This window comes from Dipodomys merriami, unplaced genomic scaffold (genome assembly GCF_024711535.1).
Source record: "Dipodomys merriami isolate MVZ:Mamm:240054 unplaced genomic scaffold, mDipMer1.0.p SCAF_3, whole genome shotgun sequence".
NCBI lineage: Eukaryota > Metazoa > Chordata > Mammalia > Rodentia > Heteromyidae > Dipodomys > Dipodomys merriami.
This window is the reverse complement of record NW_027204492.1, coordinates 3,655,719-3,775,952: the sequence shown is the minus strand read 5'-3', so window position 1 is coordinate 3,775,952 and position 120,234 is coordinate 3,655,719. Positions and strand designations below refer to the sequence as shown.

At 41.2% G+C, this 120,234-nt stretch overlaps 1 protein-coding gene across 3 annotated transcripts; it reads left to right on the top strand.

Moving 5' to 3' along the window:
- Positions 1-28,457: 28,457 nt before the first annotated feature.
- Mtm1 (myotubularin 1) lies at positions 28,458-119,383 on the top strand. 3 transcript variants are annotated; one of them, XM_070039594.1, is made up of 15 exons: positions 28,458-28,523; positions 53,311-53,383; positions 58,195-58,267; positions 60,012-60,106; positions 70,180-70,290; positions 73,545-73,646; positions 90,520-90,603; positions 92,731-92,880; positions 95,832-96,020; positions 100,961-101,146; positions 102,776-102,982; positions 104,476-104,568; positions 105,154-105,267; positions 108,055-108,231; positions 117,203-119,383. In XM_070039594.1, the coding sequence occupies exons 2-15, from the start codon at positions 53,321-53,323 to the stop codon at positions 117,365-117,367; spliced, it is 1,809 nt and encodes a 602-aa protein (XP_069895695.1). In that variant the 5' UTR covers positions 28,458-28,523; positions 53,311-53,320; the 3' UTR covers positions 117,368-119,383. The 3 variants fall into 3 exon arrangements, with proteins under 3 accessions (XP_069895695.1, XP_069895694.1, XP_069895696.1); XM_070039593.1 differs by having other exon boundaries at positions 117,200-119,382; XM_070039595.1 differs by lacking the exons at positions 28,458-28,523; positions 53,311-53,383; positions 60,012-60,106 and having other exon boundaries at positions 58,201-58,267; positions 117,200-119,382.
- The last annotated feature ends 851 nt before the right edge of the window (positions 119,384-120,234 follow it).

Genomic DNA, 120,234 nt, shown 5'->3' with positions numbered 1-120,234 from the left:
AATCAAGGACTGACTTATGCTACAACTTTGGTAGACCTTGCAAAGATTGTGTTAGGTGAAAGAAATCAGATACAAAGCTTCCATGTTATACAATTTCATTCTCCAGAAGGTCCAGAATAGGCCCTCCATGGAAACAGAAAGGAGAGGGAAAGCATGGTAAGAGGCTGAAGGACATAGGAGATGACAGCTAATGTGCATGAGGGGTTTTTTTTTGTTCTAAAATTGACTGAAGAGGGTACAGAAAGAGAGAGGGGAAGGGTGAACAAATGCAATTGTGCTATTCAGTATACACTATGTGAAAAATGAACTACGTAACTTGTAGGTTGGGATGGGAGGGAGGAAAGTGGAGGAAAGCAAAGGAAGGAATGACGTTGTCCAAAACAAAAAACTGTATTCACTGCCTCAGATATGAAATGGTAGCCCCTCTGTACAATACCTTAATAATAACAGTAATAAAATTATATTAAAAAGTAAAACCAAGTGTGATGATGGCTGCCCATATCTGTGAATATAGTGAAAGCCGTGGAGTTATACACTTTAAACAGGTACATTGTTTTATGAGCTATATCTCAGCAAAATGTTAAAAAAAAAAACAAGAATATTACGTTGCTTGAAATAAGTGATCATGAAAACATACAATAAATATTGTTTCCTATTAATAATATTTTTCAAAAGATTCTTTCCCATTGAATGAAATTTTAAAAAATAAGCCGGGCACCTATGGCCCACACCTGTAATCCCAGCTACTCAGGAGAATCTGAGATCTGAGAATCACGGTTCAAAGCCAGCCTGGGCAGCAAAGTCCATGAAACTCTTATCGCCAATAAACCACCAGAAAACCAGAAGTGGCGCTGTAGCTCAAGTGGTAGAGCGCTCACCTGGCTGAAGAGCTGAGGGACAGCGCTCAGGCCCAGAGTTCAAGCCCCACGACTGACAAAATACTACTACTACTACTACTAATAATAATAATAATAAGATTTGATCCATGCACAGCTTGGCAAACAGTGCTTAGTGATGCCAGAGCGGTTGTTGTTCTCTCCGTGATCCACGCTGCTCCCAGGAGCAGAGCACACTGGGAAAGTTCACCTAGGAGGAGCTGTTAATGCAGAGCCCAAAAGCATCTGATTCACCACCCCTGGGCACAACCTGGCACTGGCCAGGCTATAAGGATCAAAGTATCTTATCAAAGCTTTGGTTCTCAAGGCGCCACCAGTTCGAGATCAGCCTAGGACAAGGGCATAGGACAGCTCCACAGAGGCTCAACCAAGGAGGCAGGTTAGAAATTGTAGTCATGACTGCTGGAATCACCAGCCAGCTTTTCATGCTCAAATGATATCTCTTTCTGTCTCTCTGTCTCTCTCTGTCTTTGTCTCTGTCTCTCTGTCTCTGTCTATCTGTTTGTGTCTTTCCCTTCCTCCCTCCCTCCCTTGTCCTCCAGTCTTCCAGAAATACATTAGCATAAGCCTGGAAGTCGAAATCCCTGTTGGAAACTAGAGGCCAAAGCTTAGCCCCTCTGCCCTACTAGTTTCTTTCTCGGGTGCCTGTGCCCACCTGGTAATTCTAAATGGATCTTTTGTAGCACTAGAGTGTTTCTTGGATGAAGAACACAATAAGAACTGAGTCATCCTGCCCCTTCTAGAAGCTTCTCCTATGAAACTGCCTCCTTATGCAGCCAGCCCAACACTTCTAAGGGCACCTGGTGACAAGCAAGACTGATAGCATGTCCTGTGCTCCAGCTTTGGCATCTTCCCTTTCTCCCATCTCTTTTTCAACTTTGGCCACATGGGGATGGCCTGCCTTTTGCCCTTCCAAAGCCTGTACCCACCATGCCCAAGGACAAGCCCTACTACTCATTCTTTGTGCTCTCTTCAAATGGAGCTTGCTGCTGTCATTCGTTGCCCCTTTCCTCTTCAGTGACATAATTTGTAATTGTGAATACATAATGTCCTCCCTTAGGCAAAATATCCCATTAAAATGTATTCATGTGTTTTTCTCATTTGCATTTCCTTATGGATGATACGCTATCCACAATATTCCAGAGGCAATATTACCTATAAGCTTCCATGATATTAAAGCAGGCACAGGAAGAAAACAACAAGAGAGAGTGAACTTTTGATACTCACAAAGGACTTTTGTGTTTGTGACTAAATTGTTCTTGAAAAATGTGTTTGAATGGCTGAGCAAAGATTTATCTTCAAAATACCTTCTGTTGCTGTGATGCTTAGCCAGGCTCTACTCACTACTCTTTCCATCAGACAGTCTAGGTGTTGCTGAGAGGTATTAGCCACAACTATCAGCGAATCTTACAAAAAGGTTACTAATTCTTGATAAAGTAAAGGAACTTCCAAGATCAGTTAAGAACACAGAAGAGGAAAGACTAAGGCTTTCCATAGAAAGAAGACTTTCCTATCCTCAAAAGCAGTACTGTGATGTCCTTTTCCCCAGGAGGAAGCTGGGACTCAGAGCTGTGGAGTGATTTGCCCTGGCCATATGGCTAATGAATGTTCCCATTTCCCTATACTTTGGAATGCCTAAAGATGCCATTCAGATCTCCTGTTCCTCTAGGCACAGGCCTGGAGGGCCATGGACACCTGCCCTCTCTTCTCAAGCTGCCTGCATTCAGGTGTTGTTGCCCTAGTGACAGAAGAACTGTACTCATGATGGTGAGCATCATTCTCTTGTTAGGGGTAAAGAATCCACAAAGGGACAACGTGGGGCTTCCCAGGGAACACAGGAGTCACTTTCCCCATTTCATGGTCTGTCATACAACCTACTGCAGAAGAATGACCCCTGTGGACAACGTCTAGTCTGGGATATACTAAGTGTCTGCACAGGAAGTGGGCAGAAGCCTCACCAAAGTTTCTGCCCATCAGGCCAGATGCTGCCCATGTAAGGCAGGGATGGCCTCTGCCTTGCCCTATTCTAGGTTCAGAACTCTAGACACCAGGACACTTTCCTCTCGAGTCCTCCAGTTCTGCAGTTGCAATAGCCATTTCTGACACCTGAGGCCACTTGCTCACCAGCGAGCTGCACAAAAGGTTCCTCTGTAACTTCTGCTGACCTTCAGATAATCCCAGCTCACCTGTCTTTCTGGAGAGACTCCATGGTAGAACATGTAACAAAGTGCAAGGGACCTTCAGCAAACTGCACTAGACTTTCTGGCTCCTGCTGCCAGTGCCTTTGCTCATGGACATTTCCATGCATGGCCAGTGCAGATGGCCCTGCTCCAGCCATTCTAGAGAATTCCACTAGTGCAGTTCAAGGGACATACCCCTAAAAAGAAGCAGACCCGACTTCTGTCAATATCAAGATGGTCTGTTGATAGCAGGTGCGGTGGCTCACTCCTTGTCATTGTAGCTACTCAGGACGGAGACATTGGAAAGAGTGTGATTCAAAGCCGGCCAAGGCTAAAAAACTTGCAAGATCTCCATCTCAATCAACAAAATTGGGGCATGGTAACATATGCCTCTCATTCCAGCTCTACAAGAAGCATAAATACAAGGATTGAAGTCCAGACTGGCCAAAGCATAAAAACAACACACTATTAGAAATACGACCAAAGCTAAAGCAGCACAAGGAGGTATGGCTCAATTAATAGAATTCAAACCCAAGTAACACGAGGAAGAAAAAAGAGAGGAGAGAATGTATCACAACCAAGGGCAAGAAGCATAGGACATCAAAAAGATTCTATGCTTCTGAACCCAAATGTGGGCTCATTGTTTGACCCATTGTTCCAAGGCCACTGTGACTCTTCAAGAACTTGTGAGGCTATGAAGACAGGGTGACTGTAGTCTCCCAACCATCAAAGAAAATCGCATTGTGGTGGGACACCATGATAAGAACAACAGACCTGGGATATTTGATGCACTTCTCTTTCAAAAAAAATAGAAAATATTACCCAAAACTTACAAATGATTTTGTCTTTGAACTGAAGTACCCTTTTCTCCTGAAGTTTTTCTTAATATCAGTCATACTTTCATTTTCTGAGGGCCCATGAGGTCCTGGGCCACATTTTTTAATAGATGCCTGGTAAGATGCAAGTTAGAAAACTGCTCATCTGCTAGATTCTTAAGACCCTTGTGTCAGTTATCTGGTATTTATGTATTTGTTTGTTTGTTTGTTTTTTGATCATGGGAGAGTCCCCTGCTCTCTGTGAGTTCTGGGAAAGTAAAGGGGAGAATCCCACAGAGCCTGACAAAGGCTGCCTCTCTTCAAAGTTCCTGATGCACAGAGCTAAGCTGGACTGGCCCTGGGCTGTGCTCCAGACCTCACGAAAGGGGCTGGTAGATGCCAGGGACAAGCCACTCAAGGGTTGGGGAGAGGACAGAAGCAGAGCCTGGGAACCTGGCAGCAACAGCCCCAGGAGTGTTCCGTCATCTCTCAAACCCTAGCCGCAAGAGGCAGAGAAGGAACAACAGCACACAGCAGGACCCTCAAAATCACATTTTCCCACATGGTATCTTAATGATAGACATGGTGTGGCTGCTTCCTGATATTTTATGCTTTCCCTAGTGAACAGAAGCCACTTAGTACAGTAGGAAATAGGAAGGCTAGAGATTTGAACCACAGGTTAGTCACTTTCTCCCTGTGTATTCCTGGACAACCTTACCTTACTGATTAAAGCTCCAACCAGGAAGGTCCAACACGATGAACCAGTGCTTCTAACCATGATCCCATCTTTCCAGGTATGAGTGACCCAGGCCTTTGCCAAGGTCCAGTATCCAGCTCCAGGCGAAAGTCTTAAACTACATGCCCATCCTGGGCCCCTCACTTAGCCAATATTCTTCCATTTAATCCCTCAATAGATCTCCCTTTACAGAGGAAACAGTGGGATACAGAAATACTTGGCAAATATGAGAAGGTCACACAGCTGAAAATAATAACAGAGCCTAAACTCCAAACCAGGTCTGTCTGGCTCCAAAGCCTATAAGACAATGATACATTTTATGGTTCCAGACTGCAACAAGGGAGCTAAGGTAGAATAAAGCAGATATACTGTCCAAAAACATTTCTTCATTCACTCACAAGAACAGGAGGTTATTGAATCAAAAGAGCAGGATGCAGAGAAGAGACACATGAGATCTCAAGACAGAAGGAAGGTGAAAGGGGCAAGCTCATCTATATGCCAAAAGGAATGGGAAGTAGAGTTTAGACAGTCCTAGAAGATAAGCACTAGCTGGCTATACCTTTCTCTACAAAGTTCTAAAAAGGATCTAGAGAGGAGCTGGTGAGATAGGGACCACAAGACAAAGCTGAAAACCATGTCAGCATGGCCTTCCCTAAGGAAAAAGCAACCCAGCAGTCCTCATAAATCTATCATTAAGCCATGCAAAAGACAAAATTGGTAGCAATAGCATCTCCATCAGCTTCTTAGGGTTGCCATGAAAATGACCATAAACTGAGTGGCTTAAAATAATCACATTTGATAAACCAGAAGTCTGAATCAAGGTGTAGCCAAGACCAGGATCCTTATGAAAATCTTGAGTGAATCCTTTGTCTCTTCTAACTTTGGGTGACTCTAAGTGTTTTTTGGTCTGTACTACTAATCTCTGCCTATTCATCAGCACGTGGCCTTCTCATCTCTGGTTATGAAAACATCTGTCATTTTGTGTAAACCCACCAAAGTAATTCAGGATATTATTTTGAGATCGTTGTCTCAGCAATATTTTCAAAGACCCTTTTTTTCCAAATGAGGTCATAGTTCAAGATAGTTCCAGTATTCAGGGGAAGAAGGCCACCATTGAGCCAACCACTAAATCCAAATTGGTTCTCCTGCTTTCCCTGCCCGTCCCCAACCAGATCCTCCTCCTAAGAGTCTGATTGACCATTCCTCAAGCTTACAAAGCTCCATATGCCCAGACCTTGCACACCTACCTGACTTGGTCTATGGATCACCATGCCCCAGCCATACTAGTTTGCTGTCTATCTCTCAGAATGCCAGGCTCATTTCCAGAGAAGATCTCTGCACTTGCTGGTCCCTCTGCCCACAATGCTTTTCCTTATTTTCACATCACTGTGTTCCTCTCGATACTTCTCAGTTTGAGCAGCAACTCATTGAGGACTTTTTTGACTGCTCTATCCATTTACTTTCTACTATAGCACACTATGCTCTTTTTCCATTTGGGATTTTTATTTTTTTCAGATTATTATTTATCCCCCCAGTAGTATATATAGCCTTTGAAGAACAGGCATGGTGGCACATCCCTATAATTTCAGCACATGGGAGGCTGAGGTAGAAGGACCACCAGGTTGAGACCAGCCTGGTATATATGGCAAGACATTGTCTCAAACAAATACACAAACCAGATTTAAACATAAATTTTACGAGATTAGAGGTTTGTGTTACTCTTAATGATGTTTTTCTAGGACACAGAACAGTTTCTGGGGGCTGGGAAGGTGGCTCCATGGTAGAATGTTTGCCTTGCATGCATGTGGCCCTGGGATTGATTCTTCAGTACCACATAAGCAGAAAGAGCTGGAAGTGGTTCTGTGGCTCAAGTGGTAGAGCCCTAGCCTTGAGCCGAGGAACTGAGGGACAGTTGCCAGACCCAGAATTCAGGACCCACAACCACAAGAAAGAAAGGAAGAAAGGAAGAAAGAAAGAAGGAAGGAAGGAAGGAAAGAAAGAAAGAAAGAAAGAAAGAAAAAAGAAAGAAAGAAAGGAAGGAAGAAAGAAAGAAAGAAAGAAAGAAAGAAAGAAAGAAAGAAAGAAAGAAAGAAAGAAAAGAAAGAAAGAGAGAGAACAGTTTCTGGCCCATAAAAGATGCACAATAAGAGTCTGAGGAGTGATCAAATGTACAGGTATAAAGATTGGGCATGATCGTTATTTATGATAACCACAGTATTAATTTCCTGGAATTTCCCTTTACAAAGATATCAGGGCATTGGAGAAATGGTTTGGAAAGGCATGGGAATGTTTAGAATGAAAGCAAATAGTCCCTTCTTCAGCCTTCTCTAAGTTTATCTAGGGCAGTAGGTACAGACTTATTTAGTTCCAAGAGCCAGAAGGACCAATGGAAGGAACTTTTTTCAGAGAACTCCTGACCAATGGTGGCCTCCTGAAAGTAGCCATTCCTACTTCTGCTCTAGGATAGGCCTCAAAGGGAAAAGAAAACCATAACAACAACCAAATACACAATTAACAAATAGACAAAGGATTTGATTACCTATTGCTCTAAAGAAGGTATGCAAATGACTATTAAGCACATGAAAAAAATGTTCTAGAGCATTAGTCAGTAGAGAAATGCAAATCAAAACCATAATGAGATACCATTTCGTACTTATTAGGATAGTGTTTTTAAAGGAGAGAGATGCAAGAGAAAATAATGTTGGCAAGGATGTAAAGAAATCAGACCCTTTGTGCTTTGCTAATGGATGTGCAAAGCCATAGAGCCACTGTAGATAACAAGTTGGTGGCTCCTCAAGAAATTTACCATAGTATTTCCATATGACCCAGAAGTTCCCCACCTAGCTGTCTACTCCCAAATTATAGCACCCAAACAAAAACTTGCACACAAATATTGGAGCAGCATTATTTCTACTAGCCCAAAGGTAGAAGCAACCCAGATGTCCATCAACAGATGAATGAATGAAGAAAACATGCTAGATCGTCTACTGAAATATTTATATTATTCAGCCATAAAGTAGAACGAATGACTTACCAGTACACAACGCAATGGGAATGAACCTTAAAGACACTGAGAGAAATAAGGCAAAGACAAAAGTCCATATCGGATAGCAATCCATTTATATGAAATATCCAGAATAGGCAAATCCATAGAGACAGAAAGAAGATTAGCAGTTGACAAGGCTGGGGGTAGGGTACAGGAGAGTAGCTGCTAATGGTTACGAGATTGCTTTGGGGGAGATGAAAGTGTTCTGGGACCAGACAGTGGTGATAATGGCACATTATTGGCAATGTCTTAAATGTCAGTGGATCATACAACTTTAAATGGTAGCTTCTAGTTGTGCGTATTTTAGCACAGTAATAAAAGGAAAAGGAAAGGAAGACAAACAGGAGAGAAGCTGAAGAGGCCATTCCCAGGGACAGAGACAGCCGGACACTCTGAGAAGGCCTTCCCAGGGCATAGGCTGGAGAGGAGAGGAAAGACTCAGCATGGGTTCCTGCTCCTCTGGTGCCCATTCTTGGCTTCCCAAGGTTCATGTGCTTGCATTGAAGCTCCAGGCCAGGGGCGGATTCTTGCTGAGTGCACCAGGATCTGTGACCCACGTGGGATCCTGGAGGTCTTGGGAAACACAACCATCCACCCACGGGCAAGAAGGTAACAGCTCATCTTCTGTTGCTAGAAAAGAGAAAAATCCCACCTGCCATAACTAGCCAGACACTGACCTCTGCCACATGCAATATTCTTGCTTTCTCTCCCTACTCTGCTTCCACCGTTGGCAGCCATCTGTGACAGCTGTGTCATGTAGTTGTCCTTGAAAGGAAAGCAGTGACGGCTCGCTCTCTCAAGCCAGAAGGGCACAGTGGCAGGATGGACCTGAATCAAAGGGGAAGAGTCTTCTATCAAAGTAGCCGCACAGGTCCTTTCTCAGCATATACCTTCACTCCAGCTGAATCTGTGCAGGTTGTGTCTCTGGATTGCTCTATGAACTTGGGTATTGTTCTCCCTCCCTGGGCATCCGTTTCCCCACGTGGAGATGAAGAGCATTGGATAATGGCAACATTTCAGCCCAGCAGAATGCTTCTGTTCTAAGGGTCCTGAAGCCAGGTGGCCTGAGTTCAAATCTGCTGCTGTTTCTTACTAGCTACGTGATCTCAGAGTTCCTGCTTTCATCCCAGTCCCAACATTCGGACTGATCGAGTCGCATAATGAGAAGATTTAGCCCAGAAAGCAGCTGGAAAAATCAAGCGAGGTCCCCTAGTGTAGGGAAAGCATGCCTGACATGTGGTCAGGTTCAGTGTTAGCCAGCAACATCTTAGTGGCTCACACACTCTCTCTTGAGCATATCTACCACCACGGGGATTGCTAGCAATGCTAACAAACTTACAGAGCCTCTGAAGCTGCCTTGTGGGAGGGGCAGGCTCCCAACCCCTGATCTTCCTCATGGCAGGACCTGGGGACCAGAAAGCCCATCCCACACAGCTCTCCTGAGGATGTGGCTGGAATAAGAGAGCTGTTTTCTTGGCATCTGGGCACTTGGCTGGATTCTGCATTCCCAGGGAGGCTGTTTCTTGATACTGAATTGATTATTCTAATCAAGGCACTTCAGTGTTCAAACTGTTAAATATAAATAGGTTAGTGTGGTGTGAAACTGTGGCTGAAAGGAATCAAATGCGAGCACGCTTTCCTGAGAGGAGTCTAAAATAAGCGCGCGGTTAGCATACAGAAACAGCAATAATAAGAACCCCAGGCGCCGACTGATGATGTTGTGCCAAATGAGACTCCGCATGGTCCCCAAAGCAATCGTTCTTCTAGACACAATCTGGAGGCTGCTGACAAACCCAGACCCTGGGCCAGGATGAAATCTTAACCACTCCAGGGAAAGCCACAAATAAGTGAGACAACAAAATGCAGGAAGGGACCTGGGTACCATCAGGGCACTCCAGAGCTCTTAACAATAGACCAATGGAAGTCCTCCAGGGGTGGGGGTGTTCCAGGCCTCCTCCCAGGAGAAAGATGGATCTCCCAGTTGTGGCTCTAGTTCAAAGCTACCTTGGACTTGACTAGGCATGGGGGAAGGAAGTTTAATGGGGAAAGGGACCAAAGCATGGGAGATACCAGAAAATGGCCCCAAGCAAAGATGGTCTAGAAGGCAAACCTTCTTGTTGATAAAAGTAAAAGGGTGCATATTGTCACTTTCAGTCAGGCAGAGACTCGATTTCAAAACCTGAAAAGCACTAGCATGCTCAAATACAGGGAGCCTTTGGTTGACATCTCAAGAACTTCAACTTTCCTTCCATCTCTTACTGGGTGACTTATGCTTATATATACTTATGCTTATATGCATATATATGGTGAAGTGTGAGCCCCCCAGTACCTCAGAATGTGATATGATTTGACAGTGGAGTGTTTTCTTGTTTTTATCTGAGTTGGCACTCGGACTTGAACTTGGGGCCTTTCTCTCCTGGGTAGCTTTTTCAAGCAAGGCTAGTGCTCTATCACTTGAGCCACATCTCCACTTCTGGCTTTTTGCTGGTGGATTGGAGACAAGAGTCTCTCAGATTTGTCTACCTTCTATCAGTGATCTCCAGATCTCCAGATCTCGCCCCTCCCCCTCCCCCCAACCACTCTCCACCCAGAGTAGCTAGGATTAGAACTGTGTGGCATTAGTATGAGCCACCAGTGCCCAGCTTTGGAAATAGGGTCTTGCAGATAAAATGAGTTGTTAGGATAGATCTTTAATCCAAAATGATTGTGTCCTAAGAAGGGCAAATCTGGACACAAAGACAGAGTTACAGTGCCAAATCTAAGGAATACCGAATGCTGGAAAACTGGAAGAGAAGCAGGGAGCACACTTTCCCTCCTAGCCCTCAGATGGAACCAATGCACCAACACCTTGATTTCACACCCTGAGCGTATAACACTCACATAACACATCGCTGTGGTTTAAGTTACCAGTGTGTGGCACTTGATTTCCAAGCCAGAGCAAAAGACTATGACCTGACTCCACAGCCCAACCCATCGGGTAGCATTGGCTCTCTGGTTTAGACAGCCTTCATGTTCAATATGAAGGTCACAGAAAGACCAGGCCAGGAAAAGTAGTCCCAGAGGCTGAGATGGCCATGGTGGGTGGAGGCAGACGCTTCTCTGAGGCTGTCAACTGCACACCAGCACACAGAGTCCAACATCCAGCTCTCTTGGGGTCTCAACTTCACTGACTCTTCCCACACAAAGCCTCAGAAGCTCCTGGGCTTCTACAGGGACTGACAGGAATCTGGGGGTGGAGGGAACAGGGTCTCACAGAGCCCACTCAATACAGGACTTGGTGCCCTGTTTGGGGAAACCTGGATATGAAAGGTTTAGGAGTACTAAGCTTCTGCAGGGACTTCCTAACAGCTGAGACTGGCATGCAGACATAGGATCAGTCTGGGACAGAGCCCCTTCTTTTTGTGCTGCGGATGGAACTCAAAACCTTGTAATGCCAGGCAAGTCCTAGAGCCTGCTGATAACATCCTCAGCCCCCAAAGTTGCCCCTTCTTACCTTCTACTGTGGCTGAAAAAATAATCCACATGAAGTTTGAATTCTAATACACACAATTTTGGAAACTTAATGAAAGAAATATTCTTCAAGTTACTCCCCCCCCCCCCGCGTCTTGCAGTAAAATTGGCCCTCCAGGAAGATGATTGAAAGATTGTAAGGTTCCCAGCTGAAGAAGTCTGGCATTCAGCACTAACAAGTGCTCAACACCTCCCTTCCCGAGAAAGCTGGACGTGCCCTCAGGGCTTCAGCCAAGAAGGTTACCATTCAACCTCCTCCCTACCTTGCTCCCACACCCCAAGCTGGCACCTGTTACTGCAACTCACCCATGCCATCCCCAGCAGGCCCTGTGGGCTCTCCCTGTCCTGGGACAATGGCCCAGCCCCTATATCCCTCTGGTGCCTGGCAAGAAGCCCTGCCTACCACCACTTGGGACACTAAGGTTGTGTCTAAAGCACCAGGGGCATCAGAGGTTTAAATATGGATCACCAATCTTGAACTTGATATTGATATTCATGGTGTGTGTGTGTGTGTGTGTGTGTGTGTGTGTGTGTGTGTGTAGTCAATTGTACATAAAAGTCTCACAGACTTTCCTGCCCCAGCTGGCTTTGAACTGGGATCCTCGGATCTCAGCCTTCTGAGCAGCAAGGATTACAGGCATGAGCCACTGGTGCCTCACCTGACTTGGATATTCTTAATGGAAGATTGTTGACATGAATTTTCTGGAGGGTTGGCTGTATGCCTAGTAGTTGTAAGGGACAAAAGGAAGTGGTCACAAGGGCCTCTAGGGAATAGATGGGGCCTTACAGGATGACGAGTACTATGGCCATGGTGGGCAAAGCTTGGCTAGGAGAGAAGAAGCAGATAGGTGCCACTCAAGTAGAAGTGACATCTTCATCTCCAATGAGGTGTAAGAAAGCACAGGAGTCGAAGGTAGAGCATCCCAGATGCCTCTTCTATCACAGGTTCGTACTGAAGTGCTGGATTTTTGCTAATCAGAGAATCCACTTGTCTCTCAGTCAAGGACCTGTGAGCACCTCCACAAGGCTGGTAGGCCCTGGAATCACTGAGTGTGGCCCTGTGAGCACCGTAGTCCAGTTTATCTTGGCAGGGCCCTCTTAGCTCTCGTGGAGGGGTCTGTGGGACAAAGAGAGAATGCAGCTTAACTATTGGTGGAACACTGCCCTCCACTTACACCTGTGCTCCTGGCAGAGAAGGCTGGTCAACAACAAATGGCTCTGAAAATCTCTCAAGGCTGAGGGCCACGTTCCTAGAAAGCAGTTGCTGTCTAGTCGGGATGCTGGAGCTCAAATGCTCTTTCCCTTCAGCATTTGTGACTCATAGCAGAGAGATTTTAGATTCATGGTATAGATTCTCTTGGCAGCTGGGTCAAAGCTCAAATGTTTACCCACAGTGGCCCCAAGGGGGCCTCCTAGACTCTTGAGAGTACAGAGTGGCACCCATTCCATGACTGAATGGCTGCAGGGTCCAGCAGAAACCTGGGAAGAGCCTGGCAAGGGTCTGGTGAGGAGACTGGTATTACATCATGAAGGAGTTCCCCCACAGGTTCCCCGGCAGACACTGAGAGGACATGGGCCTGTCTTCCAGTCCTCTGATAAATAGGCCTCTGGGAAGAAAAGGATGTTTCATAACTACCCTTACCATGGAAGAGAACTACTGCCCAGTGTGGCACATAGTAGGTGTTCCACAAATATTTATCCAATGAATACATGGATGGGTGGATGGCAGGCTGGAGAGCAAATGATAGCCACTTGGCCTCTATACACAGGATCTGCCTGTAAGTTGGAAGGTGGTGGGAAGAGATACAGAAGACTGCCTTAATTCTAAAGGGTCTCTGGGAGGCAAGATGGCACCCAGCAGTCCACTGTGTCAGACAAACACCCAGCCCTTCCTGTGCAGGGCTCAATGTATGTCTCACCCTCTCTTACTAAGCTCACTCGACTCCTTCTATGGATGGGACTCTCCATCACACAGCCTCCCTCTCTGTTGTAGGTAAGACAATTGGGGCTTTGAGAACTAAGGTGACTTACTCAAGTTCCAGACTACAAAGTGGCAAACCTGCAATTGAAGTCCAAGCTGAGCCTCAAGGTTCACTGAACAGGAGATGGAGAGGTGCAGAGGCAGGCTTCCTGCTCCTCAATCAAGCAGTTCCGCTGTGACCCACTGCTCTGGGAGGACTTCACCTAGCATTTCCCTTGGAGTTGAGTCTGCTACTTGTATACTGTGCTGTACGCATGGTGACTAGGGCCTCAACTAAGGTCCTGTCTCTTAGTATAACAAGGAAACTACAACTCTACAGGCAGAAGCAAAGTGCCCACACCCTACTCAATGCCACTGTGTGGTTAGGAGGAGATCCAGGGCCTGGCACTGAGAAAGTACTACTGGAGCAGACACTAGTCCATGACCCGTGGGTAGTATTTATAACCAGATGGAGGGAACCAGTGGCTGTCAATTTCAGAAGGTGACACAAGGACAGGCAGGCACAGAGGGTGAGGTCATCAGCCAGGAAAGACCATGTGGGGGAGGGAGAATGGGTCAGACCCCAGATGAGCCAAGCTGGGCAGGCCTCTGGCTCCATGTGGCTGAGGGTCTGACAGCCTCCTGGGATAAGGGTGCTGGGACTTTGAGCTGCTTTGGCAATCACACACAAGCACCACCAACTTCTGCTTGGCCTCTATACACAGGATCTGCCTGTAGCAACGTCTTCCCTTATAGCCACCCCATGTGACTTCTCCATACCCCATCAGACCATGAATACACCATGAATGCATTCATCCACTCCCGCTCTCCTTCATTCAGCAAATACTACAAAGCAGCCCCTGAAACCACAGAGTACCCAAGATAGTCCTTGTCCATCTAGAACTGATTGGTCATAAAGAGAACCTCTCTGACCACACAGTGGCAGTAGTGCTGTGGTGGAGGAAGCATGGGCATACCTGACTTGGCCCATGGGAGGGGAGCGGGGGAGGTTGGAGGGTGTTTGCTTGCTGGACTTGGTGACACACAGTTCCCAACAAAGTGTGGAGACCAAGGTGTAAGCTGAACTGCATATGGCATTTCCTTCTGCAATAGCCACTGATCCTATCCACAGGGGGAGCAGATGAACTATGTGAGGCCATCGAGACCGTCAGTGACTCTTTTGCCCAATTACTATCAGCAGCCCTGTCAGGAACAGAAGAAAATTAGTCTTTAGATGAACACTACACAGGGCAGTGAGGAGCGGCAAAAAGTGCCTGGTGCTTGACAATAGTTGGCTCTGTCCTATCCTTGGAATTTTGTTACTACATGACTCAGTAACTTCCCTTGTAGAAATTTAAAGTAGTGCTGTGCTGGTGGCTCACGCCTGGAATCCTAGCTACTCAGGAGGCTGAGGTCTGAGGATGGCCGTTCAAAGTCAATCTGAGCAGGAAAGTCTGTGAGACTGTTTTCTCCAATTAACCAGCAAAAATCTAGAAGTGGAGGCAGGCATGACCTAAGTGCTAGAGTGCCAGACTGAAGCAATAAAGCCAAATAAGAGCATGAAGCCCACCCAGCAGCAACACAAAAATAAAAAATAAAATAAAAATTTTAAAGTAGACATAAGGGTATTGTAAGTTAAGGTAATTAGATATTTTGTCAGGAAGTCCTGACAAAGATCAGGAAAGGCTCCATGGAGTATTGGTGATTTTAAGATTCTTTTTTTTCTGGTAAATGCTATTGGTTTCATTGATTTATTTCATTATTATCATCATATCATCATCATCATCACTAATATCTTAACTAGTGCAAGAGTTCCAATTCAAAAGAGCTTCAATGTCAGTTTATGAGAGATAGGGAAGAATGAAGAAAGGGGTGACATTGATCAAAATGATTTTAAGACTCTGCTAAGCAACAGTCAGGAAACCTTACTCTAGTCTACTGCTGGAACTTAGGACAATCCTATTGCACCTTGCTCTGGCCTTGGAAACCAACCCTGCCTAGAGCCTAGGCCATGTGTCTGAGCAACTGCTACCATCTTCCAGAAGCCCCATGCCTCCCTGGACTCCACAACTTGGCTCACCAATGATCACTCCCTGCCACTCTACTCCAGATGGCTGGTTCAGATCACACTACACTCATCCAAAGGGTGAAGTAGTTGAAGGGGTGGCAGCCTAGAAGCGGTGCTTCAACTTTGCTTCCTCACCTCCCTCTAAGTCCCCACTGGGAGTATATGTCCTTGTAATAGCAGACCCTCTGCTCCAGGCCTCATGGAGAAAAGGCTGCTGCTCTGAATCAACATCCCCATGGCTGGGGTCTACCCTTGAGAGATCCCGCAGGCCTCTTCCCCTCAAGGCCAGGCTACAACCCAGGTCCACTGTAGGCTTTTCTCTGCTACAGACCCTGGATGGGAGCCAAGAATTCAGTAGGAACACATTCTCTCAGGTATTCACTTCAGAACCTATTGAGTGCCAGAAGCTGGGTACTGAGAGTGAGGCAGAATATGCCAAACATGACCTCTGGTCTCAGAGAGCCCACATTCAGGAGAGAATGCAAGAAAAAAAGCACAAAGAAATACCAAGGGAAGAGATTTCCTTCACACCTACTAGGGTGTCTGTAATCAAAATGACAAATACTAAACAAGTGTTGGCAAGGACATGGAGAAACTGGAATCTTGGTGTATGTCTAGTGGGAAGGTGGAAGTGCAGCTGTTGTAGAAAAGAGTTTGATGGTTACTGAAAATGTTAACCATGGGTCCATGAGTGTACCCAGCTATTCCATTCATAGCTATATAACAGAAATAATTGAAAATGTATTTTCACACAGAAATTATACACCCATATTCATCCCATAGCATTCACAAAAGAATGCACAGAAGGCCGAACTTTCCATTCACTGCTGAATGGAAAAACAAAATATGGCCTAGCTGTACAATATATTATCCAGCAAGCCAGGCATTCATGGCTGATGCCTATAATCCTAGCTACTCAGGAGGCTGAGATCTGAGGCACCCATGGGAGAAAAGACTGTGAGACTCTTATTGCCAATTAACCAGTAAAAAGCCAGAAATGTAGCTGTGGTTCAAGTGGTAGAGTGCTACCATTGAGAGACAAAGCTTAGGGACAGTACCCAGGCCCTGAGTTCAAGCCCTACTCCTGGTATACACAAACAGAAACACGCACATAGGCACATACAGACACAGACAAATAATAAAATCCAACAATATAACAAAATAAAGTACTGATACTACAACCTCCGTGGACCTTTGGAAAACCCCAGAGAAACAGAGCAGATGAGAGAATGCCATGTGGCATGCTATGTCTTCTTCTGATGGGATGAAAATGATTTGGAACCACATAGAGGTGATGGTCGTACAGCTTCGTAAAGATACTAAGTGCTATTGAATTGTACATTTTAAAGGAGTTAGTTTTATGTTATTTGAAATTTACCTCTCTTTTCAACGTCAATTTTCACAGTGATCAGTGCTTTTGGAAGAGAATAATGAGGATGGGATGGGGGAGGAGTCAGTTCCAGCCAGCCAGGCTAATAAAGGCCTCTTCAACGAAGTGACCTTTAAGCTGAGCCTTGGGAATAATAAGGTAGTCATGCAAAATGCTGTGAGAAGAGCACTCTGGGTCGATCTGATGCAAAAGACTAGGATGCAATCTTCCCAGCTCAGTGGGGGAGACAGATGCACTGAGAGACTGCAAAATAATCACTTTAAGACAAATAGGCAGTCAGGGCCATATCTCCCAAAGCACACTCTACCTCCTTTCTTATCTGAAACTAAAAGGGATGGGAACAAAGTGTATGGGAACCTACCAGAGGGCTGGATTCTATCTGCCAGAGCCCACAAGGTCAGGAAAGGATCATGGGTTGCCTAAGCTGGAGCTTGAAGAATCGGCCCTGGGAAGAAAGAAGAGGAGGAACCAATGCGCGCTTGAATCTCAAGGATTATCTGGATCAATAAAAGAATGGGGAATCTAAGACCTGGAGCAAGCCACGTAATGTGAGAGTCTCGGAGCATGATAGTTACGAATGATTTAGGCACTGAATTTAGAGAGAATAGAAGCTTGAACGTGGACCTTACCACTCAGTTCCTGTATAATGTCACACAAGATTTCTTCCTAAAGCCAGGCACCTGTAATCCTAGCTTCTCAGGAGGCTGAGATCTGAAAAATCACTGCTTGAAGCCAGCCCAGGCAGACAGATCTGTGTGACTCTTTCCTGTCATTAACCAGAAAAGAAAACAGAAAGTAGAAGTGTGGCTCAGGTGGTAGAGCACCAGTCTTGAGTGAAAAAGCTAAGTGCCCATGTGAGGCCCTGGGTTCAACTCCTAGCAAAATAAAAGACTTCTTCCTATCTAGGCCTTAGTTTCCCCATATGCAAAGTGGAGTCATCATGTGGCCTATCAGAGTCATTGTGAAGATTAGAAACTGTGATGCTGACTGTGATAAGGAAAACTGAAATCAAGAACCAAACTATTAGCTGGATGTAGTGGCTCACGCCTGTAATCCTGGCTACTCAAGAAGCTGACATTTGAGGATCTGAGTTTGAAGCAAGTCTGGGCAGAGAAGTCCAGGAGACTCATCTCCAATTAATCACCAAAAGCCAAAAATGGATGAGTAGCTCAAGTGGTAGAGTATCAGCCTTGAATGAAAAAGCTCAAAGACGGCACCCAGGCCCTATGTTCAAGCCCCAGTACTAACACACACACACACACACACACACACACACACACACACACACACACACACACACACACACACACACACACACACACACACACGAAACTATCTGTGTGGTCTATAATACCTGTTTCTAGTCCACAGCTCAGAATGGTTGGCTAAGTGGCCTTTGAATGCAGAACATTGAAGCAGCCCAGAAGAACAGAACCCTCTAGAGAGACAAGTGGCCACTGAACATCTCATCCCAAGAGTATTCCAAGTGGGACACGAGGTAATGGGCCCAAGCATCAGAGGAGCACTGCAGAGACAAATGAAAGAGCCTCTTGTCTATAGTGCCTGTTTCTTTCAGATGTAAGGCATGTTACAGGTCAATATCACTGGAGCAAGACAGATTGCTGAAACTTGCCATTCTCTTTCCCTTTGAGTGACATGGAACATTCATTTTTCTATGCAAAGGGAAACAAAGCAACCCATGCCAATTGTTCTGACATCAATTCAAAGTGGCTTTGGTGGGAGAAGTTTCCTCCCACCCCCTCCCCCAAGGGTGATTCCCTTGCACAAGCTTCAATTCTCCTAAGGCAACAGTTCAGTTACGTTTGTTTTGTAGATAAACAACAAGAAATCTCATATAAGTATGTGCCAAAGATTTCATGGTACATTCTTATACTGCAAACTATTTGATTTAAGCTGATAATCAAATTTAACTATACATCTTGTATCTTCATTTCATAAAGCTGCAATGCCTACACCCAGCCAACCCAGGAAGGAGTTAGATCAGTGTAGGGCCACAAATGTGGGTTACTACGCAAATTTTAGGGGAGTGCCTACAGTCCCCCTGAGCTCAACACAGCTTTGTCTGCATCGGAAGCAGCCATGTTGTGCACAGAACCAAAATGGGGCAAATACCAAATCCTTTGTGTATTGGGCCATGAAAGTAGCTGAAAAGATCGACACTCTCCCCATTCTAAAAGTAACTGGTCCTGGCTCGGCAACAGTAGTAAGCCTAGCTACTCAGGAGGCTGAGATCTGAGGATGATGGTTCAAAGCCAGTATAGACAGGAAAGTCGATGGGACTCCTATCTACAATTAACCAATGGAAAAAAAGCCACAAGTAGAGCTGTAGCTTACACTCACCTTAAACAACAAATAGAACAGGGCCAGGTGTCAGTGCCTCACGCTTATAATCCTAGCTACTCAGGGGTCTGAGATCTGAAAAATCATCGTTCAAAGCCAGTCTAGGCAGGAAAGTCAGTGAGACGCCTGTATTCAATGAATCTCAGAAAAAGCCAGAAGTAGCACTGTAGCCCAAGTGGTAGAGCACTAGCCTTGAGCCAAAAAGGAGCTCAGGGACAGTACCCAGGCCCAGACTTCAAGCTCCAGGATTGTCACAAAATAAAAAAAAAAAAAACAGCTATTGATCTGGCTGGTAGAGGGGTACTTTCTAAGCCACACTGCAGACTTTCCACCCCAACTTCCTCCCTCGGTGTCCCCAAAACCCCACAAGCTCTACTCTGCCTAGTTTGGGAAGCAATTCCAGCCAAACAGTAGCAATACATCATGTCCCCAGTGCTCAAAATACACATCTGTCTACCTTTAGGACACAGAATTACACATTGGTGAGTAAAAAAGACACAACCTCCATGCTCCTGAAACAGGAAATATGCAATTTGCCGAAGAATTAATTCTGTGCCAGTTGCTTGCATATAATCATGCTTGGAATTCACAGCAATCCATCTTGATCTTCCCATTTTACAGATGTAGACACAAAGCCTCAAAAGGAACCTAAGCTAGGAAGGGGTGGGTCCCCTTCAACCTAGGCTTCTCAGACTCCAGGAAGTGGGAAGTGACCAGAAGGCAGAACTTTAACACAACTCTTGGGATAGGGAGTATTCTATTGTCTTCAAGTTAAGGAGATGGGATATGAGAGGTGTCTTCAAAGAATTCCAGGCATCTGACTTAGTGGGAAGGAACACTAAGCCAGGCACTGGTGACTCATGTCTGTAAATCTTAGGAACTCAGAGGCTGAGATCTGAGGATCTCTGTTCAAAGCTATCCTAGGGAGAAATTCAACCGACTCTAATTAACCACCAAAAAGGTGGAAGTGAAGGTGTGGTTTAAGTGGTACAGTATAACTAAGGGACAGTGCCCAGGCCCTAAGTTCAGGTGTCAGTTCTAGCACTAAATAAATAAATAAATAAATAATAAACAAGCAGGCTCTAAAACAGTGAGGTGTGGGCCCCCAGGCAGGCTCCTACCATGGACAAAGCAGCTCTATTTGCTGGAAGGAGAAGACTTTGGGACACGAAGTAGATTGGTTTTGTCTTACTAGGCAAACTTAAAACATTGGCCTAAACTAGGCATTGCAGTGATTTGGTTTCAATGGATCTCTCTTTGTCAGTAGAGGACAGCAGATTCTTCTTCCATAACCCTGCCCTGGAGAATTGTCACGGCCCTCAGGTAGAGACACCCACAGTCAGGAGGCATCCCACAAGGTACCATGTTTCACTCTCAGCAACCACTACTGGGCTTCATCCATCCAATTGTTTCTTCAGCAGACACCTGTTGAGTATCCACTAGATGTGAGGTAGTGTGTGGAGGGGTGGGGTGAGAATGCAGTGGAATAGATGTCCCTGTGCTGACAGCAAGCCAGTGGCAGTACATTACCATAACCATCCTGCAGAGGTTGGCTAGCTTTCCTACCACTCTCAGACACCAGGCATATGATCAGGGCAGCAAGGCTGCTCAGGCCCTGGTGGCAATCTGAGTAGAGCCAGTTTATATCCCACAGTTCCCCTGGGCAGGCCAGCTTTGGAAGGAGTGTCCGTTCCCTCTGTACTTGCCTCACAGAGGAGTCTCAGCCTGGTTCCTCATAGACATCACACTCAAAACTTCCATTCATGCGCTGGCCTCCCAGGCTGAGGTTTGTGTCAGGGCAGTGTCCCCAGGGCTCTTCCTTCACCATCAAAGGACAGCAGGGAACACCTAAGCCCTCTGCCTGTTCCAGTGGTTCCAATTCTGGGCCACTCTGTCTCCATACCTTGCTACCTGCCCCTTGACCTCCGTCACGTGTCTAGCTGTCTGCCTCCGCAAGGGACAACCACAGCTGCAGTGTTCTGCCATTCTTGGAATTCTCAGAGTCCAGCCACCAGTTCTAGTGTAGACTCCATCCCATCTCCTTCCTTCCCTGTGGAAAGCTAGACTTCAGCCCCTTCCCTCGACTGAGCTTTGCACACAGTTAACCCCATGCCGGCCTAGCTCTGGCCAGACACTTGCTCCACTTAATTAAGCTGCTTCCCCTTCTACATGATCCCTTATTTCTTTTCCATCAGCCAGTTCTGTTCTCTCCTGCAACAGAGGTGACAGAGACAAGAGAGACCACAGCCCTCTCTCCTATTGTCCACTCTGCTTCTCCTTTTCCCACCTACCACTGTCCACCCCTCTCCTTTGCCTCTCCTGAAGATGAGGGCCAGGCATGTGAGGGATGGTAATGGAGTTGGGAAAAAAGAAGAGATCTAGTGAGCTATGAACACAACTGAAAGTTTATGCAATGCGTGTTAACCACATATACTAGCTGGACACTGTGCACTTGCTGGCTGTGTGCATCCACCGTGTGCTATTGCTGGACATTAAACAAAATGAGCAAAATGAGTAAGACCACAGCACTGGGGGACCCACCATTGTAGTGGCAACAACAAGACAAGTTGGACCCTCCCTTCTTAAGTCAGCTGCTTTGCATTGACATACAATTTCAGCCGTTTGCTCTATTATTTATGCATGTGGTCACCCCTTGAGATATCTCTGGAGGATTGAGGTTTGAAGTCCATCTGGCAAAAAAGATTCAGTTTTCCAATTAACTAGCAAAAGTGCAGGTGTGGCTCAAGTGATAGAGTACTAGCCTTGAGCGCAAAAGCTCAGGGACAGTGCCTAGGCTCTGAGTTCAAGCTCCTGGGCTGGCACAAAAGAAAAAGACATTTCTGAATTCTCTCTACTGCACATGAGAAGTATGGGGAGAAAATACTCAGCAGTCCCTGGCCCAGCACTCAGGATAAGTTCAAAGCCCAGTGGAGGCCAAGACATGAAAACCTCTAATTGTACTAATACTCAGCAAAAGCGGTGCTCAGTATGACACTGTGGGTACCCACAAAAGATGACAATGACGCAATGTGAACTAGCCAGTGTTGATCTGCAGAGACTAAGAGCAGAGAAGAGTTGAGATGTGCCACAGCTGGTTGGTACCATTGGTCTGCAGTGGTACTGGTGTGTGACTTACTATGCTGGGAGTGGGAGGAGGGAATTACTAGGCTGGTGTAGGGAGAGGTCAGCCAGATTAAACATTTGAACTACAAACAAACACACATCACTTTTACTGTTACATATAGCCCAGACATTGCACAGGGCATACTACACTAAAATATTCCCTAAATCTGGCAACTGTGTGTGTTCTGGTGTGTGAGCTTGTTTGAGAAGAGCAGCATCCCCATTGAGTAGGTCTGCTTAGATGAAAGTGTCTTAGAGCCCTGAGTGGGCAATTGGTGTCCAGCCTATTCTTTGTTCAACCTACTGAAAGGGTAGGCATGTGTGATAAACATGGGGAGTCTCTAGTAGGGAAGGGGGAAAGAGAAAGGAAGTAGAAGGCATCCCCTAAACAAAAAATACAGCTTGAGGGGCTGGGAATTTGGCTTAGTAGTAGAGTGCTTGCCTTGCATGCATGAAGCCCTGGGTTCCATTCCTTAGAACCACATACACAGAAAAAGCCAGAAGTGGAGCTATGGCTCAAGTTGTACTAGCCTTGAGCAAAGAAAGCTCAGGGACAGTGCCCAGGCCCTGAGTTCATGCACCAGGACTGGCAAAAAAAAAATACAGTTTGAGGGCTAGGGTGTATAGGAGGTGACATCTAAAAGGGGCTCCAGATCTAACCCCCCAGGAAAAGCTCACAGAGAGCTCTCAGATATGATGGAACTTCTCATTTTCCCCAACTTGGGGGAGCAAGTTATACGTCTATTGTGCTCCCCATAAGGGTCAGCAGTGAAGATCCCAAGGACAAAGGACAGAGATGCACAAGCGGCACATGACTGGGAGTCAGTAGAGAACAGAAGCGTGATAGCAAGTCTGGGTTCTCAAGGAGCAAATGTGGCTCCCAGAAAGTTCACACTGTGTGCTCCTTATCATATGTTCTGTTCTGAGAATCTCCTGGGGAAAGCTCTTCCCAGCAGTACTAGTACTTTGCCTGTAGGACTCACAATGTGAATAGGGCCCAGTCTGGGAGCCTATCGCCTGTCCCTTTCCACACTGGGGCTTCTCCGCTGGGAGTGTAGCATCTGGAACCACAGCTAGAATCACCATATCACATATCCAAAAGCTTCCTATACCCTCCCCTGAGAGACAACAAAAATAGGAGAAAGGAGTGTCAGTATTCATCAGTGAACACGGATGAGCAATGGTCTAGATTATGTAAGGCTCAGGACACACAAAGTATGCACTTGCAAATAATACCAGAACTTAATTTGGCCTAAAATAAACGTATTTTCATTAACCACTGTACCTTAACTAGGTCTGGCTTTGAACCACACTCCTCAGATCATACCCTCCTGAGTAGCTAAGATTACAGACAGGAGTTACTGGCAGCCTGCTGGCTTGATTCTTTTGATTTTTGTTTTTTTTTTTAAAGATAGTAATGTGTTCATGTTTTTCACCAGCATTTCCCCAACCCCCAGACCCTGACACCACCATTCTACTCTCTCCTCAGAATTCCACCTGTTTGGGATTGCACATATGATTGAGATAATGCAGTAATGCTCTGTGTCTAACTTATTTCACTTAACATAATGGTCACCAAGATTTGATGATCTTTCATATAGGATGAATCATACAGTTTGTAACTTGCTTATTTCAATTAGCCTAAAGACCTCAAAGTTCATCCACATTATAGCATGTGTCAACATTTCCTTCTTTTTTAAGACTGAATAGTATTTCCAAGTATGAATGTACTGGATTTTGTTAATCCAATTTCCTGTGGATAGCCAATGGACACTCAAGGGGCTTTCAGACCTAGGCTATTGTGAATGATACTATGAACATGGGTATATAAATACTTAATGATTCTGCTTTATATCTGGGTAGTATTCCATGCATAGACAAGAAATCCCTTCCAGGCCAGTTGCTGGTGACTCATACCTGAGAAGGCTGACACCAGAAGACCTTGGTTGGAAGCCAACCTGGGCAGACAAGAATGACACTTATCTCTAATTGATCGACAAATTCTGGAAGTACAGGCATGGCAAGAGTTTGAGGCTGTGAGTTCAAGCCCCAGTACTGACACCAAAAAAGAAAACAAAAAAAAAAAAATCTCAACTGGGTGTGATATGTTCTCCAGTAATGCTAGCACTTGAAAGGCAGAGGCATGAGGATTTCAAGTTCAAGGCCTGCTTGAGCTAGGCAACGGGTCTTTTGTCTTAAACAGCCAAGGGCTATCTATGTGCGTGCTTCAGTTGTTATAGTTCTTGCCTCAAATGTGCGAGGCCCTGAGTTCTGTCTCCAGTATCACACACATACATAAACCCCACCCCACAATTGGAAGCAAAAGAGAGGAAAGGACTTGGGGGATTGGCTTGTCTTTTGAGGTTTACTTTGATTTTTATTTTATGTTTGTGCTGGTACTAGGCCTTGGACTCAGGGCCTTGTGCTCTCAATTGGCTTTTTCACTCAAGGCTGACACTCTACTACTTGAGCCACACCTCTACTTCCTGGTTTGATTTCTGTAAAGCTTTTCTCACTATGATTCTGTGGAGTAGACCTCAAAATCCCCCATGAACACCCTACGTTTGCCTAGCCATGTTTGCTTGTGAACACTGTGATGTTGTAACAATAAGCATTGTGTGCCCGGCCCCTGTGTCCAAGAATCCTTGTGTGAAAATGTTTTCATGCCCCATTACTTGGCCACACTTTCATCCAGCACCTGCGAAAATAGAACCTGCTGATTTGTCAAGCCTCCCAAAGGTGGCTTTAACTCAACTCTAAGAACCTATGTGTGTGTGTGCATGTGTGTGTGTGTGTGTGTGTGTGTGTGTGTGTATATGTGTATCCATGTAGAAGAAAGAGAAAAAGAAAGACAGAAACAGAGGAGAAAGGAGAGCAAGAGGAAGGCAGAGAGAATGAGAGAGAGAAGGAGAGAGGGGGGGTTACCAACAACAATAGTTCTTTCTTTTCCTTGGGGGAACAAAGTCCAGGTTGACAACCCTCCCCCCACCCACAGTATTATGGAGCCTAGAGAGAGAAGGTAGAGCAAACTTGGGATCTTGGAGGGCCTGGAGATAAATTTCCCTGTGGCCCCTGATCTCCTCCAGCTACATCAGTGCACCCTATCTTACCTCTCTAGGTTCAGGCTCCTGGCTAGCTTGTTTCAAGCTGTTTCTCTGTGCCACACCCTTGGCCTTGTCTTTCTATTCAAATGCTGAATACTTTAGGAAAAATAAAAGATTGTCCATTCTGGATGGCTAGTTTTCATCACAACTTTGCTGAAGTCTAACTTATCTATAATGAAGTTCATGTCATGTTTATAGTTTAGTGAGTTTGAGCAATTGTATATGGTTGTATAATTAGGTGACATTTCCATCATTCCCCAAACTTTCTTCTTGGCCATTGGAGCCAATTCTCTCCCATGCCTCTGTATTGGCTTCTTATCCCAATAACCACAAATCTATATTACAGTTTTGTCTTTTCCAAAATACAATGAGAGGCTGAAGATATAGCTCAGTGGCAGAGCACTTGCCTAGCATGCTGGGACTGGGGATTTCGTCTACAGTACTGCAAAAACAAACAAAATTGAGCTGAAATGGAATCGGATAGTCTGTGATGTCTTCTCTATAGTTTATTTCACTTAGCATATTTGTAAGATTCAGATCATTGCAGATATCAACAAATCTTTCTATTGCTGTGTAACGTTCTATTGTATGCATGTATTACCATTTGTTTAACCATTCACAAGTGATGGGAATTTGAGCTGTTTACATTTTTGATTGTTACATTTGAAAGAGTGACATGTATATTTGAATACAAGGTTTTTTTGGTGAATGCTTCATTTTTTTCAGTATGTATATCTACACTGTCAAACCATTTTCCAAAGTGGCTACACCGTCTGGTGAGGCTGGTTTTTATTTTTGCATAGGTTATTCTCCTTAAAACATGAGTTAGTCTTGGACACTCATTGTTTATTCATTACAAGCTTATGAAGTGAGCATAGACAGTGTGTGTGTGTGTGTGTGTGTGTGTGTGTGTGTGTGAGAGAGAGAGAGAGAGAGAGAGAGAGAGAGAGAGAGAGAGAGAGAGAGAGAGAGAGAGAGAGAGAGAGAGAGAGAGAGAGAGAGAGAAGAGAGAGTTCTTCAGGATTCCCAGCAGTTTTTGTACACCCCCTCCTATGTACTCATTGGAGTGTGAGATGCTGCCATAGCCTGAAAGGGAGGAGACCTTGGTCAGGAATACAGTGAGCTTGCCAAGGACAAGATGATAACTCCTCTGTAACATAGTTCTTTCTTACAGTTTTAACAGTGCTATCATATCTTCTACTTGTTTGATTTCTATACCTATACCCGGAGGCAGGCATAGCAGAGGTCATTGTCTTCATTTCTCAGTCTAGATGTGGGTATTCCCTACTATCCTTTCAGGGCTGGATCATGTTCATCCAGGGATTGTGCTAGGCCTGGACCTACGTGGACCTGAGATAAATTACCACCAGGACCTACTTCTTTAGGATGAAGACTATCCATTCTGTGTACCCTCTATAATTGTCAACTCTTATCTTGAGAGAAAAGCTTTAGCCTCACTCTTAGACACCTAACTCATGCCCACTGTATACCAGGTCTCCCCTGCATCCAGCTGTAGTCCTTCCTCTTCCTGTCCACAATTTCCTATATCCTTTTGCTCTAACATTAGCAGATATTGGGAATTCAATTACTCAGCAGCCACCAGGGAACCTCTCTGGCATGCATATTTAATGAGCATGCTTTGAAATCCAGCACAAATGTGAGTGTGATTCAAAGAAGTTCACAGCGTGGGAGGGGTGCCAGCCGGGCAGACATGCAAGCAAATAGTGACATCAGTATAATGAAAGGGGTTGGGTGTGCCTGAGATGGAACTGCTAAGTCTTCCTGGACCAGAAGTAAGGGTTGTTCTGTGGTCTGTACCACAGTTTATTTATTACAGGAACCAGGAACAAGTAGAAAGAGTAAGAGGAAAGAAGGAACATGTAACATACATAGAATACAAGTTCCCTATGTCTAGACCAGAACATGAAGTGAAGAGAAAGAAGGGAGAAATAGGTAAAGAGAAGGGTAGATTGGATTCACAAGATCATAGGAAGTCTGGATATACTCACTAGTTTTTCCTATATATAAGTATAATAAAGGATAACTTATAAGTGAAGCACAGTAAGAGATTAATAAAATTGGAAGCACCAGTAGTCATGCTTGGACTTTGGGACATTATTAAATAAAAGTTACTTGAGGGGGCTGGGAAGGTGGCTCAGTGGTAGAGCGCTTGCCTTGCATGCATGAGGCCCTGGGTTCGATTCCTCAGCACCACATAAGCAAAAAGAAAAAAAGCCGGAAGTGGCACTGTAGCTCAAGTGGCAGAGCACTAGCCTTGAGCTGAAGAGCTGAGGGACAGCGCCCAGGCCCAGAGTTCAGGCCCCACGACTGGAACCCCCCCCCCAAAAAAGTTACTTGAAAATAGGCATTGCAATACCATAATTGAACAAAACTGAAGTGGAGGGCTATCCTATAATGATATATTAATGTGCACGTGTCTTACAGTGCTATTAGGAAAAAAATGTTTTGAGATTTTTGAGATAAAGTGCTCATTTGTAAAATTATGTTGCACAAGAGATATTATGTACATTGTTCTACATGCCTGCTTATTTGTTTTGTTTGATTATATTGAGATGTCATTGTGAAATTTGTCTTCCTTTTCTTGATTTTGTTTCTCTTTCTATTTACTGTGTTAATGGTCATCTGACTCAACCTCAAAAAGCAGAAGGAGTTTTGACCTGAAATGTTTCCTTTCACTGAGTGAAGTGGAGTTCTTGGAAAGGTGCTGGCACAGCATGAGGGAAATCCCAATATATACTGTGAGTTCGTTTGTGATTTGCAGATATTGGACCAAAAGTAGTAATTTTTTTTTTCCATTATAAGTGTCTGAACTTCACGAAGCCTACTCTGTGTGGGTGATAATAAGGCATCTTAGTAACAGCCACTAAAGTTTTACCTAGAACTATTTTTCCCGCTGGAGTTCACCTTGATTTGAATGTGAAACTACATTTCCCAGCGGCCTCCTCTAAAAGCAGAGCCCAATATTCCTCACTAAGCTGGCCCATGGCATTTTGGCCCTGCCCATTGCTGACACCATGCTATGAACTACAATTCCCAGAGACCTCTACGAGCAGGACTCTTCAAAGAGGGTTTCCCAACAGCCTCATGGGCAGAGAGCCCCGCCTCACGAAGCCGCTCCTTGGGCCCACCCTGAACCTTTTCTCCACCCCTTCCTGCACCATGTGATGCAAATTCGCCAACTGGACCTTGGGGGAGGGCCGCAGGCGGTGGCCGGGGGCGGGGAGGCCACGGAGGCGGGGCGTGCCGCGGAGGGGGCGGAGCGGGGCTGAGGAGCGCAGCAGCCTGGCAACCGTGGTGGCGCTCGGAGCCTGAGGTGGGTGCGCTCTCTTGGCTGGCCTGGCTTTGAGCCGGCCGCTGCGGGGACCCGTGATGGGGGGACCTAGGTGAAGAAGTTGGGAGTCCCTGGGCTAGCGAGTCGCGCGGGGCCTCACTGCACCCGCCGGGGTGGGGGTGGGGTTTGCCAGAACGTCTGCGATCACTGTCCCGGTGGGGCAGGGCTGAGGCCGGATAGCAGCAGCAGGCAGGTGCCTCTGGCTTTCCTTTTCTCCCTTCCCTAGGTCCCTGGCGGGCTGCGGGCGAAGGTCGGGACGCGAATCGCGGCTGGCAGGGAGGGATACGGTGCACGGACGTCCTGCTACTGCTTGTACTTTGCTTCCCTGTCCCGAGTAGGCGAGCGGGCCGGGTGGCCGCCCTGCCTCCCTGGTGACGCGCCGAGGCTGGTCCCTGACTTAGCTCCTGGTGCGGGGTGCGCACCCGCCGCAGCCCCAGGGGTCCTGACAACGAGTTTGCAGGCCCGCGTTGGCCAAGAACCCGTGGTTGTCGCTCTCTGTTCGTGTCTTTATGCCACGCACGGGGGCTTATCTGTTTTTGCAATAGTTGCGAGAAGATCTGGGAAGGAACGCTTAGTTCCCTGATACGCAGTCGGAAGTATGCGCACCCTAGCAAGCGCGCCAGGCTGGAGTTTTCGCTTAACTGTCTCTTGCTGGTCTCAGGAAGTGAAAATTAATTGTTGTATTTGCCTAAGCAAGTATAAAGCGAATCTACAGTAAAATTCATATTAGGGGCTTTATGGACTCATATGAAGTATGAGCTGAACTAATAATAATTTTTTAAAGCAGAACTTCGGAAGAGTGGAATTCTAGTATTGTAGAATTCACATAGGTCATTAGTTTTCTGAATGGGAGAACTGAGGCCCAGAGAGACTAATGTGACACAGGTGTTAGGAAACTTAATGGCAAAAGTAATATCACAAGCCAAGTCTCTAGAGGGTACATTGGAGTCTGTCTAGTCTGGGCTCTTATTACTAGAGCTCAATTTTATTCCTTATGAAGTATCCACCTTACAATCCTGACACTAAGCCAAAAGTTTTACTATAGTACAAGCCATTTGGGATTTCCTTCAAAACCAGTTTACTAGCCAAATGAGACCATCACGTTAGTTATTTTATAGACACATTGCTTTCATTTAATGCATATTCTGCTGGCCGGGATCCCATATTCACCAGTCTTGACTCTCAATGGCTTCTGGCTGTTTTACAAAATCAAATCTATCTCTAAGACAGTCCACACAAGTAATGAGATTCAAACTGGTAGTACTTCCCAACGAAGCTCCCTCCTGAAGTGTTTCGAAGTCAATAACACTTGATCAACATGGTAGATTCCAGTATCATTATTAGGTGATTAGTCTATTTACTTTGAAGTTCTAACAGATTTATCAAGTTGTTAGATATTCATTCATTGAGATAGCAGAGACACCTGAAGGAGTTTATGTATATGGTAGCAGACAATTAAAAAAGTGATGTATTATTTTGAACACAGTAAAAAACACAGAACTCTAAAAGTATGCAATGAAAATAAAATGGTGACATGATTAGGAGTCACTTGAGCATCACTGATTTTCTAGTTGTACGTTGTCAGCTGCTGCTCCATTAAGACCAATACAATGAAAACTAAGTTTAAGTCAGGTGTCACTGGTGTCCTAGCTACTCAGGAGGATGAGATCTGAGAATCTCAGTTCGAAGCCATCTCAGGCAGGAAAGTCCTTGAGACTCTTATCTCCAATGAATCAGTAAAAAGCCAAGAATGGAGCGCTGGCTCAAGTGGTGGAACACAAGCCTTGAGCAAAAAAAAAAAAAAAAGCTCAAGGACAGCACCCAAGTCTAAGGTTCAAGCAAAAGTCTAAGGATCAGCAAAAGAAGTAAGTTTATCACAGCTTTATTTTATTTTATTTATTTATTTTGTCAGTCATGGGGACTGAATTCTGGGCCTCGGCACTGTCCCTCAGCTCTTCAGCCTCAAGGCTAGTGCTCTACCACTTGAGCCACAGCACCACTTCCGGCTTTTTCTGCTTATGTGGTGCTGAGGAATGGAACCCAGGGCCTCATGCATGCAAGGCAAGCACTCTACCACTGAGCCACCTTCCCAGCCCTACAGCTTTATTTTTACTTGTATGTCCCCCTTCAATGCAAACAATACTGTGATCTCAAATGCCTACAGAGGGGGTTTTCCAATCCCTTGCTGTTTCCACTGTAACTACAGAAGGCTCTGCAAAGGTCAGGATCAGTTGGTGATTTAATGTCATTGTCTGTTCGACTCTCAGGCCCTCTTACTCAGGGTGTACTATGAACCTGTTATCTGAAATCATTGTCAATCTTCGTGTTTGTGGCTTGTAAAGAAACTAGTTCATCTGAAATAGCTCCAGAGTAAAGCAGGACCCAAGTTCTAGGAACGAGAACACTCCCTAATACAAAGGAGTTACTGAGAATTTTACCTGTGTGGGCTTGTTTACTTCATATTCTGTGTGTTCAGTGGTTAGAAGCAAAACTTTATAGATGATTCTGAAAATGACCAATGTTCCAAAAAGGACTGTAGCGGTCTTTCTTCAAAACAAGAAGAGAGTTAACAAAATGTGGTCACTTTAGAAACCACTGAAAACACATGGCTGTGGCTCTTATTGAGGACTCCAAAATAGAGAGAGAAGTGGGGGCTCTTCAGGGCGCAGTAGGTGACATTTTTAACCAGTGGCTGGTTGACTTCAAAGACAAGCCTTTCTAGCTCTTTCTAACGTTTATCCAACTCTGTAACAGAAAAAAATAGATTGTTTTCATTATTCTTTAGTAATTTTCCTTCCCTGTTTCTGACCTTTTCAGAGTTCTGCTTTCTTTATTTTCCAGTTTTTCAGTTCATTTATTTATTCATTTATTTTTTTGGCATTCGTCATCTGCCTCAAATGTGTGGACTCTGGATGGGACATTCTCTCCAGATTATAATACTAGTTCTGTTATATATGTGACTGTGGGTGACTTAAATCTGTACCTCAGTTTCTATAGCTGGAAAACAGAAGGAAGAATAGCACTATGTTCTCCAAGGGTTGTTGGGAGAACCAACTAAATAATCTATAGTGCTTAGAATAGCCTTGTACATAGTAGGCACTCACAAGGAGTTATCTGCTATTCACTTGAACTGTAGGGGACTTTGGGAAATTCACTAGACTGGATTTTCTAGACATTTCTCTTCATTTTATTGCTCAGACTTTAATTTCTGGTAACACTGACCGCAGGTTCCAAAGCTCTTGCAGTGCTAATCTTCCTTTGCTGTTCTCATTTAGAAGTTACTTAGGGCCTTATTTTCTTTGTTGTCACAAGCAATAACAGAGCAGGAGAGGTTGTAGGGCCTCTTTGTAATTGGAGGATGAGCTTTCATTGCAAATGTTGGACCTGTGCACTTCCAATGTGATTACGACAACGATCCCATTGTTTTTGAAAGTATCTCCTTAGAAAATTGGCATTGTGGGAATAGGAAGAATATTAGGGGGGGAGAATTCTAGAGGCCTGATCTAGAAGCGTTGTATACATAAATGAAATTGCTAAAATGAAACCCTCTTCTATAACTTAACTGATTGGCATAGCTGGATGCTTGTGGCTCACACCAGTAATCCTAGCTACTCAGGAGGCTGAGAGCTGAGGATCCAGCCCAGGCAAGAAAGTCTATGAGACTCTCATCTCCAATGAACCAACAAAAAGTATAAGTGAAGGTATGGCTCAGGTGGTAGAGCACCATCTCTGAACGAAATACCCAAGCAAGAGTGTCAGGTCCTGAGTTCAATCCCAATACTGAGACACACACACACACACACACACACACACACACACACACACACACACACACACACACACACACACACACACACACACACACACACACACACACACACACACACACACACACACACACACACACACACACACACACACACACACACACACACACAGAGAGAGAAAAAAAGAAAAAGAAAATTGGTATAGTGTCTGAGTGCTTGCCTCCTATTTTTTGCTAAAGGGACGAGTGTTGTGGTAAGAAGCTTCCTGCATTTGGATTCTGGAGTGAGTTCAAATCCCAGTTTTGCTTAACTCTGCCACTGGGCACATCTTGTTTCTCTGCTGCTTGTAGTGGTTGCATTTGCAACACGAGTTGATAAAGCCTGCTCTCATAAGCTTCTAGAGTTCTTCAGAGACTCAGGTGTGAATCAGAGCTCTTTGTGAGTGGTGCAGCACTATCATTGCACTTGTATGTTATACACATCATTGTCATTCGGGAAACTAGTATAAGAAGACACTTGTCCTTTTCTTTTACAACTGCTCCTTAGATGTAGTGGGACATTTTTGCCTCAGTGTCCCTCTTTTGTCAGCATTAAAATAGGCCTCACTCATATGGACCTGGAGCCACTGATACTCCTTTCAGTTTCCAGTTCATTTATTCCTACAACTGTAGTTCTGAGTAGTAAACAATTCTAGGGCTGTGTAAGGCAGCTGCAGCATTAGGGAGTCTTCCCTAATTCTTCTTTCCCAAGTGTCTCCAAAAGGAAGTCTTTCCTTTATCCAGTCAAGACTTGACTGCAGCCCAAGATAGCCTATGGTCCTACTGCTTCCCTCAGTCCATAGCAGACTGGATATCTGTGCTTCCAGGTGACCACAGAAAATGACCTAAGCCCTCGAAAGGAGATCCAGGGCTGTACTTGCTTCCTAGGTCATTACCACCTTCTCTGCATAAATAGTAGTAGAATGGTAACAGTATGCTATGGTATGTCATGGTATGGGGTGGTGTGGTATAGTATAGTACAATACAGTACAGGATAGGATAGTATAACATACTGTAGTATGGTATGCTGTGGTAGAGTAGCTTGAGTGCTCTATTCTTCTTACTTGAATTTGTTTATCAGTATCTTGTAATGACTCCACAAGGAGCTCTTCACAATTTTATGTACTTAGCTTGGTATTATTGTTCTTTGATTAGCTGTCTTCTGTATATTTTTTCTTTTGTGTTGGTACCGGTGCTTGAACTCAGGGCCTCAGAGCCTCATGCTCTCACTTTACTGTCACTCTACTATTTAAGGCACACCTTCTTTTTTGACTTTTGTTTTTGGTGTTGGTTTTGGGACTTGAACTCAGGGCTTGAGAGCTGTCCCTGAGTTTTGCTACTCTACCACTTGAGCTACAATGCCACTTCTGGCTTTTTGGTAGCTAATTGGAGATGAGTCTCACAAACTTTCCTGCAGGGGCTGGCTTCAAACTGTGATCCATGGCTGGTAATGTAGCTTAATGGTAGAGTGCTTGCCTAGCATGCATGAAGCCCTGGGTTCAATTCCCCAGTACCACATAAACAGAAAAAGCCAGAAGTAGCACTGGGCTCAAGTGGTAGAGTGCTAGCCTTGAGCAAAAGAAGCTCAGTGACAGTGCCAAGGCCCTGAGTTCAAACCCCAGGTCTGGCAAAAATAAATCTGTGATCCTCAGATCTCACCTACCGGAGTAGCTATGATTGCAAGCATGAGCCACTGGTGCCTTGGCTCATTTTTGGCTTTTTTTTTTGTTAGTTGTGGGCCTTGAACTCAGGGATTAAAGGCGTGAGCCACCAGTGGCTGGCTAATTTTTGTGTTTTTTTTGCTGATTAATTAGAGTCAGCCTTCTCTCAGGTTTGTCTGCCTAGGCTGACTTTGAGTCTTGATCATCAGTTTTCAGCCTTCTAATTAGCTAGGATTACAAATGTGAACCACTAGTACCTGGCTCTTGGTTCACTGTTTTGATAGGTAGCTCCAGCATGTGTGTGTATCTATCTATATCTAACTAGATAGATAGATAGACAGATAATACTAGATTCTTGGAGTCCAGTGATGGTAGAGGTTTCCTACATTGCTTTATTGCCCCTTTCTTCTTAACATCTTGAGTTTTGGCCAATGGCATAAAGCTATTTGAATATAGGTTTGCTTTTCTTTGCTGATGGGTATGTTTAGGTTAGGAATGGGGAGGAGTAAGGAAAGTTAGAGAGTAATCATTGAAAGTAAATAAAGTAACTTATTTGTAACATATTCATCTCTTACCCACCTCTACAAAACAATAACACACAGAGATGTTTTTTCTTCAGCATGTGTTAATTGTTCAACTTTGATATTGTGCCCTTGAATTGTAGTGAGTTCTAGGATCCTCCTCTGCATGGGCTGCTTTCTCCGTGCCAGGCTTTCTCATTCCTGGGAATTACAGGAGCAGAGGTAGGTTATGGGGAACATTCTCAACATTGTGGGGGCATTGCTTTAAATTCTTTTGTGACCCTGCAGTTGCTATGATGGAGCTTTAGGAGAATGGGAACTGCATTTGCATTGCACCCGGCCTGGAATTGGCTCTAGATATCTTACTGAACTATGATTATGACATGCATGATGGCAAGTGACCATGACATAAAGCATGTCCCCTTGGTTAGTATTGTTTGTACTTAACAATAAGGAGTAAAGTTTGCCAGGAGACCTCAGGAGGCCACCACCATTAGCTCTGGCCTTGTGACCTAGCAGGATCTAAGGAACCCCAAGCAATACTGAATTTCAAATTTCCTGGTTCTGAGATGTTCCTTGCACATCGGTGGTGTGGGTGTTTCACTGCCCTCTGAGGGCCTGAGGCCTGTTGTAGCTGCTCAGCCTCTTTGCCCTTGCTACCAGTAAGTATGGGGGTTCTGTTTTCTTTGGATTTTTTTTCTTGGTGCCGGTACTAGGGCTTGGATTAGGGGCCTGGGTGCTGTCCCTTAGCTGTTTTGGCTCAAGGCTGGCCCTACTACTTGAGCCACAGCTCTGCTTCTGGCTTTTGTGTGTATGTGTGTGTGCTAATCCTGGGACTTGATGCTATCTTTGAACTTTGTGGTTCAAGCAGTAAAGTAGGGTAGAGCTCTTCCTCCAGCCACAGCTCCACCTCCAGCTTTTTTGACAGTCAGTTGGAATAAGAATCTCATGGATATTTTTCGCCAGGCTGGCTTTGAATTGTGGTCCTCAGATCTCAGCCTACCGAGTAGCTAATATTATAGGCGTGAGCTACTAGCTCCTGTCTAAGAATGGAGGTTTTCTAAAGGTTGGGGCTGATTGTATGTCAGACTTTTGACTAAGATCAAATGTAGAGTTGAAGCTAATTTTAATTTTTTTCTCATCAGCTTCAGTCACCTTCCCAGTATTATCATCACTTCTGTCTTGCAGCTGTTTCTCTTTGTTGATGAAGATTGTCTAAAAAATATAACATCTCAAGGTCTGTTTGGTACCTACTAAGAACCCTTGTAGAATCTGAATTTTAAGAAGCCTTCTAGGTGATTGTATGTAAATTCAAGCTTGAGAAAGCTGATCTAAAAATACCACCTCACACCCTGGCTCCCAAACTTGGGGGAGTCCCTTTGTGGAACTTAACATTTCTTAGTAGGTACAATAAAATAAGCTGGTGAAAACAGTTTTTATATACCCTATTCAGCCCAGTAGATGCAAAATACTGTCCTTTTGACATGTTATCAAACCCGAAGTTAATGAGATGTTCCCCCTTCACACCAAGTTGTATAAATCCATTGTGTGTTTTGTTTATAACATGCCTCCATTTTGCCTTGTTACTTTGGACATGTTGGGGAGTTGTCTTACTAGTTGCTACAGTCCAGAACAGCATGGTTTTGAGAGAGATCTTTTGCCCTCATTTGCAGATGAAGTCAGCAGATTGGCTGTCAGTGCCCAAGAAACTGCCTTAGTAATAAACTCTATTAATGTTAGGTATGATTTTTGCCAAGCCCTTAGCCCCTGGCTTTGACATAATGTCTCATCTGAGTCCATGAATTTGGGTAGAAATGATGAATTTCCTCTCTGAGCTTCTTCCAGAGAGGTCAGTTAGAAGGTGAAGTATTTAGGAAGTAGCAGCATCAGGACTTGAAGCCTGGTGAACTGTGTTTTGGGTGCACAGCCTCTACTGCAGCTCTCCTGACTACAGAGCTCTTCTTGGTACCAGTTGTATAAGTAAGAAGGTGCTGTGAGTGCATATATGAAATATATGCTTTTTTCTTGAGGGGAATAGCAAAGAGTTCCAGTAGTATCTGTCTTCTCTGGTTCATTAGAGAGGGTGCAGACTCCCTAAAAAGGAGAATGGGAACACTACAGCTGATGGTTTTCTATTGGTTGATCATTAGGTGTACCTGAGGAATATTATTATTATTAATTATTATTATTATAATTGTCAGTCATGGGGCTTGAACTCAGGGCTTGGGCATTGTCCCTGAGCGTTTTCACGCAAGACTAGCACTCTACCACCTTGAGTCACAGTGCCACTTCTAGTTTTCTGGTGCTTAATTGGAGTTAGAGTCTCACAGACCTTCCTGCCTGGGCTGGCTTCAAACCATGATCCTCAGATCTCAACCTCCTAAGTAGGTAGGATTACAGGTGTGAGCCACCAGCACCAGGGTTATTTATTATTATTATTTGTATTTTGTGTGTGGCAGTACTGGGACTTTGAACTCAGAGCCTGGGCGCTGTCCCTGAGCTGCTTTTGCTCGAGGCTAGAGCTCTACCACTTGAGCTACATCTCCACGTGCAGTTTTGGGGTGGTTAATTAGAGATAAGGGTCTCTCAAATTAGTCTTCCCAGGTTGGCTTTGAACCTCAGTCCTCAGATCTGAGCCTCCTCTGTAGCTAGGATTACAGGTCTGAGCCCCAGCAGTGCCCAGTTCTGGGAAGATTTAAATACATATTGCCTGAACTCCACCCACAGACATTGGCTTTTATTATTCTGGGTTGAAACTGACACTGGCTTTTATGAAGTCTTCTGGGTGAGCATGGCTCTGGCTGGGTTCCAAAGTACCTGGACTTGGCAGCAGCAACGCAGATTGAGTGGATCAGCAAGCTCCTGGGCGATGCCCGAAGGCAGATCTGTTAGGGTTGCGCTTCAAGTAGCAAATGGCATCAGAATCACCTGAGGGGCTGTTTCAGCACTGCCAGTGTCCTGGCGCCAGGCCTGGAGTTTCTGATTCAGAAGGTCTGGGCTGTAGCCCAGGATCTGTATTTGAGGTGTGTGTATTTAGCAGTTCATCACGAAGTAACTATGTTTACTTTAGGTTTTATGTAGACACACTTCTAAGGCACATTTTTGGGGTCATAAATGCATGGTGAATTCATAGACAAGTACATACATATATATATATATATCAATTTGCATAAATATATGGATAAATACAGAGCATGAATCTAATGGACAGTTAGAAGGAGATGGAGAAGGGAGAAGGGAAAGCGAGTAATTGAGGATGAATACATTTGAAATACATTTTGAAAGAGGATGAAGATTGTTGAAATAGAGTATTTGTAGCTATGAAAATTGAACAAGGAAACCTGGTGAAATAGTTTGGATAAGGGGGGAAGGGGAAAAGGGAGAGTGATAGGAGGGTGAGATTGATTGGAACATACTCTAATCATGTGAAAATGTAACCATGAAACCTCTTCTGTATAACTGATATAAGCTAATAAAAATAAATGGATGTTGAAGTTTCTAAAAAAATTTTGGTTCATTGAAACAGAGTATCATTACTGAAACCTAGTCTTGCCTCAAACTTATATGGGATTACAGGTGTGTACCATACATAATACCTGGTTCCTGCATCTTGAATTTTAACTGATACTTTTATCCTTCGTGGATATATATGTATGTATACATGTATATGTACACATACAGATGTATATGTATAGATATTTATACATGTTTATATGCATGCATAAATGTATATAATTGTATGCAAACCTATGCACTCCCAAGTGCTAGAATTACAGACCTGTGCCACCTTGCCCAATATAAGGATTTTTAAAAATATAATTTAGTAGAATTACCTGAGTTTATATAGCTTGGAAGAAGCAAATTTGCTCCTGCTTTTTCTTACAGCTGGCTTTGAGTAGTGGTATTTTCTTTTTTCTCCTTCCCTTCCGCTTTCCCTTTGCCTTTGCCTTTCCGTTTCCCTTGCTCTTCCTCTTCCTCTTCTCCTTCCCCTTTTCCTTCCCCTTTCCCTTCCCTTCCTCTCCTTTTTTCTTTTTTCTTTTTTTTTTGGTGCCCATTCTGGGGCTTTAACTCAGGGCTAGGTGCTGTCCTTGTGCCTTTTTGCCCAAGGCTAGCACTTTACTACTTGAGCCAAAGCTCCACTTTTGGCTTTTTGGTAGTTTACCAGAGGTAAGAATTTTATGGACCTTTCTGCCTGGGCTGGCTTTGAACCACTATCTTCAGATCTCAGGCTCCGGAGTAGCTAGCACCTGGCTGATTGATAGTATTTTCTTCAGGAACTAATATGCCAATGAGATACAGCTTTAACATTTCAGTACTCTGTTAAGTTAGTATCATGATTATGCTGGCTTTATATAAAGTGATTTGGGTATTTCCTTTTTCTGTGCTCTGGAAGTTTTTGCAAGGTTAGCATTACCTGCTCAATGAACGTGAACAGAATTTGGTCATAGGATCAGCTGGACAGTTGTGATTATTATGTTCATTATGATTATTATGTTCATTAATATTTTAATAAGCTGAAACTTTACATAATTTGAAGTCAAATTTATAGCAAGATATATTAGAAGTCTTCTTTCCATCTCTGCCTCTAATCAGACATGTTGTTTCCTCCCCTCCCCCCAAGTAGTTTTTGCTCTTTTTCTTCTTTTGCAAACTTGAGCAAGCAATAACACACATGTATATATTTGCACACAGACCCCCCCTCTTTCTTATGCACAGAAAAGAATACATTAGACACTATTCTACCTATTGATATTTTCACTAAAACTATGTCCCAGAAATCAGTCTTCTGTTCATTTTCTCCTCTTGATTTTTCTCTACTGTACTGATGTTTCAAACATAATGTTTTCGTTATTGTTTATTCTTAGTACATTCTGATTTCCATTGTGATATATTTGTTCACTTGTGAGCTACTTAGAAGTTTTTTTTTTTAATTTTGCAAATATATTTTCTAGGGGTTTTCAAAATTGACTCCAGAGTGTGTTAGGTGAATGCTAGTAAGGTTTTTTGTTTTTTTTTTTTTTGTTTGTTTGTTCTTTTACAATTTTTTTTACACAAACTAGGGTTTGAACTCAGAGCCTTGTATATGTTAGTACTGCACTCTTGTTTGGGCTATGCCTCAGCCCTAGTGCCAGTAGTTCTTTGCAACTTGCTGAGGATAGTGTATCTGGCCATTTTGGGGTGGTTTGTTTCACTGGGCATAATACTTATTATATTTATCTTATCTAATCATCAGTTTTTAACTTCCTATTGCTGAATACTATTCCTTACTACAGATTAAAAGTTCACTAGTGGGTGATCATGTGAGTTAATTGAGTCTTGGGCTATGAATCTTTTTGCCTTGAATAGGACCAACAACTTGTTTCCAGCCAATAACATATGGAATATGTATTGGAATTCTAGAGATTGGGAATAGGGTTTTTTGCTTGTTTTGTATTTTTATTTTTTGGTAATCGAAGATGAAGTGACCCTGGGAAAGGGCCAACATTAACCAGTAGAAAACTTGTAAACGAAGATATTGTTGTTCAGAGAGGTCATGGTCTCATTGTCACGCTAATGTGAACACGTGTTAAGGAAATGAACCACAACTGTTCTCTAAGTAATGCCAGCAGCCTTGGGCTAGCAAATGCCAGTGCCCACAGCCAGAAGTCTCAAGAAAATGAGTTCTGCCAATCATCTAAAGGAACTTGGAAGCACATTTCCCCAGTTGAGCCTCCAGATGAGAATGTAGCCTAGCTACCTCCTTGATTACAGCCTTGAGAGAACCTGAGTAGGGAAACCAGCTAAGCTGCACCCATACTGCTGACCCATAAAATCTGTGAGATAATAAGTATGTGTTGTTTACACATAACATAAGGATGTTATTCAATAATATTAAACTAATATATCCATGTTCCATTTAAAATTAATCCTTTATATTATGTAAACATCAAGGCTCATTTATTGTTCTGTATGGACAGTAAATTAACCATCATCATTTGTAGAAAGCACTATCATTTCCTCATCCAATCATTTTGACACTGTTTTTTTTCTTTTGGTGCCTCTTCTGGGGCTTGAACTCAGGGCCTGGGCACTGTCCCTCAGCTTTTTGTCACTCAAGGCTAGCACTGTACCTCTTGAGCCAGAGCTCCATTTCTGGTGTTTTGCTAGTTAATTGGAGATAAGGGTCTCACGTGTTTTCCTGTCCATACTGGCTTTGAACTACAATCAATCCTCAGATCTTAGCCTCCTGATAGGATTACAAATGTGAGCCACCAGTTCCTGGCTTCATTTGAACACTTTCATCAGTAGTCCTTTGACCACTGCTAAAACCTCCAAAAGATGGGCCTAAATATAGACTGTGTTCTGTTTCATTGATCTCTAGGTCCATAATCATATTAGTACTCCACTGACTTGATGAGCTGTTTTATAGTCTGGAAATCTAGTAGTAGAAAGACTCCAACATTTTTTATTCAAAGACTGTTTTGATGATTCTTGGACCTTTGCCTTTCCATACAAACTTTAGAAAAATATTTTTGTTTTCTAAAAGAAAGTCCATTGGAATTATTATATATATATATATTACATTGACTTTATATTGATCACTATCAACATGCGTGGAATCTTCTAGACCTTTAGCACACTGTATTTCTTCATATATTTTGATCTTTGATTTGTCTCAGCAGTGTTTTGTAGTAATTTTATGTTTTTTGTAGTGTTTAAAGTATCCCTAAATATTTCTTTTTTTTCTGCTATCGCAAGTAGGATTTAATATTTCTATGTCTATGTGTTCATTGTGAATTATAGACATAAAATTAATTTTTATATTAGTCTTGTGTACTCTGTAGCCTTACTAAGTTTATTATTTTAATAGGTTTTTTCCCACTTATCCTCAGGATATTTTACATGCATAATCATGTTGTCTTTATTTCTTCTAGTATGCTATGCCTTTATTTATTTTTGTTGTTGTTTTTGATCCCAGTCCTGGGGCTTGAACTCAAGGCCAGGGTGCTGTTCCTGAGCTTTTTTGCTCAGAGCTAGTAGCACTCTACCATTTGAGCCATAGCTCCACTACTGACATTTTCATGGTTAATTGGAGATAGGAGTCTTACAAACTTTCCTACCCAGTCTGGCTTTGAATGGTAATCCTCATATCTCAGCTTCTGAGTATCTAGGATTATAGGCATGAGCTACCATGCCTGGCCATTGTGTGTGTGTGTGTGTGTGTGTGTGTGTGTGTGTGTGTGTGTGTGTGTGTGTGTGTGTGTGTGTGTGTGTGTGTGTGTGTGTGTGTGTGTGTGTGTGTGTGTTACTTGGGCTTTGAACTCAGGACTTGGGCTCTGTCCCTTAGCTTTCCTTGCTCAAGACCTCACACTCTACCACTTGAGCCACAACTCTACTTCTGGCTTTGTTTGCCGGAGTCTCACAAAGACTCTTCTGACCAGGCTGGCCATGATCCTCAGACCTCAGCCTCCTGGGTATCTAGAATTTTAGGTATGAGCCACAGGTGCCCAGATACTTTTCTTAACTTACTGAGCTTATTAGGATCTATTAAAAATTCTTATGTATGTGATAAGTGTAGCCATCCTTGCCTTATTCCTGGCCTTCAAAAGCTTTCCATGTAATATTATCTATATGTAGATTTGTGTAGGTGCTATTCCTACTTTTCTGAAAGATTCAAAATCGTTATTGGATGCTGAGTTGAGTTTGTAGAACCCATGTTTCAGATGTCATGTTCTATTGGCACTGTTTTTAGTTCCTCTTCATCTCCTTGCCTTTATCATTTCTACTTTTTAAAATATGATAATTTCATCTGCCTCTTCAAGTCCTTCACAGCTAATATTCCAGATTTTAGAACTGTGTGAGTTCAGTCCCTTCACTTTATTCTGTAACAACTTCCTGCTTCTGAGTTTCCCTGCTTCTGAGATTTCAATGAAGCCAGTCTTTGGGGATTCCCTTTGGATACCCACTGGCTGTGGGGCCAGCTACTGCTTCTACTGCTGTTCTCTGCTCATCTCCAAAGTCAACCTGCTCTTGTAAACTCGGACTAACTAAGGTCTATCAAAGCCAGCATTTCCAAGAATTAAGAGACCCCAAGGCACCTGCATAGGAGAGTCACAAAACACCAAATCACAATGATTCCACCCATTTTTGCAACTCCTTTTGAACTGACTTCAGAGTCCATGGTGCCTTAAAAAATCAGTCAATCAATCTATCTATCTATCTATCTATCTATCTATCTATCTATCTATCTATCTATCTATCTATCTCCATGGTGTCAGTCATTGAGTGAGGATTCGGCATTTGGTCCAAGGCCCAAATGTCCACCAGGCTCATGTATTAAGTAGACTCGGCACTGGTGCTGTGGGGAGCATTGATTTTGGTTTTACACTTGAGATGGGTTAAAATGGTGCCTATAACCATTCAAGGTAATTGCAGAGAAAGAATCCAAAGAACACATTGAACAGAGATAGCATTGCTGGGATGAGAGTACACCATGGAAAGGGGCTACTTAGAAAACTAACTCATTTAGTTACATGTGCTCTGATAGGATTTTAAACAAATGCCTCATTATATCATGGCTGTACCTCCAGTGGTAATTTCTTGTTTTTCTACACTTGTAATAAAAATCCCTTCTTTATTGTACAGTTTTAATGAAGCCTTTTGTGACAGAAAGTAATCTTGCATGGACAGATAAGGCTGGTTGCTCTGTGCCTGCTTTACAGGCACATATTTGGGAGGGAAAGTCTCTGTTTGCTTACTCTTCTTTAAAATGAAGGTTCTTTGTGACTATCAAACTTTATTTCCCTGCCTTGGTCCCTGATTTTCTTAAAATTACTGGTTCAAGCAGGAGATATATTCTTTACTTTTTTTTGTTTTTGTTGGTCATGGGGCCTGGGCACTGTCCCTCAGCTCTTCAGCTCAAGGCTAGCACCCTACCACTTGAGCCATAGCACTACTTCCAGCTTTTTCTGCTTATGTGGTGCTGAGAAATCGAACCCAGGGCCTCATGCATGCAAGGCAAGCGCTCCACCACTGAGCCACCTTCCCAGCCCATGTCTTTAATTTCTCTGACCACCTATTCAAAAATTAGAAAGCTATCTGGTGGTGGGTGAGAGACCTTCTACTGTATCATCTATATTATCATCTTGATTCCAATTTAATTTTTATGACTGTTCATTATTTTTATTGCCTTATACAGCATCTCCCTTTTGAGGGCAATGCTGGGGTTTAGACTCTGGGTTTCCACCTACTAGGCTGCTACTCTACTGCTTTTACCATGCCTTCAGCTCCTAACTTTTCTTACTTTGTGCTGGTGCTGGGGCTTGAACTCCGGGTCTCCCACTTGCTAAGCAAGCACTCTACCAGTTGAGCCCACACTTCTAGCTTTACATACAAATCTAAAATGCATTTATTAGCATTAATTTCTCAATGAGGAAAACAATTCAATAAAATACCGTGCTTCATGTTTGGTTGGTTGCCAGTACAGGGGCTTGAACCTCAAGAGCTTAGCTTTCTCGCACACTGCTGGTACTCTACCTCTTGAGCCATGCCTCCAGTTCCAAAAGATAGGTTTCTTTTTGTTATGGAGCAGATCAGTTGGGTTCATGAGTTGGAATTGGCAGGTAGAGAGGAACTTGTTCTTGTTCTTATTTTAAAACTTTGTTTACCAGCAGGTATTTGTTACAAAATCTACAGAGAATTTAATGATCTGCTTTACCATATGCAATGTAGCTTGGTGGTCTGTGCACTAAAATAATAATCTAGTGGTTAAAATTATTTCCCATACTAATTTGAGCTCTGGAGTTACCCTATTTGATGGCCACAGCTCATGCCACTAAAGCCAATCAACTGTCGTGAAGATATATCATTTGTCGTGAGAGGAATATGAAGTAGCATGAATGGATCTGCCCAAATCCATCACAAACCACTGGGGAAAATGTCACTAAATTCATCTTCCACTGGGTCTGAATTACATGCATGTTAGCCAAGGGTCTTTGAAGCATTAAACAAACTAAACGTAGTTGCATCTTTGAAATGAATTATCAATCTCCAGATGATACAGAAGAGTGAATTTCTAAATGAAATACTATTTAACATTTTATAATTTCTAAAGAACCCTCATTAAATCAAATGCATTTAGCCCTGAGACTTGGAGTGGCCAAAACAAATTGAGAACCTGTAATGCATTTGCATTAATGTGGTTATTGAACAGTAAGCAACTTAGGTGAGAGATTGGGCTAGGAATGTCTCAGGTATACTATGAAGGTCTTCTGCTTGATGGCTACGCAGAGCCTGTGCAGACTAGGCTGACCATGTTAGAAAATGTGTCTATACAATGATGAAGCAGGCATTGGATCATTAGCACCATGGTTTGAGGAATGACTTGTTTGTGGAAACATGTACTGTTGGATGAGAGGACCTGGTATATGAGCTCCTCTGTTTCGCCTTTGTTTTGCTGTCATTTCTTGTTTTTCCAATGACTTTGTGAGATTGGTCAGCATCATACCCATTTTATCTGTGTGTGTGTGTGTGTGTGTGTGTGTGTGTGTGTGTGTGTGTGTGTGTGTGTGTGTGTGTGTGTGTGTGTATGTGTGTGTGTGTGTGTGTGTGTGTGTGTGTGTGTGTGTGTGTGCATGCATATGTGCCAGTCCTGGAATTTGAACCTCAAGGCCTGGGCACTGTCCTTAAGCCTTTCTGCTCAAGGCTGGCACCCTGCCATTCAGACCATAGCTCTACTTCTGGCTTTTTGCTGATTAATTAGAGTTAAGAGTCTCTCAGATTTGTTTGCCTATGTTAGCTTTGAATCACAATCCTCAGATTTCAGCCTCCTGAGTAGCTAGGATTACAGATGTGAGCTACCAGTTCTTGGCTAGTATCATGCCTATTTTGCAGACAGGTGACTTCAGTTTGTTCAAGGTTGCACATGACCATTACTATTAAGGGACAGGATTGGGATTGGCAGCCCCAAGTTTTCTGAACATAAAATTCCTTGTTTCAACTACATCATACCATTGCAGCTAGGCATAATGGCCTTTTGACAGGCTATAAATGCAATTTAAAAGGACATATTGTTATTTGGCTAAGAAAAGTTCATTTGGAAATTATTACTATTTTTTAGTTTGTTATTTTGGGGCTTGAACTCAGGGCATGGGCACTGTCCCTGAGCTTTTTTGCTCAAGGCAAGTGCCTTTGAGACAGTGCCACTTCCATTTTTTGAGTAGTTAGTTGGAAATAAGAGTCTCACAGGGACTTTGCTGCCTGGTGACTTTGAACCACTACCCTCAGATCTCAGCCTCCTGAATAGCTAGGACTACAGGAGTGAGCCACCAGAGCCCAGCTTAGAAATTGTTTTTAAAAGTGTAAAGGGTCAGGCACCTGTGGTTCATGCCTGTAATCCTAGATACTCAGGAGGTTGACATCTGAGGATCAGGATTCAAAGCCATCCTGGGCAGAAATGTCTGAGAGACACCTTTCTCTAATTAACCAGCAAAAAGCCAGAAGTGGAGGTCTGGCTCAAATGGTAGAGTACTAGTCTTGCGTGAATAAGCTAGCACCCAATCCCTGAGTTCCAGGACACACACACACACACACACACACACACACACACACACACACACACACACACACACACACACACACACACACACACACACACACACACACACACACACACACACACACACACACACACACACACACACACACACACACACACACACGAGTGACAGGCTGATTATATAAATCAAATTTGGTTGGAGTACAGCCCTGGATTCATTTCTGCACCCTGCTTTAGTGATGTGTGACCCTGAGAGCCTACAGTATTTATCACATCGCTCTGTGCAGGAATACTTTGCCAATGCTATGTTCAGAGGAAAAATGAGATATATTCCTGTTTTGCAAGTCATATTTTCATGTGAGTGGAGCACCCCTCCCTCCCCAAGTAAGAAAATGGAAACACTAAATTGATAGTGTTCATAGTCTCAAAATGGCTGCGATGTTGAACATTTCTTTTTTGTTCAGTCAAAATAAATTGAATCTCGTAAGTCCTGCTATTTACTGGCACTGCAGGTCCTGAAGAGACCTTTCTCAGAGAGATCCTTATTAGGGTGATACTCCCCCTAGAGGCTAAAGTGGGAATGGTGGCTGGCTTGTATTAAAACCGCTGTCCTTTTATTTCTCTTTTATAATGGGATTGTGGCAGTATATTAATTTTTAATTGTGTTTAGGTTTATCATATCTATGATATTCATTTCAAGCTATCAAAAGATGCTGTCCTGAAGTTTGTTTTGTAACTCAGGAAACATTTAGTGTAATAGTATTGAGTGCTGTGGTCCTACATTCTTGGGATTTTTTTTGTTTTTCCTCAAAAGAATCCCAAGTCAGGAGACCAACCTTGCAAAGAGCATAGTTCTGAATTTAGAGAATACTAGGTCCTAACCTCTTGTTTGCTGGCAAGTTAGAAATCAGTATTTAATATTGGGCAGGTATCCTCAGCCGTCTGGATCCTCCAAAGGAAGAACGTGTTATTCAGATGCCAAGGCAAAGTCATACACTACTGTCAGGAGGATGGAAAGAGAAAACCTGCGTGCCTCTTGCAGCAAGGGCTAGTGACCTCTTGTTAGGTGACTGAGAACTAGAGCTCTGTGTTTAGACATTGCTAAAAAGGCCTTATGAGGTAGAGGTCAAAATTACTGTCTAATTCTAATGCTTTCAGATATTCAAAGGAAGGGTAAATGTGGTCCCCGTTTGTTTATGGCTGTTCCAAGAGTTTTGCATAATCGTTTTTTCATATCCAATAGAAAGGTAAAGACACTTTCTTTCTTCCTTTATTTCCACTCTCTCCTTTTCTCTCATTTCTTCCCTCTTTCCTTCCCTCCTTCCCTTCTTTTCTTCTTCCCCTTACCTCCATCTCCCACCTCTTTCTTGCTGGTCCTGGGGCTTGAACTCAAGGCCTGGGTTCTCTCCCTTAGCTTTTTGGCTTAAGGCTAGTGCTCTTCTACTTGATCTACAGCTCCACTTCCAGTTTTGGGGTGGTTAATTGGAGATAAGAGTCTCATTAACTTTCCTGCCTAGACTTGCTTTGAACTGTCATGATCCTTAGATCTCAGCCTCCTGTGTAGCTAGGATTACAGATGTGAGTCACGGATGACTGATGAGAACAGCTTCTTAGTTTGGCAGAAGGATGAAGGCTAAGAGGAAGATTTTGTACCTTAAAATCTTTCTGTGGGAATAGTCTGAGGTGGAGGATAATCTTTTTCTAGGTGTTCGGTGTACATTGTTTCAAAGTGATAGAAGTTAAAGCTGAGTCTGCTGTCCAGAGCTGTTATGCGTGGAACATTTTGATTAGCCGAAGTGTTGGTTGTTTCTTTTTAATTTAAGCCTGAATGAATTCCTGACTCAAATGAAATATTAAGCAAATGGTTTTCAAGTTCCTTTTCTAGGCCTTTATTCCCAGTTCATTCAACAAATACCTATTAGGTGCCAGGCACTATTGTAGATATTGTAAATGTAGCAGTAAGGAAAATTAGAATTGTAATACATGTGACTTGTATCCTTGTATTCTAATGAGGGCTCTCATTAGTATCTCAGTGAGGGAGATAAATAGGAACAACAATTATTATCTGAAAGGTGCTAAGTGTTAGAAGAAGGGACAAACAGGTCAGGATGGAAAGGCAGGCCTGTTGAGGTTGTCAACAATTATAGACAACGAAGCCATGTTGTGACTTACAGTCTACCATATGCAATACTTAGGAACTATATGTTTAGTATGTACTTTTATTTGAAGGGAAGAAGCCCAAAGATTGATTAGCTTGGCGAGTTGAGTTCTCTTAACATGTATGTGTCCTTATCTGTCCTCTTTGGTAAATTTGGGACTATTGTAAGATACCTGACTTGGTTTCTTTTCTTTTCCTCTTTTATTTATTTTTAATTGTTATTGTAGAGTTGGTATACAGAGGGGTGATAGTTACATGAATCAGGTAATGAGTAATGAGTACAATTCTTCTTGAACCATGTCTCCCCTTCCATTCCTCTCTCCCAGTTTTTCCCTCCCGTCCTCACCCACAAGATATTTAGTTCATTTTCTACATAGTGTCTAGTAAGTATTACTGTTGTATTTGTTCACCCTTGTTCCACCTTTTATGTGCCCTTCCATACCCTCTCAGATACAAGCAAACTAATAAATGAGAAAAGAAAAAGAAAACAAAAACAGCAATAGCAACTAAAAATGTCTCTTGTCTCCTTTTCTTGGAGCTCATTTCATAGAATATTATTTTATATGATCATCTGCACATAGCTCTGACGGTTTCTTTCAGACAGCTTGGAAAGGTAAAAAAAAAAAAAAAAAAAAAAAAAGCTAGGGCTATTGACTGGTGACTCACACCTGAAATTCTCGCTACTTAAGAGCCTGAGAAATGGGAAGATTGTGGCATGAGGCCAGATGGGGCAAAATAAGTTCAGGTGATCCCTTCTCAACCCATAGCTAGGTGGAGTGGCATGTACCTATCATGCAAGCTACAGCTAAGATAGGGAGGAGGGAGGTTTCGTTCCAGCCCAGGCAAACAAAGCCTAACATGTATGGATTGTAGTCAAAGCATATATTTTGGCTCAAAAATAACCAGTGAAAATAACAATAGCAAGGAAGAAAAAACCACTTGTGTCCCTATCTTGAGGTTCATTCGGCTTAATATCATCTTATCTGAGTTTTTCTGCTTGTCCCAGACATATACTAGTTATTGCAAATAAGGGAAGCCATGGGGCCTATGTTTCTTTGGGCTTGGCTTACTTCACTTAATATAATTTTTTCCAAGTCTTTCCATTTCCTAACAAATGGGGCAATGTCATTCTTTCTGATGGAGACATAGAATTCCATTGTGTACATATACCAAATTTTCTTGATCCATTCATCTACTGAGGGGTATCTGGGTTGGTTCCATATCTTAGCTATGGTAAATAATGCTGCAAGAAACATAGTTGTGCTGATATTTATAAGGTACCATGTGATTTTTTTTTGTTGCTTTGTATGTCCATCCTCCATGGTGTAACCCATGTTTTCACTGTATTTGATGTTGGTATAATTTGGGGAGGGGAAGGGAAAAAACAAAATGTTTAAATAGGGATACAGATTGATCCATTGCAACAATGAGATGTACAAAACACTATGTCGAAAACCAAACTTTACAAATTAGGTGGGGGTGAGAGTGGGGGAGGGGGGTGGGGATGTAGTTGAGGAGGTGGGAGGGACAGGATGGTAGGGGAAACACAAAGGAGGAGGCAACAATGCTTTATAAGAAATGTACTCATTACCTTGCTCATGTAACTGTAACCCCTCTGTACAGTATTTTCACAATAAAAAACTTATTTTAAAAAAAACAGTGAAAAACAAGGTCGGAGATGTGACTCAGTAGTAGCATGCCTGCTTAGCAAGCATGGGACTTGGAGTTGAAACTCGAGGAACACCACCACTACCACCAATAGAAAACCTCACAAACATATGGAAAGGACACACCCGTGTTAGGAGACATAGGGCCCAGGGTCTTGTCATCTCTGTAACAGGAGAAAATTAGGTTTGTCATTACAAAGGTATTTTTTGGGGGGGGTGGTAAAAAATGATAGACATCTATGTTTGTTTAGAGTTCCTAATTAGCATATATATAGGAAATTAAGTTTCAATTTCTGCTTTAAAACCAAAGTAGCAAAACAATCAATAGTTTTTAAATAAAAAGAATTAGAGCTTGATTGGTAAGGTTTGGGATGAAATGCTTTGTAAACTAAAAGGGCATTTGTCCAAATAAACTTCTTTTTATGCTCAGGCCAGCGTAGATTGTGATCCTCCTATTCATAAATAGATCTTGCTATAACTAGAATTGCAAGCATGTACTACCACACCCAGCCCTTTTCTGTTGAGATGGGATATCCTGAAGTTGTTTTGCCTGTGTTGGCCTGGAACCACAATCCTCCTAATTTCCACCTCTCAGTAGCTGGGAATCCAGGCCGCTGTCATCTCCTCTCTTTCTTTCTTTCTTTTGGTTTGAGACTCAGTACCTGACGCTTTTGCTCATTGGCTGGCACTCTACCAGCTGAGCCACATCTCCAATCCCAAAGGGTTGATTCTTTTCTGTCTTTTTTCATTTTCTCCTCTCTCTCCCTCCCTCCCTCTCTGTCTGTCTGTCTCCCTCCCCTAGCTACTTAGGAAGCTGAGATCTGAGGATTGAAGTTCAAAGCCAACTTGAGCAGGAAGAACTGTGAGACTCTTATTTCTCCAGTTAATCAGCAAAAAGCCCGAAGTGGACATGTGACTCAAGTGGTAGAGTGCTAGCTGTGAGCTGATAAGTTAGGTGACAGCATGAGGGATGCCTGAGAGTTCAGGCATCAGTATGCTCTTCCCCCCGCCTCTCTCACACACACACATATACAAGACTGCCATATGTGCCAGGATACAACCATGAACCAAATGGTCATAAGCCTTCCCTTTGTGGAGCTGACCTCTTATGGGGGCAGTTGACAATTCCAATCTTGTAAGTTTGCCCTCATTGCTTCGTCCTGGTGGTTGCCCTTATTTGAATGCTGTCACCTGTCTCAGGCCTTTTTGTTGTTGTTGTTGTTTGTACTAGTACTGGGACGTGAAATCAGATCCTGAGCACTGACCCTCACCCTTTTGGCTCAAGGTTGGCACTCTACCACTTGAGGCACAACTCCACTTCCAGCTTTTTGGTAGTTAATTAAAGAAAAGAGTCTCATGGTCTTTCCTGCCTTGAACCACGATTCTCACATCTCTGCCTCCTGAGTAGCTAAGATTACAGGTGTGAGCCACTGGTACCTGGCCCTCAGGTTTTTCTTAATAACAGTGACCAGCACTGTGAAGCTATCAAATTATTAGGTTTTATTCCAAAATATGTTGATATTCTTCAAGATGTGTTTTTAAGAGAATAATTGTGTGTGTGTATGTGTGTGTGTGTGCATACGTGTGCATGCATGCATACTTGTGTTGGTACTGGGGCTTTCAACTCAGGATCTCATGCTCTTGGTCGGCTTCTTTTCTCAAGGCTGGCACTCTACCATGTGAGCCACACCTCCATTTCCAAGAGTAACTGTTCTTTTAATGCAGCCTGCCAGAAGGATTCTGTGACTATCAGAGAAACTTTGTCGAATTAGATATAATTTGCCTCCTACTGACTTCATAGCTATCATTAATTTTGATTTAAAAATAACCTGAGATTACATAATTTCCTATTGTTGCTATAATTTTCACAAGTCTAAATGAAGATCTGCATTAAAACTGCTTTGTGTGTGTTCTGAATCTGTTTTCATTTATGTCTGAATTGTGAGGAATATGCATAATTTAAATGAAATAGATATTTTCCCAAGGAAATACTTACCAAATCAGAGCTTGTTAATTTGATTTCAGTCAATCCATGCCACATTGAATTGCCTTAATTTGGAGAAAGCAAAAATCTTGAAGGGGAAAATAGTACACGGGTTAAATTGTCCACGGTTCTGTCATTCTGCTTGACTGCCTGTAAATTATCTTTTAAGATCGAAAACAAGGAAAATTTGGGAACTATTGCACATTGATAAACATTGAAGGTTTTTTAGATGACAACTTGAGTGTTACCAATAAAATTCCAGAATATTGTGTTTTCTGACTTTCCTTCTATGTGTTTACTGAACCATTTGCCTTTTGTTTTTCTGTTTGTATTTTTGAGACAGGTTCTGTGTTTGAACACGAGATCCTCCTACTATGTTTCTAGTGCTAGAATTACAGATTTAGACCACAACACATGACTGTGTGTGTGTGTGTGTGTGTGTGTGTGTGTGTGTGTGTGTGTGTGTGTGTGTGTGTGTGTGTGTGTGTGTGTGTGTGTGTGTGTGTGTGTGTGTGTGTGTGTGTGTGTGTGTGTGTGTGTGTGTGTGTGTGTGTGTGTGTGTGTGTACCAGTACTGAGGCTTGAACTCTGGGCTGTAGCTTTTTTTTGTTTAAGTCCAGTGCTCTTCCACGTGAACCATAGCTACATTACTGGCTTTTTGCTGATTAATTAGACATAGGATTTGTCTGCCTGGGCTGACTTTGAACCATGATCTTCCGCTCTCAGCCTTCTAAATAACTCAGATTACAGTCATGAGTCACCAGCACATGACACTCATGACTCTTACTAGTCATTTATTATCAGCCTCTATATCTGACCTTATATCTTCTTGACTGTTATGTAAAACTCCTGGAATGTATAGCTAAGTTAGACACATCTCTGGTTTCTACTAGCCCTTAAGGTAAGAATGTGATAAAGGCAACATCTGAATGCTGTTTTCCTGAACTATTTTCCCAACTCCTCAGCATTTATTCATGAGAATTGACATTTTTCCACAGTGAACGTTATACTCATTTGCCATAACGTGAAAATAATCTAAATGCCCATCAATAAGTGAATAAACAAAATGTGTTGTATTCCTTATAATAGAATTCTTTGCAGAAATAAGAAGAAATTGGTGACACATGCAAAAGCCTGTATGCATCTCAAAATCACTATCCTAACAAAAATAAACACTAAAGCAAATATGGCATATGACTTCATTTATATGAAACATAAGCTAGCATATGGTGATAGAAATCAGGTCAGTGGTTACTTTCCTATTGGAATTCTTTCTCATAGTACCTTGTTCTGCTTGGTTCTTCATATTTCTCCTCCCATAGGCAGGGCCTATGAAGTTAGATTGGTCATTGCCAGATAAAATTGAAAAATCTTTGGTATCATATATGGAAGTTGTAATATATATCTAGTTAATGTAGTATTTTGTCTTCCTTGGTAGAGTTTCCAGTATGGCTGCTGCATCAACTTCCAAGTATAATTCACACTCCTTGGAGAATGAATCTATTAAGAGAGTAAGTTGAGTTTTCAGATTTATCTCTCCCTCTCTGTCTGTCTTCCTATCTTTCTCCTTTCACCCTTTCTTCATTCCCTGCTTCATTTCTGTCTCTTTATATTTGAATATTAAGCAGTCACTGTATTTTTTTAATTATTATGATTTTCATAATTTACTGACTTATTTTAACTACATAAATATATTAGATACAACCTTGTAGGTGTTCGGTGTATTTGGTCTCTGTAAATCCTTTTTTTTTCTTTATTGAGATTAAGTGATTAACATCAGTTTTACAAAGTTCACAGTCTTGTGGGATAGTGATACTTAGTTTAAAGTCACAACTACATTTTAACCTTCACAAGGCACATTGTCATTATCATGGTCTATAAAGCTTATGGTCTCTACAAACTTTGACACCACAGCTATTTTTTCCACTTCTGGTGATATTTACATTTATTTCCTTTTGCTTAGTGTAAGCTGTTCCCTCTGTCTCTCCCATTCCCTTCCTCCCATCGCTGCCCTTGAGTTGCTTATGTAGCTTCATGTTGCAGAACCTGGGTGTCAAAAATTGCCACCAGATCTTACATTCCAAGTATCAGTCCTCTGCCCTGCAAAGCTTTCTTTTTTTTATTTTTTTTAATTTAATTTTATTTTATTTGTGAACATACTGTACAGAGGAGTTACAATTACATGGGCAGGATAATGCGTACATTTCTTACCAAGCATTGCAGCCTCCTCCTTTGTTTACCCTTCACATAAAGGGCACATTGGAAGGCCAGGGCTCCCTGAGCAGTCTGCTGTACCTGCCTAAATATTAGGTTTTTGTTGTTTGTTTGTTTTCTCATGCTTAGGCTTGAACTCAGGGCCAAGATGCTGTTTCTGAGCTGCTTCTGCTCAAAGCTAGTGCTCTATTACTTGAGCCACAGCGCCACTTCTGGCCTGTTCTGAGTAGTTTATTGGAGATGGAGTCTCAGGGACTTAGCTGCCCAGGCTGGCTTTGAATCACAATCCTCAGATCTCAGACTCCTGAGTAGCTGGGATTGCCAGTATGAGCCACCAGCACCCAGAGGCATTGTTTTCTAATTATGATGACAAAAGAGTTACATGTCCACAACAAATACAACTTTAACAGAAAATGATTCCCCAGTAGCCCCAGGAAAAGTGTGCAATTCGAGGGAGATTTTGTAACATATATTGAAAGGAAGAGATAAATTTAAAGTAAATTTTTATTCATGGACCCGTAAGGCTTTAACATTCTTCACTGGAAAGGTTAATTTATGTTCCTACCCAGAAGCATGTGTAGATACTCAAGCAACCAGAGAGGATGCCTTTTCATTTTATTCCTTGATTGCTGACAGGGCTGACCTTTTATTATTAAAGCGTTTTATTGTCCATTCCTGTTTCTTTTGTGAAGTGACTATGTCTTTTGCCTGTTTGCCTTTTGGCTGTTTGGAGAAGATTCTTATTGATTAATAAGTGTTGTTTATATCATGATAATTAACTCTTGCTTACATATCTTATTAACTTCCAGTGGTTAATAGGGGGGTATTTCATTTTCACACGTTTTACAATGTATTTCAATAAATGTTATCATATCTATCGTTCTCTCCAATTTCTCCCCAAAATGTCCACAGGTTTCATTGTAAAATTTTTACATTGCATAACCCCTCTGTGTGGTATTTTCACAATTAAAAGAAATTTTTTTACGTTGCAAAGAATCCATTTAACCTCCTTTGTCCTCATTGTTAACCTCATCTCTTCCTGTTAATACCCACCCCTCAACAATCTGTCTGATTTTCCCAACCTACCTACCATTGATCAACAGCATCCATTTTCTCTGTTCTATTTTCATATATATGCAATGTATTACAAAATTATTCACCCTCTGCCTATCACTTTTCTTCCCTTCCCCCTTTCTTCCTTTAATTCTATAATGTAATAATTCTTCTTTCTACTTTATTGTCAGACTTTTGAAATTTATTTATAAAGGTTTAGTTTTAATATATAGAAGTTTAGAGATATTTTCTGTTCTGTTTTGTTAGAGACAGTGTCTTGCTATACTGTAGTCTGAGCTGGTCTGGAACTTGTGATCCTATTGCATCAGTGCTCAAAGTACTGGGAGTATAGGCATATTACCACCATGCTTAACTTTCACATTTTTTAAAATGTAATCACAACTGTCAATGTTTTCCTTATGTTTTCTGTTTAGGGTATCTACAAGGACCTTCCTCATTCCAAGATTATAGAAGTATTTTTTATCTTTTTTAAAAAGGTATTTGTGATACAACAGTCAGTTGTAAACCTAAGAGTAGCTTCAAGCCTGCAAACAATTTTTTTTGTCAGTCATGGATTTTGAACTCTGGGCCTGGGCACTGTCCCTGAGCTCTTCAGCTCAAGGCAAGTGCTGCACCACTTAAACCACAACACCACTTCCAGTTTTTTGGTGGTTAATTAAAGATAAGAGTCTCACAGACTTTCTTGCCTGGGCTGGTTTTGAACTGTGATCTTCAGATCTCAGCCTCCAGGATTACAGGCATAAGCCACTGGCGACCAGTTTGCAAACAATTGTAAGTCACTATGTAATGCTACTCTGCTATCAAGCCATGTTGCCCTGTGCTACTCAGACATTGACATTCTTATTTGGGGTTAACATGTGTTTTTTTTTCCTCCTGACTGAACCACATATAACATAATTAGAGGCAGTATTAAGGGATTATCATTTCTTTCCAGTCTTAACATTTATATAAGGTGTGTGGTTTTGCTTCTCCTGGAGGTAGGTGTTTCTGCCTGGGAACAATTTGTTTTGGCCCCTTAGTTAAACTTGCAAAAAAATTACTGAGAATTGTGCACCTGTAATCCCAGCATTAGAAGAATGAGGCAAGAAGATTATGAGTTTGAAGCCAGCCTGGGCTATATATAAGGCTGAGTCTCAAAGGAATATTCAAAATTAACTAGGAATTTTATGATTGGATCTGAATAAAAAAGATAAAGAGATTAAAAATCCAACATTCTTTGTTGATATCCCTTTTTGATAGCTTATATCTCACCTAAATATACAATTAGCATATCTCTTATTGTAAAATAAATCTTTCCATGTGCACAACACTTAGTAATTCACAAGCGCATGTTGGTGCATTTTATTTCAGGTAATATTTTTTTTTCCAGCAGAATTTACTCATGAAATGATTGCCATGAGATTTTAGAAAGCAACTCCGAAATGGAATGAAACTTAGTGGCAAAAAAAAAAAATCTTTTGCCCAAACAGGTGTCCATGATGTGGCTTATATGCCATAAGTGAGGCACATAGCCCATCATTGATGTCACCCGGCGGCTTGAATAACTTGAAAGATGTCTTTGCTGGGCAACCAAGTAACCATAGCAACTGAAGTCTCAGAACTCACCTGTGAGGGATTTGTTTGTTTCTTTCTTTGAAATGGTCTCACGGTGTAGCTCAGGCTAACCTGGAGCTCATGATCCTCTTGTTTTAGCCTTTGTGTGCTGGAGTTACAGGCATGCACCACCGCATGTGTTTTAGTGGCTAATATTTTGCCTACCTGGCAGAACTGAAGTGAATGGGTAAGACGTATGCCTTGGAATACCTGTAAAGTCACTGGAAAATTTGTTACAAATGGCTCCTAAGACCCTGAGCAGCTTGAAGGTTCTCCAAGGGACCACCCTTTCTCTTATCTAGAATAAGGCTCTTGGGAAAGACAAGGAGGGATCGTAGTAAAATAAGACCGCTAATATGTTATAACACTTATTTTCTGACATTATAATAAGATTCTTTACTGTTCTGGTTAAGGTCCATGAACTGAAGTTACCCATTTTTTATTGTGCTGGTACTAGAACTTAAGGCCTGGGGACTATTCCTTAGCTTTATTATCCTGGCTAATGCTTTACCACTTGAGCCACATGTGCACTTACAGCTTTTTGCTGGTTAATTGTAGATAAGAGTTTCTCAGATTTGTCTGCCTAGGCTGACCTTGAACCGCACTCCTCAGATCTTAGACTTCTGAATAGCTAAATTTACAGCTGTGAGCAACCAACAGCACATGGTAAAATTTTCATTCATCTTCTTCAAAAAATATGACTGAATATTGAGTATGAAAAAAGAAAATTGCCACACTATAGGTGTATCTATAGAGTGTGTGCCCTATTTGTATTTTATCATTTTCCTGAAAGATGTTAACTTCAAAATGCTTAGAAGCATTGTTTAAAAATGAATATTATTAAAAAGAATGCTAACATTATTTGAATGTAGACTAAGAATGAACACACCTAACAGATAGATGTTGCTACCAGATCAGGATTTTGGTGGGGCAGGAAGGTGGGGAGGATTAGTGGCTTTGTTGTTGTTTGTGCTAAGAATGCAACCTGGGACCACACACATGGCAGGCACCCACACAACTACTGTTGGAGCGTCATCCACAGCCCCATTTTTTTGTTGTTTGTATTTGCTGATTTTCTTGACTGCTACATCTCTCTTTAATATTTTCATCTAAAGGTATATTTCTAAGCCAAGTGCCAGTGGTTCATGCCTGTAATCCTAGCTACTCAGGAGACTGAGATCTGCGGATCAAAGTTTGAAGTCAGCCCTGGCAGGAAAGTCTGTGAGACTCTAATTTCCAATTAACTGGCCAAAAACCGGAAGTGGCACTGTGGCTCAAAGTGGTAGAGTACTAGCCTTGAGCAAAAGAGCTCAGGGATAGTGCCCAGGCCCTGAGTTCAAGCCCCATTACTGACAAAAAATTGTCTATTTCTATTTAGAGCATTCCAGGCTGCTTTACGACCCTGTAAGAATGTTGTGTGATGCTTCTGCTTTGTTTGCAGATGTCTCGTGAGGGAGGTAATCAGGATCTCAGTGAGACTGTTCCTCGACTCCCTGGAGAAATGCTGATTACTGGTAAGGACTCTCTGATTCTTGGATTGCAAAAGTGGAGGAGTGTAGCACAATCACAGGGCTTCAGTTCCCCTTACTCTGTTCCAGTCACAGAGACAAACAGGCATGTATGTTTAGAAGCCTTAACCCAAGCAAAAACCGGTTGCATGCCTTTCCTGATCAATGAGTTCTTTATAAGAGCTTTGTGCTCATAGATAATGATGTTCTTGTCTTTGCACCAAGACTGATTTAGTAAAACATGGGTTATCTCTTTAAAAAGTCTCTTACTGTGACATATACCTACATGGTTTAATGTTCTGAGAACACAATGATATTAGTTTCTATAGCATATGCTTCAAAACGATAAAGTTAAAAGCTTAAGCAGTCTTCTCTTTGAGATAATAGGAGACCACATTGGTTGAAAATAGATTTCACTTACCAAGAAATAGAAGTCGGTTATATCGAGGTAACATTTTGATGTGTTACTTTTTCATGATAAGTGTGTATTAGGAGGAAGACGTTGACTTTGGAAGGGACAAGTCTTTCATGGCTTAGAATACAGAGGCATCTGTCAGCTCTGAGCAACATGCTAATGTCGTAGGCATCCAAATTTCGCATTATAGTCAGCACCTTCCTCTCCTGGGAACCAATAGTTTACCACTGAAACCACGGTTTAGTCAATTTATTGACTTAAGGTCCAGGATTTTACCTTAAATGGCTAAATCACAGTGATAACTAGATAAAGACTCTAAAATGAAGGTACCTTTGTGAATTAGTAAGCCATGCACTGAAGAACCATGGGAAATGATTCTTTGTCTGCAGACTTTCACATATAATTCTGGTTTTGAAACTAAAACACGTCTATCTCAATTTCTGGATAAGGGCAAAGATGTTTTCCTTTTGGTAGTGTTCATATATGACACCTGGTCCTGGATATCAGTGCCCAAACCTTAACCAAGATAGTTACTAATGGAATTGGTATGAAGTAGCCTTCCTTGGTGATTTTCTTTTTGGAACTGAGGAAAAATGGATTTCAAAATGATTTGGGAAAATTAAAGGTGAATACATTCAAGGAGATCCTTGAAAGATAAACAGAAAGATGTATTTATCAACTTCTGAGTTAGTCTCTCATGTTTGTTTATACTAAAGATGGCCTTTTCTCTTTGAAATAAATCTAGCTAAACTCTTCTCCAGACCATTAAAAGAGGTAGTATGTGTCGATTCCTAATTCTGGCATTAATTTACTAAAGACATCGTGAAAGCTGGATGTAGTGTTACCAGTATTTCGGAGGCTGAGGCAGGAGGATACAAGTTCAAGGCCAGCCATGTCTGAAAAACAAAACCAAATTGTGATATTTGTGTAGTTGGGGTTTGCAAACTTCAATCCCTCAACCTAGTTCATGAGACTGCCCTATGTGAATTGCCATCATCCAGTTGAAGTAGCTCAAAAACTCACTTTTGTAGCCATCTGAGGATAATGGCAGAAGTACCCTCATTCACTTTTGTTCTCCAGCTCTTGGTTCTTTGCCCCAGGTAGTGGCAGTATTGTGGGCAAATTGACAGAATTTGACATGGCCCCGGTAGTTTCCTACTTCCCAGACTCAACCTAGCCTGGTAATGTGGAAGCATTGCCAAAGCTTGCTTTCAACCTTTTCAGTGATGTTATTACAGATATTCTTAGCCAATAGTTTATATTAAATTAGTGCCATTTGTTGTGTATCTTGGTATATATTTCCATTATTTTAGGGTCCTTTTTTTATCTCACTAGACAAAGAAGTTATTTACATATGTCCTTTCAATGGCCCCATTAAGGGAAGAGTTTACATCACAAATTATCGTCTTTATTTAAGAAGTTTGGAAACGGTAAGTAGAATATAAGTCCATAAAGATGACCCTAACTGTTAAAGATAATGCTAAGCTGTTTTCTCTGCTACCTTGCAAGATTGTGGATCAGATTAACCTGGGGGATATATTTGCTTCTCAACTCTTCATTTTTTGCTTATGCAAAACTCCTTTAACACTAACACCTGTTTTAGGTAGGAAATAGAATACATTGAAAAACAAGTTTGAAATCAGGATAGTACAAGGAGAGGCTGGTAGTTATAGGCCTTCGGTAGTGTGGAAAAGTTAGTTTTGTGCAAAATATTGGCTCATAACAACAAGCACAAATAAGAACCACTTAGGCAGCTCAGCATACAGTACAGACACCCCAAATCTACTGCATCAGTTTTTAAAACATCACAGTGGTTAAGACCCAGTATTTTAGAACTTTCTAGGTGTCTAGCTAGAAAGCACCATCCAGCATTGGGAGACTAGGATGACTGAGATATGGCTTATTGCCACTCTTTTCAACACTTGGCCATGACATATTTGTCTCCACATTTCAAGGAATGTTCCTTTGATGGAACATTGACCTGAAGCAGGAGGACAAAGAAAACAAGTAGAACTTTAGGCAGAGGGAGAATGGACTAAATGGGAATAGGCAACCCACAGTATGTGGAAGAATTGTAGCCAATTAGGGGACATATACACAGGAGATTTGGTACTGTTGGGGAGAACTGGCTTATAGTGAGCCATTTCTTTAGCATAGTTCTAATCTACAGTAGTTTGCAGCTTTTGATCTTCTTCTTTGGTTATAATTCTGAAAAATGCTATTACTCCTGTTACCTTAGCCATGGGAGCCACTGTCCTGATGCCTCCTGTAGCATCTGCATATAAGGATGCGGGTGTAGATCAGGCCACAGAGGCCTGAGATTGGACATTTCATTTACGTGAATCAATTTAGTCTTCTAAAATTGGAGATGTATGCATGTTCTGGATGTGCTAGTTTTCCAGAATGGAAAACAAGATTCTGGAAATTAAAAGCAGTGAACTGAATGCCAACCTTGGCAACAACTGGTAAAAATTCTACAGTTGATCATTTTCTAGTTTATCACCTTAGTCACTTGACCACAACTACTGCTTATAGTTGACCATTTTAAACATATGATTTAAGTACCTAGGAAAGAGAGAAACCATTGGGAGTGTTATCGACGTATTGTTTTTATGGAATCAAGATATACAACACTCCCTGACACATGGGTTGAATGGTGTTAGTACCTGCCAGTTGGGGTGTAGTCTTTATATCAAAGACTTAACACTAGCTCAGAAGGGGGTTCACTAACATTTTGCTATGCAAGGCCTTTCATCCCTAGAGTTCATAATGCAATGCATGGCCACTGTGTGAGAAACAGCAGACTAGCCAATGTGTTAGATGACAGAGTTTGGGTCTGCCATCATCTTAACTGGGCTATATGACTGGGGCAAAGCTAATCATATAAAATTTAGCATAGATTACATTCACTTAGTAAAAACCAGTGGAATTAATATAGGATGAAAGATACTAGTCTTACGTGGAATCCAGGCTGTTTTGAATCAGCATTTGGATAAGACTGATTAAGAAGTTAATGTGTCTGTGAAAGGAATTCACAGAAGTATAATATGATGACCAGACTAAAGAACTGAAGTGTTGGCTTCAAATCTGAGTGCCACATTTTAAGAGGGACATTGACTCTGACATTGAGAAAGAGCAGAGAAAAAGAAGCAGGTAAATGAATGGACTGAGATATGAGCAATGATGGAAATAAATGTTTATCTGCCTTAGAAGACTAAAGGGAACTAGGTGTTGGTGGCTCATGCCTATAATCTTAGCTACTTAAGAGGCTGAGATCTGAAGATCATGGTTAGAAGCCAGCCCAGGTAGACAAATCCAAGAGATTCTTATCTCCAATTAACCACCAAAACAAAAAGTCTGAAGTGGAGTGGTGGCTCAAGTGATAGAGTGTCAGCCTTGAGCAGAAAAACTAAGAGAGAGTTTCCAGGCCCTTTGTTCAAGCCCTAGGAACAGTGCGCGCGTGCGCGCGCGCGCACACACACACACACACACACACACACAAACACACGAATTTTTTTAAAAAACAAAACAGCTTAGGCTATAGCCAAAAACTTCCTATAAAGAATGCTGTTTAAATGATTATTCAAGAGCCTCAAAACAATCATCGTAGTGTTTTATTGCTGAAAGTCGTACACATGGGCATTGTGAATCTTACTGAAAAATACAAAAAAAAAGTCTATTTGATAAAGAGCTGTGCCATCTCAGGGGCATTTGAAGTGCACATCTGTTTCAGGTATGTAATCACTGCCGTGGGAATGAGTAGTCCAGATGTGTGCAATGTGATTTGGGGTGGAAGTCGAGGAACAGTGGGCAAATCCTTAGATTCCTAAGGTGCTGTCCTCACAATTGCACTCCTTAAAGCCAGGCTGCAGCTGGCTTCTCGGTTCCAAACTGTCATTGGCTCTCTGTTGCCTATTCAGCTTTGTATGGTATAAAAGCCTTCCAATGTCTCTAGCCCAACTCACTTCTCTCCTCCCCAACACACTGTGCTCTCACCCTCTCAAAAGCTGTTCTTTGTCTTTCCAAACCTACCTTAAAAGCCATGTCCTCTTTGGAGTCTTCCCTCAGCCTTTTGGATCCCTGAATGCGTGTTCAGTTTTTCTCTGAGTACTTGTGACTATTCCTGATTTTATTCTTTTCTGGTTCATCTTGTTTGCTGTTTAATCTGTCACTAATGTTGTGTCAGCTCTTAGAATGAAGCCTGGTGCATTGAAGATAACCAGCCAGCAGCACTGAATGAATGAATTCTGTCTTTGCTTGCTGCTATGTCTGAGGTCTTAACAGATGTTGAGTCCTTTTCATCGCCCCCCAAAATAGTTAACATACCCAGACAAGCACTTAGTGAATGACTTCAGAAGAGGACAGGATACTGTGTTCTTGGTGTTGCTTAGAGAGGGCAAAGAGTGAGGCCTAAGCCTCTGTGTTTTGACCAATATAGACCCTACAAAATCGTGGCATCTCCGGTTCCAGCATTGCTTGTAGTGCTCAGAATACCACAGCTGCCACTTGACCTTGAGGGTGCTAAGGAGCCTGGGTGGGCATTAATAATGTGAACATAGCAGGGGCTCCTGTAGGTACTTGATTCCCTTTAATGTGGGGCAGTCCTGAAGGAAGAACACTTCCACAGTCCCATCCAGCATTGCTTTGGACCCAGTAATGAAGGGAGAAACACAGCCCTAGAGGGTTTCCATCTCTTCATGACACTGTCCATACCACGCTACTGAGCTGGCTGACTGCCTTTCAGAAACTGCATCATTAGGAATAGAGAGAATGGTGGAGACAGAAAAAGCTGAGGTTGGAGAAAGCAGCCTCAAGAGCTCCACAAGCACAGGTGAGCAGTCTGTGTTTCATGGAAAATGAGCCATGCATTTCTGAGAGTATGCTGGCTACAGTGAGGATGGTAGATCAAGGAGAGGGGAAACTGGAGGCCCACTAGGAGATGATTTAGTTTTCCAGGTAAGCAAGAAGAGCCTAACACAGTTGAGGAGGAGATGAGAAAGAGGAAATCCCCATGGGAGCCTCCCAAGGGATTGAGTGGCTGTTTAAGGGAGTTGCAGGAGAGTCAAGACCAGTTCCTATAATTTTTCTTTGCTTGAGTGATCAGAGCTGCTTCTATTCATCAAAATATCTAGAAGTATGTTGAAGAAATGAACTTTGAACTGTACAACTCCTGGGTAAAAATGTCTTTGGCTTGGTTGAACATGCAGGCTGTGGGTAGAAGTCAGGAGGGAAAAAGAATCTCAGGAAGGAAAGGAGAGGCCCATGGTGGGCAAACGAGCAAGAATTAGTAAGGATTTCTTGGTGTCTGCAGGTGGTCCTGGCAAGGAACACGTTCTGTGAGAGAGGAGGCTGATCAGTCCATCTCCTGCTCTTCCTTTTACCCTGTCTTCACTGTGAAGTTTCTGTTGCTTCCAGATGTCAGCTCTGTTTTCCATACTTCCCTTGGCTTCATCTAACTGCTGTGACCATCAGTTCTCTGAAGAGAGTATCCTTTGTGGACCAAGCTCTTTAGGGTTCCTTGAACCATTTTCCATAACTTTCATTGGAGCCTGGCAATTGATGGGCATGCAAAGGCATTCTCTACCCAGGTCTTGGGTAGAGACCCTGGTATTGGCCTTTTTTGTGTCTGCTGGTCCCGGGTTTGAATTCAGGGCCTGGCACTGTCCCTGAACTTTTTTGCTCAAGGCTAGCATTCTACATCTTGAGTCACAACTCTACTTCTACATTTTTTGGTAGTTAATTAGAGATAAGAGTCTCATGGGTTTTCCTGCTTAGACAGGCTTTGAACAGTGATCCTCAGGTCTCAACCTCCTGAGGACTCAGGATTACAGTTGTGAGCCACTAGCACTTGGATGGACTTTCTTTTACATCCCTTGACTTCTTACGTAGCACTACAGACTTAGGCAAAACAAATTATTCAACTCTTTATTTCTCACTCAATTTCTTCACTTGGTGTTCTTATTTCTCCTCCTAGGGACACTTTTCATAACTGTCTTCCTTGTAGTTGCCCATCCTTTCAGTCTTGCTGCCCTACTCTCTGTGGCCAGCATTGATCCTAAACCATTACAGTCTTCACATTGGCTTTCCTGCCTTCAGCCTCTCCCCAGCCCTCTAGACATACCTGCAGTCTCTCAGTCCTTTCCTTGTGGACTCTCTATGTCTTTACAGATGCCCCTGCCAGATGTGCAGATTCATGACTGGTTCTCCCAGCATGCCTCTCTCCCTCTCTCCTACATATCTATGACACACTGACTCCTGTGAGTGGCTCTCACTTTCTCATAAGCCAGCCCTGTGCTTTCCTGCCTCTCAGCCATTTTCTTCATCTAAAACTCATGTTTATCCCCACCCCATCCCTACCATTGATTCTCACCCTCTTTAAACATTATTTTGAAATATTTATAATAGATTATTTATCTAGATCCACTGCCAGCTAAGTAAACACTGTTCCCTCCTCCCCCTTTACACCAGGAATAATTGCTACTGTAAACAGGAGAATTAGTGCTAGTTTAAGACTGCTGGCAATATGATAAATATATTGGATAGTTTCCTTTTCTTGTGTGCTGACGCTGGGGCTTGAACTCAGGGCCAAAGTGCTGTTCCATAACTTTTTTGCTCAAGTCATTGATGCTCTCCCACTTGAGGCACAACTCCACTTCTGGCTTTTTGCTGGTTAGTTGTAGATGAGATTTTCACAGACTTTTCTGTCCAGGCTGGCTTCGAACCATGATCCTCAAGTCCTGTTCTGTTCTGTGCACTGGAAACCCAGAGGACAGCAAAGCACACAGATTCCATTGTCCTAGTCCTCCACAGAATTGCCCTTACTGAGTAAAAGTTAATGTGATATGCTGTTCCATGGAAGGTCAACAAAAGAACCATAGAGCTGAATAGTATCCAAGAATGTTTGGTTAACACTGCCTAAAAAACTAAATCACTAGTCAGGCATGGTGGGCCACAGCTGTAATCCCAGCACTAAGGATCTCTCTCACCATGAGCCTAGCCCTGCTGTCCTCCCCAGAGAACCCCAGGGAGCTTCATGCCACTTTTCTTCAAGGGCCTGGTGCCCAGTAAAATTCCCCATATTTAGTATATGTGTGTGAGAGAGACAGAGTAAGGATATTGTTTGTACTTGTTTATCATATTTCTGTTTCAGGTAGTTTAGATACTTAGAGGCATAGAATTTGGAGTTAGAAAAGACCTTTGAGACTCTTTCAATATTTAATGATATTCAGCTAATGATGACTCAGGTTTCCAAAGATTGGGCTAATTTTCCTGCTCCTGGGTCTTCCTGTTTGGCCTGCTGACATATCAGATCTAGAACATGTCATTCAGGAAGAACATGACAGGTAGCTTCATTAGACTGTGAGTTCCTTTGCTCAGGAGTGGCTGGTTCTCCTTACTGGCCCTTTCTTGGCCAGACAGAATGGTCCGACTTACAAAATTTCTTCTATATAGAAGCGGGGAACAGCAATTCTCCTGAGCTTTTAAAAAACAAAACCCCAAAACTTGTTTCTGTATAGATATTAGCACACCAGACTTTTTAAAAATAGCATTCAGTCTATGCATTTTATGTGTAAGGTTGACATGCTTACAGTCCACAAACACACATAAATCTTAGTGTGACCTAAGCATAAGGGTATACTGCCTTATAGTATTTTTTTAATAACTAGACTGTAGTAAGAAGTAAAGGCATTATAACATCTAGTTACATATGTACAATGTTCTTAAGTAGTGTTTTGGGGGCATTTTGATTTTAGCCATATTGTGAAATGTCTTATCCCATAATAGTAGCTAAACTGCCTCTTTTCTAGGTACAGTCAGAAATATGTATCAGGTGCTTGCTAGAGCCTACTGATTCATTTTATATACAGAGCATAATTTCTTTCTGCAAGCACTAAGATATTCTTTGACATCATGGTGATAATAATAACTTGCATTGTTTTTTGCCTATCCTTGCCAGGAATCATGCCAGGTACTTTAAATCCATTAGCTCTAATCATCCCTACTTTGCAAGTAAATGTGGCCAAGAGATAGTACTAACTTGCCAAAGTCGTCCAGCTAATAAATATCAAAACTCAGATTTAAGCCAGTTTGGTCTACTTTCAAAGTTTGTGTCCTTTTTTTTCTTCATAATAACTATACTTAAACTTTTTGACTTTTTTTTTTGTCTGTTGTGGGGGCTGAACTCTGGGCCTGGGTGCTGTCCCTCAGCTCTTCAGCTCAAGGCTAGCGCTCCACCACTTGAACCACAGCGCCACTTCTGGCTTTTTTCTGCTTATGTGGTACTGAGGAATCAAACCCAGGGTCTCATGCATGCGAGGCAAGCACTCTACCACTGAGCCAACTTCTCAGCCCAAAACTTTTTGACTTTTAATTTTGACATAATTACAAACTCACAGTAACTTGAGTAAATAGTACAGAAAGGTCTTATGTATCTATCACCCATCTCCTCCCAATAACTACATTGCTTTATGAGAATGAGGAAGTTAGCTGGGCACTGTGCGTCGCCCCTGTCATCCTAGCTAGAAGATTGAGAATGGGCCAGCCTGGGTACAAAGTATTTTACAATTTTGTCATTTTCCAGAGTATTAAATAGCCTCATGTGGTGTAGCATGCTGGTAATCCTAGCGCTTAGAGGCTGAGGTGAGAGGATTGTGAGTTTAAAGCCAGTCTAGATGACATAGTAAGTTCCAAGAAGCCTGGGGGTACGTAATGAGACCCTCTGCCAAAGAACCAACCAATCAGATGTGTGCAGTGGATCACTCCTATAATCCTAGCTACTTAAAAGCAGAGATGAGTAAGATCATAGTTTGAAGCCAACCTAGGCAAAATGTTACAGAGACACCCATCTCAACTGATCAGCTATGTGGTATTAGATGCGTGGCATTCCTGCTACATGGAGGCATAGTTAGCATGGGTCCAGATAGACCTGGATAAAAGTACAACACCCTATTCTCCAAATAACTAAAGCAAAAAGGGTTGAACCATAGTTCAAGTAAGCACAGGGCTCTTGAGTTGAAACCCCAGTATGACCCCCTAAAGAAGCAGTTTGTAAAAAAAAAAAAAACCAAAACTAGGCACAATGACACCATTTGTTTACTACTCAGAAACATAAAAGAACAGACTCAAGAAGCTAAGTGAGCGACTGGAAGTGTGCTGAAGTGGTAGAGCACCTGCCTAGCAAACACAAATCCCCAGAACAACAACAACAAAAAACCCTAAAACAAGCAAAATAAACTAACCAACCAATCAAAAAAATGAATGTTATATAGGTAGGATCCTACAGCATGTGACATTTGCAATTGACTATTTATTGAAGTTCTTCCAGGCAGCAAATATCCTTAATCCCTTCATTTTTGTTGCTGAGTGCTGTTCATTGGTATGGATATACTACAGTCTTACAGGTTCTTCAATTTCTTGATAGCCCTTAAGGTGTGTGTGTGTGTGTGTGTGTGTGTGTGTGTGTGTGTGTGTGTGTGTGTGTGTGTGTGTGTGTGTGTGTGTGTGTGTGTGTGTGTGTGTGTGTGTGTGTGTGTGTGTGTGTGTGTGTGTGTGTGTGTGTGTGTGTGTGTGTGTAATGAAGAAATGGATAATAGTTTCTTTTGTTTTTGTGCCTTGCCTACAGTCATTTTTGCTTTAGTTATATTTGAAACAGGGATTCAGGGTCCTGGATTGTGATACTTCAGTTTTTATACTTCCCATCATAGCTGGGACAACAGACACATACCATCTGTTGAGATGGGGAAATCTCATAAAATGTTTTGCTCTGATTGGCCTGGAACTACAGTCCTCCAAATCTACAAACTCAAATGACCATACCCAGGTATTGATTGATATTGGGGTCTTAAACTTTGGACTGAGCTGGCTTTGAACCATAAGCCTCCCAATATTCACCTCCTGAATAGCCTGGATTATTATGGGGCTCTAGCTAGGAAATACTTTACTGTCTAAGAGGAAATGTTCAAAGAAAAAATATTCAATCACCTTTGAAAACTTTTTATTCTTTGTTGTTGTTGGTGGTGGTGGTGGTGGTTGTGGGGTTTGACTTCAGGGCCCTGGGCACTGTCCCTGAGCTTCTTTGTGCTCAAGGCTAGTGCTCTACCACTTGAGCCATGGCACTACTTCTGGTTTTTAAGTGGTTAATTAGAGATAAGAGTCTCATGGGGACTTTTCTGCCCAGGCTGGCTTCAAACCTCGATTCTCAGACCTCAGCCTCCTGAGAAGCTAGGATTACAGGCATGAGCCACCAGTGCTCAGCTTAAAATGTTTTATTCTTCATTGTCAAAAGTTATCTAGCATTTAATAGTTTGGTTTAAAAATCATGTAGCCCTTCATATCTCCTTTCATATAGATATATATTTTAGGTTATTGTAGTTGATGTATATTTTGCATGTTGCTTTTTTCTACTTGAGCTTATTTTTCCAGACAAGTCTTCATGCGCATATGTTTGTACTCGTGTTGAGTGCTAGCTGTAAATTGGTAGACTGAAGCATTGGGCCAAAGGGCTGAAAGAGTGAAACTATTTTCATGGCTCTTTTAGTGTGTTCCCATTGCCTTGAAATCTTGGACTCACCCTTTATTTGCTAAACATATTACGGAAGCTTTTTAAAACCTTGGTTACCTCTGGAGGAAATAGAGATTCTTCACCTTTCACCTGGAAGGACTGAGAAATAAATGAGAGCCTGCATGTAAAACCTCTGTGGCAGGAGGTGTTCACACCGGCAAGGTGTTCATATTTGGCAGCTGCAGTGATTATGGGATGGTTCCATCATGGCAGTAGTCTCCTGGACCATTTTGAAGCCAGCCTTGGCTAGCAAGCTCTGAGGAAACATTGCTGTGTATTTAGGCCTTTCTGCTATGGGATATGCACCCCAGCCTGGGACAACAGAGAAATACACACACGTCATCTTCTTCTAACAAAGCAGAGAGAAGCAAATGATGTAACAGAACTGTGACTCAGTACTGTGCAATTTCAGAGGAAGTAATTAATTTTGCTTTATCTGATTGGGAAACAAGGCTGCATTAGATTTGGTGCTTGCTGAGCCCTGGCTATAGCTGTGGGGAGAATTTTGGTAGTTAGAAAAGACAGGTTATTCTAAGCAAAAGTAGTACATTGAGCAAAACAAATAACCTGATTATAGATGAAGTGTTTGAAGGAATGAGGAAGGAACTCATTTAGCTAGAAGGCAGATCATTGTGGAAGACAGGCTATAGAAACAGGCTCTGAGTGGCTTCTTGGGGCCTTGAAGTGATCTTCCTAGTTTTCTAGTTTCATTTTCTGGGGAAATGCACAATGACAAGTGTTTGAGGATGCCTTTTGGTTACATACTAGACCGTCTACATGATTGCTTATATTTGTGTGGTCTCACCAGCATATATTTGTTCATAAAAGTGGTAAAAGGGCCAAGGTTAAAAAAAAAACAAAAGCAATGACTATTTTCACATGTTTTTGATGTTTACATGATACTGAGAGAAATACTGACCTTTGTATTTTTGTCCATTACAGGATTCTGCTCTCATACTTGATGTTCCTCTGGGTGTGATCTCAAGAATTGAAAAAATGGGAGGCGCGTCAAGTAGAGGAGAAAATGCCTATGGTCTAGATATTACTTGTAAAGTAAGAGATTCAGTATTTTCCTGCACAAACCAAAAGGCACTTACATGTGAAATGATATTAGAAAGCTTATATGGGCTCAGAAAGTCTAGGTTATCTTGTTCATCTAAGGTCCTAGAAAATAACAATAATAATATTTATAGTACTACTAATAAAAAAAGAAATGGATCTTCCCTTATGATTTGGGATTTTCAAAGGTGCCTGGGGAGAAAGTTGTCATATAATGGAGCCACTGTGGTCACCGAATATGAGAATTCAGAGAACTGATCAGTTATTTTTCAGACATATTGGTCTACTATTTTGTATGGGGATGATGAATGGGAAAAAATGTAAGGAATAGTTGTTATAGTAACTGTTTATTGGGCATCTGTGTCTATCTAGATACATGAGAGATGCTTTGCACTTGGTCCTCTGCACCATCCTGAAAGTTGGACATATTAGAGGTGGGGAGCCTAGGTTGCAAGACTCAGGTAGCTTTTCCAGGATGACTTCACCAGTGGCAAGGCCAGATCTATATACAGTGGCATAAGCATTTCCTAAACAATAGAATAAGCTGTTGCATAAGGAAACCTGCTTTCCAGATACAGGTGTCAGAAGACTATCCCTATACCAAAATGCCCAATTCTAGAAAGAGCTAGAAGGGATTCAGAGCTCATGTTGGGACACTTTTGAAAAAATATAGAGCTGAATTTTCCCATTGTTCTTCCCTCTTCAGCATCTTTTGGCTTTTGTTCTAATCTGAGCAACATTCACATGGTGGTTGTTAATCCCAGAGGACCTTTTCCAGCAACAGCAACGTAAATTCTTACCCTGTAGGTCCCATACCTGCCCCCGGTGCCCATTTAGTGTTTGCTTCTTTTTGAAGAGCAAAATCATACTGCCTTCTCTTTTTTTCCTCCTTCTCACTCACATTTACTCTATTTAAAGACAGTGTGGTATTTTGAAGTTGGAAGTGATAATGTGTTTTCCCTTAGAAATGGTGTCTCAGTAAGTCAGCTTTGAGCATCACCATAGGACCTGCCTAGTTGATAAGTAAGTGAGACTCTGACCACAAGACCCTTGTGCCACAAGATCTTCCCCAAGTGCCCTTCCATGATGACTCAGAAAACCAGATGCAACTTACCTGTTAGTGTGTGCTCCCTTTTCTGTTACAGATTTAGTGATCTGCCACCTCTGAGTCATTTGCTTTTTCTGCTTCGATTTTTCTTGTTGGCAAGGAAAAGATGATTCTTTTCTGTCTTTAATTGCATCTGAATCGGATGGTACAAAGTTTCTTGCATCACTTGTGCTTTGGCACATGAAAAATACTTGTCTAAATCACTGAGCAGAAAAATTATTTATTGGAGATAGTCTTAATTTCTGGCCATCTAGTTAAGGGAATGATTTTGCCAAGCTACCACTGACCCATGGCTGGTAGGAGGAAGCTTTCTCACAGGTCTGAAGCTGTCTAATACTGTGCCAGTGGCTGCTTGCAAACCATTTTTAACATATCTCTTGCTATTGAAATTATTTTTTCCCTTTATCTGACTATTGGTTTGCATCATTAACCAACAGCTGACATCCCAGTTTCTTGGGACATGATGCAAATTGGTTGTTGGACTTGGTTCAGTTACTTGCTTTTAGAAATGAAAGCCTGGGTGGGAGGCATAGTTCAATAGTAGAACACTTGCATAACATATGTGAGACCTTGGCTTCCATTCTCAGCCTCACAAATCAAAAGTGCAAGCCTGTGCACAATTCTGGAGCAGGCTAGACCCAACAGATGCATCTAATCTCAGGTCATTCATTAGCAGTCTCAGAACCTAGTCCATACTTCCTTTACCTTTTGTGATACCTTGATAATGCAAAGCCTTTGCTACTCCTTGAGACTGAAGAATTAAGATGACAACTTTAAAAACACCTTGAAAAATATGAGTATTCGGATATCCAGAAGGGCTCATTCCTGAGATAGCCCAGGGTCTAGCCCATTGCTTATTTTTGTGAGGTGAGAATTGAAATTGTGATAGAGTCTGATGTGCTTTCACAGGCTTGTTTTAAGAGGCAATCTAAAAATAACCCTATCTTCGAGCCTTGAAACTAAAACTATTATATTATTATATCTAATACAAATCAGCATTTACAGGAACTTTTCCCATTTGGATTTTGTTTAAAGGCTTTCTTGTCACTGGATGATGGTAGCTCATGCCTGTAATCTTAGCTACTCAGGAGGCAGAGATCTGAGCATCCAGTTTGAAGCCAGCCTGGGCAGAAAAGTCCATGGGATCCTTATCTTCAGTTAACCAGCAAACGCCAGCAGTTCGAGGTAGAGGACCAGCCTGGAGCAAAAAAGCCAAGAGGGTGTTTGAGGCCCTGAGTTGAAGCTCCAGTACCAGTACATACCCCCGCCCCCAGACACACACACCCCTTTCTTGTCTATTAGTCTTGGAAACGACCTTAAACTCTGGGTTTGTGCTGTGCATTAATTTACAGTTCCTGGAAATAAACTTATTACTAATATTGGTTAATTAAAAGTGGTTTTTATAAAACTGTGAACATAAAGTTGGATAGTAAAAATATACTTACATGACTAATATGAAAGGTTAAAATGCCAGTCATTGAAGATGAGAATGCTTGTATTTTAATGATATGTTTAACAATGTTGAGATTAGAGATTATATTTGATAGCAGGTCCCCTAAAGCATTTTATTGTGGAAATACTGTTTGATAATTAACCTACCTTGAAAACAAGTGAATACAGACTTAGTAAATGATGTACATGGCAAGGTTGGATTTTTCTTTTCTTTCTATCAAATAATTTCAGTGTTAATGGCTTTGTGTTAGTGGCCTTGTCTTATCATTTACTACCATGTCTATAATGGGAGTATTTTCAGGTGTTCTTCAACCTAGCATTTCAAAATACCATATAAAGGGGCTGGGAAGGTGGCTCAGTGGTAGAACGCTTGCCTTGCATGCATGAGGCCCTGAGTTCGATTCCTCAGCACCACATAAGCAAAAAGAAAAGAGCCGGAAGTGGCTCTGTGGCTCAAGTAGTAGAGCGCTAGCCTTGAGCTGAAGAGCTGAGGGACCGCGCCCAGGCCCGGAATTCAGGCCCCACAACTGGACCCAAAATACCATATAAAGCAAAGTCATTTTCTTAGTAGTCTAGTTTAATTGCCCTTTTAGGTAAGTGAGCCTTCTTCCTTAATCAAACAGATGAATTCTTGTTAATTATCACTTTATTTGAACACTGAACTGTCCAATTTCTGCTTTGTCTCTAGGATCTGAGAAACCTGAGGTTTGCACTGAAACAGGAAGGCCACAGCAGAAGAGATATGTTTGAGAGCCTCATGAAATATGCCTTTCCTCTGGCCCACAGTCTGGTAAATTCTAGGACTTTTCTAAGCGTCAGAAGTGTAAAAACTGTGTTTGGGGTGGGCTTCTCTTTCCTTCACTCACAGCTCTGCATTTCCCTATGCGATGTGTATGGGGGGGGAATCTTATTAATATCTGATGTAATAATTCCAAGAGGCAGTAGACTTTTCCTGTTAGTCTTAGTCAGATCAGGAGGCAGGTAGGAGCCCCAAAGCCTGAGAACATTACACGGGGTGACATGTGTTTTCTGTCCCTGAGTGTGCCCTTTAGAACATCTGTCCTAGTGAGGAGATGGGATGTCTTGGTGCAGTCCTCTGGGGTCTCCTCCCAAGGTTCATGGTCTTCACTTTGGCACTGAGTGCTGCATAGCAGGCCTTTGTGGCTCCAGTTATAAATGGGACAGATCCTCTGAACGTAAATACCATTTGAGCAAATACATTTTAAAAATGCAAATATATTGTACATGTATGGCAGGCAGAAGATTCATAGGACAGATTTATTTGATTAAAAATGAGGTTTCAGTTACCATTTGATAGCATGTAATATATATTTGCATATTGGGTTAGGCACTAAATTACTTAGAATATATGACTTAGTCCAAGTAATGATTTGGTTTTATATATAATAACATTTCCTTTCTTTTCACCAAACTGCTAGAGTAAGTTCACTTGGACTCTATGCCTAAACCAGACCATTCCATGAATGTCACTGTTTAATCTTCATATTCTTCCTTGGTCTTGTCTTCCTTTATCCAGCTGTGCTTTGCTTGCATCTTCTTACCATTTTCCTCCCTCTCTGGTTGAATCTCAGACTTAGAGGTGAAAGCCTGCTAAGGAGAGATAAAAGAGATAATTCTGTATAGCATGTACACACGCACACGCGCGCACACACACACAACACTTGTTTTATTATTTAACCTTCGAGTTAGCATACATTTGTAATATGAGGGGGTTCCATTTTGATATTTCCATACATGCATACAGTGAGTGAACTTACTAGAAATTCAACTCTTCTACCATATTCCCATTCCCGCCCCCTTTATCAAACATAACATCCTCTGTCCCCTTAATCTCTCAATATCCCATCTCACTGGTCCTCCTTTAGACAGTCCCCCTTTTACATTCATGTTCCATTACCATTACTGTTGCCACCACCACCACCATCACCATCATCATCATCGTTATCCACAAATGAGAGAAAACATATGACATTTGGCTTTTCGAGCTGGGCTTATCTGGCCCAGCGTGAATATCTCTAGCTCAATTCACTTACCAGCAAATGGCATGATTCCATTTTTCTTTATGGCTGAGTAATTGTCCATGCTGTGTATATGTGTGTATGTGTGTGTTATCATAAAGTCTTTATTTATTCATCAGTTGTACAATTTGGCTGATTCCAGTTTGACTGCTATGAACAGAGTTGTAATAAGCATGGCTATACAAATATCTTTCCTACAAATTAATTTATATTCCTTTGGGAGGCCTAAACTTGCTATGACAGAGTTGTATGGTAGAACTAGTTTTAGTTTTTTTGAGGAGCCTTCATGCTGCTTTCCATAGTGGTTGCACTTGCTGGTTTACATTTTCACCAATAAGTGTATGAAATCTCCATTTTCCCACCATTTTGACTAAGATGAGCCAATGATTTATCACTTAAGCCAACTCCCAGCCTGCTTATTTGCCAATTATTTTGGAGATGGAAATCAGCAAACTTTTCTGCCTGCTGATCTCAAGCCATGATCCTTCAGATCTCAGTCTCTCGTGTAGCTAGAATAACAGTTATGAGCCATAGGCATTGGCTTTTTACTGTAGTTTTGATTTGCATTTTATTTATGGCAAAGGATATTGAACATTGTTTCATGTATTTATTAGCCATTTGTATTTCTCCTTGTGAAAACTGTCTGTTCAATTCATTTGCCCATTTGTTAACCAGATTGTTTGTTCTTTCGCTGCTTTTTTTTTTTTTAGCTCTTTGTATATTCTGGATATTAATCTTTTCTCCATTGAATAACTGGATCTTTTCTTCCATTCTATGGGTTCTCTCTTGATTCTGGTAATTATTTATTTTGCTGTGCAGAAGCCTTTTAATTCAATGCAGTCCCATTTGTCTATTCTTGCTCTTCATTTTTTTCTGGGAAGTTGGAAAGAATCCAAATTATTCAGAAAATAATTACCTATGCCTATATATTTCACAGTTTTCTCTGTGTTTTCCTGTGTAGTTTCAATGTTTCAGATTTTACATTAAGATCTTTGATCAATTGGAATTAACTTGTGTGTATGTGTGTGTGGCAATGTGCCAGTAATGAGGCTTGAACTCAGGGCCTAGGAGTTGTCTTTTAGATTTTTTTTTGCTCAAGACTGGTCCTCTACCACTTGAACTACAGCTTCACTTGTGCTTTTTCTGCCAGGCAGGGCTGACTTTGAACTATGATCCTCAGCTCTCAGCCCTCTGACTAGCTAGGGTTATAGGTTTGAGCCACTGGTGCCCTCTTGAAAGTCTTTTGTTTTTTGAGACTCCATTACCACTGTCTTTTCTTTCAGAATAAACATTTTTTCAGTGTTTCACTCTCGCCCTTCTTCTCTTCTCATTACCGAGTTGGCCTCTGTGGTTTATGTTATTGTCTTAACTGAAGGTATCACTGCGATGTAAATAGGTGACTTTTAAACCTAGCCTTGATATTGCCTTTGGATGAGCATAACTGGTGTAATCTCCCTTCTTCTGGGGGTCCATATGAATCACAAGCTAACTTCTTGCAGTTCGTGAAGTCTACTGTCTGCCCTCTGTGTCCTGCAGTCTTGGGGATAAGTGATCTGAAGTCACTTGTTTTTATTCTTCTGTCCTGCCTCCCATAGGAGTGTCAGTTCCAAGTCCTATGGGTCTAATTTTGAGTAACTCAACTATTTCTCCCTAATTCTACTTGTGCTTCCTAGTTTAAGCCAGGCTTCCAAACTGGCTCCCTCTTCTTTCAGTTCCTTACCCTTCTGACTCATCCTATACAACGTCGCTAGTATGTGGCTTTTGTGGCTTTTTTAAAAAAAATTTCTTTTTGTTGTAAGAGGAGTTACATGGCTTTTGTTTTTATTTTAAATGTAATCATGTCACCGTGTCACCTCCCAAAAAAACTTCTTAGACAGTCTTCATGGCTCCACCCTTCCCCCACTGTAAGCATGTAGGGCTGCCCAGCACTCCTCTGACCTGCAGAGTCCCTTCTCAGATTGGACTTTGCTATCACCATTCCCCACAGCCTGTATGTCTCCATAATGCCCATCGTGCACATGTTGATGTTTCAATGTCTTGCTCAATCTGAGGCTCTTTCCATGCCATGTGTGAACCCCTAGAGAGAGTTCATCTCCTATCTAGGTTTTAGACTCTTCAGGTGCCTCTGTTGGAACTCACCTTGTCATGGAATAGCTGTATGGTAACTGTCTATTGCCAGTAATCCCTCCTACCTCTATGCAAGATTGACTCCTTCATGGGAGGGTTTTTGTAGTTTGGCTTTAGAATGCTTGAGATCAAAGCAAGAGCCTGCCTTCCACATGGTAGATGAGCAAGGACTCTAGCATTGAACTACATGCCAACCTCTGCATGACAGTTTTATAATGACAGGGGTTTTTTTTGTTTGCTTGTTTGTTTTTCGGTTGGTTGTGGGGCTTGAATTCTGGGCCTGGGCACTGTCCCTCAGCTCTTCAGCTCAAGGTTAGCACTCTACCACTTGAGCCACAGTGCTACTTCTGGTTTAATGAGGGTTAATTGAAGATAAGAGTTTCAGGGGGACTTTCCTGCCTGGGCTGGTTTTAAACCGTGATCCTCAGATCTCAGCCTCCTGAGTAGCTAGGATTACAGGCGTGACCCACCGGCGCCCAGCTGACTGTTTTAATGTGTGTGTGTACATGTGTTGCTCCTGGGGCTTGAACTCAGGGCTTGGACACTGGCCCTGAGCTTTTGTGCTCAAGGCTAGTGTTCTTCCACTTGAGCCATAGCTCCACTTTTAGTTCTTTGGTAGTTAATTGAAGATAAGAGTCTCACGGACTTTTCTGCCTTGGCTAGCTTTGACCTGTGACCCTCAGATCACAACTTACTGCATAGCTAGGATTACAGGCTTGAGCCACTGCCATCTGATTCTAATGACAAGTTCTTGGTTGAACTCAGTTTTAGTCAAAAATGATGGAAAAATCAGTACATAGAAACAAACGGGATGAATGTTTCTGAATATTATGCATCTAGTATCAGAACATAGAGTTCTGTATTGCTAGAGTGTAGTCATCACAAAGGGCTTGGCTTTTAAAGGTTGTAGTACATGGCTATATATTTTATTTATCTGTGTTGGCAGTCCTCACTTCCTCCTTAAAGATACCAACATGTCACACATCCAAGAGTAGGAACATATGAACTGAATAGCTCATATAAAGTTTTTGAAAAATTGCCTTATCTCTGTTTTAACTATTGAAAGTCATCCTCTAAAAAAAATATTTAAATCAGTCACCAAAACAATACATTATGCACGTAATTGGTAACCAGGCACAGCTGTAATCCTAGCTACTCAGGAAGCTGAAATCTGAAGATCAGGGTTTGAAGCCAGCCCAAGCAGGAAAAGCCTTGAGACTCTTATCTCCAGCTAACCAGCAAAAAGCCAGAAGTAGTAAAAAAAAAAAAAAAAGCCAAGAGTGAGGTTCTGAGTTCAAGCTCCAGTACCAGCATGAAACAAACAACCCCCCAAAAAAAATAGATCCACTACTGACACTGCTTTTAAAATGCTAGTTCCAGAGATGCAAGTCAGCATGTGCAACTGTTTTCTAAATTGTGCTCATTTCAGAGTCCAGTGTTGGGTGATGTCAGGGAGCAATGAGGGAAGCTAAAGAGAGTGCTACAGGATGCATACTACCCAGCCAAATGCAGGAAGCAACAGTCCAGCGGAAGTATACAGGGCTCCAGAATATGATCATTTACATTCAGTGGTGCAAGAAAAATGTAAAGACAGTCCCCTGGTATCTCATAGGAAGAAAATGGGAAGAGGCCCTATGGAGTTGATCATTGTTAGTCTTGGGCCTGGAAGGACAGACATAATTTCCAGTGGGAAAAGAAGGTGGAGGAAGTGGAACTCAAGGCAGAAATAAGACCTAGCCCTCAACCCAACAAGAAAGCTGGCGGGATTGCAGGGTGCTTAAGATCATGAACAGCAGTGTTTGGCAGTAGTAGGCAAGGAGATTTAGGGTCATCTGATGGAGGGCCTTTTTGGGGGAGGGGACTTGAACCTCAGGAAGAAACAAAGACCTACTAAAGGATCTGAGGTAAGTGATAGGGATGATAGAGTTGAGGCCAACACCATACAAAACAGATAGAAAGAGAGAGCTAAGCCAAGGAGATGTGTGGCAGATGCAGGTAAGTTCTTAACTGGGACATGGGTAGAAAAGGAGTTGAGGTTACACAGGCTTGAGTAGCAGCTTGCTCAGAGAGGGCATGGAAGAGTATGAATTTGCAAAGTTCTCAGGTTTGGGGCCTGAGTGTCTTGGTGAGAATAGGGTAACATTAAAAGAGAAAGCAGAGGGGTTTAGGGGAAGAAAACATGGTCAAAGAGAGGAGAAAAGAGAAGGAGCTTTCTTTCGCTATCTGTATATTTTCAGTGCTTAATGCAGTGTTTGGTGTAAGTTTGTTGAGCTTTTGCCAGCCAGGAAAACAACATAAGGGTGGAAAAGACAGAAACCAGTTTGTTTCGTTAGGGAAGTAGGTGGTTAAACAGAAAAAAGGAAAGGGAATAGAAATGTAGGGTTAGCAATCATAGCTGAGGAAGAAGTTTTTCTCCCTTAGCATGTAAGAAAGGTGAATGAACATATTTGTAGAGAGAAGGGGGGAAGCTCTGCCTCTTTTCAATGCAAAAGGGAGAAGGGATCATTTCTAGAACAGGATCCTTGAGAAGGCAAATGGATTGGTGGGGCACCAGGCCCTCCGTGGAAAGCAGTTTTGGAAAGAAAGGACGATTCCTCAGAGACAGAGGGGGAAGAAAAGTTTCCAAGCTACCCCAGTGGGGACTATGAGCGTGTGCCAAAAAGGTGTTTCCTGGGAGCACAATCCAAGGCTGATCACATCGAACAATACAAAGGCCCCTGCTTGAAAAACATCACTGTTAATATTAGAAACTTGCAGCAGCTGCCCAGGATCTTGGTGATCTTTATCAGTATTTAGAGTCCCAAGGGAACTTGCTGCTGGCTTCATGAACTCGGCCCCAAGGCCAGGAGAGCTGGGTGGCAAGGCCAGCTGTGCGTGAGTAGAGTGTGGGTGGGCTTTTCTTATTTCGGTTCACCCCTTTGGCTCTCTTGCCTCCCACCCCATTAGAATTTTCAACACTCAATGTGTGGACTTCAGCTTTGAATTGACCTTCAGCTGTTTAGCAACACCAAGGCCATCACAAGCCATTAACTTATTCTTTCTGTATTTGTCAACCCAGTGCGGTGTGCATGGTTCATAAGTAACAATTTCTTTTTCAGCCAGAACATTTCTTCTCTTGTTTTATCTTTGCTTTCTGAACACTAGAAATTGGACTTAATGCTCATAAATTACACCCAACTCAATAGTAATGTTAAGTAAATGCTACATTTCCCAGCAGTGTCACAATCCTTTTGGATATTACAGCAATCTTTTAAAGGCAGAAATCAAAACTATACATGATGTGAATAGGGCCTGATAGCGCTGCAGAAAATAGTTTGTTGAGGTGACATTTTCAGTAGGAAAGCTCTTTAATTGATTTCATTTATTGCTTGTTCCTTTTCTGTCCAGGTGGCATTATCAGAGAGATCATATAAATTATATTAAACTATAAGTCCCAACTTATTAGTGAGTCATAAAATCAGTGAACATATGTGCAACCAGTTCTTTAAATGGAATACACTAGGAAATAGGATTAATATAACACATAATAAGAACCATTTTATGAAACATGTCTTTGTGTGTGTGTGTGTGTGTGTGTGTATGTTGTGTACATATCCTGGGTCCTAGTATTAAAGTGTACTACTTACATGTAATCATGGGCCATAGACCAGAGCGCACGTGTGTGTGTATGTGTGTGTGTGTGTGTGTGTGTGTGTGGTGCGCACATGTCCTGGGTCCTAGTATTAAGGTGTACTACTTACATGTAATCATGGGCCATAGACCAGAAAGTTTGGACTACACTATTTAATAGAATATGTGGCATAAAATAGATTTTAAATTAATATCAACATTAATAAACATGACAATATTTATAGTTACAACCATGCATGGATTTTCTTGATTTTTTATTGTGCTGGAGCTAGGACTTGAACTCAAGGTCTGGGCACTGTCCCTGAGTGTTTTCACTCAAGGCTAGTACTCTACCACTTGAGCCACAGCTTTTGGGGTAGTTAATTGGAGTTGAGCCTCCCAAGACTTCCCTGTTCAGGCTGGCTTTGAAACTCAAATCTCAGGTCTGAGTCTCCTGAGTAGCTAAGATTATAAGCATGAGCCACCAACAGCCTTGGCTGATATTTATTTATTTATTTATTTATTTATTTATTTATTTATTTATTTATTTATTTATTTTTGTTGGTTGTGGGGCTTGAACTCTGGGCCTGGGCGCTGTCCCTCAGCTCTTCAGCTCAAGGCTAGCACTCTACCATTTAAGGCATAGTCCCACTTCCAGTTTTCTAGTGGTTTATTGGAGATAAGAGTCTTATGGACTTTCTTGCCTGGGCTGGCTTTGAACCATGAGCCTCAGATTTCAGCCTCCTGAGTAGCTAGGATTACAGGCGTGAGCCGCTAGCGCCTGGCTTTTTTAAAAATATTTTAAAGGAAAGTTTTGTGTTACGAGTAATTTCATGGCTTACAGGCTCATATCATACAAGTCTAGATCTAAAGAGAAGAAGCCCAAAACCCAGTTGCCATTGCCTGAGCAGCATGGGAGACCCAGAAGGGATTTGTTTGCAAAGTCCAGAATATGAGATTCGTGGCCCATGTCTGAATCTGGCTCAGTGACGTCCCTGCTTAGCCACCTTGGAAGTCACATAATATTTATGTGCTCTAGTGTTCTCATCTATAATGGGGATAATAACAGCTTCTACCCCATAGGGCTTTTGTGAGGATTAAATGTAAAGTGCTTATGACACTGCCTGGCACTTGCTAAGTACCCAATAAATGTCAGCTGCTCTGTTATTAGTGCACCATTTTCCCAGCAGGTAAAGGAATAAGGATGATCACCCAGCACTCCTCCCCTCCCAACAAGACTATTTATAAAGTGATTGTGATGATATGTGGAACATTTTAAGTCCTTTAAAAGAAAGATGCTGTATAAAAACTAGTTGTATGATTAACAAACCATGAGTTGCACTTTGATAAAGGTCCCATTGAAAGTCTTCAGTGTCAGAGTATGAAATCTAGAAAGCATCTGAACTAGAAGTTGGAAATAAGGGAGGCGGTAGTAGGTAATGAAAAGAAATTTTCAGAAATGGTTTTTCATTTTTCTCTTTTACATCTTTTGACCCTGCATGGGCTTACTGCTTTCAGGGTACCATGGCTCATTCAGATTTGTGTTTGTGCACTTCCCACTTTTCTGTGACATTCTGGAATGAGCTTGGACCTCACAGTATTTCCTACTAGTTACGCTTTGAGATGATTGGCAGTCATGTAGTTTTTTTTTTGTTGTTTTTTGGTTTTTTTTGGTGTGTCAATAGAAATGGGCACCGGTGAATGGACAGAAGTAGCTGGCTTTGCAAAGCCTTACTGTGGATAGGATTAGAGTGCTGTCCACCGCATCCAAAAGATGGAGGCTATGTTTTTGACCGTGCTCCCTAGGCATTTACAGGCGTTGGTCACACTGGGTTGCCATTTCTTTCATTGTTTCCTTTTGCCTAGCTTCTTCTACATATATGTTAATTCACAAATGGCAATTGCACATGCTTACCGAATACATGTGACCCTTCAGCTCATGTTTACTGTGTAATGGTCAGATCAGAGTCATTTCTTTTTGCCCAGCTTTGGTGCCATCAAACCTTGTCGTGGGAATTAAACATTGAACCATTACGACCTTGTGGCCTTTTTGCTCTACTCCTAATGTAAGATAACGAGCTGAGTAATAAAGGCTTGTGTCTTTTTGTGTGTATGTCAGTTGTTGGGCTTGAACTAAAGGCCTGGGCACTGTCCCTGAGCTTTTTTGCTTAAGGCTAGCACTCTACCACTTTGCATCACTGTGCCACTTCCGATTTTCTGGTGGCTTATTGGAGATAAGAGTCTCACGGACTTTCCTGCCCAGCTTGGCTTTGAATCGTGATCCTCAGATCTCAGTCTCCTGAGTAGATAGGATTACAGGTATGAGTCATCAGCACCTAGCTAGCCTCTGTCTTTTTTGTTTATTTGAATGAAGGGTGTGAATTATCCTACAGTAGAGGATCAGTATAAGGGCCGGTTTGTCTTGAGTAAAGAGTAAACATGGCTAATTGAGGAACTAATCTTGGTTTTTCAATCTTTGTCCTTCCTGTTTCCTCCTAGACTTGGCCCTCTGTTCTCTGGCCTCCTATCTAGACAACCCTTACCCCTTTCTCATCTATAAGCATTGATTTCCCTGACCACCTCTACCATATCTTCTCCCTCTAGAACTCATGGCAAACAGACTTCTAGCCTCCACCATGGGGACCTTTCTCATACCTTTTGGCTATATTTGTGATGGTTTTGCTCTGGACATTTAAAAAATACTACTTGGTATATTGAGTATATATCAAACATTCCTAATTCCAGTACATTGCTTCACTAGGAGGTGAATCAACATGTGGTGGTTCTCAGGTATGACTTATTGCAGCAAAAGGATGCAGGCCAAAACCAGCAAGAGAAATGATTCACAAGGCCTAGTCAGGGAAATCTCTTTGTATTTTCCTTTTACCATAATTATTCAAACATTTTTGTCTTCCTTATATTTCTTTCCTGCTTCTGTTGTCGTGTTTATGCACCTGTAGCTCTCTGTTAACTGCTGAAGTTTTAGAAATGGAACTTGCACTATCTAGAAGGGCAGCCAGATTTTTCTTGTTCTCCTTTTTTCATTCGTTTCCCCCTCATTTTGCTCCGGCATTTGCAGAATGTCTACACTGTGGTGAGGCTCCAGAAGCTAGAGCTGAAACCCACTGCCTGACCCCAAGGAGCAGGAGTGCCATTTTCCTGGGTGATGTGCACAGACGTACTCAGTTCTTCAGACGTACATGGGATGCCATGGGGGCAAGAAAGGAAGGCTTCCCAGGAGAAGTGAATCCTGAAAGATGAGGGGAGCATTCATCAGGCAAAAGCCTGGCCAGGCCAGACTGGAAGAACAGTCATTAAATGTGAAGAGGCCAGCCAGACTGGCCCTGGTCCCACATAGCATTTCAAGTCCAGAGCATAGAGTGTATATGCACATGTGGGACTGGCAACAAAACGTGGTACTGTAGGGCAAGGCAAGCCAAATCTTGAAAAGCCTCGTGTGCCTGCTTCATCAAGTTTCAATTTTTGTCTAAATGTGAAGAGAGCCATTTACAGATTTTAAGCAGGAACATGACATGATTAGGCTTGTGTTTCCCACAGATTTCCTGGGTTGCTATGTACAGGATGTGTAGTTAAGAGGACAAGAGTAGTGTTGGGACAGAAACCATTTCTAGGGATCTTTATTAGTCTCCTTGATCTGTGATGACATGGAACAGTGAAGGGAAAGAATGAATTTCAGAAAGGTCTACATGGTGATTGAATATAGTCAGAGGGAGAATGCTGTGATCCAAAAGGAAGATTTCTGGATAAAAGAGTGAGAAAGAAGTTCCACATGGGATCTGCTAAGGCTCAAGTGCCTGTGGCACAACCAATTATAGACCTCTAGGAGACAGGTGAAATAGGAGGTATAGATCCTGAGCTCTGGCCTGGATGATTTATATTGTCGGTTTTGGTAGGTTCACTTTTTTCATAGATGTAACCAAAATTTCCAGGAGAGGGAATTACAGTGGCAAATAGGTACAGCAGATAAGCCCTGAGAAATGTCATGATTATGACATGATTATGATTATGATTATGGATGAGTAGTTAAGAGTACTCCTTTTCCAAAATGGTTTCAAATGTCATTTCAGATGTACTTTTTTTAGTTTTTTCCTGAATCGATAAATAGGTATATTTATACGTAAAGGTAAAGGTGATGAGCCAGTACAAAGGTTATGGATTTAGTGGGCAATAGAAATAGGAACAGGAAAATTATTTACAGAAATGAAAACATAAATGTTAATTTATGTGCAAAACTGCCTTTGACCTTTGAAACTTTTGTCCATTTTTTGGAATAACTGTTTCAAACTAATTTGTATGAACTCACTAATGCCAAATCATGTGAAATACATACACTGAAAGCCTGTCCACATAATGCCAATTTTCAAAACCTCTCTTCTTCTATGAAGGGATCTTGTTTCTTAATTGTAATCTAAAAAGTGGGAATGAGGTATCTAGACATTTCTGTGTCCTTCAGTGGTAGATGGAAGCATTTATATATTTTCAATTAAAAATATTTCAGAAATTAAGTGAGAAAGAAGGCTTACTTAAATTCCTGTTCAAACATAGCAAAACTGAAATTGAAATGTTGAATTGAAACCCCTTCATAGAACTACTTAAAGGTAATAAAAATGAATAATAATTTAAAAATACATAGTAAAACTCATCAAGAAAATAAGTAGTTAGTGATTGGAGCCATTAAAAATAATGGCCAATTAAGTTAAAACTAAAATCTGTTGTCATTTTGGACAAGACATAACAATGCTAAGTACATATAAATTCAAATGACAGATTATGGTTTTTTTTATGTCAGAACTGTTTTTATCCCTAGTGTGAAATCAGAGGTTTTCATCTTAACTTTGTCCTTTAACATATTTCAGATGTTACTATGTGCTATTTTGATCTGGAGAAATGTACATGATTGCTTTTGTAAAAGTCTCTATGTATTGTATCTCTTGACTAGTAGGTACTAGAACTGATAAAATGTTCACTTGGGGGAACCAGAGCTGGGCAGTTGACAGCATATGTTCTCTGCGGTCAGTTTCCTAGTTTTAATAGTATCTTGTATTATAAAAGATATTAGTATTTGGGAAGGTAGCATTGACTGTATGCAATCTCTCTTGATATTTCTTTTTTTTTTTCTCTTGATATTTCTTAGCAACTTCCTGGGAATGCACGATTGCCTCAATGTAACTAAATAAAATTAAAGCAGTTACTAGCTTCACTACAAATTCTCAAGGTGTCTGGTGTATTCCAGATAGTCCTTCGTAGACTAGGCCAGTAGAGAAGTCATCCCATAGAGATTCTGGTTCAGTAGGGGTGAGATGGGAAATAGACATCCTTCTTGGACTTCTTGGAGTAAACCTGCCCTGGTTAGCCCAGTTCAGAGGCCAAGCCCTGGGGAAGGAAGCACCTTGACTCAGAAGCCACACAGACTGCACTGACCATCAAATGCTCACTATCACCTGACACAACACTGCCACTGTTTTCACACTTTGCTTGACTGGGGCTGCATTTTTCTGGAATTCTCCTCCAAGCAAAGATGAAATCAGGGTGGACCTTAGCATTTCCTCTCTGGTAAACAGGACTTCCTACTAAGAGGGTAGTTAATGGATAAAATTCCACACCCAGTGCTCTCCATGGCCCTTCCATCTCCCAAATTAATGGACAAAATGGACCCACATGAGGTAGTATTTAGGGACAATTATTGGAATGTATGATCCAGAAGAGAAAAGAAATGGTAACTAAAAACGTAATAACTTGAGTTTGAATAGTTTTCAGAATGAAGGTTGTAACCAGTTTCCACTTTACCTTGGCAACTCCATACTTTACAATAATGAAATCCAGACAGATTAACTCTGGTACGAAGTGACAAAACTTCAGGGAAAATACGATCTATACAGGGGTTCATTCTACTAGCAGCTTTACTCATCCATGTGAGGTCTTGGAGCATATACTAGTAAATAAAGATAGAGGCATTATTATGCAGAAATATTGAGAAATAAGCTCTTGAGCTCATGAATAAAGTGTCTGCTTGAGGTGTAGGTTGTGAATAATTATTGAAGATCTGAGACCCTAGGTATTCTAAGAGAAATTATAGATTAGGAAAGGAGGAGAAAGGTCAGAGGACAAGGGGGTGGGCAAAGACTGAAAAGGGAAACACAGTAGCCAAGGAAAAGCACTGAGAAACAGTTTTCAGAAAACCAGGAGGATGAGAATTTTAAAGGCTGATATGTATACTTTGTAGTGTAGTAATTGAAGTCTGCTAATGATGAAGAAAGTTTCAAAGAACAAGCTGGTAAAAACTTGTTGCAGTGGTAGTTACCATTTCTGTCTACTTTCTGATTCAGCATCTAAGTAGTTGATTCTAGAAAGTAAAAATAGGATAATAATTATATAGTTTATTTATCCCCATCTAGTATTTAAAGAATTTAAGGAAAAATGTTGAAAACACTTTCTTTAAAAATAACACATTCACCTGGGCGCTGGTGGCTCACGCGTATAATCCTAGCTACTCAGGAGGCTGAGATCTGAAAATCGTGGTTCAAAGCCAGCCCAGGCATGAAAGTCCATGAAACTCTTATCTCCAATTAACCCCAGAAAACTGGAAGTGCCACTGTGGCTCAAGTGGTAGAGCACTAGCATTGAGCTGAAGAGCTCAGGGACAGCGCAAAGGCCCGGAGTTCAGGCCCCATGACCAAGAACAACAACAAAAAATTCAACTTTGCAGAGTGATAATGGATTTAAATTACAAATCATTGCATTATCTTTCAAACTATGTAATTTGTACAGTTGTACAATGACTGTAAATATTGCATATGAATTACAATAGCTGAGTGACTTTCCAAAGTTATAGGTAATGTTGGTCTGTTATTTTTGTTTCCTTTGATAAAGGCTGTGCATAATTACAGTTTTAAAAACCAATAATGATATGCAGACTATGGATTTCATAAGACCTGCTTTAATACTCGATGTTCATCTTTTTTTCCTACTGGGAGCTTATATTATAAAATTCTTGCATTGTTTCTCTCATCTGCATATTTAATGAGAAAATGAATAACTAAGATCTCTGGAAATTAGGTCCTGGCATATTTCTTTGAATTCATTCTTTTAGAATGCTTGTTTCAGTTGAGTCAAGTTGTTTGTGGAAACTTATACTAGTAAGCAATGCTTTTGAAAAATGTCATAAAAAAAGAAAAATGTCATGTAACTAACTATAAGCGAATTTATTTAGATGGTAAAGATAGGGGATTAATACTGCGATGCAGTATTATTACATTCGTTGCTATTTTATTTCATGGTGAGAAGTATTGGACCATTATGTAAACAATTAATTTTCACAAAATATTTGAGTTGTGACCAGACTCTTAGCATCAAGAGTAAACTGGGAACTGTTTCTATTGCCAGCCTGTTGTAGGCATGTTTCAGAGTAAACAATACCTTGACCTCATTCACAATGGTGAACTGTCACTGTAGAAAGACATTCTTGAGAAAGGCCACCTGATATATAGCTACCATGGGGATGTTGTCTCCTTACTCTCAGGAGGAAAAAAAAAAACTTCCTGTTGTTTGTGCTTGAGGAAATTATGGAGATAATTTTGATGTAGGCCATATAGTTTTCAGATGAGAATAATTCTATAACTTTCTGTAACATCAGCAGTTTTCACATAAGATAGAAGAAAGGATGGATGCTTGTGGCTTAAAAAGGTGCTTGAATATCAGTGACTGCGAGATAATAATTTACCTTGAAAATTCTTCTGACGTGCTAATGAACACTGATAGTATTATTGAACTTGATTTTTTTTCTCTAGAAAAATGTTCAAGCATCCATTCATTTAAGCACTCATTCCATATTTCCTTGAGCTTCATGGGCAACAGGTGAATAACTAAAAGCAAAGGAACAAAAATCATGTTGCAGACAAGACATTATTTCCAAGTTTTCTTGTAAAATCTGTGATGTTTCAAACTCTCTGCCATCTACAACTTTGCCAAGATCACAGGGACTGACCGATATGGTAGCAGGTGTTCAAAGTGATGATATCTTACCCAGAGAATGCCTTAGGTTTGTTCCAAAGATTCTGTTAATAGATAAAGTACACCATATAATTTCCTTCTGTTTCACCCAATGTCTGAGTTAGACTTCAGTTCATAGGGCTCATTGATTTTCCCCAGCAGGACTGAATAATTAAGCATCGCTCTGGGTTCTATCTCAGGCTTGAGCCTCAGTGAATTGCTTAGTTATATCAGTGTCTGGATCACTGTGCAGAGCACAAAGCTCTCGCCTAGCACTGGTAGACGTGAGGCCTGCTGAGGGTGCTGCATGCTTGGGGAAATTTGGGGAAAACATGTGCTTCAATTCTGCTGGAGAAGGGAAATCCATAGAGGAAAAGGTCCCAGCTATGGACCCTCCAGAGAAAGCAGGTGTGCAGGGGTTATAGGACTTCAAGTTGTTATGCAGTCCACAAATACGTGTTCTTTCAACCATGGAGCAGGCACTGTTCTACTTACTAGGATCGAAGATAAGAACAAAGCAAGTGACCACCTCCTTGGAGTCAATGTGCTAAAAAGGGGACAGTGGAGATCCAATAGTGAGTGAGTGCCCATGTGATAAGCCCAATGCTAATAAGTGATGTGAGAGAGTAAGATGTAGGTGGGAAGGGCATGGTTGGAGGAAGTAGCATGTTGGGTTTCCGTAATGTGTCAGAGAAGATCTTGGTTCGGGTTACTTTTGGTCAGAAATGAGAGAGAAATAAGAGAATCAGCCACAAGAGAAGAGGATCGTGGAGGATAGAAGAATAGGTACAAAAGCCCTGAAGCTGATGTATGCTGTAAACTTTCAGGGAGCAGCACAGGAGGCCAGTGTGGCCAGAGCAGAGTGAGCAGGGAAAGGCAGCCAGATGGCACATGGCCACGTTAGCCATTGGAAGGACTTCTACTTTTACTCTGAGCCAGATGGAAAGCCACAGGGGATCATGACAGGGAAATGACTTGACCTAACTTAACTGTAGCACACTCTTACTCTGACCTTCAAGGTGTAAAGATGAAGACCAGGGGAGCAGTCAGAAGTTATTATACCAAGCCAAGTAAGAGATGGATCAGGGTATTAGTCAGGTGGAGGACAAAAATGACTTTTTTTAAGATTCTTGGCTTAGTGAGCTAGGTCAGGGCTGTCATTGGCTGAAGTGTGTGGACTGGAAATAGCAGAACTGGTAAGTTGGAGTCAAGAGTGTGGCTTTGTGTGTGGGGAGGGGTATTAGCATCAGTCGGCACTTACAGGGACACTTCTAGAGCCCAGGGAAGTGCTATATTGGCCACCAGTGGACAGATGACATTTGAAGCTAAGAAATTCATCAATAATGTCTTGAGAGTGGGCATACAGAGAAGCCATATGAGGTCTCTGATTAGGAATTCACCAAAAAAAAAAAACAGTTAATTAAAAGTTTTCCAATGGCCTAGTTCTCTTTTAAATAGATAAACATGTCACTGTACTCTTTTGAGATAGGTACATTGTTTAATAATCATTCCTAAATTTCTATACTTTTAGTGGCTTTTACCTAAACTGTTAGAAAATACTGTTTAAAGTTGATAGATACTTTTTGGTCTGAAAAATCAAAAAAAAAATTTTTATGGAGCTACATTTTAAAAGCAAATTAAAAGAGATGTTTGTAGCCATAGAAAATTGATGTTTCAAAAGTAATTATTACTCCAGATAGAAATTGTGTACGTCTGGCCTGAATTTTCCACGGATCTTTGTTGTAAGTCTCAGTTTGGGTTGTAATTTCATGGTCAGAAAATTCAGTGAAATTTTGTTTTGTGAAAAATCAAAAGGTATATTACTAATACAGTATTTGGTCACACTGAACTTTCAATTCATTTCTTTGCATTTCCTAGCCATTATTTGCATTTTTAAATGAAGAGAAGTTTAATGTAGATGGATGGGCTGTGTATAATCCAGTTGAAGAATATAGAAGGCAGGTAAGTTGATAGATGTTGTCTGATATGTGTTGGTTCTCATGCATAGGGTCAGTATGTCTCTAAGAACCAGTAATATCCTTGCTTAGTATTTTTAATGGCCATGGCACTAGCCACATTTTGTATACTGTAATTCATTCTGTCACTGTGTAATTTACAATTCCAGTCTCTTTAAAGCTGAATGACTAGTTTCTGTATACCTATATGAAAAACTAAACTTTTATGAGATGAGTCAGATACCTAGGATCTAGAAAATCCAAACCTCTCTACATTTTACTTTTGGGGATTCATGTTGTTATTTATTTCTATATTTGGGAGCTTAACTATCACCATGAAATTTAAATTATAATCATTCTGAATTTTAGATTCAGATGAATTTGAACTGCTTTACTATAATGATGTCTTTCACAAAACATTTGATGATTGTATATTAATAATTGTTTTTATCATTGACCTCTGATACAACCAAATGTGTAGAATGACTAGGAGTTTTAGCAATGTACGTTTTTTTGTGTGCATGCCAGTACTGAGCTTGAACAAGGGCCATGAGCGTTCACTTGGCTTTTCCACTCAAGACTGACACTCTACTACTTGAGCCACAGTTCCACTTCCAGTGTTTTCCCCATTAATTGGAGATAAGGGTCTCTCAGATTTGCCTGCTCGGGTTGACTTTGATCTGGGATCCTCAGATCTCAGTTTCCTGAGTAGCAAGGAGTACAGGCATGACCCATCAGTGCCTGGCTGGACTATTAATAATTCTTCTACAAAACTCTTAAAATAGTTGGCATATCTGTTGAATGAGTTTTGAGAACCAGCTCAAGCCCATTTTCCCCAATGCTTTGCATATTCATAAGCAGATTTGATGCTCTGGGATTATGTGTCAGAGTTTTGCTCTAGATTACATGTGTGAGGTAGTATGTCCCATTGCTTCCATACATCATCTTTAGACAACTGAGTTTTCAAAGTCTGTGAATACCTCTCAGATTACTGAGCTCTTTCCTGGACTGGTTGGCTACTTAGGTGGAAGAAAAACCCACTGAAACAATTGTCATGTTATGGAGACCTCTGAAATATTAGATAGCAAAGTATGTTATCATATTTCTAGAGCATTATTGAAAATAGTAAGACTTTTCTTTAGCTCAAGCTGTAGAGCTTGAAGCAAATATAGTTCCTATTTTTAAGACTGCATGTATATATGAACTTCTGAAGGTACTTTGTTCTAGACTGCCATTATATTCAATCTTTTTTTCTTGTAACTTTCTGATGGGACTTAAACCCCTCTAATTGGATTCAACATCAGACCCAGCATCTGTTTGGTCCGTGATACATAGGGCCAGACCTAAAGAAAAGGTACAATGTCTGTCCCCAAAGCAAACACCCACCTAGCTCACTTTTGTGTGTGTATTTGTGCATTTGTGAGTATGGGGGAGAGTATTCCACCACCTCTGGATTTTGTCCATATGGGATATCATTTTGTGGGTAGATGAGAGGAGGGAAGGTATCTCCTTGTCACAGTAGCAGTCTATTTAAAATGCAAATGACTGTACTACTCACACAACCTGTAGGGTTACCTCAGTCCCAAATGACTGAATTTTAAACACTCACAGGAGGTGGAGAAATGAGCCTCCCCTGAGGGGTTTTCTTTTATTTCCCCTCTGTGATTTTTCCTCATAAGCCTCGCCTCTTTCACTTGGTAATAGATGATAGCTTTCATTCAGTTTTGAGTGAGAAGTTACCTGATCTCTTTTGCCCTTGGTTAGTTAGATACAGATTAGCATTACATATGGTTATTTTCTTGGAGGTGGGGGATGCATGGGTGGGAGATGAACTTGGATTTATCTGTATTGTCTGAGTAATATAGACATCAAATAAAGGAAGATATCAAAGTCAAATAAATGTGTACTTGCAAAAAGATAGTTTAGAAATGTGGAGACCACAGTGTTTTGTCCATGTCCTTCATGTCTGGGTTATTGATTTGACCTCCTTATTATAAATAGGTAGGTTGTCATCACCCTGGGGTCAAAGAAGCATGCACACCGAATGCTAGAAAGAAGAAAAAAGAGGCCCCAGCCAAAATGCAAAGTCTGAAGTCATGTGGTATTGACTTAGACTTCCTCTTTTTTCCTGCAGGGCTTGCCCAATCACCACTGGAGAATAACTTTTATTAATAAGTGCTATGAACTCTGTGACACTTACCCTGCTCTTCTGGTGGTTCCCTATCGTACCTCTGATGACGACCTCAGGAGAGTTGCAACGTTTAGATCCCGAAACCGCATTCCTGTGAGTACTGCTATTAACATTGCTCTCAAAGAATATTTCTCTGAATTACATGCTTTTATATTCTCTAAGAACAGAGGGCATGTAATTCACAGAGCCTTTATTTCTGAATCTCCTTCTAACAAATACTTAGCAAGGGTCCTTTGAGGGCAAAGCACCTTGTCAAATGGGGAAAAAAGTAAAATAACATCTGCCTTTCAGGACTTCAAAATGAATGGAGGGTAGAGAAGGTAGGTAGATAGAGAACTGTGTAGAAAAGAGGAAAGAGGGCTTATATGATGACATCATGGCTGGTCCTAGTGCTGTGTAAAGAACGAGAGAAGGAGGGAAGGAAGGAGGGAGAGTGAAGAGGAAGGAAAAGTTCTTTATGGATGTCATCTTGGTGTGTTACTGAACTGGAGTCAAGAACAGATTATTCTGGATGTTATACCAACCATGTCATTAAACCTAGTTCACAGAGTTCCCTTTTAGTTCTTAAATATTTACACACTGTCATACCCTTTACTATATACATCTGTTTTATTGAGTAAAAATTGAGACATACTTTTTTCCTCTGTCACCTTTCAAGGTCTGTCATAATAAGTACAATGGGTTTTGTTTCACGCAAGTAGGTTCTTCAAAACAAAGGTAGAAGACATTAAGATTTAATGTCACTTTGCCCTTAACTTTCAAGTCTAGACATTCTTGTCCTTAAAAGGATACTTGAGAAGAACCATTGTATACTGTCACCCTACATCATTACTTTGAAAATGCTCTTGCTTTTTTTTTTATTATTTATCAGCTCATATCATCATGATCTACATTGTACTTAAAAATATGTTCTTTAGCTCATTTTGTTAGAAGCAGTTCGGCTTGGACATGTTTTTTGGGGCCAAAGGCATAGTCTGTATCACAGTCTTGCTGATACTTTGCTTACCCACAAGAGGAATGGGGCTAGGGCACTATGAGTAGGTTTGTACATTCAGTATGTATTGTGTATCTACTGTGTTAAAGATGTGTGTGTGTGTGTGTGTGTGTGTGTGTGTGTGTGTGTGTGTGTGTGTGTCTGCGTATCTGCGTGTCTGCGTGTCTGCGTGTCTGCATATGCATGCCAGTCCTGTGGCTTGAACTCAGGGTCCGGGTGCTGTCTTGAGCTGTTTTGATCAAGGCTAGCACTCTACCACTTGAGCCCTAACTCCACTTCATGAATGACTGTTTTTATTATTGTGCTAGTTTTTCTTAGAAGCCAGTTGTCATTATAATAAATATAATTTGTAAGCATCATTGGACAGTGACTTTAGAGGCAACAAGGTTTTTTGGTCTTCTATTAAGTGAGCCCACATGGATATGCCACTTTCCTTCTGTCTGCATTTCATTGTATTAGGGCCTGACCTGATTGGCCATTCTCTGGAAGCTAATAGGAACTTACTTTATGGACATTCTTCCCTTCACCTCCTAGCAACTGTCTATCATATGACCAAGGAGGAGAGAAAACCAGAGAGGCCATAAGTTAGATGTATAGGCTAGAGCCAGAGCAAAACTGGCATCTGTCCCCTAAGCCCATACTGTCATCATCTCACCTTTCCCAGCCCCCTAGGTGTTCTTTGTCTATACATAGACAGTTTATTTTTAATTGACGAATCATAACTATACGTATTTGTGGAGTACAGTGTAATGTTCTGTTATACATATGTACTGTGTGCTGGTCAAGTCAAGAAACGTGGCATAGCCATCATCACCTCATACATTTATTATTCACTGGAAACATGCAAAATATTCCAACTGTTGTGAAATATTCAGCAAATTGCTGTCCTCCATACATATCTAGTTGTGCTAAAGAACATTAGAAGTCAGATCTCCACTATTGTGAACAGTTTTATTGAGTTCTACTTCACAAACAGAGCAATCCTCCATCTGTACTGTACAACTGGTAATTTTCAGGACCTTATCTGATTAGCTGCCTTTCATATGTACTTTTTCTCATATGCTACATGTGAACTGGGAAGCCAGGCTGCAAATGGGTTTAGACTTACAGATAAATTGGAGAAAACTGATTTGGAGGAATGGCTGGAGCAACTCCTGTAGGTATAGGGTATGTAAGCTTCATTGAGGGGACTGGGAGCTCTCTTGGCAGTCCAGAATCTTCCCTGCTTCCCTTGTATTTTCTTCCTCCTGCATTAGATTTGAGAATTTGGACTCAAATGGGAAATTATCTATAGATATGAGTTAATATTTTGAACAACATGTTGTTTTGTTTTTTAACATTTTTTATTATTATCTTTAGGTAGTTGTACAAAGAAGCTCCCATTCTACAAAACAGTGTATGAATAGAAGGTGTCTGACAACATTGTCACCCATCTTGAACAACATATTGTATCAGAGATATTCCCTTTGTCTCTTACTTTTTTACTGCTGGTTCTGGGGCTTGAACTCAGGGCATGGGCACTGTCCCTGGGCTTCTTTTGCTCAAGTCTAGCACTCTACCACTTGAGCCATAGCTCCCCTTTTAGTTGTTTTAGTAATTTATTGGACATAAGAGTCTCACTGACTTTCTTGCCTAGGCTGTGTTTGAATCATGATCCTCAGATCTCAGCCTCCTGAGAAGCTAGGATTATAGGCAAGGGCCACCAGTGCCTGGCTCTTAATTTTTGCTCATGCTATTTCCATATGATAGTAAATCCAATGTGAGCTCCCAAGATTCAAATAACAAAAGCTTTCTGTTCCCTTTAAGTGCATACCTTCTTTGAGGTAAACATTTAGTTTCTGTTAAATGTTAGGACTAATTAAGAAAAGACTGGTAAAGCAACCGGTGGGTGGGATTATTTCTAAGTAGTCATAGGATTGAATACATTTTTCTCATCATATTTTATTTTAGGAAATCAGATTTACTTTGGTGTTTTAGTTTTAGGTTTACTTTTGTTGTTCCAATTAGTTTCTTGAAACTTGATAACTTAAACTTTCTGAATGAACCATAGGTGCTGTCATGGATTCATCCTGAAAACAAGACAGTTATTGTGCGCTGCAGTCAGCCTCTTGTTGGCATGAGTGGCAAACGGAATAAGGATGATGAGAAGTACCTGGATGCAATCAGGGAGACAAACAGACAAATTTCCAAACTTACCATCTATGATGCGAGACCTAGTGTGAATGCCGTGGCCAACAAGGTGCGTATAAGATGTGGTGGAAAGTTACATGTGGCTTTGCAAAGATAGATGGATAGATAGATAGATAGATAGATAGATAGATAGATAGATAGATAGATAGATAGATAGAGAGATAGAGAGATAGAGAGATAGAGAGATAGAGAGATAGATAGGGTAAATAAGTAGGTAAGGAGGTGGACAGACAGACAGACAGACAGTTTTTGTCTGTGTGCCAGTACTGGGGCTTGAACTCAGGACTCAATGTCCCATGCTATCACTTAGCTTTTTTGCCCAGGGCTGGCCCTCTACCTCTTGAGCCATAACTTCACTTCTGGCTTTTTGCTGGTTAACTGAAGATAAGAGTCTCATGTACTAAAGTGACCTTTTTTTTTTTTATTAAAACCCCTTTGTATGCCAGGTGCTGGTGACTCATACCTATAATCCTAGCTACTCAGGAGGCTGAGATCTAAGGTTTGCAGTTCAAAGCCAGCCTGGGCAGAGAAGTCCCCATGAGACTTATTTTCAATTAACCACTCAAAAAATCAGAAGTAGAGCTGTGGCTCAAGTGGTAGAGTGCTAGATTGAGCAAAAGAGCTTAGGGACAGGGGCTGGGAAGGTGTCTCAGTGGTAGAGGCCCTGGGTTCGATTCCTCAGCACCACATAAGCAAAAAGAAAAAAGCCGGAAGTGGCGCTGTGGCTCAAGTGGTAGAGTGCTAGCCTTGAGCTGAAGAGCTGAGGGACAGCACTCAGTCCAGAGTTCAAGCCCCAGGACTGGACCCCCCCCCAAAAGAAAAAAGAGCTTAGGGACAGTGCCCAAGACCTGAGTTCAAGCCCCATGACTGACCAAAAAAAAAACTTTGTACAACTACTTAAAGATAACTTTTTTAAAAAGTCTCATAGACTTTTCTTCCCAGGGGGGCTTTCAACCAGTATCTTTACCTCTCAGCCTCCTCAGTAGCTAGGATCATAGACATGAGTCACCGGCATCAGAATCTAATTAGTTTTTGACAGTCTTGCTGTGTTGTTCAGGCTGGTCAATGTCAAATTTTTGGGTAAAGCAATCTTCTTACCTCAGCCTGTTGAATGGCTATGAACACCATCATGTGAGTTTAAGTCAATATTTAGGGAACTAGTGTTCTTAAATCCAAGGAGATTTAATGAAAGTTACATTAGAATCAATACCCAGGAGGCTCAGGAAGGAGGGTTAGCAATTTGAGGCAAGATCAACCTGAGCTATATAGTGAGACCGTGTTTCAAAATAAGAAAAAAGAAATCAAATTAAAGTAACTTTTAGGTAAATAGGCACATGGAGAACTGTATTAAACTTGATTTTTTAAAATTTTATACAGAGTCTTGGCAAATATGACAGCCTTTTCAGTGATCATTTGGCTTTTCCTGATCACTGTCATTTTATGGAATAGGAAAGCATCCTTAAGAAATTGTGGGATGTTACAATTCTTAAATCTTACATAGGTAACCTTATCCAAATACTCCCTTGGCACACCCATGTGTACTCCTAAATATATATTCCTATATATATATACAGCAGTTTAAGAAATGAGTAGACCAATGAGTGGGAATTTCCCAATCATAAGCATGTATATGAAAGTGTCTATTGGTGTTTTCAGAAAACCCTGTCTCGATTATTTTTTTTTAACCTTCTTAGGCACCGTATGTGGAACACATATAAGGTTGATGAGGGTCATCACTGCATCATGAGTAACGAGATGGCGACATTCTCAGAAGCTGCTGCAAAGTGGAAGGCTGTTTGTCTCTGCACAAACTGGTCCTAAACTGATAGGTGTTTTACCTATGTATGTGTGTGTCAGTCCTGGGGCTTAAACTCAGGGGCTGAGTGATGTCCCTGAGCTGTTTTGCTCAAAGTTCATAGTCTCCCACTCGTGCCACAGCTCCACTTCTGATTTTTTGGTGGTTAATCAGAGATAAGAGTTAGAATTTCCTATCCAGCCAGGCTTTGAACCATGATCTTCAGATCTCAGGCTTCTGAGTAGCTAGGATTATAAGCATGAGCCACTGGCATCAGGTTTATATGACCTTTTAACACTTGGAAAATGAGCCTCTGTTTCCAGCCCTCAGAAAGAAAACAAAGGTAACTTTTTGAGAAGAAAAAGGCTAAAACTTGAAGGACTCTGGGTTATTCTTTGAAAAACCACTTTAAGGTTTCCCCTTCTTGCCCAGCAGTATCTCTCCACTAGTTAGTTGTCTATATCCATAGCAACAGGTTGTATGGCTTTTTCACCATTTTACTAGGGAATTTGGCTTGTTTCTTTTTGTTGAGGAAAGGAAACCTGAAAAGAAGACTTTGAAAGAGGTCAGACATAAAGAATTTGAAATTGGGGAACTGAGCCTGTGCTTGACTAATTGATTTTTCTCCTCTCTGACTTCCATTTTCTTTGGCCCTAATTGTTTCTCCCATGTGAATAGTTAGAAATGTACAGCCCCATGGGGCTGGGAAGGTAGCTCAGTGGTAGAGCACTTGCCTTGCATGCATGAGGCCCTGGGTTCAATTCCCCAGAACCACATAAGCAAAAAAAAAAAAAAAAAAAAAAAAAAAAAGAAAGGTACAGCCCCAGATGTGACCAGCATCATCACATCATTGTACATTAAATAAAGCAAACCCAGGGTTGGGTAAGATCTAGTACCAAAATGCTCCTATTTTGCTGGCAATGCATGGTGATGAGTTTAAATAGAATTCTTTTTTGCTTTTATCTTTTGTATATATTAGTCTTAATTATTTGTGTTTTTTTTTGAAATTCTAATGTCCAGTATCTCTTTTGAAAATCACCATAATTACTTCAAAGCTACACGTGCAGAGAAGCAGGCTATCTGTCTGGGAATAGGTGGGTGACATGTGTTACTGCATTATAGATTATAGATCTAGTATAACGTAGACTGCCCCCTACGTCCCACACTCTGTGCCTGCAGCTTACAAAAATGGCTGCCAACCTGACAGGAGCACCTCTGGCCTTCTTCCACTAGTTGTGATCGCCAGGAAGAGGGAAAGGGTTCTGCTTGTCTGCTTATTTATTACCTTGTAGCTGTTTATAAAACAGCTAAAGAGCCGGATATTGTATCTCATCCCTAAAATCCTAGCTACTCAAAAGGCTATGATCTGAGGATCCTAATTCAAAGTCAGCCTGAGCAGTAAAGTCTATGAGATTTAGCTCCAATTTACCAGCACAAAGCCAGAAGTGGAGGTGTGGCTCCAGGGGTAGAAATCTAGCCAGCCTTAAGAAAATAATGCTAAGGGTTATCTCCGAGGCTCTGAGTTTAAGCCCTAGTATCATGACACGCACACCACACATACATACACACACACACACCACACACACACACACACACACTAAAAAAAAACAGTGAAAATAGATGTTTGCCGTCTACTTACTAATGATGCTGTTTAGAACACACTCTAAAGAATTATTTGTACCTGAACTGTGTTCTTGCCTTGTCTGTAGGGATCAGGATTATGGCCTGCCACCTAGGTCTCCAGGTTTGAAGTTCAAGTAGCAGCCTTACTTCTGCCATAGGAAACTTCTAGGACTAACCCTAGACAAAACTCTAGGTTGCTTTAGGCCCTTCCAACCCTGGCTACAAGTATATATTCCTTCCATTGTTATAAAGAAAAAGAAAAATAAGCCAATTTTAGTGATGGAACATGTGTTTGATTGGTTCCATTTTCCTCTGTGGTTCTAGGCAGGTATTTCCCACTCATCTTTCTTCGTTTTTCTTAAAGGGGAAGAAGTTACCTGTCTAGTGACATTCCAAAACATTTAACCAGAGTGCAGCCAGGTTCCTCAACAAGACTATTGTGTCTCTCTTTGTCCATATGGAAAATGGACACTTTTCACCATATTGAGAAGGTGAATCAAGATCTGCCCTAGCAAGTTAATGCTTGTACATGCTACTGGCCATGAAGAGTAGTGGTAAAGCAATTCTCCATCCTTAAGACTACAAAAAATACACACACACACACACACACACACACACACACACACACACACACACACACATCTCACAGTAGGAGGCAGCCATCTTGCCTAGTATTCTTTACCTACCTGCCACCTGTGGCATTCTATCCTTGGTATTGGCCTAACAGAAAGGTCATCGTGATATAGTGGAATAGGTTTGGGGTTTGAATTCAGATTAGACTTAAATCCCACTCATGACTTTTGTGACTTTGAGGATGTGTTAAATATTAGTATGTTGGATACTATCTCTGATAGTAATACCTGCCTTGCAGCATCACTTAAATATAAAATTTTATCAAGCAAAAATCATTCCTGAGACATCATAGGAGTCATTAAATGGGGGCTGCTGTTAGCTACTGTAATAGTGTGGCTCCTTTAATCCTGTGAGATCTACAGAGAGAACCCTGTTTCACAGGAAAGGATGATGGGGCTTAGAGAGGTTAAGTGCCTTGCCCAAATCACATGGCAGAGAGGCTAAAACAGAGGTATTGGCTTTGAGCTTTCTGACTCCAAAGCCTATTGTCTTCCTGTAATGCTTCATGTCCTAGGCAGTGCTGCTAGAGAGCTTGGGTGCCTGCTACTGCCTCAATTTGGCTACCTCTCCACTCCCTGAAGAGTACTGTAATAGCTGTAAAATTGGTAGAGGACCTTTCAGAACCTGCTTTTTTTTGCCTTTCCAGATCCAGAAGAAGAGCTAGTAATTATAGAGTATTTTGAAAAGGACTTTTATCTCATGAATTCAGAGTCCTATCCCAGGAAATTGCCAATCTTCTCTCTTTTTTTTCTAGCTCAAAGTAGGACTCATATTGTTGAGGCTTCATGTTGAATATGAAGCCAAATCATGTCAATTATTTATTTAAATGGAAAGGATTTGGATTGAGATTTGGAGGACAAATATCTTTTCAGATATTTTGGTAAGTGAATGATGAAACAGAAAGCCAACTGACTGTTTGTAATCTCGTTGTTTCTTAGGCAACAGGAGGAGGCTATGAAAGTGATGACGCATATCATAATGCCGAACTTTCTTTCTTAGACATTCATAATATTCATGTCATGCGGGAGTCTTTAAAAAAAGTGAAAGACATTGTTTATCCCAATGTAGAAGAATCTCATTGGTTGTCCAGTTTGGAGTCCACTCACTGGTTAGAGCATATCAAGGCAAGTATATATATATTTTTTTTAATACTTGATTTTACATAAGAAAGTACTTACTCATCCTTAAATGTTTAAAAATTGAACACTAAAAAGGAAACTAGTTATAATACAAAGTTCTACCTTTGATAGTGTTCTGTTTCTTTAAAAACTAATGATTTCACAGCCAGGCACTGTTGGCTCACATCTGTAATTCTAGCTACTCAGGAGGTTGAGATCTGAGGATTGCAGTTGACAGCCAGACAAGAAAGTTCATGACGCTGTTATTTCCAATTAAGTACCTAAAAGCCAAAAGTTCAAGTGTTAGAGCACCAGCCTTGAACAAAAAAGATAAGGGACAGTGCCTAGGCCTTGAGTCCAAGCTCCAAGACTAACGTGTGCATGCGCGTGCATGCACACCCCCCACCCCCCACCCCCCACCACAAGATTCTAGTTGTGTGCTGGTGGCTCATGCCTGTAGTCCTAGCTACTCAGAAGGCTGATATCTGAGGATCATGACTTGAAGCTATCTCAGGCAGGGAAGTCTGTGAGACTCTTTTATCTCCAGTAAACTACCAAAAGGCCGGAAGTAGAGCTGTAGTTCAAGAGGTAGAATGCTAGCTTTGAGCAAAAGATGCTCAAGGACAGTGCCTGGGCATGAGTGTAAGTCCCAGGACTGGCAAAAAAATATTTCATAACATCATTCCAACTTAATTTTAGAATTTATGGAGGTGTCTCTTTTGTTCTTGTCATCAGTAAATATTTTCAGTCAGGTTTATTTTGGAATAGCTAATTTATCTTCTAACCAGTACTGGATATTATCCCCAGTGGACATAGACAGAGAAATTGTTTTTTGAAACAAATCTGAAACGGATTTTAAAGAATTTTCTTTGTCCTCTCTCTTTTCTAGAGAATATATATTAATTACTTTAGGAAACACGGTCGAGTTTTGTTTTCAGATATAGAGTACAGACAAAGCGATATTGGCAAGTTGGGTTAACTCCTACTCTAGAGAGACTGTCTGAAAGCCCATCTTGTTCAATGGCTCAGGTGTCTGAGGAAATTAGGAAGCAAGGGCATCTGAATGAGTTGACACATAGAAGTTAGGACTTAGGGAGTATGGATGGTGTTGTGAAAAGCTCCCCATCAGATTTTGTAGTTTTGTTCCATAATGAGGGAGATACAAAACAGATTGAAAAAAAATACAGGCACTGTTCTCAAACAAGATCAGGAAAAACAAATTGTCCAGATGGGCACGTGTAGCAACATCTACCTTGGATCTTCTCGGATGTCAGTCAAGTTATCGCCACTGAGGCAGCAGAGCAGAGATGTGGATAGTCTTGATTTGGGACCTCCAGATGGGATGGGACACTCCCTCTATAAGCTGTAGGGGAGAATTCTTTTCTTGCTTCTTATAGCTTCTTGTGGCCACTAGCATCCCTTGGCTTGTGGCTGTATCACTTTAACCTCTGCCTCTTTGGTCATACTGTCCTCTCTATCTTATTGAATCCTCTTTCTGTCTCCTGTCTACTTTCCCTTTCCTATTCTAAATGTTAGTTGACATTTTAAAGCAAGACTTTGTCTAGAGCTCAAGGCTATATTTTCAAATTGAAGCAATAGCTTAGTGCTCTGTGTGAATTCACTTTTCTTTGCTAGCTCGTTCTGACAGGAGCCATTCAAGTTGCAGACAAAGTATCTTCAGGGAAGAGCTCTGTGCTCGTGCACTGCAGTGATGGATGGGACAGGACCTCTCAACTCACATCCCTCGCCATGCTGATGTTGGACAGCTTCTACAGAACTATTGAGGGGTTCGAAATACTGGTACAAAAAGAATGGATAAGTTTTGGACATAAATTTGCATCTGTAAGTAAATAATAAAGCTAGAATTTATTAAGACCATTAGGCATTAAAAATGGTAAAGCAACTATTTAGTACTAAGATAAAAATCTGAGGAGTGTAAGCTACTTTGCAAATCTGCAAAACAAAAAACCTTTTGAGTTCTGTTTGTCCATCTGTATGTTTCCTGTTTCCCATGACAGTAATATAGAGAATCTGCAGAGAAGTGTAGAAATTCACAAAAGAAGGAAGATAGGTTGGTGACTTCCTCTGAAATAATACAGCTATTCGAAACAAATATATCTTGTAGAAATGCCAGGCTTTTTAAAAATTACTATTCTCTGGTGTACATTTTCAAATAAAATCAGGACAGGGCTGGGAATATGGCTCAGTGGTAGAGTGCCTGCCTAGCAAGCATGAAGCCCTGGATTCAATTCCTCAATACCATATAAACAGAAAAAGCCAGAAATGGTGCTGTGGCTCAAGTGGTAGAACACTAGCTTTGAGCACAGAGAGGTTCAGGGACAGAGCCCAGGCCCCGAGTTCAAGCACTAGGACTGGCAAAAAAAAAAAAAAAAAAAAGACAATCTGCTAAAAATCCGTTGTCTCAAGTCTTGTTCTATATACATCTTGAATACAGTATGTGTGTGCGTGTGTGTTTGTGCATGTGTACATGCGCTGGTAATGGGGCTTAAATTCAGGACTTGGGCATTGTCTCTTAGCTTTTTCACTCAAATCTGTTACTCTGCCACTTGTGATACACCTCCACTTCTAGCCTTGTCTCATTAATTGGAGAAAAGAGTCTCATAGATTTACCTGCCCGGGCGGCTTCAAACTGTAGTCCTCCGATCTCAGCCTCCTGATAAGCTATGATTGCAGGTGTGAGCCACCTGCGCCCCAGCTTTAAATTCACATTTTAAAGTAGCTTCCTGGTGATTCTCACAAAGAGAATCCATAGATCACACTCTCAGAAACATTGCAATGCCCCTTTTAGCCTTCATCCAAATAAATAACGCATAAATAACATTTTCAGGTACAAAAATTGTTTGCTAAATGTCTGTGACAATTTTTGTTCTATTTTGTCTTCAGAAAAAAACTGTTAATTCTAATAATCATACTTTTGGGCATGATTGTAAGCCTCTACACTTTGAGACCAGTGTCTTCACAGCAGAAAAGGACTATTTGTGACATATCAGAACATACTGTGTAGGATATTTCAGGGAATCTGATCTGTACCTGTCTAGGAACTTGTACAGAAACAATTGTGTGAAATATTTTTACCAATTGTATAGAATGGCGATGTTTTGCCAGATTTTGTTGGTATTTTACAGACGTTTATATATTTGATTTCTATTACTATGGAAACCATTTATTCATACTTTCATAGGAACATGTACTGTTAACTGTTTGAGGAACTTAGATTGCAGAGTTGTATAGTGATATTTTGTAGGTTATATAGTTTCTTGTGTTTTTTTTTAACCCATGAATTGAAATTAATCATCTTGATTGATTCATTGCAGAGAATAGGTCATGGTGATAAAAACCATGCTGACGCTGACCGATCTCCCATTTTTCTCCAGTTTATTGACTGTGTATGGCAGATGTTGAAACAGGTAAGAAATATGTAAGATGAAAGTACACTAAAAAAAAACATATATACTATCTTTAAGTTGCCCCCAAAGTAATTCAGGACAGAGATGAAACAAAACTGGCTATAAATAATTGTTGCAACCAAGTGATGGGTACATAGGGATTCACTGTTTAAAATTACTATTCATGACTAGAATTTGCCCCAATTTTCTCCACTAGTGGGAGATCAATGGACCTGACAATTTCAAGTTGTCTTTGACATGTATTATGTATTCTACACTGGCATTTGTATGCAGGCAAGTCTGCTAACCCTTAGTACCCTAAATAATTAAGATATCCCACCCTGTATACCCAGTATAGCCTAGAATATGAGCCTCTTGATCACGTTTTCCTCTTTACTCCTTTGGCTTGACACTTACATAAATGGTTTAGTCCTATGTAAAGTGCAACAAAGGAGTATTAGGGTATGCAACTGTAACTGTAATCTGCTGGCCTGACCAGAGTACTAAAATGTGTCAGTGTTTAGTCACTGCTACCATGCATCTTTTCAGTTCTGCAACAGATTTGTTTCCATTTTTATTCTTTGCTTGCTTATTTGTTTGGTCTAGTTCCCTACGGCTTTTGAATTCAACGAACGATTTTTGGTTACAATTTTGGATCATCTGTATAGTTGCCGATTTGGTACTTTCTTATTCAATTGTGAGTCTGCTCGAGAAAGACAGGTGAGTCAAAATGCTAATGTTTCTGTTTCTGTAAGAGGAATTTGCTCTTAGGGGAGGAGCACTATGCTACAATACCTCTGTGTATCAGATCATATAAAATAATATTTATCAAAATGTAAAAAGAGGAATATGATAGTTCATTAACCACTGACTTTAACCTTCAGTACTGGAAATGACTGTGCCCCTTCCCTTCTATAAATTTCTAGATCTAGAACACATGTGATGGCAAACATTTTGGTGTAGAAATATTCAACCTGCATTTGCAAAGGAACAGAAATCAAGAAAGCTTTGGATTTTTTTTGATACTATTAGGAGTTACAAGTCAATAGAGTGATGCATTTAGAATGGTAAAGGGAAATGCCTCCGCCTAGCTTTCTGAAACTGCTGAAGCATCAACTAAATACAAAGGGTGTTCAAGGATGGTCCTAGAATGATTTACCTCCCACCTCTGGAAGTGTCCCCATTCCCTGTCTCTGTGTGGACTTCAAGGAAATAAAGAATTCAGCATAGTTTTTGAAGCAAGCGTTGCAACACAGAGCAAGGAAATAAAGAGATCCTAGCTGGGTGCTGGGCACCAGGCACTAGGGCAAACATTGCAGGGTAGAGACCTCTGTAGGTAAAAGTGGGGCACATGAGATGCATGAGTGTTCTGAGAGACATTTGTCACATTGAGTTTGCAGTTGACTTAGCAAGTACCAGAAAAGTAAACAAACTAAACAGACAGTTGTGAAATCAAGGGAAAAGAAAAAAAGAATGTGTGCAGGAAATAACAGCTTAGGTGATAGTAGCATTTGCTTGGTCATGGGAATCTTATGTGATGAGTACTGAGCTAATCAGAACTATGCTATATATTGCATATATGTGGGAGCCAAAATGCAAACACGCTGTGAGTGGCTCATACCTGTAATCCTAGCTACTCTGAAGATTGAAATCTGAGGATCATAGTTCAAAGCCAGCCCCAGGACACACACACACACACACACACACACACACACACACACACACACACACACACACACACACACACACACACACACACACACACACACACACACACACACACACACACACACACACACACACACACACACACACACACACACACACACACACACACACACACACACTGTGTGCCAGTAGATAATGCCTACAATTAGATATCTCAGTTGTACTTATCATAATTCAGAGAGATGGAGAAAAGTACCAAATAAGTCAATGAAAAATAGCCAAGATGTGGAATCTGCTTAAATGCCTATGATTCTGCCTTTTAAGAAAGGACATCCTGCCATCTGGAGCAACATGGATGGGCGTGGAGGATATTACATTAAGTTACATAAGCATGCAGTTACATTTCATCTTACTTATGAGTAGATCTAAATAGAAGTCTAACCTATAATAACCGAAAGTGCAGGGGCTAGGGAGGGAGAAAAAAAGAAACCATAATGGTCAAAAATTACAAACCTTCAGTGATAAGTGAGTACGTAATAGAGACTTAATGAATCACATTGCAACTGGAGTTAATGTATTATGTGCTTGACATTTATGAAAAGGTAGATCTCAAATGTTGTCATTGCACAGAAAAAGGCAACTGTGAGGTAGCATGTTAGTTTGGTCTTATTGATTGTTTCCCAGTATATACATATTTGTAAAAAAGCACTGTGTTAGCCTAACATGGTAAGCACCATCTATAGCCCCATCTATTCAGGACACTGAGGAAGAACAATCACTTGAGTCCAGGAGTTTGAGGCCAGCCTGGGTAGTGTAGTAAGACCCTGTCTCAAAAAATAAGTAATTCAAATGAAATTTATAAAAATTAAAAATCAACTATTAAAATCATGTTTTATACCTTACACAGATACAATTATCAACCATGCCTTAATAAAGTTGAACAAAATCAAGCACCTTGTTTCTGGGAAAAGATGAGCCTGCTTTTTTCATAAGTGTCAAACAATCTGATTTTTAAAGCCATGGGTATGTGTGTAAAATAAAATAACATGCAAATAAATATAATACAGTACAGATTTGGGCACCAGAAAAAGTACAAATGAAGTTTTATGTGGATTCAAAGGATGACAAAATGAACCTGTCATTATTCACATTAGTAAAGTAGCATTTCTTTTCAGCTTCACCTTATGACTGTTTCTTTATTGGTTTCCTTCCTACAGAGAGTTTCAAATTCCACCTTTGAACATTTGATTCTTGTGTTTCATATTTCCTAGCTTTAGTTTGTCTCTCCTTCTTGGTGAAAGCATGGATACCAGTTAAAAACTGGGGACTTGGGTATCGACAGTTATCTAAACATTTGCAAATATCTGGATGTTGATATCATGTACATTAAACATCTGGATGATTGATTAAAATAACTGGATGCACAAATGCCTGTTATCAAGTATATGCAGTTTAAGATTTCATTTATGGTAACAAATGTAACAATTTTAAAAAGTCAGTGGGATCCTGTGATAATTTTCACTGGATTGAAAAGTACCCATCTGTTCATAAATGTTTTGCCTAGCTAGGAATAGTCTTCTCAGGTCAGTCAATTACATTTAATGGTCAACATCCTGTGCCCCTGTCTTCCAGCAGAAATAGTGGCTCTCAAGCTAGGCCATTATCTATGCAAATAGCAGTAAGTGGCTATGAGCACTCACTGGCCCATGATGTTTTTAACTATTATGAGGGATAATGTAAACGTGTCATTGCAGTTGATACTGAACTGTTTGCCACAGGCTTCAGGGGGCAGGAGGGCTGTGTTTACTTATGCTTTCTACATTTTTTTTTAATCTCCAGAAAGTTATGGAAAGAACGGTTTCTTTATGGTCGTTGACCAACAGCAATAAAGAAAAATTCAAAAACCCTTTCTATACAAAAGAAATCAATCGAGTTTTATATCCAGTTGCAAGTATGCGCCACCTGGAACTCTGGGTGAATTACTACATCAGATGGAACCCCAGGATCAAGCAACAGGTAAGTTTAGTGGCAATGTTAAAAGCCCAGGCATATTGACAGGATATGTTTCTGGACTTACATGATGGCATTTGTTATGAGGAAAACATAAGACAACATAAGCTTAATTTAAAATTGTTTTAAATTGCTAAACCACATATTTTATGTTAGATTTCTCTGCCAATGTGAAAGCTGTAATTATTTTCTTACTATAATGTAAGCTGATTGAAAGCTCTAGAAAGTTCCTATGTTTTCATAACCAGAGGTTTCAAGTGGTTAAACTACTTGACATGGTTATACACCATGTATGCATCTAAGAAAGTCCTTTACACTGACTAGACCTAGGTGATCCTGCCAAGGTCAGAAAATACTTCATCCCAAGTCAGAATTAAAAACCTGTCTGAAGCTGGATACTGGTTGCTCACATCGATATTCCTAGATGCTCAAGTTGCTCTGATCTGAGGATAAAGTTTGAAGTTAGCCAGGGGCAGGAAAATCCATGAGACTCTTATCCCCAACTAACCCCACAAAGCTGGATAGTGGCTCCTCCCTAAAATTGTAGCTGCTTGAGAGACTGAGATCTGAGGATCCCAGTTTGAAGCCAGCCATGGCAGGAAAATCTGAGACACTATTATCTCTGTTTAACCACCAAAATAGCTATAAGTAGAGCTGTGGTTTCAAGTGGTAGAATGCCAGCCTTGAGTGAAAAAGCTAAGAGACAAGGACCTGGCCCTGAGTTCAAGTTCCACTAATGGCACAGAAAAGAAAACAAAACCCAGCCTCTTTATAAGAGCTCAGAAGTACCTCCATGTATTAATTTATTCTAACTCTTACAAATACTCAGTATCCATTTTTCTGTACTTTCTGTGCTCTGGCTTTCAGACTGCCTATTCCCTCATGCTCTGGCTGAGCACCAGCCTGGGCTATCCCTTCTCATTGAGGAAATGCCCATTTCTGGCTGGCATCTTCATTTCAAGATCTCTGCTCCTCCAGTGAAAAAAAGGCTTTGGCTATCCAGCAATGGTTAAAATACGTATTGTTTGGAAAGTGACAGGTTCCAGGAGTTGAGGACAGTTACTTGTTTAGTGCAGGATTTGGGAAGCACATTGAGGGGATTTACATAGCAGTAGTTCTGGTGTTTAGAAGTCATGTTCCTTTCCCAATTTCACATTCATTTGTAAATGGGCCTTATGTTGGTTCCATTAGGTAGACTTTTCCTGTATTTATTTGTCTTAACAATTGGGAGTTAAAAAGTGCTGACTATTTCTGTACCAGATTATATAGTCTTCTCACTTATTTGTACTTGGAGCAGTGCTAAAAACTGCAAGAATTTCTGCAGGAATTTCTGAATAAGTATGTGACAAGTTAACCTTGGTTTTAGTGGTTTGTGACAAGTCAAGTTTGAAGACACTTTATTAGAAACACTTACTCAAATATATTCATCTTCCTTATTTTCCTAGCATTTACAAAATGGCAATAGGGCCAAATAGGAGCTCTCTTACTCTGGTAGAAGGTTTGTACTTTCAGCTGGTAATTGCTCTATATTATGATCTTTTGGCATTTCCTGGAGGAGAACCTCCTCTATATGTAGATTTTCTCAACATGGTATTCCAACATACATCCTGACGTTCCTGGGGACATCATATTTTCATCCACCAAGTAGTGAGTGTTTTTATATGTCAGGCACTAGGGGAATTCAGAGATCAGGAAGAGGTGGTCTCTGCCCACAAGGAGCCCCTGGGATAGCGGGGGCAGCCAAGCACGTAAGCCGATGATTATAATATACAGGGATGAATCCACATAATAGAGGTATGAATTAAGTACTTGAGATTTTCCTAAAGATCTGCTTAAGTAGAACATTATTTCATATAGAAACAGATTAAAATCAAATTACATAGGACTTTTAAAATTATATAATGTACACCTCAAATCTTTTAACCGCTTTCAAATTAAATTAAATTGTTATGTACTTCTGTGAGTTTGAAGGCACATAAACTTTCCTGGACTTCCACAGTATTCACAGAATAGTGAGATACGACCAGTGTTGAAAGATACAAAAGAACTTACAGCCATAATGACCTCTTAACCTTGAGGAAGGCTGTTTTAGTAATTTTTTTGTCAATTGTAGGGCTTGAACTCTGGGCCCGGGCGCTGTCCCTCAGCTCTTCAGCTCATGGCGAGCACTCTACCACTCTACCACTAAAAGATAAGAATAAGGACAGCTATTGTTAAGTCATTTCTAGTAGAAAAGTTAAAAAGGCAAATAAATATGAAAAATCATTTGGGTTGTAAAATATTTGTGCAGCCGGCTCTTGCCTGCACTGTAGACCAGGCGTAGGTGGCGCACGCTAGCTGTCATAGCCCATTTCCCATGTGAGAAATTGAGGTAGAATATTGAAAGTCACTTGACTTTCAATTTCCTTCTTTTGTTAGGCTCTATCTTCAAAACACACACAAAAGTCCCAGCACTTCTCACCAGACTCCTGACCACCCTGGTGTGGGCCGTGTGGTAGCATTCACCTTGTTGTTTAGGCTACATTGCTTTCTTTGATTCTTTCTTATCATGGAAATGAAAGCAGTCCGTTAAAGCAGACATCACCTGTCCAGGTAGTCTGAACTGCTTTTAGTCCTTGCCATGGTGCCTTCCATCTCACTCCTTACCTGTTTCACTTCCTGGCCTCCATAACTCTCTTAGACACTATTTCAGCCACACTGGCCTCTGTTCTTCTTCAGACACTCAATTACCCACTTGGCTCTCTCTCCTCCTCCCCGGAAGCCTTTCCAGCAAAGTGCAGCTCACTCTGCATACTCATTTTAGAGTGTAACAAGCTCCCCACTAGTGTTCCTCTCTCTTACCCCCCTTCACTTTTACCTGGTATTGAGCACCTTCTAACTCACAGGATTTTTGAATTTGTTGTTTGTCTCCCCCTACTGGAAGATAAATACCATGAAAATGGGCTTTTTTGTTCACTGATCCTGAGCTCCTAGAGCAACATATATTAAGGAGCAGCACTTACTGAGTATTAGGTCCTGCGTCTAGCAGATGCATTCCAAGACCACAGTCTTTTTCGGGAAAATCTCCCATTGTTAAACAACAGTGATTATAAGAACAACAGGACTAGGGAGAGACCTTCATATTCAAAGCACTAACAAAGGGTACAATCTCAATAGAAACACAAGACAGTTGAGTATCTGACCTTAGCTCATTTACTCCTTGGCAGTCTGTACTGGTATGAATGACTCTTCTTCCCCCTAAAAGTATATATTATTATAGAAGCTATGAATGTGACCATATTTGGGAAATAGATATTTGCTATTATGATTAAGTTTAGGCTCCTAAAATGAGTAAACCCTACATCTAGTAAGTGCTCCCATAAAACAAAAGAGGGACAGATGTGAGACACAGTCACACAGAAGGGAGAAGGCCATATAAAGACAAAGACAGAGAATCTGAGCATAGTGGTACATTATGATCACAGTTCTCATAACACAGAGGCAAGAAGACCCCCAAGTTCTATGCCAGTCTTGTTTGCCTATCAAGTTCTTGGTTAGTCTCTCTTACATGGTGAGACCCTGTCTCAGGAAAGAAAGAAAAAAGATAGAGGCAGAGACTGGAATGACGAGCCTACAAACCAAAGGAAAACCTAGAGCTACCCGAAGCAAGATTGGGGCCAGGAAAGACTCTTCTCTACAGCATCCACTGTGCATGACCCATTGTACAGTGCTACTAATAGAGGCTTCTCCTCAGCACAGTGACCTGAATCCAGCCTTCTTCATCTGTACATCTGTTTCAAAGCTTTCTTCTCTGTGCACACAGATCTGGCAGATACTTTAACACAGGGGAATGGAGGACAGATGTGGAAGTCAGTACACACACATACTTCAGTGGACTTGTGGTTCTTTCATTATTATCTTCATAAGTTGTTTAAACTTTCTAGTAAGCTTGCCCCTGCTTACTTGGATTATATTAACTTTCTAGGGACCTGTTCAATTCTCTATCTTGACCTGAGTAGTGATTGCTTAAGTGTATGTTTATGTCACGATTTGTGGAGCTGAATGTTTTCAGATGTGGGTACTGTGTTTGGTTTACATCTCAGTAGAAAAGTTTAGGAACTGAACATGCTAGCTTGTGCCTTATACTAATGTCAGTGTTATTTCCCCACCAAACAACTACACTGAAATGCACTGCATTGATTTACAACACTGTCACACCACTGCTCTAAGGACTAGGCTGGGTTTTTGCCCATCTTATAGAGAGGTTTTCAGAGGCACTCAGAAAGGTAAGTTGTATGATCGGTAAGGGGAAAACAGAATTGACACCCACATGAAGAGTACCAGAGCCTAGGAAGATTCCTTGAAGAACTGTTTGAGATGTATATGAGTAGATGTGTTTGAGGATGGATACTTGGCATAGCATTCCCTGTTCTATGGAGGGGCCCTGGACATTGCTGCTTATCTATCCTTTGTATGAAAATGCATGAATGGACTGGTTTTTTCCTTTACTGGAAATCAGTAAGGATTGGATTTTTAAAAAAGCACAACTTTGGAGCTGGGCGCTGGCAGCTCATACTTCTAAACTTAGCTACTCAGGCAGCCAAGATGCAAGGATGACAGTTTAAAGCCAACCCTGACAGAAAGGTCTTAAGAGATTCTTATGTCTAATTAACGTCCTAACAAGCCAGAAGTGGAGCTGTGGCTCAAGTTGTAGAACACCAGCCTTGAGTGAAAAAACTAAGGGAGAATGCTCAGGCCTTGAGTTCTAGTCCAGTACTGTCAGGGGAAAAAAGCACAATATTGAGTCAAAATTGTCAATTGTTAAATTACAAAATAGTCCCATTGATATGAACTTTAGCAAAAAAGTCATGGGTAGTGTACTTTGCTTCTGTATACTTACTTCCATGACAAGTATCAAAAATCTCTAAAGGCCAACATCAGAAAAGTATCCTTCAGAGCAAAAGAGGGCAGTGAGCCTCTGGACCAGATGCACAGGAGTCCTGAGCTGGTCCAGGTTGATAGATGTTTGCAAGATGCCAATGTGCACTTTGGTTATTGCTTGGTAGTGAATAGTGAATAGGACTCCAGGTACTTTTTGATGTCCAGTATGTAAGGAAGGTGTGTGCGTATGCTATCCCCTGATAAAAGGTCATCTTCAGAAGGCACTGGCTTCAGCACATGTGTGGCAGGTGATGTAGCTGCTGTAAAACATAAAGCATAGATCAGAGAGGATCCAACATGGTGACTGGCTGGTAAGGAAACACCATGCTCTGCCATCTAAATGGAGTTTGGCTTCCAACACGCAGTTTCCCTAAGAGACTGACAAAAACAAAAAGGCAAATATCCAGAGAAATTAAAGAACTGAAAAAAGAAAAATCCCTCAAAACTTGCACAAAGGTGGAAAAACGTGAAGATCCTTCCCCCATCCATCCGTAGCTCTGCGCCACCAAGTTGGGAAAGCTGCCCAGCCCACAGCTGCCTGCAACCTGAGAGCCACAAGCAGACTGTAGAACCCAAAGACAGAAAATTCCCACAGCACAGGACCAGGACAGTGTAGATAGCCACAGAGACGAGAGACAAGGTACCTTGAGACCCAGACCTGGAGCTCCCAATGCCACAGTACTGAGCCCACAATCATCGCAAAGGAGCCCCGTGCTGACCAGTGATCTACAGCACACAGATACTGCGATCTGCCACAGCACCGCTGGACAGCCCCTTACCAGTTCCAGGATCAGTGAGTACCCCACGGGGGACACACACACACACATACACACCACACACACACACACACACGCACACACACACACACACACACGCACACACACACACACACACACACACACGGGAATGGTGCACAGGCTCCAGCAGCCTGCTAGTGAGCCCCACCTGTAATTGCGAGAGGGCTCTAGCAGCCCCACCAGTGTGCCCCGGGCAGATTGAGCAGCCTCTGCCTTCAGTCCCTGGCTCAGTGGAGCTGGGAATTGTGCCGAAACTCCAGCAGCTGGAGAAGTGTCCCCAACCCGCTGGGAACTGACAAGCAAGTGTACCCCAACCCGGATCCTAAGCTGCCTAGGCCACCAGTACCACGAAACACGCGCGTGCTCCAGCAGCAACCCAGGAAAGAACTCCAGTGAGAGCAAGGAAGAAATAGAAGACAAAAGTTTAAATAAGTATTGGCAGAATTGACTAAAGTAATAAAAAGACAGTTGCAACAGCAATTTCAAGAGTACAAAAAGGAAGTATCAAAGGAATTCCAAGACCAAAAAAAAAAAGATGCAGTCAAGAATAGACACCGTACATACCTCCTTAAATGAAATGAACACTTTGAGAATCCATATAGAAAGCATGGATAGATCAATTTCTGCAACGCAAACCACAATGGAAAACATACATAACAGAATGATTGAGATGGAAAATAGGCTATCAGGAGCTAAAACAGATGAGCTGGAGAAGAAAATCATAGATAAGGAAAAAACACTCAGAAATTACCGAAGGGAAGTCTAAGAACTGGCGGACAATGCCAACAAATCTAATCTTCGTATAATTGGGATTGATGAAAAAAAAGAATACCACAATAGAGGGATGCAACACTTACTCAATAAAATTATTGCAGAAAATTTCCCCAATCTCAAAAGACAAAACCCTCATCCACATAACAAACATACAGAACACCTAGAAAAAGGAACCTAGAAGAAACACTTCTCTACACATTATAGTAAAGACAATGGACCTGAATTGCAAAGAGATTTTTTTTTTTTGCTGTTATCAGTCGTGGAGCTTGAACTCTGGGCCTGGACACTGTGTCTCAGCTCTTCAGCTCAAGGATAGCACTCTATCACTTGAGCCACAGTGCCACTTCTGGCTTTTTCTGCTTATGTGGTGCTGAGAAATTGAACCCAGGGCCTCATGCATGCCAGTCAAGCACTCTGCCACCAATCCACCTTCCCAGCCCCTAAAACAATTTTTTTTTTGGGGTTCAGTTGTGGGGCCTGAACTCTGGGCGTAGGCGCTGTCCCTCAGCTCTTCAGCTAAAGGCTAGCGCTCTACCATTTGAGCCACAGCGCCACTTCCAGCTTTTTGCTTTTTGCTTATGGGGTGCTGAGGAATCGAACCCAGGGCCTCATGCATGCAAGGCAAGCACTCTACCACTGAGCCACCTTCCCAGCCCCTAAAATTTTTAATAATAAAGAAAAATTAAAGAAATTTATGAACAATAAGCCAGCACTACAAAAAATGCTAAATGGAGGAAAATAGCCCGAAGAAAATAATCAAGACTGTCAGGCACTGGTGGTTCACACCTGTAATCCTAGCTACTCAAGAGGCTGAGATCTGAAGATCACAGTTCAAAGCCAGCCTGGGCAGGAAAGTCCATGAGACTCTTATCTCCAATTAACCACCAGAAAACCAGAAGTGGTGCTGTAGCTCAAATGGTAGAGCTCTCACCTTGAGCTGAAGAGCACAGGAACAGCGCCCAAGCCCAGAGTTCAAGCCACGACCAAAAAAAAAAAAAAAAAGAAGGAAGATGAGGGAATCAGACAGAAACCTAATGGAAAGTTTGCTTTATTAATATGAAATAGCCTTCTTTGTTTTTTCTAATTATAATTTGAAATACGTTTTATCTGATAGTAGTATTACTACCCCAGCCTATTTATGAGGGCCATTTTCTTGGGAGACTTTGTTCCAGGCTCTCACTTGAATAGTTAATATTTGAAAGCCTTAAGGCCATAGTTAATGAAAGACAAGGAAAGACAGAAGAATTGTTGTAGATTAGCTAAACTAAGTGGACAGGATAACTAAGCAGGCTAGATTAGATTTTGTGATAGAAATAGAGTATTAGTGAAAAATTGCTGGTGAGTAATAAAGCCAATGAACTAAAGCAGTTTAGTTTAAAGCATTAACTCTCGTGGTAATTTTACTAAGCTTCTGTGGGTTTTCAGCCTTAGGAGATGCTGATAAATGACAAGTAGCTCTTTGAGAAATTTTTGTAATTATTCTATAAATCTAAAATTATCTCAAAATACAAAGTCAAGGAACTGTGTTTCCCCAAAGTTCCTTAAGTAGACTATAGGAAACTTTAGTGGTTTGAGAGGGCACAAACATGTCATAAATTTGAAATGTATGTGATATTGAAATTAGTTATGATCCTTATAGAAATCCTTTCTCTCTCTTACTGTACATTCTTCAAAGCACACCTATGCCTCAAACTTGGAACCATTCAGTTAGTGGTCAGTGGCTTTTGTGTCTTGGCAGATACTTATTTAGTATCTGAGGACAATTTATCACACCATCTACCTTTAGGTTGTTGATGTTTTGCTGCTTGAATTTATTGACTTTGCATTTTTGTTGCTATCTTTGTGTTATAGCATCAATTCTTTTCACAACCATGCATCAATAGCTTCAGAGATTTGTAGGGGTCTAAAATTTGAGACAGAAATGTTAATGAATTAATTAGCTCAGAATTGATAACACATATGTAAACTGAGAAGAGTCATCCATTAAAAGGAAAAATTGCAAGAAGTATGTACTATTGACAAGTTGAATTTTAATAATTTGTTGCATTAGTATGTTGTCTGAGATGAAACTGTAAAGAAACTGAAACATTCCACAGAATGTTTCAGGACAGACTTAGTAAACTAAGAGTATGTATTAAAAAAAAAAAACGAACCTACTACTACCACAGATTTTGTGTCCAGAAACCTACACTTAGTTGTGTAAATTTGGAAAATAAATTAAATTTTAAAAGCCTTCATTTGTTCACTAATAAAGTGGGAGTAATTAAATACTGAAGTCACAGCAGTAGTGAAGATTAAAATAATACAACAAATACAAAAGTCTCAATAAGCATCTTACAAGAAGAAATATTGCTATTGCTTTCGTTGTTGTTGCCCCTGGATTATTGTGACATATTGGAAAAATTACCTGTAACATTGTGCGTGAATAAAAAAATATTTTAAAAAACAGACTTTATTGTAACTCACATCTGTGCTCTCTCCAGCAGCCAAATCCAGTGGAGCAGCGTTACATGGAACTCCTGGCCTTGCGCGATGATTACATAAAGCGGCTTGAGGACCTGCAGCTGGCCAACTCTGCCAAGCTTTCTGCTGCCTCAAGTTCCCCTCCCAATTCTTCCCAAATGATGTCCCACTTGCAGACACAGTTTTGAGGGGACCCGTGGCATTGCATTTGCACTCTGATTCGGAAAATAGTTGGCTTTCTGTCCAAACTAGATTGAAATATTTGCCTCCATGTAGAAGTTAACTAACATTATCTTACACTCTTGAATATGTGCCTTCTAGAATACATATTACAAGAAAACCAGTGTCCACATGGCAATCTGATGAAAGGAGCCAAAAGGAGGCTCTGCTAAATCCTGACACCTTTCAAAAGCACTTTATGAAAGATAATTTTTAAATGGAATGTACCTCTATAGAAACGCTACGTGTACAGTCTGTATTTTGTGGCTTGAGACATTTTTAGTTGGAGGAGAAGTAGAGTAGGGAGATGATTCTTCTTCAGACTGCCTGTACCGGTTACTTTGCATTCTTTCAAATGAGTCCAAATGGGAAAGATGGGAATTACTGCCAAAAATCACACTGAACTCAGATTCTTCAGCATTATCCAAAAGCAAGGTGTTTAAATAATTGCCAGTGCTTACACCATCATGCATGGTGACTGAAGGAGAAATTGCTGGGTAGGCAAGTTTTTCATTATTTTGAAATAGAAAAGATTTTCCCATAATTTTCAAGAAAAACATATTTTTCTATGATGGATCCCAGTTCAATATGGTTTGGTATTTTTCTTAACTGTCAATTCTACTTTCTAAATTCTTTCAGGAGCTTGTGGAAAATTCAGAGCCATTTTTTTTCAGGCTACAGCGAGCCCCATATGGAGCACTGGTTAAAGGTGTCAGGTGCCTTCCTGCTGCTCTAGCCAAGGCAGCTTATTTGCCCAAATGGAGGGTCTTGGGTGAGTAGCCCTTGCTCTAGAGTATCATTCTTGGAAATAAATGCCCCACGTGTACATTTGTTGAGCGTATTCTTGAATATATTGTGTTTATGGATCTCAGTTTCAATAGTGTTAAAAACTGGTTCTACACATTTTTACTTGAAGTACTGGCAGTTTGCTTTTTCAGGTTTTTTTTCTTTTGTTTTGTAGTATGAAATGAAATTTTCAATGCACAGTTCTATTTGATATCTAAACTAATACATTTAAAAAGTAAGTATATTTGTAAAAGCTAAAGCTAGCAGAGTTGAAACAATTAATGTGTTTTACAATGATTTGTAAAGGACTATTTATAGCTAATATGGTTTTGTTTTCCAAGAATTAAGAGAAATTAAATATATCTTTGTAAGTTATTTTATGTCATAGCTCAATTGATCTATCAAATAAGACATCTCAAATATAGTAGTATAAAGTATGAATTTTGTAAGTTAAGAAATTTTATTAGACATTCTCTTGCTTTTTGTAAACTCTTGTAAATATTTCATAAATTAACAAAGTGTCACTCCATAAAAAAAAGCTAATACTAATAGCTTAAAAGATTTTTGTGAAATTTCATGAAAACATTTTCATGGCAATAATGACTAAAGACCTGCTGTAATAAATACATTAACTAAAACCTAACACTATTTTCAGAGCTAGAATTGTGTTGTGTTTCATTTGTACATACTGCCCGCCCATCTTATTTTCTTTTCCTGGGTCAACTTCACATGCTCTGTCTTGATAGAAACCTTGTTTTCATTTTGACTTAGAGATGGCTATCTGAATTTCTGCCATTGAAAGCTCTGATATCTTTGTTTTAGGAATAGAGATCTTCATTACAAAGCACTCTGATGCCAGCTAATATAGTGTGTACACACCAAAGCCAAGAGCAAACAACAATTTCACACCTTGTCAGGATCCCTTAAGTTTATTTGGTACATGTAGTATGTGACCACTTCAAATGACTAAAGGAAGTCCCTGCCAATGAAAACTTGTGCATTTTATAGAGCTTTAATCAGCCTCTACAGTAGTAAACATACATAGAATGGAGACATGTAGACTACTAATGTATTTGAGATTTTTACTCAAATAGTGTATTTTAGGTATTTTGTGGAAAAAAATAATATAAGATGGAGGATACATTAATTTGCTTGACTACAGTAACCATCTCATTATGTTTATACCAAAAACACCATATTGCATATCTTAGGCATATATATAATATATATATATATATATATATATACACACACACACACACATATATATATATATATATATATAGAGAGAGAGAGAGAGAGAGAGAGAGAGAGAGAGAGAGAGAACAACATTATTACAGGTTCTATAATGAGAAAAAAGGGGTAGATGAGTGAAGAGGAAAAGCAGGGGAAAGTGCAGACAAAAATCCAGTGTATATCCTGCAAAATTAAGACTAAGACTAAGGGGGGATAGGAGAGACATGGGTGGAATGTTGAAAGGGGTGACATTGATTGTATTCATAAACTTTGTAGAATTCATAAGCTTTGTAAAATAGTCCTTTGTACAACTACTTTAATAAAATATTTTTAAAGGAGGATAAAAGTAGGAATCGAGTCACATATGTCACTAAGGAAATATACATTCAATCCACAACGATCCCAGCATTGGTGAGATCACAGACGAGTAGGAACTCTGATCCACTGCATTGGAGAATAGTTGAAATAATCTCACAAATCCAAAGTGATACTCCTCTACTCTTGGGTGTAGAGATAGTGCTATGAAATGAAAACTTTTCCACCCCAAAAGACAGGTGCAAAAATATCCAGAAAACAACAACTATCCATCTACAATGGCCAATTGTCACAACAGAATAGGGCACAGCCAGGATTAAATAACAAACCACAGCTACACATAGTATGATTCTCATAAGCATGTCCATTAAAAGAAGCCAGGCACAAAAAATAAGCATAACAGCATTCATATAAATTCAAAGGCAGATTAAACCTTTGTCTAGGGATGTGTAAGTAGTAACAATACTGAGAAGCAGCCATCACTGGGGAAGAAAACAAT

What these genes read in the sequence shown, in the direction of transcription:
- Mtm1 (XM_070039593.1), top strand. Translation starts at nt 53,321, where the DNA reads ATGGCTGCTGCATCAACTTCCAAGTATAATTCACACTCCTTGGAGAAT. An exon ending in ATTTAAGAAGTTTGGAAACG is followed by an intron (nt 60,107 to 70,179) that starts GTAAGTAGAATA and finishes TGTCCATTACAG; the next exon opens with GATTCTGCTCTCATACTTGA. An exon ending in TTGAAGAATATAGAAGGCAG is followed by an intron (nt 90,604 to 92,730) that starts GTAAGTTGATAG and finishes TTTTTCCTGCAG; the next exon opens with GGCTTGCCCAATCACCACTG.